This window comes from Phocoena phocoena, chromosome 5 (assembly GCF_963924675.1).
Source record: "Phocoena phocoena chromosome 5, mPhoPho1.1, whole genome shotgun sequence".
Classification (NCBI taxonomy): Eukaryota; Metazoa; Chordata; class Mammalia; order Artiodactyla; family Phocoenidae; genus Phocoena; species Phocoena phocoena.
This window is the reverse complement of record NC_089223.1, coordinates 72,106,673-72,250,851: the sequence shown is the minus strand read 5'-3', so window position 1 is coordinate 72,250,851 and position 144,179 is coordinate 72,106,673. Positions and strand designations below refer to the sequence as shown.

At 38.6% G+C, this 144,179-nt stretch overlaps 1 protein-coding gene across 1 annotated transcript; it reads left to right on the top strand.

Moving 5' to 3' along the window:
* The first annotated feature begins 25,142 nt into the window (after positions 1-25,142).
* On the top strand, positions 25,143-141,439 carry GRXCR1 (glutaredoxin and cysteine rich domain containing 1). The gene is made up of 4 exons (XM_065878261.1): positions 25,143-25,535; positions 81,457-81,699; positions 130,042-130,107; positions 141,260-141,439. Exons 1-4 carry the CDS (start codon positions 25,152-25,154, stop codon positions 141,437-141,439), a joined length of 873 nt encoding a protein of 290 aa, XP_065734333.1. The 5' UTR covers positions 25,143-25,151.
* The last annotated feature ends 2,740 nt before the right edge of the window (positions 141,440-144,179 follow it).

Genomic DNA, 144,179 nt, shown 5'->3' with positions numbered 1-144,179 from the left:
TCACGGGCCCAGCCGCTCCGCGGCATGCAGGATCCTCCCCGACCGGGGCACGAACCAGTGTCCCCTGCATCGGCAGGTGGACTCCCAACCACTGGGCCACCAGGGAAGCTCATAATTTACTTTTAAACGTGTTCTATGGTGGACATTGTTTTTTCAGATTTAAAATAATATTCTAATGTTATATTCAAAGGTAAGCCTTAATTATTGGACTGTCATCATTTGTTTAACTGATACCCTATTTTGTGATATTCATGAAAAATATGCTTCCAAGATAGGACATAAACAAGTCTACAGTTGAGGAAACATGATTATCAAGTTAATAAATTGAATCACTGATCTCTGGACATGGGTAGGGACCTACTTCTTATCAATCTTGGAGTGTTGCTAAATGTAACATTTTGTTTAGAGGAAACTAATGAAATTTCGAAGGTATTAAGAGAAGTAATTCAATAAGTAAAAGGATAAACTGAAAAGAGATGAAAACCTGACTTCCAGAGCAATACTATCCATCATACACTCTTGACAATCAGATTGCTGTGCATGTAGTTAGTTAATGGAAATTAAAAAACAACTGTGAGGTATACCATATCCCTTATGTAGAGGGATACCAAATCTAAGTGCCTAAACTCACTGGTGGGAATTACCTTAGGATAGAATGTAATTAAAAATAATAAAATTCCCCAGTTTTAACAATATACTGACTTTTCATATGCAAGTTTCCTTATGAAGTTGAGTAAAATTAAGCCAACATTTATGTTGCATTCTTCAGTGATGCAATATTTCGGGTGTTTGATGTACGTATTGATTATTCCTCCACCACCCCAACACCTACCATCTCTGATACAAATCTTCAAGTGTGTATTGAATGTTAGGATGATACTGTGACACTTTCAGATCATCAATGATTTGCCATAAACTGGTTCTGGAGAATTCAATATTGATATGTCAAGCAAGATATCTAAGAATAGAAGGGATTTATTTCAGCACACAAAAATTAAGTAGATCCACAGCCTTTGATTAAGAAGTGTTCTTTGAGGGCTTCCCTTGTGGCACAGTGGTTGAGAGTCCGCCTGCCGATCCAGGGGACACGGGTTCGTGCCCCAGTCCAGGAAGATCCCACATGCCGCGGAGCGGCTGGGCCTGTGAGCCAGGGCCGCTGAGCCTGCGCGTCCAGAGCCTGTGCTCTGCAACGGGAGAGGCCACAACAGTGAGAGGCCCACGTACTGCAAAAAAAAGAAAAAAAAAGAAGTCTTCTTTGAAAGAGAGTCATCAACCTTTTCGACCAAGGATTTTTAGGCATAGAGTGTACAACATGATATATGTAAAAGGAATTTCAGGATCCTTAGTGTAAGAAAAAGAAAGATGAGTGCTGATTGTAATTCTTTTCTAAAATGTAACATTCTGCATCTGTCTGACATTTAGTTAGACTTTTATGTAGGGGGTGAGGAAAACTGCTGAAAAAAATGAAATAACCTTGCATGAAAATGCCCTTTTTTGATGATAGGATGTTATTTACTATGCACTGTGCTTTATATCAGGACAGCATAATTTAAGTTACTTATTTATGAAGGGTAAATATATCCATACTAAGAGAGCTCAAAGCAGACTTTATACTAGGAAATTCCTCACTTTTTTTCTTGTTACTTACTTGGAGCAAAGAGAATTATTTTCTATGAAGAACACTATTTTTAGAATACTACCATTTTAAACACAAATAATTGCAGGTACCTTGGGAACTTTGGGAGGTTAAAATATTCATATTCACATTGCTCTGTGTTGGTATTTGAACTGGGTGACAACTTGAAGAGAAAGAAGTAAAGCAAGTCACTTTCTGTATGAATGAGGATTAGCCTTGTTCATATTTGCATGGGCAGGGCCAAAGCCAATGCTGGGTACATGAAACATACTAAAAAGTATTTGATGAATAAATTAATGAGTTGGGAAATAAAGCAATTGGATTTGTAAGGGAAAAAAGTGAAAATATAAAGATGGAGATTGACTTTCTGAAAGGTTACTGGCATTCAACTTCAATTCACATGTTTCATTTACACAGGACACACAACTGTGGGATAAACAATGAACTAGGAATAATTTCATCTTGTGCCTCACTTTCTTCAGTCTGGAAAGTGGATATATTAATATTTTCCTCCAATCTTTATTTTTCCTATGCTTCCCTTTTCGGAGTTATTTTAAATTTATTCTATGTTGCTATATTGTATGCATTTCTGGAGGCTTCTTTTAGTCTCTATAAGAATTGGGTAGACATAAGTTGAAGTGATGATAGGTCTTTTGTTTAAAATCAAGTTAGAGGCCCCCTAAGGAAGGATTCAAACTTTCTTCATAAACAAGCATTTGTAAACATATATGAAGGATCATTTTTAACACACACACTCTGCTTATCACTCTTCTAAGTAAAATATAAGATTATTTTCCCCCAATGTCAGTCACCGCTAATGGGCTGCTCTAGCTCCAGAATCTATTGGCCCATGTTAGAGTTAGTGCCTGACTTACTATTTAGTCCCATCCATAAAATGGATATTTCATAATCCCCTGTTCTCAGGAATGTTATGAGATTAAATAAGGTAACAGGCAGTGTTCTCTGTCTATTTAACCCAGTTCATTTCTCCCCATCCTCACCCTGCTGGCAGGAACTTCCCCACCAGCAATAACAAGTTACATTTATGCCATAAGATGCGATCAATATGGGCAAGAGAAATCTTGGTGGTTTCAGAGATGCTCTATTCTAAAATATCTTAAAGACCCGAGGCTGTCCCCTTAGAGGAGTAAGAGGGGCCAGAGTCAGTGGCTTTTTTTTTTTTTTTTTTTTTTTTTTTTTTGCGGTATGCGGGCCTCTCACTGTTGTGGCCTCTCCCATTGCGGAGCACAGACTCTGGATGCGCAGGCTCAGCGGCCATGGCTCACGGGCCCAGCCGCTCCGCAGCATGTGGGATCTTCCCGGACCAGGGCTCGAAGCTTCATCCCCTGCATCGGCAGGCGGATACTTAACCACTGCGCCACCAGGGAAGCCCGAGTCAGTGGCTTTGACCACATAGAGCAACAATCAAATGGAGGTGGGATCCTGGGAGGAGAGCAGAAAGGCGGAGGAGGAAGAGGGAAGGGAGGAGATGGGAATGGGGAGAAAGAAGTCTCAGATGCTTCTCTGAGGCTGACTTTATTGGTTAGAAAGGTGACCCTATGGAGATAGCAAATAAATTTATGGCCCATTTTCTGGATCCCAGTGTGTTCCTGACAGACCTCTAGTAAAAATACATATTTTCTGTTAATGAAGTTCTTTGTTGCCTGTTCCTCTGGATGTTAAATAAAAGTTATATGTATATGAATATTGTGGCACTTGCTCATATTTCATTGACTCTAAGATGATATCAGCTGGAAGATGCATCTTTATTTTTTGAGCCACTGGGAAAGGAAAAAAAAAGACCTGCTAATTTAACAACGGCACAATATTTTCTCACTTGAAATTTTTAGTTTAAACGTGGGAAAAGCTTTTTAAGATGTATTTACACATAGATTGCTCATATATATCACTCTTGAGTATACATATAAAGGCAAATAAATACAAAATAAATTGATTTGGGTGTTCCTAAATGCGTTCATACACAGAGTTTAATTCGCATGAATCACCTTTCCATTCAGAGCCGTTGATATGTGTGCTTTTTCACACAGGGCAGTTCGTCCTTCCTGGAGTCAAGAGCACCGATGATGCAGTGTTTTTTAAAAGTGTGCTTTGCTATTGTCTTGGATTTTCTTCCAAGCTGGTGACGCCAGTCAGCAAGTTTAATATGCAGGCAATGCCGGCTATGTCATGACTGTCAGGGAGTGATCCGATGGTCAGATGCCCAACAATTCCAGAGATGTTAACACATGTGAAAAGTGCATGTCTTAGAATGAATGAAATACTCTAATGTCCTAGGACCCTCAGATCCCTCTATAACTACCTGGAGGTTGAGCCTTTCACATTTAGTGCACTGGCGAACATGTGTTGCAGCTTCCACAGCCTGAGGGAACAAATGTTTCCTAAGTTACAGTGGCTCTAGGGTTCAACGGATGGATGGCTGGACGTTGAGGTCCCCAACTCCACAGCCCCCAGAATTATTTCAGAGAAGGGGGTTCAGTGAGTCTCACATGAAAAACTACACAACTGACTGTGAGCCCAGCCCTGTGTGGCATGTTTTCTCCCTTTGTCTCCTGCTGATCAATACCCACCACACGCGAAGCTGCCTACATATGCCTTACAGATGTCAGCTGCTGCCCTGCCCTTTGTGAAGCCACAATGTCTGTGCCCAAGGGTATTGTCTTCTAATGCTCCCAGTGATTTTTATCTCCAGGATGTCAAGAGATGTAGTTTTCATGCATAGTGGTCCTCGTCTCATTTTATCCCCTGGGTGCCAAAGGAGCAAGGCTTATCCCTAGAGTCCATTGAGTCTTCCAAGAGACTCCCAGCTTCTGGTTGTCATCCTTGCAATATTAGGGCTTCAAACCATTCCACGATTCCAAGAGGGAGACAGATGCCAAGATATCATTTCCATTATTCCCTCGTATCCCTCACCTATACTCTCTGTTGGCTTCCCTGCCAAGACAAAATACAGCACATAATTATCACCCACCCATACTTCTTTTAGCCACAAATCAGGAGTTATTTGCAATTGTGCATTGCACACTTGTGCAAAATGAAGAGACAGTGGAGGTATGATGATCCATATTCTATCACACTAGTTTTAGCCCAGGAGGAATGATGTTTTACTCTGTTTGCACACATATTCCCTTCTTTGTAATGAATTTAATTTTAATCATAGTTCGTTCCTCTCAAGAAGATGATAAACTCCTTGAGAGCAAGGATTATCTCAAATTTCCTTTGTGAATATCTTCTAGTGGTGGGCAGTAAATAGAAATGATTATTTTTTTTCTGTTTCTAATATGACATATATTCATACTGGAAAAAGATTCTATTTGCAAACCAAGCAGAACAAAGCCCAAGTTAGCTAGATTATCTTAGAGTTTCAAGTTTATATATGCAAAACTCAAAAGCTTTGGAAACTGCATTAACTCATTTTACAAAAGATGCTGCAAATATATGTCTGCAAATGCCGTCTCTTCAATGCGTAATTGGTACTTTGGGAGAGTTGACTGAACTCTGTGCTTTCTGGGGTGATGTGATTTTTCAACCACAGACCTCACAATCCATATCCCATCATGCCTTCTTTTCAGGGAAACTTTCTTGGTCTTTCCTGGGCACCACTGAGTGCTCTTAAAACCTTTCTATTGGTTTACTTTTGGACTCAAAATTACAGTCTCACCAGAAACACAGAAACATCTCTAGATCTCTATATGGACACAGATTTTTGTTCTGTCTTGCTGGCTCCTTGTTTTTCCTCTCCCTGTCAGTTTTAACCTTCATCTCAGACAGTAGAATCAACAGGCACCTGTTACCTTGGCAACGATGATAGGATAATAGAATTAGAATGTCCCAGTGCTTCATTCTAGCATCATGCTCTTGGAAGAAAAAGACAACACAATTATGAAATATAATTTGTGGTACTTCAAAGTGGCAGTGTCCATGCATTTTAAGTACATGCCATGTATTGATGAAAGATAATGTATGTTGAAATTTCAGTGATTTAAAAACAATTCAACCACAAGAATAAGACAGGCAGTCTGTCTCAGGATAAGGATATTTTTATATACTTTTTTCAGTCAGTCTTGCATGTTTCTTTTGGCGATTCTACTTTTTCATCAATTTAAAAATAATGACCAAGAAAAATTTATCAGCAGGGTAGACTTTGAGAGAGTTGCTATTTTATCTGAATAGACTTGAAAATTCTTTAGGCTCTTTATACTTCCTACAAGCACATTCTCACTATAGAAAAATAAATTGACACTCTGGGGATTTACACTACAAAGCTACCACATTCAGCACTGATATTCTGTTGAAATACGCTGCTGATTTGGAAAAGTAGCTTTTGCTGATGTTTCTAATACTGTGACTCTACTTCCCTGTTCTCCTGTTTCTATCCTGATTCTGGAAAATCTCAAGCATAAACGCTGGTCTTTATGATACCAAGAATACCTTGAGTATTTCTGGGTCTGATTCAGTATTTTTTTATACTGATATATAGTTGATTTACAATGTTGTGTTAGTTTCAGATGTAGAGCAGAGTGATTCAGAACAATACATTATATATATTATTTTTCAGATTCTTTTCCGTTAGAGGTTATTACACAATATTGAATATAGTTCCCTGTGCTATAGAGTAGGTTCTTGTTGTTAATCTATTTTATATGTAATAGCATGTATCTATTAATCCCAAACTTCTCAAAACTCCTAATTTATCCCTTCCTCCCCTCCTTTCCCCTTTGGTAGCCATAAGTTTGTTTTCTACATCTGTGAGTCTATTTCTGTTTTGTAAATAAGTTCATTTGTATTACTTTTGTAAGATTCTACGTATAAGTGATGTCATATATTTATCTTTCTCTGATTTACTTCACTTAGCATGATAATCTCTAGGTCCATCCATGTTGCTGCAAATAACATTATTTCATTCTTTTTTTTTATAGCTGAGTAATATTCCATTGTATGTATATACCAAAATTTCTCTACCCATTCATCTGTCCATGGGCATTTAGGTTGCTTCCATGTCTTGGTTATTGTAAACAATGCTGCTGTGAGCATTGGGGTGCATGTATCTTTTTGAATTAGAGTTTTCATCTTTTTCAGATATATGCCCAGGAGTGGGATTGCTGGATCATATGATAAATCTATTTTCAATTTTTTAAGGAACCTCCATACTGTTCTCCATTGTGGCTGCGCCAATTTACATTCCCACCAACGTGTAGGAGGGTTCCTTTTTCTCCACACCCTCTCTAACATTTATTATTTGCAGACTTTTTGATGATGACCATTCTGACTGGTGTGAGGTGGTACCTCATTGCGATTTTGATTTGCATTTCTCTAGTAATTAGTGATGTTGAGCTTTTCACGTGCCTGTTGGCCATCTGTATGTCCTCTTTGGAGAGATGTCTATTTATATCTTCTGCGCATTTTTTGTTTGGATTGTTTGCTTTTTTGATATTGAGCTGTGTGAGCTGTTTGTATATTTTGGAAATTAATCCCTTGTCAGTTGCATCATTTGCAAATACTTTCTCCCATTCTGTAGGTCATCTTTTCGTTTTGTTTATGGTTTCCTTTGCTGCACAAAAGTTTTTAAGTTTAATTAGGTCCCATTTGTTTATTTTTGCTTTTATTTTCATTACTCTAGGAGACAGAACCAGAAAAATATTGCTACGATTTAGGCCAAAGAGTGTTCTGCCTATGTTTTCCTCTAGGAATTTTAATAGTATCTGGTCTTACATTTAGGTCTTTAATCCATTTTGAGTTTATTTTTGTATATGGTGTTAGAGAAGGTTCTACTTTCATTCTTTTACAAGTGGCTGTCCAGTGTTCTCAGCACCACTTATGGAAGAGACTGTCTTTTCTCCGTTGTATATTCTTGCCTCCTTTGTCATAGATTAATTGACCATACGTATGTGGGTTTATTTCTGGGCTTTCTATCCTTTTCTTTTGATTTATATGTCTGTTTTTGTGCCACTACCATAATGTTTTGATGACTGGAGCTTTGTAGTATAGTCTGAAGTCAGGGGGCCTGATTCCTCCAGCTCTGTTCTTCTTTCTCAAGATTGTTTTGGCTATTTAGGGTCTTTTAAGTTTACATACAAATTTTTAAATTCTTTGTTCTAGTTCTGTGAAAAATGCCATTGGTAACTTAATAGGGATTGCATTGAATCTGCAGATTGCCTTGGGCAGTATGATCATTTTAACAATACTGAGTCTTCCAGTCCAAGAACACGATATATCTTTCCATTTGTTTGTGGCATCTTCAATTTCTTTCATCAGTGTCTTACAGTTTTCAGAGTGCAGGCCTTTTGCCTCCTTAGGTAGGTTTATTCCTAGGTATTTTATTCTTTTAGATGCAATGGTAAATGGGGTTGTTTTCTTAATTTCTCCTTCTGATATTTCATTGTTAGTGTATATAAATGCAACAGATTTCTGTATATTAATTTTGTATTCTGCAAATGTACAAAATTCATGGATGAGCTCTTTAATAGTTTTGTGGTAGCATCTTTAGAATTTTCTATGTATAGTATCATGTCATCTGCAAACAATGACGGTTTTGCTTCTTCCTTTCCAGTTTGGATTTCTTTTACTTGTCTGATAGCTGTGACTAGGACTTCCAAAACAATGTGGAATAAAAGTGGTGAGAGTAGGCAACCTTGTCTTGTTCCTGATCTTAGAGGAAATGCTTTCAGCTTTTCAGCATTGAATATGAAGTTAGCTGTAGGTTCGTTATATATGTTTATTATGTTGAGGTAAGTTCCCTCTATGCCAACTTTCTGGAGAGTGATTATCATAAATGGATGTTGATTTTATCAAAACCTTTTTCTGCATCCCATATGGTTTTTATTTTTCAATTTGTTAATGTGGTATATCACATTGATTGATTTGTGGACGTTGAAAAATCTTTGCATCCCTGGGATGAATCCCACTTGATTATGGTTATGATCCTTTGAATGTATTGTTAGTGTCAGTTTGCTAGTATTTTGTTGAGGATTTTTGCATCTATGTTCATCAGTGATATTAACCTGTAATTTTCTTTTTTTGTTGTATCTTTGTCTGCTTTTGGTATCAGGGTGATGGTGGCCTCACAGAATGAGTTTGGAAGTGTCCCTTCCTCTTCAATTTTTGGAATAGTTTCAGAAGGATAAATGTTAACTCTTCTCTAAAAGTTTGGTTGATTTCACCTATGAAGCCATCTGATCCTGGACTTTTGCTTGTTGGGAGTTTTTAAATTACTAATTCAATTTCAGTCCTGGTAATTGATCTGTTCATATTTTCTGTTTCTTCCTGGTTCAGTCTTGGGATTGTACCTTTCTAAGGATTTGTCCATTTCTTCTAGGTTGTCCATTTTATTGGCATATAGTTACTCATAGTAGGCTCTTATGATCCTTTGTATCTCTGTGGTGTCAATTGTAACTTCTTTTTCATTTCTGATTTTATCTGTGTCTGTTACTTTTTTTTTCTTGATGAGTCTGACTAAAGGTTTATCAATTTTGTTTACCTTTTCAAAGAACCAGCTTTCAGTGTCATTGATCTTTTTAATATTTTTTTTTGGTCTCTGTTTCATTTATTTCTGTTCTGATTTTTATTTCTTTCCTTCTACTAACTTTGGGTTTTGTTTGTTCTTCTTTCTCTAGTTCCTTTAGGTGTAAGCTTAAGTTGTTTATTTGAGATTTTTCTTGTTTCTTAAGGAAAGCTTGTATTGCTATAAACTTCCCTCTTAGAACTGGTTTTGCTGTGTCCCATAGGTTTTGGATTGTCATGTTTTCATTTTCGTTTGTCTCTATGTATTTTTTGATTCCTTCTTTGATTTCTTCAGTGATCCATTGGTTGTTTAGTAGCATATTGTTTAGCCTTCATGTGTTTGTGTTCTTTGAAGTTTTTTTCCTTAGTTGATTTCTAATCTCATAGCATTATGGTCAGAAAAGATGATCTATATGATTTCAGTTTTCTTAAATTTACTGAGGCTTAGTTTGTGACCTAGCCTGTGATCTATCCTGGAGAATGTCCCATGAGCAGTTGAAAAGGATATGTATTCTGCTGCCTTCAGATTGAATGCTCTATATATGTCAATTAAGTCCATTTGGTCCGATGTGTTACTGAAGGCCTGTGTTTCCTTACTGACTTTCTGTCTGGATGATCTGTCCATTGATATAAGTGGGGAGTTAAAGTTCCCTACTATTATTGTGTTACTGTTGATTTCTCCTTTTATGTCTGTTAATATTTGCCTTATATATTGAGGTGCTTCTATGTTGGGTGCATATATATTTTAAATTGTTATATTTTCTTCTTGGATTGATCCCTTGATCATTATGTAATGTCCTTCGTTGTCTCTTATAAGAGTCTTTATTTTAGAGTCTATTTTGTCTGATATGAATATTCCTACTTTAGCTTTCTTTAGATTTCCATTTGTATGAAATACCTTTTTCCATCACTTCACGTAAGTCTGAATGTGTCTCTAGATATGAAATGAATCTCTTGTAGGCAGCATATATACAGGTCCTTTTTTTGTATCCATTCAGCTACTCTATATCTTTTGCTTGGAGCATTTAATCCATTTACATTTAAGGTAATTATTGATATGTTTTTTCTCATTGCAATTTTGTTAAATATTTTGGATTTGTTTTTGTAGATCTTTTTCTTCTCTTTCTTCTTTTGTTCTCTTCTCTTGTGATTTGATGACTATCTTTAGTGTTATGTTTGGATTCCTTTTTCTCTCTTTTTCTTTTTTGCGGTACGTGGGCCTCTCACTGTTGTGGCCTCTCCCGTTGCAGAGTACAGGCTCTGTACGCGCCAGCTCACAGCCATGGCTCACAGGCCCAGCCACTCCATGGCATGTGGGATATTCCCGGACTGGGGCACGAACCCGCATTCCCTGCATCAGCAGGCAGACTCTCAACCACTGCGCCACCAGGGAAGCCCTCCTTTTTCTTTTTGTGTGCATATCTATTACAGATTTTTGGTTTGTGGTCACAGTGAGATTTTTGTATAGCAGTCTATATAAAATCATGATTGTTTTAAGTTGCTGGTCTCTTAAATTCAAATGCATTTTAAAAACCCCGCATTTGTACTCTCCTCCCCTCATGATTACTATTTTTGATATCATATTTTACATCTAATTGTATTCTGTATACCTTAACTCTATACAAATAATTTTACTACTTTTGTCTTTTAACCTCCCTATAGCTTTGTGTGAAAAATCAGTTGATAGTTTTTGTGGGAGTTCCTTTGTATGTTATTTGTTGCTTTTCCCTTGTTGCTTTTAATATTCTCTCTTTATCTTTAATTTTTGTCATTTTTATTACAATGTGTCTTGGTGTGTTCCTTTTTTGGGTTAATCCATATGGGATTCTCTGTGATTACTGGACTTGGGTGACTGTTTCTTTTCCAGATTAAGGAAGTTTTCAGCTATTATCTCTTCAAATATTTTCTGAGGCCCTTTTCCTCTCTCTTCTCCTTCTGGGATTCTGGGACCCCTATAATGCAAATATTTGTGCCCTTGATGTTGTCCCAGAGGTCTCTTAAGCTGTCCTCATTTCTTTTCTTTTTTCTGTTCAGTGGCAGTGATTTCCACTACTCTGTCTTCTAGCCCATTGATCCGTTCTTCTGTATCATGTAGTCTACTATTGATTACTTCTAGTGTATTTTTCATTTTAGTTATTGTATTCTTTATGTCTCTTTGGTTGTTCTTTATATTTTCTAACTCTCTGTTAAAATCTTCTAACTTCTCAATCTGTGCATCCATTCTCGCAAATTCTTTGATCATATTTATGATCATTACTCTGAACTCTTTAATTGGGTAGGTTGCCTATCTCCACTTCACTTAGTTCTTCTGGTGTTTTATCTTGTTCTTTCATCTGAAACATATTTCTCTGCTGCCTCGTTTTGTCTAAGCTGATATTTGTATTTTTATGTATGTGGTAGGTTAGTTATGTTTTTCGACCTTGGAGAAGTGGCCCTCTGTAACAGATGTCCTATGCATCCCAGCCGTGAACTCCCCTCTTGTCATCCAAACTATATGCTCTAGTGGTTCCCCCTAAATGGGTTTCTTGGGTCCCTGTGTTGTGGCAGGCTATCATATGGGCAGTCTGGTAGACTTGGTTGGTCCCTGGTCCGGTTGGCTCCCAGGCTCTGCCTTATGAGGATGTTGCCTGCTGCTATTTAGTGTGGCCTGATTATGAGGCAGCCGGTTGCAGAACCAGTGGGTCCCGGGGCCCTGGGTCTAGTGCTGGCTCACTGGTGCGTGGAGTCATGGTCCCAAATACTCTAGGGATGTTGCCCACCCACTGGCAGGTGAAGCCAGATCCTGGAGTTAGTGCCAGTTACTGTCAGGCAGAGCTGGTTCCTGGAGTCTGCCTGCAGGGCCCAGGGATCCCAGAGCTCATTTCAGATCATTAATGGAAGGGGGCAGTTCCTGACACAGTTGGTTATGGGGCCCAGTGTGTCCTGAAGGTTATTGTGGTCTGCTAGTGGGCAGCACTGAGGCCCACCTGGTCCCAGGGTAGGGTCTGGCTTGCTGTTGGTGGGCTTAGTCCACAGGCTGCAGGATCATAGTTTTCTTGCTTCTAGTGGCTGCCCCCTGGTGGGTGAAGCTGGTCTAGAGCCTAATGCAGGCTTCCTGTTGGGAAGAGCCAATGTCTTTCCAGTGGTGGGTACAGCTGGGTCTTGGCCTTCTGGTAGGTAGAGCCTTGTCTGGGGGCATGTCTAGAGGTGGCTGAGGGCTCAGGAAGTCTTTCAGCAGCCTGTCTGCTGTTGGGTGGGGCTGGGTCCCTGAACACTTAGTTTTTTGACCTGAGGCATTCCAGCACTGATGCCTATAGATTGTTGGGTGTTGGCGCTAATGAGCCAAGATGGCAGTTGCCAGCAGCAGCGTTCACGTGTTTGACTGGTCTACAGTATTTCTGCCACCAGTGTCTATGTCCCTAGGGTGAGCCTCAGCCTCCTCCCAACTCTCCATGAGACTCTCCAAGACCAGGAGGGAGGTCTGGCCCAGGATCATATCAAATTACTGGGTCCTGGTGCATGTGGAATTTTGTGTCTGCCCTTTAAGAGTGAAGTCTCTCTTCCCCCAAGTCCTGCAGGGCTCCTGCCATTAAGCTCAGCTGGCCTTTAAAGCCAAATGCTCTGGGGGCTCATCTTCCTGGTGCCAGACCCCTGGACTGAAGCCTGACGTGGGGCTTAGAACTCTCACTCCTGGGGGAGAACCTCGGCAATATAATTATTCCTCAGTTTATGGGTTGCGCACCCATGGGGTATGAGATTTGATTCTATTGTGAGTCTGCCCCTCCTACCCACCTTGTTGTGGTTCCTTCTTTATGTCTAGTTGTTGAAGAGCTTTTCTGATAGGTTCCAGTCTTTTTTGTTGATGGTTGTTCTGCAGGTCATTGTGATTTTGGTGTCCTCATGAGAGGAGATGAGCTCAGGGTCTTTCTACTCTGCCATCTTGGCCACTCTCCCCCAGTTCAGTATTTTTGATGCTTTATTCATTAATATTTATTCTTGAGTGCCATATTCATTCATCCTATCTGACCTTTTCTCCATTCTGGGGCAGTTGGATTTGTTTTTGTTATGGTTCCATGCAGAATTTTGAAAAGTATATGTCCCATGTGTAGGATAAATGTATGCTTAATTTTATTCATTCATTTTTCTCTTTATTGGTAATTAAGAGATGTCAGATCCATACACCAATATCCTGAAGTAATAATGAAGGTAGTTCAAAATCTTTGTATTGATACTATAAGACATATTTATAAATATTCTACATAGTGACAATCTGAATGAACAATGACATAAAAGTGAACTTTCTTCCTTCCAATTTGAAGAAACTTACTACAAAATACACAAGAAACTCCTTATTCAAGAGAAAATAGCAAAATCCTTGTTTCATGCTCGAGAATGAAGCTTGAGCTTATAGCTACTTGCTGCTAAGTGGACTGGACGTTTGAATCTCTTGGCTTTTATAAGTTGAAGACAGCCAAGTCAAGGTTTCAACACCTAAATAGGTAGACTTGATTCATTGCTCTTTGATTTCTTCTGGGACTTGGATTCTACAGGTAGAGTATACCATTTACTCTGTAGCATTCAACAATTTCTAATGTAGTGTAGATGTTGCCTTTAATGACACCAATAGCATTATATGACTTAGATTTTTGCCTGGAAAGTAAATAGACATTATATCCCACCTTGCATATAGACTGGAAGCAGGATAGAAAGACATGAAAGCAATCACGTTAGTTGTAATTTACCTGTCTCCTAAATGTGAGATCAGTTTGTTCTGACATTAAAATCTAATTTAGCTAATTTTAAATCAGCAAACATTTCTCTGGGTGCCATTTATATGCAAAACACTCTACAAAATACAGTAGTGAAATCAAAGATGAGAATTGAACTGTGAAAGTCTATTTTGGGAAGCTGCTCCTCTGGGACCTCTTTATTGGTCCTCCTTCATTGGTGGCTATGTTAATTTTATAGTTGAGGTAATTATGTAATGGAAATGCTGGGTGCATGTTGAGTCCACAGTTGAGCACCCCCGGGACTCTGAGACAACCATGCCCTCTCAGGTTCAAGGTGACAGGTATAAGCCAGCGCTGAAACCCCCTGCTCCCAGTACAGCACTTAGTATATAGTCAACAGTCCATAATGGTATAGAGCAGACAAGCTTGTACAAACTGGAGTCCTTCTCCTAGGATCTAAGTGATGACAGACTGATTCAGCCTCCAAGCCCTCGAATCAGACCACAAACAAATTGCCTTGATTCTCTGTCACTTATTTATGCTCACCTGGCTCCATTCTTCTCACTGTCCTCCAAACGGTACAGTCGGCACTCCATATCCATGAGGTTCCACATCCATGGTTTCAAACAACCATGGATGGAAATATTTGAAAAAATTCTGTAAAGTTCCAAAGAACAAAACTTAAATTTGGCACACACTGGCAACAATTTAATAGCATTTACATTGTGTTAGGTATTATAAGAATCTAGAGGTGATTTGAAGTATATGGGAGGATGTGTGTACCTTATATGCAAATACTATGACATTTTACTTTATTTCTTTCTTTAATCTTTATTGGAGTATAATTGCTTCACAATACTGTGTTAGTTTCTGTTGTACGACAAATTGAATCAGTCATATGCAAACATATATCCCCATATACTCTCCCTCTTGGGCCTCCCTCCCACCCTCCCTATCCCATGTCTCTAGGTCATTGCAAAGCACTGAGCTGATCTCCCTGTGCTATGCTGCTGCTTCCCACTAGCGAACTATTTTACATTCAGTAGTGTATATGTGTTGATGCTACTCTCACTTCGCCCCAGCTTCCCCTTCCCCCACTGTGTCCTCAGGTCCATTCTCTACGTCTACGTCTTTATTCCTGCCCTGCCGCTAGGTTCATCAGTACCTTTTTTTTTTTTTTTTTAGATTCCATATAAATGTGTTAGCATATAGTATTCGTTTTTCTCTTTCTGACTTAATTCACTCTGTATTAAGACTCTAGGTCCATCCACCTCACTGCAAATAACTCAATTTCGTTTCTTTTTATGGCTGAGTAATATTCCATTGTATATATGTGCCACATCTTTATCCATTCATCTGTCGATGGACACTTAGATTGCTTCCATGTCCTGGCTACTGTAAATAGAGCTGCAATGAACATTGTGGTACATGAATCTTTTTGAATTATGGTTTTCTCAGGGTATATGCCCAGTAGTGGGATTGCTGGGTCATATGGTAGTTCTAATTTTAGTTTTTTAAGGAACCTCCATACTGTTCTCCATAGTGGCTGTATCAATTTACATTCCCACCAACAGTGCAGGAAGGTTCCTTTTTCAGCACACCCTTTTCAGCATTTATTGTTTCTAGATTTTTTGATAATGGCCATTCTGACTGGGGTGAGACCATATCTCGTAGTTTTGATTTGCATTTCTCTAATAATTAGTGATGTTGAGCATCTTTTCATGTGCCTCTTGGCCATCTGTATGTCTTCTTTGGTGAAATGTCTATTTAGGTCTTCTACCCATTTTTTAATTGAATTGTTTGTTTTTTGATATTGAGCTCCATGAGCTGTTTGTATAGTTTGGAGATTAATCCTTTGTCCATTGTTTCATTTGCAAATATTTTCTCCCATTCTGAGGGTTATCTTCTCATCCTGTTTATGGTTTCCTTTGCTGTGCAAAAGCTTTGAAGTTTAATTAGGTCCTATTTGTTTATTTTTGTTTTTATTTCCATTACTCTTGGAGGTGGGTCAAAAAAGATCTTGCTGTGGTTTATGTCAGAGTGTTTTTCCTATGTTTTCCTCTAAGAGTTTTATAGTGTCTGGTCTTACATTTAGATCCTTAATCCATTTTGAGTTTATTTTTGTGTATGCTGTTAGGGAGTGTTCTAATTTCATTCTTTTACATGTAGCTGTCCAGTTTTCCCAGCACCACTTATTGAAGAGGCTGTCTTTTCTCCATTGTATGTTCTTGCCTCCTTTGTCGTAAATTAGGTGACCGTATGTGCGTGGGTTTATCTCTGGGCTTTCTATCCTGCACCATTGATCTATATTTCTGTTTTTGTGCCAGTACCATAGTATCTTGATTACTGTAGCTTTGTAGTATACTTTGAAGTCAGGGAGCCTGATTCCTCCAGCTCCGTTTTTCTTTCTCAAGATTGCTTTGGCTATTTGGGGTCTTCTGTGTTTCCATACGAATTGTAAAATTTTTGGTTCTAATTCTGTGAAGAATGCCATTGGTAGTTTGATAGAGATTACATTGAATCTGTAGATTGCTTTGGGTAGTATACTCATTTTCACAATGTTGATTCTTCCAATCCAAAAACATGGTATATTCCTCCATCTGTTTATGTCATCTTTGATATCTTTCATCAATGATTTATAGTTTTCTGAGTACAAGTCTTTCACCTCCTTAGGTAGGTTTATTCCTAGGTATTTTATTCTTTTTGCTGTGATGGTAAATGGGATTGTTTCCTTAATTTCTCTTTCTGATTTTTTGTTGTTAGTGTATAGGAATGCCAGAGATTTCTGTGCATTAATTTTGTATCCTGCAACCTTACCAAATTCATTGATTAGTTCTAGTAGTTTTCTGGTGGCATCTTTAGGATTTTCTATGTATAGTATCATCTCATCTGCAAACAGTGACAGTTTTACTTCTTATTTTCCAATTTGTATTCCTTTTATTTCTTTTCCTTCTCTGATTGCTGTGTCTAGGACTTCCAAAACTATGTTGAATAAGAGTAGCAAGAGTGGACATCCTTGTCTTGTTCCTGATCTTAGTGGAAATGCTTTCAGTATTTCACCATTGAGTATGATGTTTTCTGTGGGTTTTTCATATGTGGCCTTTATTCTGTTGAAATAGGTTCCCTCTATGCCCATTTTCTGGAGAGTTTTTATCATAAATCTGTGTTGAATTTTGTCAAAAGCTTTTTCTCCATCTATTGAGATGATCACATGGTTTTTATTCCTTAATTTGTTGATATGGTGTATACAATTGATTGATTTGCATAGAGTGGCATATATTGTAGAATCCTTGCATCCCTGGGATAAATCCCCCTTGATCAGGGTGTCTGATCCTTTTAATATGTTGTTGGATTCTGTTTCCTAGCATTTTGTTCAGGATTTTTGCATCTATATTCATCAGTGATATTGTTCTATAATTTTCTTTTCTTGTGATATCTTTTTCTGGTTTTGGTGTCAGGGTGATGGTGGCTTCGTAGAATGAAGTTGGAAGTGTTTCTCCCTCTGCAATTTTTTGGAAGAGTTGGAGAAGGATCTGTGTTAGCTATTCTTTAAATGTTTGATAGAATTCACCTGTGATGCTATCTGGTCTTGGACTTTTGTTTGTTGGAAGATTTTTAATTACAGTTTCAATTTCACTTGTGATAGGTCTGTTTATATTTTCTAATTCCTCCTGGTTCAGTCTTGGAAAAGATACCTTTCCAAGAATTTGTCCATTTCTTCGTGGTATCCATTTTATTGGCATATAGTTGTTTGTAGTAGTCTCTTATAATCCTTTGTATTTCTGCGGTGTCAGTTGTGATTTCTCCATTTTCATTTCTAATTTTATTCATCTGCATCCTCTCCCTTTTTTTCTTGATGAGTCTGGCTAAGGGTTTATCAATTTTGTTTATCTTCTCAAAGAACCAGGTTTTAGTTTTATTGATCTTTGCTAGTATTTTCTTCATTTCTATTTCATTTATTTCTGCTCTGATCTTTATGATTTCTTTCCTTCTACTGACTTCGGGTTTTCTTCTTCTTTCTCTAGTTGCTTCAGGTGTAGGGTTAGATTGTTTATTTGAGATTTTTCTTGTTTCTTGAGGTGAGATTGACTTGATATAAACTTCCCTCTTAGAACTGCTTTTGCTGTGTCGAATAGCTTTTGGGTCATTGTGTTTTCATTGTCATTTGTTTCTATGTATTTTTTATTTCTTCTTTGATTTCTTCAGTGATCTCATGGTTATTTAGTAGCACACTGTTTAGCCTCCATGTATTTATGGTTTTTACAGCTTTTTCCTGTAATTGATTTCCAATCTCATAGCGCTGTGGTCAGAAAAGGTCCTTGATACAATTTAAATTTTCTTAACTTTATTGAGGCTTGATTTGTGACCCAAGATGTGATCTATCCTGGAGAATGTTCCATGTGCACTTGAGAAGAAAGTGTATTCTGCCACTTTCGGGTGGAATATTCTATAAATATCAATTAAATCTATCTGGTCTGTTGTGTCATTTAAAGCTTGTGTTTCCTTATTTATTTTCTGTTTGGATGTTCTGTCCATTGGTGTAAGTGGGGTGGTAATGTCCTCTACTACTATTGTGTTACTGTAGATTTCCCCTTTCATGGTTGTTAGCATTTGCCTTATGTATTGAGGTACTCCTATGTTGGGTGCATAAACATTTATAATTGTTATATCTTCTTCTTGGATTGATCCCTTGATCATTATGTAGTGTCCTTTCTTATGTGTTATAACAGTCTTTATTTCAAAGTCTATTTTATCTGATATGAGTATTGCTATTCCAGCTTTCTTTTGATTTCCATTTGCATAGAATACCTTTTTCCATCCCTTCACTTTCAGTCTGTATGTGTCCCTGGGTCTGAAGTGGGTCTCTTGTAGACAGCATATATATGGGTCTTGTTTTTGTATCCATTCAGCCAGTCTGTGTCTTTTGGTTGGCGCATTTCATCCATTTACATTCAAGATAATTATCAATATGTATGTTCCTATTACCATTTTCTTAATTGTTTTGGGTTTGTTTTTGTGGGTCTTTTTCTTCTACTGTGTTTCCCGCCTAGAGAAGTTTCTTTAGCATTTGTTGTAAAGCTGGTTTGGTGCTGAATTGTCTTAGCTCTTGCTGGTCTTAAATGCTTTTGATTTCTCCATCATCTGAATGAGATCCTTGCCAGGTAGAGTAATCTTGGTTTACTTTCTTTACTTTATGTGTATTCTGACACTACCTTCTGGCCTGCAGAGTTTCTGCTGAAAAATCAGCTGATAACCTTATGGGGATTCCTTTGTATGTTATTTTTTGTTTTTCCCTTGCTGCTTTTAATATTTTTTCTTTGAATTTAATTTTTGTTAGTTAGATTAATATGTGTCTTGGTGTGTTTCTCCTAGAGTTTATCCTGTATGGGACTCTCTGCGCTTCCTGGATATGGGTGACTATTTCCTTTCCCATGTTAGGGAAGTTTTCCACTATAATCTCTTCAAATATTTTCTCAGACCCTTTCTTTTTCTCTTCTTCTTCTGGGACCCCTATAATTTGAATATTGGTGCATTTAGTGTTGTCCCAGAGGTCTCTGAGATTGTCTTCAATTCTTTTCATTCTTTTTTTCTTTATTCTGCTCCTTGGCAGATATTTCCACCATTTTGTCTTCCAGCTCACTTATTCATTCTTTTGCCTCAGTTATTCACTTATTGATTCCTTCTAGTGTAGTTTTCATTTCATTTATTGTGTTGTTCATCTCTGTTTGTTTGTTCTGTAGCTCTTGTAGTTCTTTTTTAAACATTTCTGGTATTTTCTCAATCTGTGCCTCCATTCTATTTCTGAGATTCTGGATCATCTTTACTATCATGACTCTGAACTCTTTTTCAGGTAGATTGCCTATTTCCTCTTCATTTATTTGCTCTTTTAGGTTTTTACCTTGCTCCTTCATCTGTGACATATTTTTTTGCCATCTCATTTTTTTTTTCTTTTTTTTTGAGTGGCATTGTGTTCCTGTCTTAGGTTGTTTGGCCTAAGGCTTCCAGCACTGCAGTTTGTAGGCTATTGGGTAGAGCTGGGTCTTGGTGCTGAAGTGAGGACCTCCAGGAGACCTCACTCTGATGAATATTCCCTGGGGTCTGAGGTTATCTGTTAGTCCAGTGGTTCGGACTTGGTGCTCCCACTGCAGGAGCTTTGGTCCTACTCCTGGCTTGTGAACCAAGATCCTGCAAAACACACGGGGCGGCAAAAAAAAAAAGGTGGATAAGGCCTTGGCAGTGGAGGGCATGGCCTATGCATGGGTGAGGTTTGGGTGGTGGGCAGGGCCTATGCTTAGTACTCACAGGGCTGGAAAAGGTGGGGGGTGGGGGGGTGGGGCTTAGGCTCAACAGAACCGAAGTGACCCATGCCCAGACCAGAAGTGGCCTCTGGCCTCAGAGGGTGGGCAACCCCACCTGGGAGCCCAGCAGGCTTTCTGGGCTCGAGTGGGTGGGGCAAACGCCCTCCACTCATCTCCTGCTCCTCCTGTCCTGGAGAGCCCCTCCTGCAAGCCTCCTGGCCTCCCTCCTATGTCCCCAGGACCCACTCAGCCTGTAGTGGGCTTCCGAGGGTGGGGATCTGCTTGGGAACTTAGCAGGCTCCCTGGGCCTTAGTGGGTGGGGCAAACGCCCTCCGCTCCTCTCCTGCTCCTTCTATACTGGAGTGTCCCACCTACCTGCCTCTCCTGATCTCCCTGGCCTCCCTCCTATGCCCCCAGGGCCCACGCAGCCTGGAGTGAGCTTTGGAGAGTGGGAGATCGACCTGGGAGCTTAGGACCCCAGTGGATGGAGCAAACGCCCTCCACTCTTCTCCCACTCCTCCGGTCCTGGAGGGCCCCTCCTGCCTGCCTCTGTTGTTCTCCTGGATTCCCTTCTATGCCCCCAGGACTAACCCAGCCCGGAGGGGACCTCTGAGGGCGTAGGACCCGGCCTGAGAGCTGGCCGACTTCCTCAGTGGATTGGGCAGGGGAAATGCTGGGCCTGCTCCCCCCTGATCCAAGCCCCTGAGGGTCCCCCCAGGTATGGGAACCCCTCCCCCACTCTCAGCCGCCCTTCAGGCATCGGTCCTGTCTAGCCTCCACTTCTCCTCCCCCCTCAGTCCCCCCACGCTCTACTGGTTCGCTTGGGAGTCCTTCCCGTCTCCTTGGGCATGGGGTCCCCCACCAGTGTCCAGTAGGAACCCTAGTTATGGGGAGATGAGAACTCTGCATCTTCCCACACCGCCATCTTGACTCCTCCCCCCATGCCTTTTTTTTTTTCTTTTTTTTTTTTGCGGTATGCGGGCCTCTCACTGTTGTGGCCTCTCCCGTTGCGGAGCACAGGCTCCGGACGCGCAGGCTCAGCGGCCCTGGCTCACAGGCCCAGCCGCTCCACAGCATGTGGGATCTTCCCGGACCGGGGCACGAACCCGTGTCCCCTGCATCGGCAGGCGGACTCTCAACCACTGCGCCACCAGGGAAGCCCCCCCGCCCCATGCCATTTAATAGGGGACTTGAGCATCCATGGATTTTAGTAACCCGGAACCGATCCCCCAGGATACCTAGGGATGACTATATGTATGTTTAGCTATTTTAAGTAACTTGGGACTTATAGCTACCTTCTGTTGATCAGCATTTGAAGCATTTCATATATATCATTCTAGTCAATCTTGCCAAACATTCTATGCAGTAAAAACTACTGTTTGACTGATGAGGAAACTGAGGCTCAAGGTCACTTAGGGGTGGCATATCCAAGGTTTAAACCCAGCATTGTGTACACCCACAGCCCCCATTCTTAACCACTAATCTATAAACTAAGAAATCATCCATCTTTCTCGTTATATAATAAAATAATAGTCCTGTTTTCAAAGAATATTTTCTTTAATGCACTGAGTTTCTTTTCTGATTAGAAGTTCTCTGCCCTTCAAATGAATAATTGAGCTGTGAATTTTGATTTGCAAATTCATGTGTGGTAAGAAAAGTTCAATATTCTATAAGCTGAAAAGTTTCAGGGGTAGCTTGTTTTTCCTATTTTACTGATGGTTAGTAAATCTTTTTTATCCCCTCTAATCACCAATGTAGTTAGAAAATAAAAATTGATTGGTTCTTTCCATCCAAACAGAAGTTCTGAGAACAGCACTTGGGGAGTGAGTCATGATTTATTGCTTCTCTAGGGACAAGTGTTGCTGGAGAAAAGACCATTACCTTGCCAACGACTGGCAATATTTCTGCAAGACCAAAAAATAAAGTAGTGAATATGATAGCTGTAAAGTAGCAGCAAATGGAGACATTTTGCACATATTTACTGTGATCCAAGGGATTAAAAACTTACGCTCCAAATGCTAGAAATATGGTTAAAATTACTTCTCACCATGCAGTGATAATCACACACAGAATAGTATGTGGGGCAATATTTGGAGACAAGATGAGTAAAAGAATAACTATATTTTTATGTCATACTTTCTCTGCAAATAAGGAAATAATTAGATATTCTGATTAAAAAACTAATGCCAACAAGAAATATCCAGGCCTAGGTATAGCTGCTAGGTTATTGTTTCTACTGGGAATTGAACAAGGAGTATTTTTTTCTTTGAATACATCATTAATGGTAATTTCCAAAGTAGTTCTAGTTTGGTTAATGAAACATTTGACGCTTTTTAGCTTCTGGAATTTTTAACTTTCTATTTTAAATAAATAGATGCCCATTGGTAACAAACTTGAAATATTTCTGTATTGGTAATATGGCTTGTCATGTTAATGGGGGTTTTGTTCATGTTTTGAGGGGTTGCATAAATCAAGGGTTAGGTTAGGAAGGAAAGGGCTCGCTAGTCTTGCCCTCTTTTGAGAAGAGCTTTGTAGAATGGGAGTTATACTTGTCTTTGGCCACTCTGTCTTTTTTTAGTTCTTTCAACGAACCTATTGTTTTCTGCCTCAGGGCCTTTTCACTTGCCACTGAAGTTTAGGAACTATCTCCAGCTACTCCTTCCCACCTCAATCAATCTCTTCTAATTTTGCTAGACCCTAGTTTAATGTCTTCTCTTCAGAGAGGCTTACTGTGACTTTTCTAAAGTAGACTCCCTTATATCATTTCTGATTATATCCACTTTTTTTCACTTGGTCATGCTTGTTACAGTTTTCATTATTATCTTTATTTGTTTATTGAATGTTATCTAACTCTCAAGGCAGGGATCATGCCTATTACATTCACCTGCATAGATCCAGCAACTTTTTGACATTTAGTAGGTGCCCAATAAATATTGTTAAATGAATAAATGATGGTAAGAATACCTCTGAAGAAAAAGAAGGAAATTCTTGCTCAAGGGGGCGATGCTAGACTGGCAAAGCAATTATAATGTAGGGAATAATAAACTGATACTGGGAAAAGGTGGCCAGTGGAGTAGTTAGAATGTGCTACACTCACATTGAGCAGCTGGGAACAAATTGTAAACAAAATGAGAGTGGAGAGTGTTGAGAATAGCGTTGGTAATGTTTTATTGGCGATGACTAGAAATTTTGTTATTTCAAGAAAGAGGGATTCTGTATGTGCTTAAAATACACTGTGTTGAACTGTAGCTATTTTGTCTAAGCATTATGTTACCAATGGAAGGTATGGGACATAATTTTATATATCTTTATATTTGCTATAGTCGCCAGCTATGTCTTACTCTTGGGTGGCACTCAATAGATGATTGTGGGATACACATTGCCTGAATGAAAAATGAATTACAAAGATTTATCCACTGAAAAGAGAAGCTTAATTTTTTATTTTAGCTTAAGACAGGTGTGTGAATTATAAATATCTAGGGTATATTATACATCAGGGCACATATCTTCTTACACTAGCATATACTTCCTTTTACTTGTAGCCCAATGCAGTGGTCGTGGCTGTGAGTTTCTCTGTGATTCTGACAGGCTCAGCATATGACAAGATTGCTGGCGCTGTCCAGGTAGCAGGTGGGAAGAGAAATAGCATGGACAGGACACTGTCTGTCAACTGCCTTGGCCCACAAATGACACGTCACTTTTGCTCACATCCCCTCGGCAAAAACTAAGCATTTGCTTCCTCTCCCTTAAATGCAAGAGGCTGAGCAATGTAGTTATCTCACCTTCATACACACTGGAAGACATTTCACAAAGTTACTAACATCTCTAGTGACGTTAGTTGTGACTTTTATTTTCAACTTTAAGCTGTTAAGTATGTTCTGAAGTAAGTATAAATTGAGTTTATAATCAGGTAAAGACTTATAAAGATAAAAAAAGCTTGAAACTCAGTATGAGAGCCAGCTGAGTATCCTCCCTCTGGAGTTTCAGACAGGTTGGGGCATTTACTATGGTATAAGTTCCAATATGTCCTTGTATCTTAGGAGCTTCTTCAGGTGCTTGCCAAAGTGACAGAAAATCCACTGAGCACAGCGTAAGGAGGACCCTTCTCTATGCATGGGTGATTTGGATATGATATTTATCAATGTGATCACCTGGATTACTTTGGCTGATCTGGCTGGCTTGGAGGATTTTCCATTCTTCCCTCGCTGTTCCATGTTTCCTTTCCAAAACCTTTCCCTTTGTCAAAGAGAGGAGTGTTTTCTACTAGCAAAAGTGGGAAAGCAACAAAAGAAAAGATATTCCTTGTTATAACCTGTTAAAAAGCTATTCTTCAGTAAAACTTCAGTAAAACTACTTGTGCATGAAGATGAAGGTGTAGATTGAAAATTCATCGTATACAATATGGATGAAGTCTAACTGATGATTTAATAAGAGCTAATATTGATAGCTCTATGCAGACATGTAATATGTTCACTGCCCTTTTTAAAGAGCATGAAAGACAGAAGGAATAAGCACTGTGAGAAGACTATGACACCTCCCATCCTACACATTTGATTCCATATTTTATCCCTGGTCTCCACTCTGAGCTGTTAGAGGTATTTCTGCTGCTAAGATCCTTTTCAACACTCACCACTGGCTTCAAAGTCCAAGTCTTTCATTTCCTTGCCCCATACTTATTTTCTGTTTCATTGCATGCTACTTTCTTGCACTTGTCTTGCTAAAGCCTCCACCATGGCTATTTAATATTTAAAGGCTGGGATCACTTTGCAGGTTTTAGTTTAAAGGTAACCATAGCACACACACACACATTCATTATTAATAGCAGAGATGTACTGTAAGTTCTTGGGAATCTTCTTTCGTTTTGATGTTAGTTTCATATGAGTGCTGCTGTCACTAGAATTAAGCTCTGGTATTGCTCTATGGAAAGTGGACTAATGCAGTAACCAGGGAACCAGAATTATGTGAACAGCTTGTTATGTGGATGGGACCATGCTAAAAAGGGAGATGAAGCCAGAAAATGACAGGTCACGGAAAGTCCGATTTCGGATCGCGTCATCTCATAGTGGGCGAGTTCTGAAGGAGGTATATGAAGATGGGCGACCGGCAGGCTCTCTGGATTCTGAATGTGCCAGTATCTGTGGCATAGATGGACTCAGTGAGTCTGATGGACAGCAGAATGGCCACATAGGATCGGAAGGGGACGAGCAGGAGAATGACCAGGATAACTTGCTGGTGTTAGCAAGGGCTGCCAGCGAGAAGGGGTTTGGTACAAGAAGAGTCAACATTTTAAGCAAAAATGGCACAGTCAGAGGTGTTAAATATAAAGTCAGTGCTGGACAAGCTCTATTTAACAATTTGACCAAAGTATTAGAGGTAAGTCACTGTACTTTGTCCTTCCTGATCTTTGTTTCTAATTCACCATCTCAACACCTCTCTGTTCTCCAGTTTAAAGCAAACCTCTCTTATTCATGATTCCTACGTACTTCATGAGTCACTTCTACATCTAGGATATTGTCTCAACAGCCATTGATTAAAAATAAGGTCATATGCTTAGCAAACTAGATTGACCTCTCAAAGCCAAATTCCTAACATTTAAGTAGTCGTCTTCTAGGGCGTAATGACTAAAACAATATATCTGTTTCTTAGCCAAGGAAGGGAAGAAGACAAACTGTAGTCTTCAAAGCATTTGAGCAAAGCTTAGGAGTTAATTTCTGGTTAATCATCCTTAAGATACCAATTTAGCATTTATCATCACTTGTATAGATATTTAAACCAGAAAAGGCTGAATACTGCATTCAGTGGAGTTGGATTCAGCTGGAATGTTATGTAACTATAAAGGCTTCCTCCCATTCCTGGGGAGGTTGCAGATTTCATTTGAGGTGCATTTCTCCATTAATTTGCTTAAGAACTCTAGAGCAGCACTTGAAAAAGTTATTCTATAAATGTACAGATTGAGATCCAGATTTTATAGTAAAAAATTAGCCCTTAAGATATGATAGATTCTGCGCAATAATGTAGGAATGTATTATTCAGGTCCTGGGCCTTTGACAGTGATCTTATGTTAAGTTTTTGAAATTGCCTGGAAGCATTGGTGAAATGATTTTCTGTTAAAAACAGGCATCATTATTTCAGGAATGGAATTCATAATCACTACCATTAAGATAGCAAGCCAGTATTTTTCATTGTAATACCATTTTATATTATTCTCAATATTTAAATAAAATGATCTCTTGTGATGAATTATTCAATGCCTTGACATTATATAACAACACAGGAGTAGTGGGGATTTTAACCAAAGACACTTATTTTTCATTTAAAGGAAGTATTTGGAAAAGTCACATCATGAGGATTTAGAAAAGAAATCAAAGGATAAAAACAGTTAAAAGCAAAGGTTTTTTTCATTTATAGGATTTACCCGTGAAGGATTTCACAGATTAGGGGAGAGGGTTGAGAACCAAAAATCAGAAACTGATGACTATGTTTTACTAGGTTGGAAGCAATCCTGTGTGGATTTCTAGTCATTAGGTTGAGTTCATCTTAGTGGCCTCTGTGTTTCACCCAATGCAGACATTGTTATTGCTAAAGTGTAGACCAAGACTCTGTAACAATTGTTTAAAAATGTTTGCATTCTTGTGATTAATTTAGCTTGTCATGATTTCAATTGCTGTATGATTTGGAGGATTATTTACAAAACTGCTGTACCAATTTTAGTACTTAGATTTGAACTTGTTGTTCAAATCTCTCAAGAAACCTATCATTTATGAGTAAAGATCTTAAATCTTAAATCTTCAAAACCTATGAGAGAAGAACTTTTCCTCCCTATGGCTTTATCCTGATACTGCTATAAATTCACAAGGAGGAAATAGAAGAACTTCCAAAGTCCAAATTTAGTACTAGATTAGGTTACAATATTTACTTATATTTTTATGCATAATTCCATCCCACCCTTTTTTGGAGAAAAAAATCTGTCATTTTCTAGTAATTTAACCTCATTCCATTTACCCCATGCTTTAAGAAAACAATAATGGTTCCTAGCAGAGGTCCCTCAAAGTCTGAGATTTAATCAGTTTCTTTTGGTCATTCTTTTTTTTAAATAATTATACAGTAATCAGCACATTGTAGGTGTTCACAGATTTGGGCCATCATCGTTAGTGTTCATCATCATTATCATTGCCATCATTGTCATGGGAATATTCTCCCATCTCTCCAGGATAAAATGTTAAAGGAGCTCCTACCTTGAATCAGGCTGCCAGCTACACTATTCTAAGGGGCTCCATTCACATCACTGTGTGAGCAGCACCGCTTGGAGTTGTGCAGTGCAATCTACACAGCGTTATGTTGAGAGCTGACTTGGATACTTGCTGCTTGCTAAGAGATGTGTATGTCATAACGGATGACAAATATCTTAGGCATATGTCTTAGGATGACTGAGTAGGTCACACCAACAGGCATCTCACAGTACAGTAGCAGAGAATCCCCAGGGGGGTAAAAGCAGAAGTTACCATTCAATTACTCCCCTAAGTGTGATATAGGGGCCAGATGTGACTCTTCCCTGGATCTCTGTATATTTTCCGAATTCCTTGGAAAGTAAGCAGCAAACTTAACTAGATGTAACTGTAATGTAGCAATTTCCCTCAGTGAGGAAAAGTGAGGAGTCAGGAGTCATTTCTTGGATATTTGATTAAGGTTCCAATGCACAGCCCATCTTATTGAAGAAGGGAACTGTGATTGAAGAAACAGTCAAGTTTTTCTTCCCTTTTTAGGTTATACAATCTTAAAGCACTCAATCTGAAACTTGAGAGGGAGCCCTAAATACAAATAATATCTTTCAAAGGCCCTGTAAATCACTTTGCTTCCTCTCTATTAGTTTTCCATTATGTTATTGCTGTCTCATAAAACATTGGCATGTGCTTTGCAAAAATTTCAACTGTGCAGAGAATAGTCATTGAAATTATTTGCTCCAAACGTTTACACTTCTTAGCAGCACTTATTTAGAAAGTTGTCTGTAAAAGGGACATTAGAACAAATTTTCATTTCGTTTGTCAATTAATTTACCCTATAGAATTCTGGGTAATTGAGAATGTATAGTATTAATCAAGGTTTTGAAGGGTACTGATGGGCCAGGAGAGAAAAGGTCACCTGGATGATCAGGTGGCCCTTATAGACTGTGGTTCATTGGTGAATCACTCAAGAGCGTGGAGCTGGTCTAAGTTATGGCTTTTCAGATGCCTGACTTTTTCATTTTTCTCAGAGATAACAAGAATGTAATGCTTAAGAGAGGCCAATCTGGAAATCTGAAAACCTAGACTCTAGTCATGGCCTGGAAATGGGCATGTATTAGAAACTGTTTAGGTTGTTCTTACATACAGTAAAGAGAATTATTGACCTAGATGTAAAAGGAAATTTTAATAAAAAATATTCCTTAGTGTTCAATGTTTAATGAGGAAAATGAAGAAGATATGTATTGATCTATGATTTTTTTTTTCTGATCAGGGTGGATCACCAGGAGGGTATTTCCTGAGCCAAAGATAAATACAGGTATACTGATAGGCATGTTTCCTATTGGTACCCTAATTTATCCATCACTAGTTTGTTTAGAAACAGGCCCAGAAATCTTACCATTATTCTCTGATATAGGTGTTCTTTTTTAGTTCTCTTTAAGAAATTGTGCTATAATGATGTTTCTATCTGATAATAATTTTACCCATTATTTGAAAATTTTAGAGATTTTTTTATTTTAAAAAATTATTCCTTTTTATCTCATGCAAGACAAGTTGCAAAACGACTGCATAGCTCATAGCTCTCCACCCCGTTCACATGATTGAATCTGAGATACACCTTGCTCTTAGCAGCAACATTATTTCCAAAGTCTCTTAGGGTGGGTCAATGATACAGACAATTAAGGTCATTAATTTTTTCTAATTTATTTTTACGAGATTACATTTCAGATGGTAATCTTTTCTTGACCTTATCCTCAAACTTTGTAAGCATACTCTGTTAGAATCACGTACTATAATTTCCATAATTTTAGTTTTCCCTCTCTTTCTACAAATTTAACATTACTGTATTAGAGAAAAATAGATGCAAAGAAGGAAGGTAATTACAGCACATACCATAATTTGCTGGCTCCTTTCTAAGAACTCGAATTAGACATTAACCTCCATCTGTGTATGTACATGCACACCTCTGGCCATGTGCTCATATTTATGAACATTCTAACATTTCAAGACAAATAAAATAAAAATAATAATGCACTTGCAGAACAATTTACATTATGCAAATGGTTTTACAGACATTATTTTACTTAATTGTACCCCAAATTTTGTGAGATAAACAGGATATTATTATGATGATGATGTCTGTTTTAAAATAACTGAATATCAGGGAAATTAATTGTTTGGCCCAAAGCTAGAATTCTGCCTTTTGCTGTTTTGGCTTTGTTCGTTTTTAAAAGTATAATGCTCTATGCTCTATAAAATTCCCAACTTTCCCTTTTGAAATGTTATAATAATAACAAACATGAAGATTTACAAGACTAAATATATCATGTTATGGTATTATCTGGTCTTTTGAAACTTCAACATTTGGTTAGCAGATTTCAAAATCTATCATTTATTGAATGTTCAGTCTTCACCTAGGGGAGGTTTTTCTGCAGTTAAATGGCTTCTATCCAGTTTTAAATTATACTTTTAAAATTTATCAAAACATCATTTCTATAACATCATTTGATTGAATTGTCATGAGATTGGAGGAGTTGAGACTGCAGGGGGATGGCTAGGTTCACTCAAGGAAGACAGCTGCTCAGCTTTGCTCACTGACCTTAGCATGCAGCCATTAATCTGTATTAACAGAAGTTTCAGGTCATACTTCTTATCCATCTCTGGTTCACTGAATCTAGCTTTGGTAATAAGATAATATTCCAGAAAAAAGGAAGCGATACTCTTGACTCTTTAGTCCCAGTGGTTTATGTGTACCACTCTGGAAAAACAACAGCAAGAATGATAGTAAACACTGCTTAAGTACTTCCTGAATGCCAGGCACTGTTCTCATTATTTATGTGCATTGACATTTATTCCTCATAGCAATTCTATAAGGTAGTATCATTATTAATCAATTAATTACAATTTGAGCTCTTTTCTATATATGAAACATTAAGTTGTAGGATTTAAAATCACATTTATCCAGGGAAATTCTTATGCAATAGTCTATCAAAGCAAGCATTTACTAATGGAATAGTGCCTTCTTAGCTTAGTAGGCAAGAAATTCTAGGATTTTTTGATACAATTTCAAACAATGCAGAAAGCTACATTAAGAAATTAGGTGACGTTATCCAAGAAGCAGAAAAAAGCACCAAAAAATAAGTTGGTACTACTGCTGTATTATTTGTGTACAATTAAAGAATTGTTGTAAACTACAGAGTTACTGTGACCACCTTCCACATACCATCACTTTGCTACTCTTTATCACAGCATTTGACATTGATACTAATTAGGACCTCAATAAATATTCTTACTTTGAGTTAATGAATTCAGTGACATTCTCTTAGTGGTTATTTCCTTCTTTTCCATCTCTTTATCTTTGGAGATTTCCTGTATTGAATAGGAATAGAGTTTGCATGGTGAAGTATTGGTAGCTTGTTCCAATCAATTATTTCTGATGTGAGTTATCTTTAATATTCATTCAATCATTTATTTAATAACCATTTACTGCATATCTATTATGGAGCAGGCACTATGCTAGATAAGGTGAGGAATAAAACCCAATTCCAGCCTTCATGGAATATTCAGTAGTGTATAATGAGTGGTTGTGTAAAGTGATTCCTGGAAGAATTCAGATACCACACTTGACTTTGTTTCCCATCTCTAGAGAATTCCCCTCCTCTGTTTTCTTGTTGGCCTATCATAGCCTCTGCCACCCATTTTTCGCTTCTCCAATGCTTATATTTTTCTCAGTTTTAGTCTTTCTCTTGTTAGACCATCATTATATTAGATTCCTTTCTTCAGCCTCTCTTGCTTTCTTTCTAATGTTGTTCTGATCTGGGCCCAAGAACTGAAAGGTAATCTGTTCCCAAGATTACCTACAAGTCCCCTAAAGTCAGGAATGGTGACTCTGACCATTAGCACTCACTTATCCAAGTCTTGTGAATCTTATTAAAATTTTCTCTCCTTAGTGCAAGAAATATCTAAATTGGAATATATCTCATTTTTGTCAACTTATCAGAATTCTTGTATCATCATGACATTTAAATTTGTGGAAGCTTTGTTTTAATTGCTTGAAGATAAATCCCATGAATCTATCTTAATTCTGACTTTAGAACAACATGCTGAGCAAACCCACAGATTCCACAAGATGACTTGAAACAACTTAATGAACTCTACCGGCAGACCATGATTACCACATAATTAGGGAATTAGCACCCAAAGTTTCCAAACTTCGTGAAAACAGTATAAGAGTAGGACCAGACAAATATCCTCTGGCTGGCCTATTCATGCTTGTAGATTTCTGATCATTCTCCTAAATCCAGTATTCTGAATATTGTATAAAGCAATATAAACATTTACTAGTCTATAAATTGACACACTATAAAAAATATACCAATCCCTCAATCATTATTGCCTGGAAGGAATTTTCAAAATGATACACAGAATAAAATACCATCCAAAAATTTTTGGTAAGGAAATTTTATTTATGTGTACAAATCTATTCAACTAAGAATTTGGATCTCTTTGCTTAATTTTATTTTTTTAATAATTCATTATCTCACCTAACTGCTGACAAATTTTTTTTTAACATCTTTATGGGAGTATAATTGCTTTAAAATGTTGTGTTAGTTGCTGCTGTATAACAAAGTGAATCAGGTATATGTATACATATATATCCCCATATCTCCTCCCTCTTGCGTCTCCCTCCCACCCTCTCTATCTCACCCCTCTACGTGGTCACAAAGCACAGAGCTGATCTCCCCGTGCTATGCAGTTGCTTCCCACTAGCTATCTGTTTTACATTTGGTAGTGTATATATGTCCATGCCACTCTCTCACTTCATCCCAGCTTACACTTCCCCCTCCCCATGTCCTCAAGTCCATTCTCTACGTCTGCATCATTATTCCTGTCCTGACCCTAGGTTCTTCAGAACCTTTTTTTTTTTAGATTCCACATCTATGGGTTAGTATATGGTCTTTGTTTTTCTCTTTCTGACTTACTTCACACTGTATGACAGTCTCTAGGTCCATCCACCTCATTACAAATAATTCAATTTCGCTTCTTTTTATGGCTGAGTAATATTCCATTGTATATATGTGCCACTTCTTCTTTATCCATTCATCTGTTGATGGACACTTAGGTTGCTTCCATGTCCTGACTATTATAAATAGTGTTTCAGCGAACATTGTGGTAGATGACTCTTTTTGAATTATGGTTTTCTCAGGGTATATGCCCAGTAGTGGGATTGCTGGGTCGTATGGTAGTTCTATTTTTAGTTTTTTAAGGAACCTTCATATTGTTCTTCTTAGTGGCTGTATCAATTTACATTCCCACCAACAGTGCAAGAGGGTTCCTTTCCTCCACACCCTCTCCAGCATTTATTGTTTGTAGACTTTTTGATGATGGCCATTCTGACCAGTGTGAGGTGGCACATCATTGTAGTTTTGATTTACATTTCTCTAATGATTAATGATGTTGAGCATCCTTTTGTGTGTTTGTTGGCAACCTGTATATTTTCTTTGGAGAAATGTCTATTTAGGTCTTCTGCCCATTTTTGGATTGGGTTGTTTGTTTTTTTGTTATTGAGCTGCATGAGCTGCTTGTATATTTTAGAGATTAATCCTTTATCAGTTGTTTCGTTTGCAAATATATTCTCCCATTCTGAGGCTTGTCTTTTCATCTTGTTTATGTTTTCCTTTGCTGTGCAAAAGCTTTTAAGTTTCATTGGGTCCCATTTGTTTATTTTTGTTTTTATTTCCATTTCTCTAGGAGGTGGGTCAAAAGGGATCTTGCTGTGATTTATGTCATAAAGTGTTCTGCCTGTTTTCCTCTAAGAGTTTTATAGTTTCTGGCCTTACATTTAGGTCTTTAATCCATTTTGAGTTTATTTTTGTGTGTGGTGTTAGAGAGTGTTCTAATTTCATTCTTTTCCATGTAGCTGTCCAGTTTTCCCAGCACCACTTACTGAAGATGCTATCTTTTCTCCGTTGTATACTTTTGCCTCCTTTATCAAAGATAAGGTGACCATATGTGTGTGGGTTTATCTCTGCACTTTCTATCCTGTTCCATTGGTCTGTATTTCTGTTTTTGTGCCAGTAACATACTGTCTTGATTACTGTAGCTTTGTAGTACAGTCTGAAGACTGGGAGCCTGATTCCTCCAGCTCCGTTTTTCTTTCTGAAGATTGCTTTGGCTATTCAGGGTCTTTTGTGTTTCCATACAAATTGTGAAATTTTTTGTTCTAGTTCTGTGAAAAATGCCATTGGTAGTTTGATAGAGATTGCATTGAATCTGTAGATTGCTTTGGGTAGTATAGTCATTTTCACAATATTGATTCTTCCAATCGAAGAACATGGTATATCTGTCCTGCTGTTTGTGTCATCTTTAATTTCTTTCAATAGTGTGTTATCGTATTCTGCATACAGGTCTTTTGTCTCCTTAGGTAGGTTTATTCCTAGGTATTTTATTCTTTTTCTTGCAGTAGTAAATGGGAGTGTTTCCTTAACTTCTCTATCAGATTTTACATCATTAGTGTATAGGAATGCAAGAGTTTTCTGTGCATTGATTTTGTATCCTGCTACTTTGCCAAATTCATTGATTAGCTCTAATAGTTTTCTGATAGTGTCTTTAGGATTCTCTATGTATAGTGTAATGTCATCTGCAAGCAACGACAGCTTTACTTCTTCTTTTCCAATTTGTATTCCTTTTATTTATTTTTCATCTCTGATTGCTGTGGCTAACACTTCCAAAACTATGATGAATAACAGTGGTGAGATTGGGCAACCTTGTCTTGTTCCTGATCTTAGTGGAAATGGTTTCAGTTTTTCACCATTGAGAATGATGTTGGCTGTGGGTTTGCCATATATGGCCTTTATTATGTTGAGGTAAGTTCCCTCTATGCCTACTTTCTGGAGGGCTTTTATCATAAATGGTGTTGAATTTTGTTGAAAGCTTTTTCTGCATCTATTTAGGTGATCATATAGTTTTTCTCCTTCAGTTTGTTAATATGGTGTATCACATTGATTGATTTGCATGTATTGAAGAATCCTTGCATTCCTGGGATAAACCCCACTTGATCATGGTGTATGATCCCGTTAATGTGCTGTTGGATTCTATTTGCTAGTATTTTGTTGAGGATTTTTGCATCTATGTTCATCAGTGATGTTGGGCTGTAGGGTTCTTTCTTTGTGACGTGTCTGGTTTTGGTATCAGGGTGATGGTGGCCTCGTAGGATGAGTTTGGGAGTGTTCCTCCCTCTGCTATATTTTGGAAGAGTTTGAGAAGGATAGGTGTTAACTCTTCTCTAAATGTTTGATAGAATTTGCCTGTGAAGCCATCTGGTCCTGGGCTTTTGTTTGTTGGAAGATTTTTAATCACAGTTTCAATTTCAGTGCTTGTGACTGGTCTGTTTATATTTTCTATTCCTTCGTGGTTCAGTCATGGAAGGATGTGCTTTTCTACGAATCTGTCCATTTCTTCCAGGTTGTCCGTTTTTTTGACATATAGTTGCTTGTAGTAATCTCTCATGATCCTTTGTAGTTCTGCAGTGTCAGTTGTTTCTTCTCCTTTTTCATTTCTAATTCTATTGATTTGAATCTTCTTACTTTTTTTCTTGATGAATGTGGCCAGTGGTTTATCAATTTTGTTTATCTTCTCAAAGAACCAGGTTTTAATTTTATTGATCTTTGCTATCGTTTCCTTCCTTTGTTTTTCATTTATTTCTGATCTGATCTTTATGATTTCTTTCCTTTTCCTAACTTTGAGGTTTTCTTATTCTTCTTTCTCTGATTGCTTTAAGTGTAAGGTTAGGTTGTTTATTTGAGATGTTTCTTGTTTCTTGAGGTAAGATTGTATTGCTATGAACTTACCTCTTAGAATTGCTTTTGCTGCATCCCATAGCTTTTGAGTCATTGTGTTTTCATTGCCATTTGTTTCTAGGTATTTTTTGATTTCCTCTTTGATTTCTTCAGTGATATCTTGGTTATTTAATAACACAATGTTTAGCTTCAATGTGTTTGTATTTTTTACAGATTTTTTTTCCTGTAATTGATATCTAGTCTCATAGCGTTGTGGCCAGAAAAGATACTTGATATGGTTTCAGTTTTCTTAAATTTACCAAGGCTTGATTTGTGACCCAAGATATGATCTATCCTGGAGAATGTTCCATGAGCACTTGAGAAGAATGCGCATTCTGTTGTTTTCGGGTGGAGTGTCCAATAATATCAATTAAGTCCATCTCGTTTAATGCATCATTTAAAGCTTGTGTTTCCTTATTTATTTTCATTTGGGATGTCTGTCCATTGGTGAGAGTGGGGTGTTAAAGTCCTCTACTATGATTGTGTTACTGTCAATTTCCTCTTTTATGGCTGTTAGCATTTGCCTGTGTATTGAGGTGCTCCTATGTTAGGTGCATAAATATTTACAATTGTTATATCTTCTTGTTGGATTAATCCCTTAATCATTATATACTGTCCTTCTTTGTCTCCTGTAATAGTCTTTATTTTAAAGTCTATTTTGTCTGATATGAGAATTGCTACTCCAGCTTTCTTTTGATTTCCATTTGCATGGAATATCTTTTTCCATCCCCTCACTTTCACTCTGTATGTGTCCCTAGGTCTGAATTGTGTCTCTTGTAGACAGCATATATACGGGTCTTGTTTTTGTGTCCATTCAGCCAGTCTGTCTTTTTTTTGGAGCATTTAATCCATTTACATTTAAGGTAGTTATCGATATGTATGTTCCTATTACCATTTTCTTTGTTGTTTTGGGTTTGTTATTGTAGGTCTTTTCCTTCTCTTGTGTTTCCTGCCTGGAGAAGTTCCTTAAGCATTTGTTGTAATGCTGGTTTGGTGGTGCTGGATTCTCTTAGGTGTTGCTTGTCTGTAAAAATTTTAATTTCTCTGTTGAATCTGAATGAGATTCTTGCTGGGTAGAGTAATCTTGGTTGTAGGTTTTTGCCTTTCATCATGTTAAATATGTCCTGCCACTCCCTTCTGGCTTGCTGCTGAAAGATCAGCTGTTAACCTTATGGGGATTCCCTTGTATGTTATTTGTTGCTTTTCCGTTGCTGCTTTTAATTTTTTTTCTTTGTATTTAATTTTTGATAGTTTGATTAATATGTGTTTTGGCGTGTTTCTCCTTGGATGGGACTCTCTGTGCTTCCTGTAGTTGACTATTTCCTTTCCCATATTAGGGAAGTTTTCAATTATAATCTCTTCAAATATTTTTTCAGTCCCTTTTTTTCTCTTCTTTTCTGAGACCCTTAGAACTCGAATGTTGGTGTGCTTAATGTGTCCCAGAGGTCTCTGAGACTGTCCTCAGTTCTTTTCATTTTTTTTTCTTTATTCTGCTCTGCAGTAGTTATTTCCACTATTTTATCTTCCAGGTCACTTATCCGTTCTTCTGCCTCAGTTATTCTGCTATTTATTCCTTCTAGAGAGTTTTAAATTTCATTTATTGTGTTGTTCATCATTGTTTGTTTGCTCTTTAGTTCCTCTAGGTCCTTGTTAAACGTTTCTTGTATTTTCTCCATTCTATTTCCAAGATTTTGGATCATGTTTACTAACAGTACTCTGAATTATTTTTCAGGTAGACTGCGTATTACCTCTTCATTTGTTTGGTCTAGTGGGTTTTTACCTTCTTCCTTCATCTACTGTGTATTTCTCTGTCTTCTCATTTTGCTTAACTTACTGTGTTGGGGGTCTCCTTTTCACAGGATGCAGGTTTGTAGTTCCCAGTGTTTTTGGTGTCTGTCCCCAGTGGCTAAGGTTGGTTCAGTGGGTTGTGTAGGCTTCCTGGTGCAGGGGACTGGTGCCTGTGTTCTGGTGGATGAGGCTGGATCTTGTCTTTCTGGTGAGCAGGACTATGTCCGGTGGTGTGTTTTGGGGTGTCTGTGAACTTATTATGATTTTAAACAGCCTCTCTGCTAATGGGTGGGGTTGTGTTCCTGTGTTGCTAGCTGTTTGGCATAGGGTGTCCTATGTAGCTTGCTGGTCATTGAGTGGAGCTGGGTCTTAGCATTGAGATGGAGATCTCTGGGAGACCATTTGCCATTTGATATTACATGGGGCTGGGAGGTCTCTGGCAGACCAATGTCCTGAACTCAGCTCTCCCACCTCAGAGACTCAGGCCTGACACCCAGCCAGAGCACCAAGACCCTGTCAGCCACATGGCTCAGAAGAAAAGGAAGAGAAAGAAAGAAAGAAAAAAGTACAATAAAGTTATTAAAATGAAAAAAAATTATTAAAAATAAAAAAGTAATAAGAAAAAGCACGAAGAGAGCAACCAAACCAAAAAACAAATCCACCAATGATTAAAAGCTATACAAAAAACCCAAGGAAAAACCCCCAAACAAACAAACAGAGAAAGAATGGACAGACAGAACCCTAGGACAAATGATAATGTCAAAGACAAAATCACATAAAGAAGCATACACATATACACTCACAAAAAGAGAAAATGGAAAGAAAATTATATATATATATATATATAATTTTAAAAGGAAGAGAGCAGACAGATCAATAAACACATCTACCAGTGATAATAAGCTCTAAATACTAAACTAAGCTAAACATAAAACCAGAAACAAATTAGATGCAGAAAGCAAACCCTAAATCTACAGTTGCTTCTGAAGTCCACACCTCAATTTTGGGATTTTTCGTTGTCTATTCAGGTATTCCAGAGATGCAGGGTACATTAAATTGATTGTGGAGATTTAATCTGCTGCTTCTGAGGCTGCTTGGAGAGATTTCCCTTTCTCTTCTCACAGCTCCTGGGGTTCAGCTTTGGATTTGGACTCGCCTCTGCATGTAGGTCGCCTGAGGGCATCTGTTCTCTCCTCAAACAGGATGGAGTTAAAGTGGCAGCTGATTAGGGGGCTCTGCCTCACTCATGCTGGGGAGAGGGACGCATATGGAATGCGAGGGCGAGCCTGCTGCGGCAGAGGCCGTCGTGACGTTGCTACAGCCTGAGATGCGCCATTTGTCCTCCCAGGAAGTTGGCCCTGGATCACAGGGCCCTGGCAGTGGCGGGCTGCACAGTCTCCCGGGAGGGGAGGTGTGGGTAGTGACCTGTGCTTGCACACAGGCTTCTGGTGGCTGCAGCAGCAACCTTAGCATCTCCTGCCTGTCTCTGGCGTCTGCTCTGATTGCCACAGCTCACGCGCATCTCGAACTCGGTTAGGCAGTGCTCTGAATCCCCTCTCCTTGCGTACCCCAAAACAATGGTCTCTTTCCTCTTAGGCAGGTCCAGAGTTGTTTCTGTACTCCCTCCCAGCTAGCTGTGGTGCACCAGCTTCCTTCAGGCTGTGTTCACGTAGCCAACCCCAGTCCTCTCCCTGGGATCCGATGGAAGCCCGAGCCTCAGCTACCAGCCCCCACCCGCCCCAGCGGGTGAGCAGACAAGTCTCTCGGGCTGGTGAGTGCTGGTCGGCACCGATCCTCTGTGCGGGAGTCTCTCTGCTTTGCCCTCTACACCCCTGTTGCTGCGCTCTCCTCCGTGGTTCCGAAGCTTCCCCCCTCTGCCACCTGCAGTCTCCGCCCGCGAAGGGGCTTCCTAGTGTGTGGAAACTTCTCCTCCTTCACAGCTCCCTCCCAGAGGTGCAGGTCCTGTCCCTATTCTTTTGTCTTTGTTTTTTCTTTTTTTGTGTGTGCCCTACCCAGGTACGTGGGGAGTTTCTTGCCTTTTGGGAGGTCTGAGGTCTTCTGCCAGCCTTTAGTAGGTGTTCTATAGGAGTTTTTCCACATGTAGATGTACTTTTGATGTATTTGTGGGGAGGAAGGTGATCTCCACGTCTTACTCCTCTGCCATCTTGAAGGTTCCCCCTGACAAATTATTTATGTCTTAGAACCTTTCATTAGGAGGGAAGAAGTAGATGTAATTTTTGTCCATGTAACTCTCCCCTATAGTTAATAGACCAAATTAGAGAAGTATTCCTTATTTTATTGATTCTTAAACAATAAAATTAGGCCACGAAAGAATTAAGTTGCTCCTTTATGTATCTTTTATGTAACTAATGATATGGAAATTAAATATCTTTATTATATGAAAACTCTGAAAGCTTGACTACTCCACAGGTGGATAGAGGAACGAAAGCCAAGGTATTGATTTGCAAGAGACAGTCTGTGTTAGAAGAGTAGGCGCTGGGGAATTATGCTCTAACAGGTCCGTGGAAACAGAATAGGGAGAAGTCACAGTCCCAAACCAGTGGAGACTAAATGAGGGTCATCTTAGGAAGGGGAGAAGAGGTGGATGGGCTATGACCTTAGAGGAAGTCAGTGGGTCTAGAGGTTGGGGGATGGGGCTTCATGGATTCGAACTGGGTCAGCATGGAGAAGCTGCAGGCAAGCCTGCTTATGGGGGGCCCTAGAAGCAGCCCATGCTGGCAGAGCAGCTCTCCTCACCTGCATGGTGCCTTTGGTGTAGAGCCAGGTTCACATGTCCCCTTATGGCTGTCTCCTGAGCACCTTCCTTTGACAGCTATCAGCACATTGCTTATGGAGCATTTGGCAAAAGTGATGTCCTCTCATGTCCCAAGATTCTGGGTGCAGTCTCCTGCACCAAATGGTCCCAAGTAAATACTCCCCTTTTCAATAATACAGGACTCATACTTTTCCTCTGAAATGAAAAGCAGGGCTTTTGGCATCCAGATTAGTCATGCTGGTTATGTGAAAAATAAAGCCTGCAGTATCGATATTTAGGAAGGACTGAACAATGATAATTACCTAGTGTATTAGTTTCCTGTTGCTGTTGAAACAAATTGCTACAAACTTAGTGGCTTAAAACAACACAAGTTTATTGCTTTGCAGTTCTAGAGGTCAGAAGTCTGAAATGAGTCTTAGGGAGCTAAAATCAAGGTTTCAGCTGGGCTATGTTCCTTCTGGAGGCTTTAGGGGAGAATCCATTCCTTACCTTTTCCAGCTTCTGGAGGCTCACATTCCTTGGCTCGTGTGATGTCTGCTTCCACTGTTACATCTCTTTTCTAGCTCTTCCACTTCCCTTTTTCTCTTATAAAGATATTTATGATTACATTGTGCTCTCCTGAGTAATCCAGGCTAATCTTTTTATCTTAAGATCCTTAACATAGTCACTCTGCAAAATCTCTTTTGCCATTTAAGGTAATGTATTCACAGATTGTGGGGATTAGGGCATGTCCATTTTGGGGTGGCTATTAGTCTGCCTAGCACCCTTCGTAAGTGTGGTAAGTTTATTTTGTCTATGAGAAAACTAGGGCTTTGATTAAATTAATCAAAGATTAAATTATTGGCTGTTTTTTCCCTTTCCCTGTAGTATACTGACACACTTCTGCCATGGCTACCTGAGAACAGGAGCGACTTTAGTCTGGCCACATGACTCCCATTGGACAATGGGATGGTAACAGATGTAGCACATGCAGAGGCTTGAAATATGTTTGCATTTTGGGGTTTGCCTCTTACATTGGTGATGGAAGCATCACCAAAAGAAGGACATGCTACAGAAGTCTGGCTGGTCCTAGAAGAGTGAGAGACACAAAGAGCAGACCTGGACCCAACAACAGCTTGAAGCCAAGCCCTGTAGAGCTTAGCCTAGATCCTAGATTGTTAGTCCCCACTCAGACTCATGAGCAAGCAATAAGTGCTTGTGGTTGTATTCCACTCAGTTTGGGGTGGTCTGTTAAGCTGCAGAAGCAAACTGGTCCAAGCTCACGGATATTGAGTACCTTCGTCAAAGTCACAGGATGGTAAGTGATATAACTACCAGAACGTTTGACTCCAGAGATTGAGCTCTTATCCACTGAGCAACTAGTGTCCAGCCTTTAATCAGATGCCTGAATTTTCTCTATAATATTTCTGCCAAGAAGACCTTATCTTTTTGACTCACTTAATCATCTCTTCTCAATGAAAAGATTCATGAAGTTTAAGCTTTCGGTCCCATAAAACATGTATTTTTCATTTAATGTGATACTGTTTTGTTAGTGTCCTTTCTGTATATAGGTACAAGACTCTACATTCAACAGAATATAATTTTATTGTGTTAGTCCAGGCTGTTGAAACCCTTTTGGACTCTGGTGTTATATCACCCCCCCATACTTCAGTACCTTGCTGAGTCAGCAGAACACAGTTTTGAGCATGGCACATTATCAGCATGGAGAAATATCAAGTGGGTGAAGAAATAAATTTAAAGAACATTAAGAATCCTTAATGAAGTGGCAAGTGTATTTTAGTAAGTATTAGGAACCAATAACATTAAACTAGTAGTCAATCTAATATGAAAAGAAGAGAGAGACAAATGATGTATAAGTGTTTGTGACATAGACGATGTCAGCCTTAGAGGACTCCATGGGCTTCCTCTTATTACGTTCTGTAAAAATGATCCTTGTACGTAACTCGTATAGTGCCAGAAACTTTTTATCAGTAGGGGAGTCGTGTGTCCTGAAGAGGTCCTGCATCCTAATTCCTACAATCTGAGGGCAGTAACTATGATCTCTGGGAAGGAGACAGCTTGTAGTCATGGCACAACCTTGCATGTTGAATCAATTGAATTAATACTCAGCAGTACTGGGCTTCTAGAGTCCTGAAGCTTCAAGCACAGTTCAGATGCAGCAGTAGGAGCCTGCAGGCTGGAGTTTGCCTCTCTGAGCGCCTGGTGCTTTTACCTGTAAAAAAGTATTAGGAAATCTGAGAGTTCCCTGGTGGTCCAGTGATTAAGACTGTGCCTTCTAATGCAGGGCGTGCGGGTTTGATCCCTCCATTAATGGGTAAGAGCACTATTCTCTGGAGGGAGATGGCCTGGTTCCTGATGCAAAGTCTGAATATCCTAGGTGGGTATTCTAGGGAAATTTACTTAACTTTTGTAAACCCTAGTTCCCTCATCAGTTAAGTGGGGGTAATGATAGTGACTAGTTCTTGTGAAATAAATGAACTATTGTGTATAAAGCATCTTATACAATGCCTGGCACATTGTAAGAGTTCAATAAAGCTGTTATTATTTTTATTATCCATCCAACAAACTGTGCGTCAATCGTTGTTAAGTACTCTGCTTGGCAATGAGGGCACAGATATGAATAAAGCATGATTTCTATCCTCAGAGGAACTAAATTCCTTCTCATGAGGAAGACAAACTCAGTTACTGTAAAATATGGTGAGTACTCAGGAGCTTACAAAGGGATAGAGGCAGGGCATCTGACCCAATTCTGTAAGTCTCATAGTGATCCTGTTCCCCTCACATAATATCTTTTAAAAGACGCATAGGACTTCCTGGGCCACTCCTGAAAAGACGTCGTGGTACTGCAGGCTTTATTGGCTGCACTCACTTCCCTTCAGAGAATCTCAACTGCTGCCTCTAAACTTGGCTTAGCCTCTGCTACATAAACCTGTTTTCCTGAGGCCAGTGCCTCTGTTGCAGCTCCTGTCCTGGCTCTGGCGCCTACCTGGGCCTTTTGTCTTTGACTCTCTAGTTTTAACCTCCCGTGGCTGCTAGGCCACATGGTTACCAGCCTGGCTGCATACCTGTGAGCTCAGCCAGCTGCCCACGTGCCTTGTGTCTGAGCATTCCTCTACAACACCTGTCATCCTGAAAGCTTGGCCTGCACCTTCCGGGTAGAGGTGGACTCCATCTCTTCCTTAGTAGTAGCCTGGATTGACTTGTCATGCCTTTCAACACTAATCCAGGGAATTATTTGTATTTTTATGGGATGCACTCAGCTATAAACCACAGAGTAGACTACTAGACATGGCTTAAAATACAGACGTTTATTATTATCAGTTCAGAAGAAGTTTAGAAAAGGCTGTTTGTTGCTGAGGTTGTTGGTTGGTTGGTAAGGTGATAAACAACCCAGTTCCTGTTCTGCTGCTCTATCATCCTTGGCTTATTTGTGAAGTTCCCTCATGGATCCAAGATGGCTGCCAGGCCAGAGCCAAAAAGGGAAAGGGAGGGGTGGCAAAAGAGAACGTCCTTTGTAGGTTTGCCTCTCCCATCAGAAAAGAAAAGAGAATTCCAGAAACTTCTCAGAAGCATTCTCTGACATTTAATGGCCAGAATAGGGTCTTATGGCCACTGTTTGCTTAATAGAAGGCTGGGAATGTGAGGTCATGGCATTGCCTCTGTGGCAGAAGAGAGCTTGGAGCCTGGGGTTGGAAACAGCTGCTGGGTAAGCAAGCCACTGTGCCTGCCACACCATCATCCAAGAGCTTTGATGTGACTTAATTTTTATTTTATGCAATTTGACTCACATTGAACCATACAAAAGCATTTCAATAGTGATGTTATAGTATAATCTGTGTACATTTTTGGCCTGTCTTGTTTTTTCCTGTCTTTCCAGGTTTACTTCTTTCTAATTTTTTTTTTTTTTCAGTATTCATTCCTTTGGATTTCTGGATGCCATCCTTGTTTTCTCAGGCCTAGAGCTTTTTACCGGATGGCTTTCATTATTCTAACACTAGAACTTCAGAAACCTCAAATGACATGAGGGATGGTAAACAATTTATTATTAACTAATAGCAGTAAACGTGTAATTATATTAGTTATCTATTATATCTAGAGTAGGGTCTAATTGTGTAATTTTAAAAAGGTGCGTGCCACACTTGACCTAGGCTGAGCCATCTAAAACAGAAAAGAACTTCCCCCAAACAGTGCATATTGCTTTATTTTTTTCCCTCCTGCTTGCCTACATTAAATCAAAAACAAAATAAAATACAAAACACAGTGACTACGGAGTCACAGGGCTCCTTCCCACAGCTTCTTCCTCCACACCTGCCTCGGAAGCTGTCCCCTCTGGGCTCCGCAGGTAGTGAGGTGGAACTCATTTTCCATTTGAGGAGAACGATGATAAAGCAGCTCTCTGCATGCAGAGCAGGGCAGAGCCTCTCTCAGCAAGCCTCTTAGCAATGCTCTTCCAGCTTTCCTGATTCTGCTAGTCATAAACAAGGTTTAAAAAATTATTTAAAGGAATAGTATTAGGAATAAGAGCAACGCTTTTTGAATGCCTACACTGACAGAAATTAACTTAGGTACCTTGCTTATAAATACTGTTTCTTCGATCCTCACAGCAAATTTGCAAGGCGGATATTAATTTATTTTATATGATATAAACTGACAACATCCCAGTTCGATGAAAGAACAATGAAAAAACATTTGTCCCCCAATATTTTGACCTTCATTTTGATCTGCCATCTGAAATTTTTTTCCATTATTTTTCTTTCTCCAGAGAGCTCCTTTGTCCTTTTTTTTTAAACATTCTGTCTTTCCATTTATTTAGATCTCTTAAAATTTCTCTCATCAGCAAACTGTAGTTTTCAAAATATAAGTCCTGTATATGTTTTGTTAGATTTATAAGTATTTCATGTCCTTTGGAGTCATTATAAGGGGTATTGTTTTTTTTTTATTGAAGTATAGTTAATTTACAATGTTGTGTTAATTTCTGCCATACAGTAAAGTGATTCAGTTATACATATGTATAGATTCTTGTTTTTCATATTCTTTTCCATTATGGTTTATCATAGGATACTGAGTGTAGTTCTCTGTGCTATACAGTAGGACCCTGTGGTTCATCCATTCTATATAGAATAGCTTACATCTGCTCACCCCAGGCTCCCACTTCATCCCTCCCACAACCCTCTCCCCCTTGGCAACCACAAGTCTGTTCTCTATGTCCATGAGTCTATTTCTGTTTCATAGATAGGTTCATCTGTGTCATATTTTAGATTCCACATAAAAGTGATATCATATGGTATTGATATTTGTCCTTCTCTTTCTGACTTACTTCATTTAATGTGATAATCTCTAGGTCTATCCATGTTGCTGCAAATGACATTATTTCATTCTTTTTTATGGTTGAGTAGTATTCCATTGTATATATGTACCACATTCTCTAACAGAGATACAGACGTAGAGAACAAACATATGGATACCAAGGGGGAAAGGGAGGGGTGGGATGAATTGGGAGATTGGGATTGATATGTATACACTATTGATACTGTGTATAAAATGGATAACTAATGAGAACCTACTGTATAGCACAGGGAACTCTACTCAGTGCTCTGTGGTGACCTAAATGGGAAGGAAATCCAAAAAAGAGGGGATATATGTGTACATATAGCTGATTCGTTTTGCTGTACAGCAGAAACTAACACAACATTGTAAAGCAACTATACTCCAATAAAATTTTTTTAAAAAAAGAAACATACACCCCTATGTTCATAGTACCACTATTCACATCAGCCAAGACGTGGAAACAAATGTCCATTAACAAATGAATGGATAAAGAGCTCTTTTGTCTTAAGTCAAGTTCCCTAGAAGGAGAACCTGAGATTGGATTCTTGTGACAAATGATTTATTGAGGGAGTACTCTCAGCAGAAAAGGGATGGAGGAAACATATTAGGATGGCAAGAAAGCTAAGCAAAGAAGTGACCTTGGCTAGAGACCAGCTTCAGCCTGGATACTCGGAGTACAAATTGTACCATGGATTTGTTCCCATCTTGCAGGAAGGGGCTGGCATTTGTCATGCCTGTGTTAGTCTGTCTTTGGCCATTGGCAGTCTATGTGTGTGTGTTTATGTCTGTGTGTAACAAGGTATCATCCATTCTGCTGAGACATTTATCCAGAGAAGGGGGAAGCTGTGAGTTTTTAGTAGCCAATATTCACAATGGCTGGGGAGTGGGTGAACCAACATTGTGGAGGGAGTGTGGAGCATACACAACAGTCTACCTCTTGCACTGTTCAGGTTTACTTGCTTCTCCCATAGAGTTTATTTCATCCAGGCACAGCCATGCCCCAGTTAGTGGGAGAGTTAGTGGGATAAATTATAGCCCGCACACTGCAGTTGGTCTCAAAGTGATTTTTGTTTTATCTGTCTCTTACTTTCCATTGTAGACCTCCTCCTCCTAGCTAACTCTTCTGCTTGTCGAGGTGTCTTGCATGGTTGGGTGACCCATATTCTCAGTCCCTGTGGATTCTGAGCCTCTGGTCACTATGCACTTATCAGGCAGTGATTGCTATACTTGCCCATTTACATTTAAAATCAAGTAAGTACCAAGAGCGGCCTCTTAATACCAGACATATTTTTATCTGCCCCTAATATATAGTGGAAGTTTACCTCCTTGAGACAATCCGTGTTAGTTACCCCTGCCAGTGTGGTAGCTCCTTTTTATGCTACTTGGATCACTGTCATGACGAACCCAAGGGGACCATATGTCAACTATAGCTTTAATTTTTAGTGGGCCTCTTCCTGTGTTGCTTAGTGGAAGTATTCCCTTCTGGGAACACAAGAATTAGATTAATGATGTCTCAAATTGCAGGAATGGAAAACCCAATCCCCCAGGTGGGTCACTGGGAGTGATGGTGAATGGGATCATTCTTGCATCTCCCCATTGGTTCCTGGACCCATGAATTCTAGATATTGGCAGTATAGCACCGTATGATGACTATTGGGTAAAGGTATAATTGGCATCCCGAAGAATGACACCCTTTCCCACAAGGTGCCGTCAGCAAACTGATTCATCATCTCTGCCTTCAAGCTGCTGCTCTACAGCTGTGTCAGGTGGCAGGTTCTGGACGGTGTGGGACATGGGAGGGCCAGTGCTCCTTCTTATTCAAGTAGCTTACTTGAGCCCTCTGAAGCCACGTGAGCCTGATCTTAGGTAAATCTCTTTCATTTTAAGATGAATTATTGCTAGATATACTTGACCTTATGACTTTGTGGATGTGACAGTATATATTTACAAACTATACATCCAGAATAGTTCTGATGGCCTGCAAGGGTGAATACTCAGTCTCTACCGGGGCTCTGGCCATGCCAGAAGCTGCTTTTCAAATATTGTAGTTTCTCCTGCATACAGCATGGTCTTGAGCCCGAACCCTAGGGGTTGCTGCTATGTCTTTCCTACTGAGGCTGGCCAGAGATTTGACATAGTGCGCTTCTCCACTACAGGTAACTCTAGTAACATGGGATCTGCTGGGTTGCATGAATCACACTTCAGGGCTGCTTGTACCTCGGCCTGCAGCTGTTGCAAAGCCCTTCTTTTTGTGAGCCCTACTCTAAGACTGGCAACCTTCTGTGCCAGTTGATACATGGATGTGTGTCCTCTAACACCTGAACGGGTCCATCCAGCACTGTGCTTTTTACTTAGAGATAGAAGGTGCAAAATAGAATAATTTGTCATTTCCCTTTGAGGGGAAGTTCCAGCATGCCCCAGACCACCAGACTCATAAATAATTCACCAGGAGTTGCAAATTCTTGGGTCTTTGTGGGGTTTTTCTCCCACACTCTGGAGCAGATATGTCTTACCTCCAGGCATTTAGTATTCCTTGCTCATCAGGTCTTACTAAGATGAGTTATTAATACTGGTGGACCACTATGTGGTTCTGGGTAATGTCCATAATTGCCCTTCCTCCCTCCAGTCTCCTGGATGAAGGGAGTAATTCACTTCTGGATGAAGTCTGGGTGAAGAGGCAGCTGAGAATGGTTAGCAGCCACCACCCATGACAACGGAGATAATGTACCAACCTGGTGAAGGGAAGGGAGGGGTGGGGACACACACCACAGCATCCACTACACCCTGGAAACATACAGTGATGTTATCTGGAGATAAGGGAGGAATGGTGCTGAGTGGGGAAGGGATCAAAATTCAGGATACTGGGATCTCTCACTAAAGCATTGCATTGAAAAGCAGTCCCGTTTTGATAGAAAGGAGATTTGTTGCGAGAGCTCTGAGTGGCCAGGGACCTTTTGCTGTGGGAAGTGGCAGTGGTGTGATGGGGAGAGGATTGTTAGTATTCATAAAATCTGCAAGTCAGTTGTCAAATCTTGGCAGTTCGAAATTGGCCATGGTGGGAGTGTTCCTAGCACGGAGATCCACAAATACTACACATTAGAGCTTTTTTCTCTCCCCTGAAAGTAGTTTACAAGCAGATCATGGCTACTGAAAAGTTTTTTGAAAAAAATAGCAAAACAGGAGAAGGTGAAGAGCATGAGAGCCCCGAAAATCAAACTCTAACTAATTAATATTTTTTCCTGGAGCCAGAGCTAGTCCGTGCACAGTTTCCTTTTCCTAAAATGCAGTCAGAAAGTGCCATCTAGTTAGCCATTTTTTTTTAAGGTCATTACTGTTATTTTCTCATTAAAAAACTCATTTGCTTCTGGGGATTGCTTAGTGAGCTTATGCTGCAGTAGACGTGAAGAAACTCTTCCTAGTTCGTTTTCCAGCCTCCAGGCTTGCCTTTGGCCGATCCTTTCCTCATACAGCTGAAAATCTTATCATGTTACTCCCCTGCTAAAAGCAAGCCGGTTGTTCTCTGTAACATATACATATAAAATCACTTCTTAGTCTGGTATATAAGCCTGAGTTTCTCTCAAAATCAGAGTGTAAAATAAGGAGCTGTGTGCAGGTAGTTTACTGGGGAGGTAACCTCAGGGCACGAGGAAAAGAGGGAGGAATGTGGAAGAGGGAAGGAGCAGTTCTCTTCTTGAAATGCTGCCACTTTTTTCTCTCAGTTAACTCAATCTTTTGCACTAATCTCAGATGTGACTCTTTCCTGGAAGCTTCCATGGTTCCCCCTAGTTAGTGTTAAATGCCCCTATAGCCCTTGAAGCATCCTTATTATAGCCCTTATTACAACATATACTAGTTCTAACACACAAATCTGTTTACTTCTAACACACAAATCCTCCACATAGGTTTATAAGGGGCTATATTTTAGATTTCTATATCCTGAGTACCTAGCATAGTACTTGGCTGTATAAAAATACGTTCTGTAAATACTTGGGGATGAAAAGAATGAGTGCATTTTGATTTTGCAATGGCTTGCTTTTACCAAAAAAGAAAATCTAATCTGAGCCCATTCCACAGAAATTGAAACATGAATATATTTTGAAAGAAGTGTGCTAGGTATCCAAATAGGTCTCTGATTATATATATATTTGTGTGTGTATATACATACACATATATATGTACATATTTAATCAACAAAGCAGTAACAATGAAATGTAAGGAAATCAAGCAATATATCAATAATAATGACCATGTGGCTCCTGCTCTCAAGAATTAGATAGGTAAGACATGAGCACATAATGAATAATAATAAACACATAATGAACGTAATAATAATAATAAAGGGGAAAACAACACACTGAGATATGAAATATTACAAGATTATGGGTGAATGGGGTAAATAACTAGTAGAAAATATATTGCTATGATATCAGAGGATTCTGACATCTTCTGGGGATAGAAAGACAAGGGGGTTTCTAGGCAGCAGATAAGATTTGACTTAGGCAGTATGTGTAGTGGTTTATAGCAGTGACTCTGGAAAAGAACTCCTAGGCTCAAACTCCTAAGTCACATATACCTATTCCTGTGTAACTGTGGGCAAATTTTGTTGGTTCATCTATAAATCAGTAATTAATGTGGTTATTGGTAGGATTAAAGAATACTTAATACACATATAGAGATTAGAACAGTGCTTGGCATATAACTCTTCTGTTCCATATGATATACTTCCCTTAAAAAAATGAGGAGGTTAGTTCTTAGCAGAAACATAAGATACATTTGGGAACCAGAGAAAGCACTAGTTTACTTGTAGCAGAGTATTTATGTGGGAAATGGTGGGAGATAAAACTGGAAAACTGTTTTGAATTCCTACTGAGGACCCAAAAAGTCAGCTATAGCCAGTAATGAGAACAAAGAAAGATAAGATGATTGTATGTTTTGGTTTCTCCTGGATAACTGTGGTTTAAGTATTGTCTTGAAATAATTATAAGATCACCTTTCACTCTCAAAAGTGTCTTGTTTGGATTAAAGATACCCCAAAATGATATTTCGACATCATGGGGATTTCTGGAGATTATCTGACATAAATGTGTAAAATGCACTGGAGAAAAGCAGTTTTATAGGTTGGTGGCCACCCATGGTGTGTTTATATAAAATCATATTAGTTTCCATAAATTATAAAACTCAGTACTGAAAGGGACCTGGAGATAATCTGGTAGACTTCATTCTTTAATTTTTATATTGGCACATTGCGATTAGCTTTCAGTGTATTTGGAAATGTTCAAAGAAGCATGTAAAACTGAAATCTTTTTAACAAAAACAAAAATAAACAAAATACAAAAAAAAATACGGAAAGTCAAAATTCATTGCCAATAAACTACATACATACATGTGTTTAGGGTGTCCTTTACTTCATTTTGAAATAACAGCCCTGAACTATTTTCAAATGCTAGATTTGGAGTTGCATACATTAGTCAATAGTTTAGTTTGAACAGCAATGACACCATTATACAGCAGTGTTCGTGCAGTGAGTCCTTCTGCATTTTGCCCTTGTTATCTAATAAATGTAACTGGGAAATTGGGAAACAAAAGTACTGATACTAGTGATAATGAAACATAGATCTCATCACTTTAATAAAGCAAAATTTGAAACCATTAATTGTGCTCATAAAAGCATCTCAATCTAGTGTTAAGTGGGCCTAAGTCCACTCCCTGGGCAGGGGTAAGAGGTGTGGGGAAGGCCTTTGGTGAACGCTGTTAGATTGCACCCTCTTGAAGCTGGTTAGAATTCATGCAAAGCTGGTATCCCAGCAGGGAATGGGGTATGAGAGATGTGAGGCCACTAGGATCTGAAGTGGTATGTGGGAGGTGTCTGAGGCAAAGTCTTTTTCAGATTGCATTATCAATTTCATTTCACCTGTACTATTCTTCTTAGAGTTAATTTTTTTCACACATTTGGAATTAGGGTATGCAGGATCATCTTGAATGGAAGCATATTTTTTTCTTTTATTTTCTCCTCTTCCCTGTTTAATAGTTTTTTGTGCTGTCACTCAGTCTAAAACCACCTCTTAAATGGTGTCTTACAACCTGTTCTCCGGTGATACTGAGTATATCTTAGATCCAGTTTCAAAGCCAAGGGGGTAGTTTGGCTCGGGTATTGTTTGCGAGGCTTGTTTGTTTCTTGCCATGTTTCCTATAAGCTGTATTTCCAGGCAAAGAGGTTATTATTATTATTTTCCATGTACGTGTCATAAGATGGGAGCCGTAGCCTAGCCTCATTTCAAGCAGTGAGTCTGGCTTCAGTCTATTGCTGTGGGAGGTCTATGACTTCATCCCTGCCTACTACTTTGTTTCTGTTCTATTTCTGTTCCTTGACATGAATATCTTGTTTCGATTTTTTTTTTTTAAATCTACTCTTTTTTGTTTTAATCCCCATACTCCTAGGAACATTGAGTTGGGGCACATCTAAACCTAAAGTTACAATGCCATCTTGACTGGACATCTCTTGGAAAAAAATGATTTTGAACACATAATTCTACTCCCAGCCAAATCAAGTGTAATTGTAGAACTAATCAAGTATAAGTGTAGAACAAAAATGTTTCCTTATGTGTAAAGTTTCAAGAGAGTTTACCTTGCTCGCATCATTTCAGAAGAATAAAATTGCTTAAGCATGTACTTTTGTAAAAAAGAAAGGTACAAACCAAGAGATTTGGAATTTAGGAAACACTGGATCCAACTTAAGAGAGCAGTAAAGGAAGATTCCAGGATAAAAGTCTTTTTAGCAGACCTGGAAAGCGATTGGTCCAGATTGGATTAACAGAGTAAATGATAGTAAGAGGAAAGTCCTCCTGCTTAAAGAGGGCTACCTGAGATACACAGGTATATTAATCCAGAGAAAAGAAAGTAAACTGTGAACACCAGGGAAAACCACAGAAGCTGAAAAATAGTCGTGATACAAATATGTAGCAAAAAATGTGTCATTTTTGATATGATAGTTCCTCCAGCCTTTTTTGGTCTTTCGTGCCACTGACATTTTGAAAAATATTGGCCAGTTACTTAATAGAATACCCCTTAATCTGGGTTTCTTTGATGTTTCCTCAGGATTAGAACCAAGTTATGCATCTTTGGCTGTGATAATGTATCATTCTGGGGGTATCATAGCTGAAGGTACTTGGTATTCATTTGTTCCCTATTAGTGATATTAATTTTGATCACTTTATTATGGTGTTTTCTAATTTCTCCACTATTTAGTCATTTTCCCCACTTTAATTAATAAATAATTTGTTGGGAGATACTTGAGGCTGTGATTATCGTGTTCCTCATCAAACTTCCACACCCAAGATTAAGCACCCATTGATGACTTTTGCCTGCATTAGTTTTTAGAATTATGTTTGCAAAATGATCATTTATTCCCTATAGTAATTAGTCAACATTTTCCTGTAAGGAAGATTCTTTGTTTCTCTTTTGTTTATGAATTTATTTATCCATCTATTTATATCAGTATGTAGACTCATGGATTCTTATCACTGAGTTATAATCCATCACTGTTTTTATTTATTTTAAAATTTTAAATATTCCATTCTGGGCCAGTGGGAGCCCCTTACAGCTGGTGCTGGTGTCTTTTGACATATCTCCATCAATTTTCTGAGCATTTCCTTACTTTGTGGCATAAGATGTTCCAGGATCATCATACAGTTTTCCTGCACATCCCAGGAATCAACCATTTCTCCAAAGAGCTTTGGTACCTTTTGGCGCAGAATGGTACTAGGAAACCAAAATCTGGGTGGCGGGTTTGCTCACCGCTGCTGGCATGTTGGTCCTTTCAGTGGACAAAGCTGATGATAGTGGTAGAGGGAGGGAGAAATGTTGTAATTTGCATTTATTTTAAGCTCACGCTATTCTCTCCCTCCTAGTAATGCTCAAGACATGGGACATGTGTGGTTTTATTTTTGCTTTTTGTTGATCTTATTTTGGTGGGGAGGATGTGTAGAGTGATTTGGATTCAGGAAACCACCATTATCTGAGCACTGACAAGAACCTTTGAGATCCAAGATCTTCTGGTGTTTCGCATATCCAGGGCACTCTCAGTCTCCATGGTAATTAAAATTAAAGTAAAGATTTTCAATGAACTGATGTATGTGCTGATGAAAACTGGGAGAATAGAAATTTCTGCTCTATCTCCCTACGATCTTTCACTTTAATAGTGTGTGGTTGCTTTAGGGTCAAAGAAGCCAGCTTGAGAGGAAACCAAGCCAAGAATACTCCCTTAAAATGAACACTGATAGGAGGATGGCTTTTGTAATTTGCTTTTATGCCTTGCCTTCAGAAGCTGTTGATACATTTGCCAATTTTTCTTACATATTATATATATCACATATAATATATATAGCCATGTTATATATATCATAGATACATATATGTATAGCCAAAAGTGTAACCCTTGGCATTTATAAAAGTCTAATCTGATTTTATTGCTGAAAGCAGAAATATATGGAGAAGAAAAAAAGTATCCTATTTCCTTCAGTATTGATAGCACAAATGAGAGCTTAGTGTTTCATTCCAATGAGCTTGTGGCTTTCATTAATCTCATGCTCACAGCTGATGAATGAAAATTGTTTTGTCGTCCTAGGCAGACTGCTCCTGCAGAGTAATTAATCCCAGATGAAGGGTTGGAACAACTTGCCAATGAAAATGCTGTGTGTCTGCAGCTCAGCTGGGACTCACCAGCGAGGACTTCACTGGCAGAGACTCATGACTTTCTGATTCCTCTCACTTACATAGGGAGTGACAAATGGAGCCACTGACATTTGCTTTAATTGAACAGTCTCTGAGACAGGTGGCCAGTCAGGATGAAGGAGGTACAGAGGGCTTCTTAGATAAGAGCTTCTTAGGGTGAATGAATCTTACAGTGAAAGAAGCTGTTCTGAGCAGAAAAGCTACCTTAGTATTTCTGGGTAGAACAGGATCAGCTGGGATTATGAAGCATAAACCATAGTCCTCTAATAGGGAAACAAAATGAGAATTAGACATAATGATAGGAAGAAAGGAAACCCATGAAATATTCACCTTAATCTTTAGTTGGTCAATATTCTGAGATCTAATATGGAACCTAACAGGTGAATAGGCATTTTAACACTCCAGCACAGCCAGCACTTACTTATATCTGAGTGTGCAGTGGTTTGAAATCAGTTTTCTATGCATAAAATATTTCTCAAAACTCCTCTGGTGGGTGTCTCCCTTGCCACACCAGCCTCACTTTCATGAAGGGGTGAACCTAGAATCACAATCATGTATTTCTTGAGCAGCTCTATTTCTAACAAAGTTTTCTTTTTTTCCCCTGGGGCACTAAAATTCCCAGAAAGAGTCAGAATCCTCCTTGCTTCTCAACATGCCATCTAAGAAACAGCAGCATCAGCATCACCTGGAAGTTTGTTAGAAACAGAGGATTTGGGGCCCAACCCAGACCTACTGAATCGGAATTGCATCTGAACAAGATGCCCAGGTGATTCCTTTGCAAATTACAGTTTGAGAAGCCATGCCGGTGAGGACTAGACCTCGCCATTGACCTTATGGTGTCCCTCCATTCTCCTCTATATTCCAGCTCCATTTTCTGCCTCCCACTGTCGTTGAGGCTCCTGAACACCCCCTGCCTCTGCCCCTGCAGGTGCCCATGGGGTCTGTGCTGATGTGCTCTGTGCTTTGAGGGAGTGGGTGACAACCCAAAGGATGCTCGCTTGTTCCCATCTCTGCGGCCTCGCATTGATTTTGTAACAAGTTCTTGTGCTTTGACCATCCCTCTTCTGATACATGAGTTCTTTTCCAATAGGTGCCCCAGTTTACTCACGTGAATAAAGTGCTAGAGGACTCTCCCCTTTGGTCTACATACTAAATCCTAGGGTGACTCCATCTTAGGTTCAAGCTGGGAGCTCCACCGGTCATTATTTTAATAATAGCTAGCGGGCTTCCCTGGTGGCGCAGTGGTTGAGAGTCCGCTTGCCGATGCAAGGGACACGGGTTCGTGCCCTGGTCTGGGAAGATCCCACATGCCGCGGAGCGGCTGCGCCCGTGAGCCATGGCCGCTGAGCCTGCGCGTCTGGAGCCTGTGCTCCGCAACGGGAGAGGCCACAGCAGTGAGCGGCCCGCGTACTGCAAAAAAAATAATAATAATAAAAATAGCTAGCATAAGGATTTAATAATACTCTGGGTTAAAGAGAGCCTATATTAGCTTCTAATATTTTAAAATCAGGAGATTTTGCATAAATCTGTATCAGGGGCATCTCTTGACAAACCTGAGTCTACATTTCCTCTTGTGATATCAGCTAGAGCTGTGTAGTAGCTGGACTGTCAGACAGGGTTACATCTTCCAATATGCCGCTGTCTTTAATCCTTTTTATTATCTCCCTAACTCCAAGTCCAGGGGTCCTTGGTATTTATCCTCTTATCTACTCTGTTGTTTTCTCATGCCTGGCCCAAGTCCCTCATGTTTACGTTACCTGCTTATCTCCTGTGGGCATTTGGATTTGGGACCATGAGCCAGTTTCTTAGTCTGCTTTCTTAAACATGGTATTTTTAAAGTGTGCCATTTCCTTTTGTTTTCCATTTTATAAAGGTGCACTGTAAAATTTTCATACCTTTTCAGGGTAAATCTGGATTCCAAACATAGAAAGATTTGGACCTCTCAGATCAGTGCCTTCGGAATTGAGAGCTCAGCAGAAATGTGAAAAGAGTATATTTGGATGATAAAGAAACTCAGCCATGTTTTCTGGTTGTTTTCACCGGACCCTTTAGAATACACTGCAGCAGTGGGCATAAGGCCATTTCCAAGAACATGTCACATACTGGGTAAAAAAAAAAAAAAAAATTTCCAGAACTCATTCCTTGTTTTCTATCTGGAGTTAAAATTTTAATTTCTGCCGACGTAAAGTTCTATCAGAGTTCCTCTCCATTTATGTTATTGATCTGGAAATCTATCAGCTGACTTCCATATCTGTCAAGGAGTCTGGTGCATCCTACTATGTGGTTTGTTGTAAAAGATACGGGAATGTGTAGAATTATGTATATCTCCAGCCTGCCTGCGGAGGGCCTGCTCTGTGCAAGGCACGGTGGTCTTTGTGGCACAAGGGGATGTGCCAGACCTGGCAGTCTGTGTCTGTGGCACAGACCTCAGAGAGGTAAGTAACAAGTCTGGCCCGTGTCTGAGGCGCAGGCGGGGAGTTTGCATTGCTGACCATCCAGTAGCAGAGCTTTTCCACGGTGTGCTCCTTCTGCATCACTGGCAGAGAGAGTTTATCGTAGGACAATGGACACGCTGGCAAACTACTTCTAGAACTAGCTGCCTTTTGTGGAGTCAGCAATATTGGAACTGTGAAGGGGGAGGATGGGGCAAAAGCACTGAACATCTCAACTAAAGAGAACTCTTTAACATGTCTAATCATATACTTGCGCATTCGGCCAAGAAGGCTTTTACTTCGTAGCTTATGACGAATTAGTTTCTGAACTAATTTGCTACCCCATCTGCAATTAATGCACACATCAAGAACGATGGCTTTCAAAGCCAATTATGAAATATATGTTGGGACAGGGCGTCATGTAGAAATAGCAAATAGCAGTGTGATGTGTGGGAAGCACACTGAGAGGAGCTGGAAACCTAGATCATGTGTCAACGTGGTATGTGCAGAGCACCCATTAATAGGGCACAGAGGTTCTGCTTCAGATCCCAGCTCTGTGCAGTGTGTGGGAGGGCGTTCCCCTCTGTCAAACTGGATAAATCCTGCAGGGTTTAAGACTCCCTTTCTTCCCCCTTCCCTCCTTCCTTCTCTCCCTTCCTCCTTTTTTTTTAATTTTTTTTATTTCTTAAAAAATATCTTTAAAACATTTTCAGAAAAATCAAACACTTTTCACTCTTCTCTCATTTCCCACACTGAGCTGTTACACTGATCCTGATGAAATGCTTATTTTGGTGCCCTTAATAGTTTTTCTCTCTGGTTTTTCTCCTTGAGTCTTCCTTAGTAAGCAGAGGCCAATATATTATTCCTATTTCACTTCACTATGGGGTTGTAATAATTTCCTTTTAAATCTCTATCCCAGAAAATGAATGCTTTCAACACAAAGCTCATTTGTATACACATCCCTACTTTTATCCATTTCTAGATTTTTTTCTAAAGATGTTTTTAATTTGGAAATTCAGAACTGCATCATGCTTATGGTTACTGAAGATCCACACAGGAAACACTGTGATGGAGGGTAGTGGGTAAATTTCTTCTGAGCATTTGGGGCAGGGTGTGTGGTGCCCAGAGAATCCTGTAGCTGTACGCACATATACACACTCAGTCATCTCCAAACAGTCCATTGAATAGTCTGAATTTGATGAGATTCAAACAATAAATTGTTCTGCTTTTTTCAAATCACTGTCTTAAACATGTTTCATCCAATCTCGTTTTTATTTCATCAACATGTCAGACAAATCCCATAATGATTCCAGGTTTTTCTATTCTTAAAGCATTCTTTCTCTTACTCCATTCTAGGATTTTCTTTCCCCCATTGCTGTTGTGACTTAGGGCTGGAAAGACTTGGAGAGATGAGAGGTATGGTCTGCTTGTAAAACATACCACCTGCCTTCCTTTCCTTTGCCCCACTTCCTTTCCTAGGTCCTCATGCCTGTTTTGCAGGAAGGAGAAAAGTGATTGAAGGTGACAAGTGTTTCTCATTTATCTCGTGGTTGACACTGGTTGGCTGCCTCAAGTAGTGCTCTGTTGCCAGGTACCCCTAATATTTTTGGGGCCTGGGGCATGAGTATGGATGGAAGCCCAGACATCCTATGTCTAAATATTAAGAAGTTATATATCAAGCTAACAGAGTATTGAATAAATATACTACTCCATGCTTACCTTGATAGATATATTTCATAATGACCTTCAAGGCCAGGTTGGAATTTAGAGTCCTTGAACTCCTTGTAATTTTGTATGTTAACATGGTGGTGTGGGATCAACCGTCCTTGCCCTCCTCCCCACCCATGGCCCAAGGCATACTCTCCTTATCTTTCCTGGATCTCACACTGATAGTGGCCTTGTACACCTGTGTGTAGTCACTGCAGTCAACAAATTCAAGCTCTGTTTTACCTCCTGTCACCTGCTGCAAACAGCCACCCCATGGCTACTTCTTGGGCATAGGGGTTTTGTTCCTCAGGAGAATGGGCCCAGGAAAGAAGTCTCTGTAAGATCTGTAAACAGGCTTAGGACCGTTTGGAGAAAGAATTCTAGATTACTCGGAGCATGATCTAGAAGAGGGTTCAGGCTTCAGACAGGCAGGTCCCTTTGCACCTCACCTTGCAGAGATGGGCATGGCTGTAGGAGGGCGAGCATGGGGTCCTCTAGATAGCAGGCTAACAGCTACCTCCTCCAACAATTCTCTGCTCCCTTTTATCTTCTGCTGATATAAGGTAGGGGGGTGAAAGTGGGGTGTGGAGGTAGTTGGAGGATAGCAGAGTTTATTTGTTTCTTAATAAGCCCACGAAGAACTTTTGATCCCCCAGTATTAGGTAATTTATGCTCTATGTTCTCAGCTTACAATCTGAGTAGCCCGTTCCAGAGGCAATAAGAATTGGCTCAATCCTCTCAATATCCTAATATACATGCAAACAAAATATCTCTCCTATTAGAGTAGGTAACTTTGTCAATTAAAAAGAAAGAGGACTATTTAGCCAAATATTTACCTTGATCTTCGCTTTTTGTGTATAGAAATTTTCTTTTACTCGCAGCTATACAAATAGCATACTTGTGATTTGGCTTAAAAATGTGTTTGGGCAACATGCAAATTACCAATTTAATACCTCCTCTTTCTAGCTTCTCCCCACGCTTCTACGCCTCCACCTGTCACGAGGCTAGGCAATGCACATACACAGTATTCCCACAAATACCAATTCCATCAAAATCTCCAAAGGTGCTCCAACATTTTTTTTTTTCTTCTGAGACATAAATAATAGATATTGCTCACTTACCAAGCGTTGTTCCATGTACAACAGGGAAGGTGATGTACAGCCTCTGATATGGTACCTTTATTCACTCACACATCCTCTCTCACTAAGGAGAACATTTCAGAATGCTAGTATGTGAGCATGAAGTTATTATGAGATAACCTTGAACTCACTCTATTCTATATTAAAAGGTAAATCACTTATAAATAACATAGCTATTATCAGTAATAAATTACCTGCCACAAATTGCACAACTGACTGTGATACTAAAGTTGACAAGCAATTCCCTAGATGATCGAAAATACAAAAAGCAATAGAGAGCAGGATGTTATAATAAAGAGAGAGGATCTGATTCCTGAGAGGGACCCTAATTTATGGAAGGCCTTAGATACACGGACCAGGTCCTATAACTCACTTTCAGATTCATCAAGCACTCATTAGATACTGACGTGCTTCTACATAGTTGCCATGCTTTTAGAAATATTTATGTGAAGGTAAGAGTTGTATATTAAACATGTGTGCATGTATGTGTGTGTGTGTGCAGACACACATGTAATGAACCAGGAATAATAATTGATGGATTGATGATCTTACCTATATTATCACATTTAATCCTTAAAACAATTCTGTGGGAGAGGTAAAGTCAATTCCATTTTATATATAAGGAAACAGATGCTCAGAGAACTTACATAATCTGCCCAAGTTCATACATGTAAGAATCAATGAACTGGTACAGGCACCATGGAGAACAGAATATTTTCCCCAAGAATTTAAAAATAGAACTACCGTATGATACAGCAATTCCACTTCTGAGAACATATCCAAAGGAAACAAAATCAGTATCTCAAAGACATATCTGTACTCCCATGTTCAATGCAGCATTATTCTCAATAGCCATGGTATAGAAACAATCTAAGTGTCCATCCATGGATGAACGGATGCATAAACTTAAATGTTCTCACTAAAAAAAAGGTAAATATGTGAGGTGATGGAATATGTTAATTAACTCAATGAGGGACATTCTTTCACAGTGTATACACAGATCAAATCATCATGTTGTACACCTTAGATATCTTACAGTTTTGTTTTTCGTCAATTATACCTTAATAAAGCTGGAATAAAAAGACAAGCAATACAACAAAAACAGCAACAAAAGAAGCAATGAAGCTGTGTTGCAATTCAGGACCTTCTGACTCCAAGACCAATGTTCCTAACCACTATTTCCTTCCATCCTTTTGATTTTTACTTCTTTCTTTTACTTAACAGAAATAAATGGAGCACCTGATATGTGCCGGGTATGTTTCTAGGAGCTGGGTATACAGCAGGGACAATACAAATTCCTGCCTTCCTGGAACTTAAAATCTACTTGGAAAGGCAGGTTATAATCAAGCAAATAAATAACTATATAAATACACAATGCACCTTCAGGTAGTGACAAATGCTATAAAAAGAAATCTCCAGAAGGTGACAAGATGGGGTAACAGGTGGGAGCAGGGCAGGGTGCTTTTTCAGGTATGGAGGTCAGGAAAGTCTAACAATTGACATGCTTCACAAGATACTGCCTGTTTTATTGAAGGATCTAAGTTCCACTGTGGCCCTGTAAAAAATATGCATTTGTTAGCAGAAACCCTTTGGTGCTTTCTACAATTTGTTTGTAGTTTATGGTTTCTTATGTAGTATTGGATGCATTTGCTCTGAATATCCCCAGTGAAAGAGAAAACTTTGTGAGCTCTTTCTAAAAGCAAGTTAAGATGTCTGAGTATATTTACAAACACTAAGTTTTTATATGGCAAGCAGATAGAGATCCTGTATTTAGGTTGGATGCCCCTTTAACTAGGACCAATATTACATGTTTTGGAAGGAGGAAGAAAATTAGACGAATATGAAAGGGTGAGTGAGGAATTTGGGAGGGCGTTAGTAAGGGCAAATTGCTAATGGAAGCAGAATGTGAAAACTATAGATCCATAAATGAAGCCTCACTTTTGTTTTACTCAAAGAATGGAAAAACCTTGGAATAATTCAATCCTAGAAGCAAATAAAAAGTCATTTTACAAAGTTTATCAGCACCCTAATTAGAGGTTCATTTTAAGGATAAATGTCCAGACACTATAAAACTCTTAGAGGAAAACATAGGCAGAACACTCTATGACATAAATCACAGCAAGATCCTTTTTGACCCACCTCCTAAAGAAATGGAAATAAAAACAAAAATAAACAAATGGGACCTAATGAAACTTCAACGCTTTTGCACAGCAAAGGAAACCATAAACAAGATGAAAAAACAACCCTCAGAAGGGGAGAAAATATTTGCAAATGAAGCAACCGACAAAGGATTAATTTTCAAAATTTACAAGCAGCTCATGCAGCTCAATATGAAAAAAACAACCCAATCCAAAAATGGGCAAAGGACCTAAATAGACATTTCTCCAAAGAAGATATACAGATTGCCAACAAACACATTAAAGGATGCTCAACATCACTAACCATTAGAGAAATGCAGATCAGAACTACAATGAGGTATCACCTCACACCAATCAGAATGGCCATCATCAAAAAATCTACAAACAATAAATGCTGGAGAGGGTGAGGAGAAAAGGGAACCCTCTTGCATTGTTGGTGGGAATGTAAATTGATAGCAACCACTATGGAGAACAATATGGAGGTTCCTTAAAAAACTAAAAATAGAATTACCATATGACCCAGCAATCCCACTACTGGGCATATACCCTGAGAAAACCATAATTTAAAAAGAGTCATGTACCACAATGTTCATTGCAGCTCTATTTACAATAGCCAGGACATGGAAACAACCTAAGTGTCCAATGACAGATGAATGGATAAGAAATATGTGGCACATATATACAATGGAATATTACTCAGCCATAAAAAGAAACGAAATTGAGTTATTTGTAGTGAGGTGGATGGACCTAGAGTCTGTCATACAGAGTAAGATGAGTCAGAAAGAGAAAAACAGATACCGTATGCTAACACATATATATGGAATCTAAAAAAAAAAAAAAAGTGGTTCTGAAGAACGTAGGGGCAGAACCAGAGTAGAGATGCAGACGTAGAGAATGGACTTGAGGACATGGGGAGGGGGAAAGGTAAGCTGGGACAAAGTGAGAGAGTGGCATGGACATATATACACTACCAAGTGTAAAGTCGATAGCTAGTGGGAAGCAGCTACACAGGGAGATCAGCATGGAGAGATCAGCTCAGTGCTTTGTGACCACCTGGAAGGGTGGGATGGGGAGGGTGGGAGGGAGATGCAAGAGGGAGGAGATATGGGGATATATGAATATGTATGGCTGATTCACTTTGTTATAAAGCAGAAACTAACACACCCTTGTAAAGCAATTATACTCCAATAAAGATGTTAAAAAAAAAGAATCTCAGCAGACCAATTAACCAAATTTTGCCAGTTTCAATCCCCTATTATTTTTTTCCAGCAATTTGCTTATTGTTGTAATTTATTTCAGCAATTTCCATAATAACATTCTCAGGATGGCACTCTCAGATATAACTGTCTGCAAGAAAATATGCTGAATCCATTCACGTAAAAAATTTACAGTCAATTTCCTTCTTCACAGTTATAAATGAAATGGAATCATCTGGACTTGTGCCCTTCCACCATCTTTGAAGGGGGTTTAATGAGGTGGAGAAGAAGGGCAAGATGGAGAGAAGAGAAAGCACTTGCTTTGATAGAGGCAAAAAGTGAAGGAGGAAGGGTTGTACTAAGAGACAGCTGATTCCTTTGATCCCCTCATTTTCATCACCTCCAAAGATCAGACGCTGAAGCTGAGTTACACGCTTCTGAAAGTAGACAAGCAAGAACTTCTATATAGAATACCTCTGGGTGGGAGTTCAGCTCACTCTGACTCATTAATTTCTTCATTCAATACTGCCACAGGATAAACTGCTTTCATCTAACATTTCAACTCCTCTTGAGAGAAAAGATTTCTTTTAAATGGGTTCCAACTTTCTCTCTTTCCACCTGAAGATACGCTTTTTTAACATTTAATTTATTTATTTTATTGAAGTATAGTTGATTTACAATGTTGTGTTAATTTCTGCTGTACAGCAAAGTGATTCAGTTATACATATATATATGTATATATGTAATTTTTCATATTCTTTTCTGTTACGGTTTATCACAGGGTATTGAATGTAGTTCCCTGTGCTATACAATAGGACCTTGTTGTTTATCCATTCTCCATATAATAGTTTGCATCTGCTAATCCCAAACTCCCACTCCATCCCTCCCCCCCAACTCCCTCCCCCTTGGCAACCACAAGTCTGTTCTCTATGTCTGTGAGTCTGTTTCTGCTTCCTAGATAGGTTCATTTGTGTCATATTTTAGATTCCACATATAAGTAGTATCATGTGGAATTTGTCTTTCTCTTTCTGACTTACTTCACTTAGTATGATAATCTCCAGTTGCATCCATGTTGCTGCAAATGGCATTATTTCCTTCCTTTTTATGGCTGAGTAGTATTCCATTGTATATATGTACCACATCTTCTTGAAGATACATTCTTGATATTTTTTAGTTCTTCTAGCTGCTGTACTGCTGCTCTTGAGGAAAGAGCAATTCAGCATGGCAGCACTCTATTCTAGGTTTTCATAAGTTCAAAAAAAGTGCAATTAGTTCTAGTAGGGAGTTAAACTTATTTTGATGTTCCCCTCATTCTGAGTTTTTTTGAGCCCAACTTTGGGTAATTATGGGTTAAAATGCTCAAAGTGTCCACTAGAATGTTTTCTCCCTGGGGACAGAAATTATTTTTTGGTCTGTTTTATTCACCACTGCATCACCAGTTCCCAGAACAGTGCTTGGTATATAGCAGATGCACTTTAAATACTTTTAAATAAATGGACAATTGAGCTGGTATCACCCAATTTATGGTTTTGAAAGTCACCATTCCCAGATTTTGTGATTCTGCTTTGTTTTTGTTTTTGTTTAACTTTTGGGGAACAGTCGCTTGACTAAGAGATAATATAAATTTTTCTGTTACATCCTAATGCTTCAGTGTATTGTGCTGGGCAATTTTAGTATTCAAAATCAATGTTAGACATAGTTCATTTGTATTGTTTTGTAAAATTGCATATTATTTCTGATGCTCTGTTAGTTGAAGATCACTTTTGGCGCTGAAACTTCTAGCCAATTGTTCTTTAATTGGGGTTATAGCTAAAATTGTGGTTAAAGATTTTTTTCCAGCTTTACTGAACTATAATTAAGAAATGAAGTTGTATGTATTTGAAGTGTAAAATGTGACGATTTGATATTTGTATACATTGTGAAATCATTACCACAATCAAGTTAATTAGCACATCCGTCACCTCACATAGTTACTTTGTTGTTGTTAAGAATGCTTAAGACCCACTCTCTTAGCAAATTTCAAGCATACAATGCAATATTATTAACTATAGCCACCAAGCTGTGCATTAGAGCCTCAGAACTTATTCATCTTATAAATGAAAGTTTGTACCTTTTGATAAATATCTCCCCATTTTCTCCACCCCCCAAGCCCCTGTCAACCACCATGTGATTTTCTGTTTCTATGAGTTTGATATTTTTTTTAGATTCCACGTGTAAGTGATACCATACAGTATTTGTCTTTCTCTGTCTGACTTTCACTTAGCATAATACCCTTCATTTTCATCCATATTGTCACAATTGGCATAGTTTCCTTCTTTTTCACTGGGTGAATTATATATATATATCATATATATATATAATCACATTATCTTTATCCATCTGTTTGTCAATGACACTTGATGGTTTCCATAACTTAGCTATTTTGAATAATGCTGCAGTGAACATGGAACTGCATATATCTCTTTGAGATAGTGACTTCACTTCTTTTGGATTTATAGCCAGAATTGGGATTGCTGGATCATACGGTAGTATTATATTTTGTTTTTTGGAGGAACCTCCATACTGTTTTCCATAGTGGCTGTACCAATTACATTCCCACCAACAGTGTGCAAGGTTGTACAAGGGTTCCTGTTTCTCTACATGCATGCCAATACTTGTTATCCCTTATCTCTTTGGTCATTGATATCCTAACAGATGTGAGGTGATACCTTATTGTGGTTTTGATTTGTATTTCTTGATGATTAGTGACGTTGAGCATCTTTTCATATACTTGTTGGCTAATGTTAGGAAAAATATCTATTCAGGTTCTCTGCCCATTTTAAAGTTGGATTATTTGTTTTTTGTTATTGAGTTATAAGATTTCCTTAAGTATTTTGGATATTAACCCTTTATTGGACATATGGTTTGCAAATATTTTCCCCCATTCTATAGGTTGCCTTTTGATTTGTTGACTGTTTCCTTTGCTCTGCAGTTCTTTTTGGTTTGATGTAGTCCTACTTATCTATTTTTGCTTTTGTTGCTTGTACTTTTGGTGTCAGATCCAAAAAATGACTTCCAAGACCAATGTTAAGGAACTTTTCCCTTATGGTTTCTTCTAGAAGTTTTATGATTTCCAGTCTTCCAATTTAATATTTAATCAATTTTGAGTTGATTTTTGTGCATTGTGTAAGATAAGGGTAGTATGGATATTTTAACAATATTAATTCTTCCAATCCATGAACATGGGATATCTTTCCATTTATTTGTGTCTTTTAAAATTTCTTTCATCTATGTTTTATAATTTTTAGTGTACAGATCGTTCTCCTCCTTGGTTAAAGTTATTTATTTTATTCCTTTTGATGCTATTATAAATGGGTTTTTTTTCTTAATTTCTTTTGTGGATAGTTGTTAGTGTATAGAAACACAGCGGATTTTTGTATGTTTATTTTGTATCCTGCAGCTTTACTGAATTTATTTATCAGTTCTAACAATTCTGATGGAGTCTTTGGGCTTTCTATATGTAAGATCATGTCATCTGCAAACAGAGACAATTTTGCTATTTCCTTTTGGATTCAAATGCCTTGATATTTTTTGGGGGGTGGGGGGAGGGGAGGCCAAATTGCTCTGGCTAGGACTTCCAGTACTATCTTGAATAGAAGTTGTGAGACTGGGCATCCTTGTCTTTTTCCTGATGTAAGCTGAAAGCTTTTCATCATTGAGTGTGGTGTTAGCTGTGGATTTGTCATATGTGATCTTCATTATTTTGAGGTCTATTTTAAATTTTCCATCAGAAAAACCAATCTCCAAATAACATATTTGTTTTCAATGATTTTCTTCTCTCCATTTCTCCTGGAGTTATTCTCCATTCATTAATTAATTCAACTCATGCTTATTGAGCATCCACTATGTTTTGCAGTACAGCTCTCATTTCTGCATGCAAAACTGATCCCTATATATATAGGCATTTGGGGGAAAACAGAAGATGTTTAATATTCAATTCCTTCCCTCAGATTCTTTACCTGTTACTTGGGAGTGACAGATAAATATAGGTGAAATAATAGTAATAGCAAAAGACGGTTTAAATGCCTGGATTCAGGGTAGAAGAAAGGGCTGCAAGTAAACAGAAAAAGAACGATTTTACTAAGACCTTTGGAAAGCTTGGAGACCTAAGATAACATTGCTTTGAAATCTAGGAGATGAAAATAGAATAAAAATGCGTTTGGGGAGAGGGGAATTTTCCCATCAAGGATAAGTATTTGTTTTAGATTGGGTTCCCCAGGCAAGGATTTGAATGTATGTAATGTATTTGGGAAATGATCTCAGGAAGCCCCAGTAGGAGAGGCAGAGATGGCAGGAAGAAAATACAGGGTGATATTGAGGAGTTACTGCTATAGACAACTAGAGCTCAATCCTACAATACTGAACACACTTCAGAGGGGCAGGGAATCTGGGATATTCATCCTCCAACTCCCATTAATCACTGGCTGAGAGCTGCACCCAGGTGATGGTAAATGCCTTAGAACTTCCAGCCAAAAGAAAACTAGCAGTTAGAGAGTCACAGGTGTGTGTTGTAGGGTCTGTGGACCCGAACACTGTGGGGATATAGGCGGGTCTCCTATTCTTGGAGCTTGTAAACAAAAATAGTCCTGAAGAGGCTTGCAGGCTGGGCATTAAAAGCATTCTGATACTTCAGTCTATCAGAAGTTGAATTTGCTGCAGTAAATGGAAAAGGTACACACTTGGTAAATGGCCCAACAGAAACTGGTTTATGTTTGGATCTGATCAATAGAAAGGAAGGATGGAGACTTCAGGACCCATTAGAAGATGGACAGACAAAAGCCAGAGAGGGAAGATCAGAGAGAGCATGGATTTGGGGAAAAGTCAGATTTTAGACTTGCTGAGCTTAAGGTTATGTCAGGATTTAAAAAAAGGAAATATTCATTAGTCTACCTCAGGTGAGTAGAAAGGAAAAAAAGTATTGACTTGGGAGCCAGGAGCAGGAAGGTGGTAGTGAAGGCAGTCAAATAGGTTAGTCCTTCAAGGGAAGGAGTTTGTAGAAAAGATATCAAAGGTTCAAGACTTAGCCTTGGGAAATACCAGTAATTAAGAGCAGTTACTTATGTATAGTTGTAAAAAGTATAGTAATGCTGTGCATTTTTTTTTGATCCTCACACGAGCTGGGTGACGTAGATGCAGGAGGGTTTTACCTGTTTTACAGATGTGGGACTCAATCTGTTATAGGTCATTTTACTACAGACTAGCACAGATGGGAGTCACAACTTAGGTGTTGTATCTCCAAATTCGGAATTCTTGAAACCATGAAGTCAAGAGGAAGGAGATCGGCCAAGCATTCCTGAGGTCTTCAGTCCCTCATTCTGTTCAAGCCTAGGTGATATGAGTGTAGAAATGGGCTATGTCCCATGCATGTGGAAACTGATAAAAAGGCTGATTTTCTGTACAAAAGATTGTTTCTGGAAAGGCTTTTATTTCTGGAGAGCAAGAATGTAATCACTAAAGTTTATGGAATCTGCTGAAATCTGGGGTGCTACAACAGTATCTTTGATCACAGCAGAAACATGATCAACTCAAAGAAAAAACTCAGAAAGAGGAATTTATTTGTTGACTCATGTAATAAACCATAGCCATTTCAGGAACAGAAATGGAAAGAAAAGTGGAAATACTGTCAAGAATCTTTCTTTAATCTCTGCTTCTTTCTTCCTTTCTTCTCCACGTTTGGGGGCAATGGGAACCATGTTTGTCACCTTCTACACTTAGATTCTTAGAGCTTGGGAACCAGAGAGAAAGATGCTTTCTCTCTCCCAGGGCTGGCTGAGGATGTGACAGTGGAATGCAGGTTGGGGATTGTAAATTGGTCTCTTCAAAGGGTGGTTGTTTCTTAGATTACCATTTCAGTAAGTGCTACCAGGTAGACGTGGATGTTGATGAAAGACCAACAGGCTAGGCTTTCCTCAGGCACGGCTAACATCTGCACAGGCGTTTAACCACATCTTACTGGAGAAAAATGATGCTCTCTATTTTATTTTAAAGATAGTTATCGGTTTTTATCCTACCTCTTGCTTCACAAATATATATTTTGGAGTACCACTTCACAGAATCATCATTAACTTGAATAAAACTACATTACTTCATTTTAATTGTAAGTGCTAGTCTTTTTCTCTTCCATATGTCGTTAAAAACATAAAATGAGAACAAGTGAAAGAGGCCTTTGGTGATTTCTCTGAATGCATCCTGTTGGCTGCTGTGCAACTCTCAGCTTGCAGCTCTTGGCCTGGCAACGTAGTTTCAATTTAATCAGAGACAACCATTATTAAATCATTCTAGCCAGACTTATCTACACCTACTGAATGGCCAAGCAACAGCAACAACCTGCATTTTCGCTTTGGGCATTTTGCTAAGAACAAATTAGTCATTATTACGTCAAAAATTTGTTAATGAGATAGAAAAAATATACACTGTAAGTGTTCCCCTAAGTTGCCATCAGTTTGATGATATTCTAGTGAGGTTTTATTGATTTGCCTATTTTAGATGAAAAGCATCCGACGGCCTTAAGTTCAAATTTTGGTTTGTTCTTCATTCAACAAACATGTGCTTAGTGCCTCTTAATAGACACTCTATTAAGTTTAAAGGATGTAAAATAACACAAACACTGATCCCAGCAAGTTCATAGTCTCGTGGTAAAGGAGGAAGGGGTGGTGCAGAGTGCATGATGGGATGCAGAAGTTGGGCAGCAACCAGCCCGTTGGAGGGAGGAGTGGGAGAGGCTCCCTAGAGAGATGCGGCTTGACCTGACTTGTGTTGGTTGAGAAGGAAGGGGAAACAATGGAGGAAAGTGTTCCAGGCACGAGGACTACATAAGAGAACGAACGTCAGGGGTACTAAAGAACATGGCGTGTTTTGGTGTGTTGGAGAATTTGGCACATAGTTGAAACTTATAAATATTAGTCAGATAATCAGTACAGGGCAAGGTGTGCCGTGGGAAAGAATGCTAGGGGGAAGATAAGAGCCACATCACAGAGGGCTTTATAGGTGAGTATTTTGACCTTATCCTGAAAGCTATGGGAAGCAGTCGTTTATTATTATTTTATGTCAAGAAATGACATGATCAGATTCTTCTATGCATTCTGGAGCATGGATAGAAAGGGCCTACTTTAGAGGCATGGAGACAAGTTAAGAGGCTGTTGTAATCCAGACGAGAATAGTGGGGTCCTGAGTTAAAACTGGAGGAGTGGGGACAGAGGGAAGGAGACAGGCTTGAAACATAAAAAGAAAGAATTGATACTTGATTTATAGAACACGGAGGGTGGTGAGGGAAAGCGCTGGAGAAATCAGGACCTCCCCAGATTTTCAGCAGCTGGTTGAATAGGTTTAGTGGCAATGATGAAGCTAGCTTCAGGCATCCTCAATGCAAGGTAGAGAGGGTGTGTTTCTCCGGGTGGAGATGTTACATTGATAACTGGACCTTCAATCTGGAATGCTGGAGTGCAATCTGAGCTGAGGATATACCCTTGGGAGTTCACAGCCTTCAGTTAACTATTGAAATTTTGGATGAGTTCATCCAGAGAGAAGGAGGTAGACCAAGCTTAGAGCCCATGAGAACCAGAATTCTTAGGAAAAGAGAGACCCTAGCTGAACATGGAGAAGGAATAACCAGACATCTAAGAGGAAGTCTAGGAGAGAAGGATGTTATATGTGTCAGTGGGAAAAGATTTTTGTGATTTTGAGCTTTGAACAAGTTTGCAATCTCCCTGTGACTCATTTACTTTGTCAGTGAAAATGGAATAATAATATCTATTGCATTGCACATTGTGAGAATTATAGTGATAATAAATGCATTCATCTGCTATAAAGCCTGTAGCATGGAAATCATCAATGAATATTTTTTCTGCTTCCAGTGTTGATTGAATTATGAATAAAATTGTTGATAATAAAATCTTCCACCTAATGAGACTTATTATTTCCTTCAGTAATTTAAGCAGATCTCTTTCCTAATGACTGAATCTCCAAAATCTAGTAATCGGCTCCAGTAAAGAGTTCTGGTGTCAAAGTGTCGGGTGAAGAACATTTCCAGAAATATTTTTGTTTTCTTCCTTCTGATAATACTGTGATCAATCTTGTTTAAAAACACCTGCGTTGGGCTTCCCTGGTGGCGCAGTGGTTGAGAGTCCGCCTGCCGATGCAGGGGACACGGGTTCGTGCCCCGGTCCGGGAAGATCCCACATGCTGCCGAGCGGCTGGGCCCGTGAGCCATGGCCGCTGAGCCTGCGCGTCCGGAGCCTGTGCTCCGCAACGGGAGAGGCCACAACAGTGAGAGGCCCGCGTACCGCAAAACAAAACAAAACACCTGCATTTATTTCGTATTTGAATATGCAATCAATATGAAGTGTTAAACTTCCTTTACAAATTTACATTGATCATCCCAAAGAGTACAGTATGTACTTGAAAAAATACGTTTTTTAAGGTTTTGAGTATTATTCTTCACATCTGCTTCTGTAGGTTTCATGTGCCTCACAATTTAGTTCCTTTTATTAAAGCAACCTAATCTGGGGAAATCTGAGGAGAGATGGGAAGGCAGCGTTTTCTTGCTTTTGAAATCTTACCGGTATTCATTTGTGCGCTTTGAAGTGGAACTGAAAGACTTAGCTAGATTCCTTTGTGGAGCACACAGACAAATTCAACCTCTGGCTTTATGCAGAAATTTCAAGATTTTCATTTCTGTTTTCCTTTTCATGTAACACAAAGTACCTCCCTCATTTGATCATGCTTCGTGTCTGGTTTTCAGAGCAATTTCTTAGGCTTGTTTGACATTTGGAGGCAAGGCATATTGCAAGGTAAGTGGTAGGAAGGAGTAGAAAAGAGAGATGAGACACACTAGACACACTTTTTATACTCTTTCCATTTCTTCAGCAGCAACTTGGAGAAGAGCGCTGCTCACAAGTGACTGTATCGAGGTCTTGAAAGAACAATGTGTTTCATGCCTGCCTTACCCTCATTGTGTGTTTATAGGAAGTCAATAAGCGCAGTAGTCCAATTACCAGAGGTTTGAGTGTACTCTTGACACTGTCATACATTTGTTCAAGTTGGGCTAGATGATCTCCAAGTTTCTTGTCTGTTTTAAGATTGTGTAACCTGAAGTCCTTTAGCTCCTAAACCTGTGATCCATGACGTTAAAATTAATCTATCTCTATTTGTCTGTCTATCTATCTATGTATCTCTCTGTCTCTCTATAGGCTTGTCACCTACTTCTCTGTTTCCTCATCTGAAGAGCTAAGATAATGATAGTACCTATTTCCTTCAGAATTAAAGGACTTGATGCTCATAAAATACATGTATCAGCTTCATGTGCCAACTTCCAAGCTACCCACCAGTGCTGTCCAGCAGTTTCTTCCCCTAAATACAGTGTTTAGAATCTGGAGTGGAGCATATTTAGCGGAGGTTGAGACTGACATTCAGAAGAGTCAGAGGGACATCAAGGCTTAAACCTGGAAACCTGAGGAGGAGGCAGGAATGAGGGATTTGCCTGAGGCTGGGTCCACTTTTCTCAACCTCTGAGTGTCCTCTGCCTTTGAAATAGACTCTCAGTCTACTCTGGGAGTTCCACAGAGACTGAGATCACTTCTCTTCGTAACACCGGAATTTGTGAAAGCATCAAGCTGAGACGAGATGCAGGTATTTCAAAATCCAAAGTAGACTCTTATCACTTCCTAACCCACTAAAAGGGATTGACTACATTTAGCCAATTATTCAGGCATTTTCTTTGATGTAGAAAATCCGGAAAGATTTTAATCTTTTATTGTTTGATTTTTATTCATCATATGTATATATTTGGGAGAGTGGAAGATAAAGGGCACCTTTCCCTTTAAGAAAGCACAAGGGTTTGTATAAAGTAAAAAGATGAAAGGTGTTATGAAAATGATCAAGGCAGAACTAAGCGCTTATTATTCTGATGCTGTTGTTCAACATTTTAGTCCAGTTTCTTCTGGTTTTGCAACTTGAACCTTTCATAGGATGAGAGGGAAAATATGTTTTTTCAGTGCCTCCATTTGTAGGACGTTTCTGATTCATTTGCTGCCTGGTTTTTCGCTGCGGCAAGCACATCACTTTGGGATTGGATGGTCCTGAAATGATGATTTTGTTGTTCACCTCAATATTAGTGTTATCTGCAGAGATGAGTAGAATTGCTTCGTGCTTTACAATAAATCGTGTTTGTGACAATTTCTATAGAAACCAAATTATTCATATTGGAAGAGAGATGCTTTTGTTTGGGAGGAAGGTGGTTTCCATGAGATCCTAGTTCCTCTTCTCCCAGCTGTGTGACTTTGGGGGATAATGATGGCTGGTGTGTTTGTAAAGTTTTATAATTTACAATGTCTTCAGGTGCATTTTACCTGTGATCCTACAACTCCCTTATGGGCTAGATTATAGCTACACTCATAAGAGAGAGAGAAAAAGTAGTCCCAGAAAAGTAAACTGATTTTTCCAAATTTATGCAACTCCTAAGTGCCAAAGTCATGGCTCCAGATGGATCTTCTTTCCACTGCAACATGTTGCTTCCTAAAAAAGTTTGATTCAAATACTGAAACTGTGAGTCTCAATTTCTTCCCATATAAAGTGTGCGTATGGACTAGATATGACATCACTAACTCAGATCTAAAGGGGCAATGCAGACAATGTTAATGAGAGATGTTTTCTAGATATAAAGGAATGATATTAAATGTGGCAACAGGAGACATGTGTCATCTAAAGGGAGTTGTTGCTGTCAAGCTCCCGGTATTACTTTTGCAGAGGAATGCAATAAAGCTAGTGTTGTCAAGTTTTCTGCTTTTTAAAGAGAAGACAAAAATTTCGATGTTCAAGTGAAACCTCCCTGTGCTTGAATAATGCAGAATTGAGAGAACTGCGACCCCTTTCTAAGGTCTTCATGAGGTGGGGAACACCTTCGTTTCCAATTAAGTCTGATGTGCTGTAAAGTCAGTATTGTTTCAGTTTAACTTTCTGGAAAAATGTATTTCTTTGGTCTAGAGGATTCATTAGGTTCATTGACTTTTCAATTAATGTCTAGGCCAACTCAGTAATTGATTTGGACAAATAGATAATTTCTGAAGCATGAAAGGAAATGAAATATAATGAATGATATAAAATGAAATCCATAATCTTGGAGCATTATGAAAACAGAATACTCTCTACAGAAATCTTTGCATGCAGAGATTGTTACTCACGTGTTTCTTTCATGCCACCCAGAGGGCAGCTGAACTTAGACAAAGAGGGATTTTTATTACATCTTATATGCACGGTCTCCTCTATTGTTTTCACTCTCAGAATTGATGGCACATCCAAACAAATGTAAGTGGTAAGCTAAGTCATTAAAGAGATTTATTTTTTCATCATCGTGTAATTCTGAAGTTAAACTTTGCCACATTCAGACTTCTGAGGTGTGAATTTGGACTTGTTGGTTATAATCATAGTGGTGATAGTGCTGCTGGTGTGTGTCCAAAACATTTTGTACTAATGATATTAATAATAAAGAAATGGCATTTGTTGAGTGTTTATTATGCATCAGGCTTCATGTTAAGGGTTTTTCTATTCATTAAATTATTTAATCTTCACAAATTCCCATGAAATAGGCATTGATGTCTATTTTACAAATTAGAAAATTGCAACTTAAAGAGGTTAAGTAACTGGTCCAAGATTACTCTGTTACTAAGAGGCAGATTCAAACCAAGTTTTAATTAAATGTATGGAGAAGAGGTCAGGAGGTATTTCCTGAGCATCTACTATGTATCAGGTAATATTCTAGGTTCTTGTGTACAAAACGACTTCCTGCTTTATTTAGGTTATATTTTATTTTTGGAGATAGTAAACCAATCAACATACACAATAATGTCCAGCAGTACTAGGTATCCTAAAGAAAAGAACTGGGTTGGAGGATAGAGGGTCTGTTTTACATGGGGTGATGAGGGAAGGTCTGTCTGAGGGGTGACGTGTAACCAGAGATATTAGAATAAAGTGGAAGGATGAGCAATGGGAATTTCTAGGACAGTCCTTTTGACAGTCCCTCTGTGGTATACAATTCACTACTCAGGTCTGGAATGGTATATGACCCATCGGTTTGTTGTATTTAAGAGGGTTATGTAGTATCTTCCTAAGGCACGAGCAAGGACATAGGAGGCAGACCCAGGTTAAAATTCTGGTCCTGCTCCTTTTTCCTCTGAGGTATTTAGACACCTTAAGTTTATCTTCAAGCTTTAGTTTCCTCATCTATAAAACTTGGATAATAATCCTTATCTCTTATGATAAGTGAACATTGCACACATAAAGTTCCCCTTTGCAGCCCCGGAACTACGTATGTATAGGCAGGAGTCATGCAACAAATAGTAGTTATTGTAATTCTTTTTATAACCTGTGTCTTACAGCGGGACATGGAGAAGTTCCCCATGGTGTTTTGTGGTCAATGTGTGGGAGGGAATACGGCATAGAACAGGGGTCCCCAACCTCCGGACCACCGACCGGTACCGGTCCGTGGCCTGTTAGGAACCAGGCCGCACAGCCGGAGGTGAGCGGCAGCCCAGCGAGCGAAGCTGCATCCGCCGCTCCCCATCGCTCGCATCACCGCCTGAACCATCATGCCCCCGCCCCCCGTCCGTGGAAAAATTGTCTTGCGCGAAACCGGTCCTTGGTGCCAAAAAGCTTGGGGACCGCTGGCCTAGAAAATCACCATGTACCCTCAGAACTGAATAGGGAGTGTGGTCAGAATGGAATTAGATCCAGGAAATAAGCTAAGAGAGGAGCCTGGTGTGGATAAAGTGGGTTTTCACATCACAGTAGTTAAGCGCAAGAATGAGAATTCAAAAGGCGATTTGAAAGCAAGGGTGGGCGGGGGGTTATTTATTTATTTAAATTTAATATTAAGAAGCATCCCAGAATATGCATACGGCTACAGAAGTTTACAGAGTAGCATGGAGAGGGAGAGAGAGAGAAAAAATTCCGGTCCTTTACAAAGCCCCACGGCGCTGCTTCCAAAGGCATGTGTCTTCTATTTAAAATGGTGGTCCCTGGAGCCAATGGGTTGGCCCAATGCCTGATAATCAAGAAATAGGTCTAGTCCCGGTTTGCCTTCTGATATGCTGCATGGCTCTGAGCTAATCCCTTCACCTCTTTGCCTTCAGACAGCAGAGAAGAGCTCTCTATACTTCGTCCATTTCAAAGGTATCCTTTTAGACAGAAAAACATTTACAGTGTCCCTCCTGTGATGTTACTTACTGTTAAATGTGGGCGCATAATTTAGTAAAGAGGCAAACCTCTTTAAATCGCCAGTATTATCTCATGGGCACTGAATTAGGTCTACGTCAGTCTGTTTTGGCAACAACCTGATCCTGGGGCAGCGGTAGCAAAACAACAGTGTGGTTCAAGGGTTCTGCTTGACTCAGTAGAAACCCACAGACTTTGAAGGGTGTGTATCTGGGCTCCAATTTTCTAACTTTGCTGTAACTTTAACTCTGTCACCTTGTCTAGGACACTTATCCCGTCTGAGCCTAGGTTTCTAGATCTATAAATAAAGACCGTTACAGCATGTAAGTTATTGGGAGGATTAAGTGAATGTAAAGTTATCAGCATTATGTCTGCCATCGCCATTTTAAAATGTCACTTTTTATTATATTTTTAAGTTTTGTTTAAGACCTGAGTTCCTGGAATTGCCTGGAGGCCCAGATTTCAGGAGGCCTTGTCAAACCGGCACCAGGCTGTACAGTCAAAGGGGTCAAGTGGAAATAGCCCACTGGATCTGGATCTGCTCCAGCCCGGGGAGCTGGGTCTGCGCAGAGCTGATCCTCTGTCGGGGAGCCGTAGGGACTAATCCTTGGCCTGAATCAGTGACAGTTCCAGTGGATGTGAGGCCACCAGAAGTGTCCCTGGATGCCTAGGTGACTACAGAACTTACTGTTTGACAGTGGCTATTGCCGGACCAGGTGCAAGCTGAGGACATACGTTGGCTACAAAGTAACCCCTTAGTCTTTTTTTTTTTTAACATCTTTATTGGAGTATAATTGCTTTACAATGGTGTGTTAGTTTCTGCTTTACAACAAAGTGAATCAGCTATACATATCCATATATCCCCATATCTCCTCCCTCCTTAGTCTTGTTCACAGCAATTTCCGTCCCTTACCAACACATCTACGTTTGCTGCAGGTGTTGTGAGGCTTCGGGGCACCCCAAAGAATCATCTTTTTTAATCAATGGACAGGAAGAAACAGCTTGCCTTTGTCAACATCTAGGTCGGCTTTCTCAGAACAAGCGGGCTGCAAATCCCAGTGGCTTCTTAGCGCTGTCTCGGATGCCTCCATCCTTCATTACGCTATTCCCATGGTAACTCTCAGGAAGGGAGAAGAGGGACAGCTAACCACTAAGGGGATATTTTTAGATTTCTAGCCAAATGCTCTGACAAATCTGTTGAGGGAAAGAAAATGAGGCAAGTGTAGAAGAGGATTTCTTTATCCAAAGACAATATCATTTAAAATTGATATTATGAAACTGGAAACAACCTTGAGGAATCATTTAACCCACTTCTACCTCTAGAAAGATCCACTTTCAAATCATATCAAAAAATTGTTCAGTAAGATTATTTTTAGAAAATTTTACTTAATAGCCTATTCTACTAGATAAACTATATTTCCTACCTTGAATTTACCCTGGATTCAATCTCAGTTTTCAGACCAAGGGAGTTGGGAATGAGACTGAGTACGATTGCTCAAGTTGTGGAATCACACAACCCTGGGGGCATCCTTCCTTTATTCTTTGCTAATAATGACAGTCTCTAGGTTTGTGCAGTGCACATCCTGTGCAACTATCTGCGCTGGCCCTGCTTCACTTATTTTTATTTACTTATTCTTTTTGCGGTATGCGGGCTTCTCACTGTTGTGGCCTCTCCCGTTGCGGAGCACAGGCTCCGGACGCGCAGGCTCAGCGGCCATGGCTCACAGGCCCAGCCGCTCCACGGCATGTGGGATCTTCCCGGACCGGGGCACGAACCCGCGTCCCCTGCATCAGCAGGCGGACTCTCAACCACTGCGCCACCAGGGAAGCCCTGCTTCAGTTATTTTTAAAATATGTAAACCCCTCCCATCCTTCTTAAAAGCCTTCAGGAATTTCTCATTGCTCTTAGGTTAAAGGCCATAGAGTGGCTATAAAATACAACATGATACTGATCCTGCATGTGTGTCCAGAATCATTCAGTATTATTATAATTCTCCTTTGTGTTTCAGCAAATACCTTCTTTCAGAGTCTCAAACATGCCATCTTCCTCCATCTCAACATCTTTGCACTTATCTGTGACTTTTTCCCCATGCGCTCTGCCTAGTTAATGCCTGTAACTCTTTCTTATCCTTTAAATCAGAGCTCAAATATCAGAAAACGCTTTTTCGACCTCTAAAACAGAAAAGGCCTTTCTGCCATAGCCTCTTCTAACAACTGGTGCATTTCCTTTGCATCACTGAACAATTTGTAATTCTATATTGATTTATGTAACATTTTAGTTTTTTTATTACTTTAAACTCCAAGTAATGAGCTCCAAGTCGTTAGGAATTATAATTTTTGCTCCCCATTATATATATAGTGGCTAGCATATGTTTGGCAAATTATTCTAATGACTGTATAAATGACTAGCAGTTATTTTAAAGGGACATAAACCCAGTTTCTCTGACAAGTCAAGCTGCCTATATGTGACTTCACCGGGGCTCCTCAAAAATGTAATGTGCACCCAGGTTTCCCAGAGAACTTGTTGAAGTGCAGATTCGGATTCAGTAGATCTGGGGTGAGGCTCATGATTTTGCATTTCCAACTGGTATCCAACTAGCTCTGGAACTTGGTTGCACACTGGGATTGCCAGAGGAGATTTCAAAAAAAATCACTCTGGTGATTCTGATATAACTGGTATGTGCTTGGCCTGGGCTTTGGGGATTTTTAAAGCTCCCTAGTTTATTCTCATATCCAATACGCTTGGAGAATCACTGATTCCAGGCAAAGCTCATCCTCAACAGTAGGCAAAGGGATATTTTTTGTTACCCTTTGCACTGAACAGCATCTAACATGGCCACTTGATAAGGGTTCATGTTATTACTATTTTTTAAATGTCTATCGCTTAGAGATACACAGAAAAGTGGTACCAAGCATATGTTGTACGAGCAGAGAGAATCCTGTGTGAGAAAAGAATGGTCCAATCTTAAATTTTCCCACTTCTTCACATGGGGAAATGTATTTCTTATAAAATATTTCAAAAGTAAGTGTACTATTGAAAAAAGTGGAACATTTTCGTAGAAACAAATGCAGTTATAGCAGTCTTTGCAGCCAGAGGAACAATGCATAATTACTCAGATATCAGGAAAAAGAGAAGTTTGGTGCTCTTCCAAAAGCTGCAGCATTTACAGTGAGTTCCTTGATTCCCAGCTTGTTCATAATTGTGAATATGAAGAGGAACCAGAGGCTCTTGGGCATTTGGTTACTCTTTTTGAAGATCAATGCTTCTTAATCTAAAGCCTAGTAATAATCCTCTTTTCTTGTCATTAATTACATTGATGTTTTCCATTGATTTATTTTTGCCTGTGGTTTTAATCTTAAAAATTCCACAGTGTGGAATTTGCAGTGTATAACTCAGCACACAGTACCATGTTTTAAGCCCTACACTAGTTGTTTTCTTAATCTTCTCAGCAATCCTATTAGGTAGCTACCACCACTATTATCACATTTTACAGACAAGAAAACTGAGGCTAAACAGCTCATTAGCTTCCCAAAGACAGAGATGGCCAGAGACAGAGTCCAGGTATATCTGATATACCTCCCTGGGGCTCTCTCCTTTCCAATGTTATAAATTAGCAGTATATAGGCCAAATTCAGCCTTCAGATATTTTGTCCAGGGGTCTCAATACATTTTTTAATGGGGTGCCACTATTTAGAATGCAGAAAATTTCCTATAAAAATCCAGATTTCAAGTTTATATTTACAATAATCGTATCTGACAACACTGAGTGACATTCCTGAAACTTGCCTGAAGCTGAGTTATGTTTTTCCCTTTCAACTGACACTCTCCCTGCTTCTCACTAATATCTCATTTACTCCTGGTCTGCTCCAGCATTTATGACACCTGCTTGGCCCCTCCAGGCCTCTGGTTTTCAACTTAGCTTCTAAACTCTATTGAGGAAAGGAAAGATTCTTACGTCTTTAATACATTTTACCATTAGGAAAAAAAAAAAAATGTCCGGTCTCTCGGTGAAGTGGAGACCACTGCATAGCCATTTCCATCACTTCATGTCTTTCTAGAACTATCTGTGTTTCCATCTGGCGGAGTGGTCTGATTTCTTTGAGTACAAAGTGGTGAAGCTTAGTATCTTACCTTCTGGTTCTAGTATTTAGCCATCTTGAGTGGTTTCAAATCAAAGTTTTGATTTCACAGGAGTTTATAAGTTGTGTGGTTGTCTTTCAACAACTGTAGCACTGTGGAGACTCACGTATCCCTTGATCTCATGGTATATAGTTGGGTTCTGTTCAGTCTCCTTCAAATAAGGCTATAATAAAGAGGAAGAGGGTGATGTCACCCTGGTGATGTCAGGACCTAGCTGATAAGGCCCTCGCAGTGCTGGCAGGGTTTGAATGCAGTCACTGATTCTGATGCAGCAGGAAACATAGACAAAAAGAGATTCTCTCTTTAGGAGTCTTCACCTTGGTTTTGAGAGTTGCTTGCCTCCATTTTGAGAGTGTAAGCCTCCGATTCTTTACACTCCATTGCAGTGTACTGTTTCCTTGTTTCCTTTTTATGCCTGGCTTTGACCTGCTGCCCACCTGATACTGGTTTCTATGCACTTTCTCTGAGCCACTATATCTTCTGTTCCTCACGGCAGAACCTTCTCACCGCACACGGGAGCCTGTCATTCAACAGAGCTCATGCACACATTTCATGCCTCTTAAATCTCAGAACCATCCTATGATATAGATCTTGTTATTCCCAGTAAATTTTGGCTCAGAAAAGCTTTAAAATTTGGTAAGTTGATGAGTAGAAGAATTTTCAAATGGTTAAATGCTAACCTTGTCTATTCTGTTCCATGTTTTGCTTTGGGTATAAGAGGCAGCTATTGTAGTTGAATGATGTCTACAAAACATGAGGAAAATAATTCAACCATTCCTTATTTCACCACACGGCATGCCATGTGAGGCATCATCAATTTTAAGATATGCCAATTACAATGGAATATTACTCAGCCATAAAAAGAAATGAAATTGAGTTATTTGTAGTGAGGTGGATGGACCTAGAGTCTGTCATACAGAGTGAAGTAAGTCAGAAAGAGAAAAACAAATACCATATGCTAACACGTATATATGGACTCTAAAAAAAGAAAATGGTTCTGAAGAACCTAGGGGCAGGACAGGAATAAAGATGCAGACGTAGAGAACGGACTTGAGGACGCAGGGAGGGAGAAGGGTAAGCTGGGACAAAGTGAGAGTGGCATGGACACATATACACTACCAAATGTAAAATAGCTAGTGGGAAGCAGCTGCATAGCACAGGGAGATCAGTTCGGTGCTTTGTGACCACCTAGAGGGGTGGGATAAGGAGGGTGGGAGGGAGACACAAGACAGAGGGGTTATGGGGATATATGTATATGTATAGCTGATTCACTTTGTTACACAGCAGCAACTAACACAACAATGTAAAGCAGTTATACCCCAATAAAGATGTTAAAAAAAAAAAAGATATGCCATTATCTGATATGCCATTGGGAACAGAAAAAATACTGTCAATTAAATTATGTCATTTAAATTATGTTGATTGTCATCCTTATTGCAATTACAGATGTTCTAAAGTATAAAGACATGTCTTAGAATTGACAAATATGGTGCTTATTCAACTTTCATTGCAGGCCTTTAATGTGTAAGACGCTGGCTGAAATGCTAATTGTCTTAAAATAAAGAGATGTAAGAAAGCAAATGCCAAAATATTTACACTATAATATTTCCCTACAGCAACCATCAACTGACCTAGAATTTGACCGCGTAGTGATTTATACGACTTGCCTTCGTGTGGTACGGACAACCTTTGAAAGGTGTGAACTGGTAAGAAAGATCTTCCAAAACCATCGGGTAAAATTTGAAGAGAAAAACATAGCTCTGAATGGTGACTATGGAAAAGAATTAGATGAACGATGCCGACGGGTTTCTGAAGCTCCTTCGCTTCCTGTCGTGTTCATCGATGGCCATTACCTTGGGGTGAGTATCTGCTAAGGAAAATCTTCTTTTTTATTGAACCCAACCAGTGTTGATAGAAAGCTATAAGGCTATGACAAGGCAACTTGCAACATAGCTACCAGCATACTAGCTATTTTTTTAAAGTTCAATCCAAAGGGTTTGAAGCACTTATTTCTATCCTAAATGATGTGTTGCTACAGTGTTCACCCCTGCAGGGTCATGGTGAGATGCAATCAGCATGAAATTGCCTTTTTGAATAGAAATACAGTTTTTAAATGTTTAGTTGACTTGAGTTTTGCGTTGTGAAGCTTGACATGTGGGATAAAAACTTTTTTTTTAGTGCAGGCAAGAAAAATGGGATATATGAGATATCCATTTGTGAATTCTCCTATACCCCATTATCAAACACGCAGTTTCCTACTTAATGAAACTAAGATGACAGTCGTGAAATGAAATCAATAAGAAATGGGGCCCGGAGCCAGAATTTTAATCTGTTTAAAATGATTCTTGATTTTGGTAATGCGAGAACGTGAGACACAAATGCAGGCTTACGGGCGAGCAGAGAACTCCCAGAGCAGCAACAAAACATGACTGCTTCCTTGCTCTTTGAATAGCACTGTTAGCATCTTGAACCCCCACTGATCTATGAACAAGCTTCATCAGTACGAAGCCCAAGAAAGGGGGCTTTGGAGAGTGCAGTTTGGAAAGAGAGAGAGCAAAGGGACACCAGCAGTTGAGGGGGTTGGGACTGACTGCAAGGTCACTGATCAGAGAACAGAAAGCGGCTGTCAACCAGAGATGGACCCTTGCATCTTGGTTTCATTTCAAATCTGGCCTTAACCTTCAGCCTCCAGGGAAGGTTAGAAAAAGCCAGAGCAGGAAATGCTCCTGTTTGTTACAGGGAGCTTGTGTCCTGATATCCTGTCTAGAGCCATGGCTGTTAGAGGCTGCCTGTCATCTTACGGAAAGATTAATGCAGAGAAGCCATGATTCAGTAGCTGTGATGTTATGCAATCTTACTTTTAGCCAGAGCTGGACACGGATAGATTCTGAACTAGAAGTATTTTGATTCAAGTATTGAGCCTCTTATCTTACACTTCAACATATACCCTGAGGTCCCAGAAACCCATAACAATGGCAGCGATAATAATGACAGAATGAATGAACAGATAAATAAATAAATAAAATTTTAAAAGTACTATACTATACTCTCAGCTTATATGTGTCATCTCGTCTAGTCCTCAGGCCCTAGAAATCAACTCTGTGGCGCACTGGTTAAGAGGCAAGACAGCTTTGAAGTCGGGGCAGCATTGTTTCAAATTCCTGCTCTGCTACTTCTGATTCTGGGAAATTTGTAAATCACTCTGCCTGATTTCCTCATTTGTAAAATGAAAATGATAATAGAACTTTTCTTAGGCTAATTTTGAGGATTTTACTGATATATACACTGTATATAGTGTGTGTGTATATATATATGTATGTGTGTACATATATATATATATATATATATATATATATATATATATATATATACACACACACATAGCTGGGTAATTGGCAGGACCAGGACTCAAAGTTAGGTCTGTCCGATTCCCCAGACCCTTGCACTCTGACACATCACCTCAAGGAAAGTGATCTTTGCTAGTTTGTTTCCTGGTGGGTTCTTAGCACCTAGAACAGGGTTTGGCATAAAGTGCTCAAAAACGTATCCTGAATGGATGTAGGAATGATGCTATATTGTCTCCTCCTCTCCTGAGACATTCTTCCACAAGGAAAGAAAATCTCATAAACTCATCCACACTGTGGAGAAAATCACTGATAAGGGTTGTGGGTATTTGCGTTGTAACCTGAGGGAAATTCTCCTGACAATGTAAGATACTTTTCATTGTGGAATTTTAAGTTCTGTGAAGCTACACAATTAATCTTAGTGGGCGACTGCTTACTTACACAGGTACAAGGTGGGCCCCACCTGCTACTCGGCTCTTGACCAGGCTCATCTTCTTCCTGCTTTTCAGTGTAACAGGCAAAATGCCTCTCTTGCTATTTGTCTTTCGGTTTCAGGGATAGAGGGAGAGTGCAACAGAGGAGGTAGGGTGCAGAGTTCTTTCTCGATTGCTTTATCTCTGTGATCACTTTATTTACACACATGCCTAGAGGCAGAGGGATCACAGAGGTGCTACCTGCTGCTTCTGAAATTTGAAGCTAATTCCCCAAATCTGGAGAGAGGCCAGAGACGAGATCTTTTTCCTTTTTTTTTTTTTTCTTATGAAAGGGGAATTACTTCTAAATTGATAATTCAAAATGGAGATAAACACTCCAGGACAACTTATGTAACAAATTTCCCTACTACTACAGTAACCCTTTATTTAGATTCCAGTGCACAGTTGCAAATGGAGTACATTGCCAGAATTGTAGAGCCTTTTCCCCGCAGTGTTTGCACATCTGAAATGGAAGGATGCCCTCTGCTGGGTTTTGGCATGTGGTGAAGCATAATTTTGGGGGAGGAAAAGGAACTGCTGTTCCTTAACATCTGTGATGTTTTAAACAGTTACATGAAAACATTTGATTTAGTTTAAATTTAAATAAATGAGAAAAATCAAGATGTGTGAATCATCTGCACAAATACAACTGTCTTTAAGGATGGAGAGAAAGAAATAGACAAACAGAGCCAGAGAACGAAATAGACAGAGACACAAACAGAGGCATATGGAGGCAGAGTGCGGGAGACAGTGAGATGGGATGGAGAGAGGATGAGGACATTTCACAGCTCCCTAATTTTACTGCCATCACTGCCATCAGACCCAGGGTGGGTGGTGCCAAGGGAATTCAGTTATTTTCACTGAACGGAAGCTAATAGGACTCCTTCTATGGGCAAGAATGGAAGAATTGAGAAGGATGCTCTTTTTGCCTGATGACTGTCTTCCCCAGCCAAACTAAAAACTCAAGATGGAAGCAATGGAATAGTCAAGGGAAAGAAATTACTTTAGAAAACAAATCTACACTGCCCTGGGATGCTCAGTGGTGGGGGGAGAGAGATGGGGGGAGGAGCAAGTTCAGCTTGGAACTTACTTGGGGCAAGTGCCCTATTGTTTTGGCATCAGAAGAGCTTTACACAAAAAGATTGCGTTCCAACAGTTTGGACATAAATAATCTTAGAAATACCTGTAGGAAATGAATTAGAAATAGTATCTTGATTATGGACCAACCATAAAACTCTACAGTAAGAGTTCACAAAATCCACGTTGGAACTGAGCTATGAAACGTGTAGAATGAATCCAAGTGTGGACTTCAGTAACAGAGAGAGGAATGGAAAGGCTGGTGATCTAGAGGGGTCTCTTAAATTAGCTGATATTGAGTTGTGACTGCTTGGTAATTCTATATCTATTTAAAGTACTGTTTTATTCAATTTAAGAATGAAGGAATTATTATTGAGCATAGATAGTAGACACACTAGAAATACAGACTCTAGGCATGTTTCTAGGGACTACTTCCGAAATTTCTCCAATTTTCCAATTACTTCCAATTTTCCCAGAAATGGGCCACCAAGGAAGCCTCTGCCACAATCTGGAGGTGGTCAGCTCCAGTAACTTGCTGTCTTTGCCATGGTCCACACCAGCAAAATGGATGACTTGTTCTCTAACCTTCTTTCTACAAAATTTTCTTCCTAATAAAGTTTTGAGTGAGTATATCTGTTTGTGGTTACTAAATAAGTCACATATGAAAGCAGTGAGGGAAAATGGGAAATATGCTTTTTAGGTTTCTAGCCTCTATACACTGCTATACACTCTATAGCACAGGAAGACATTCTAGAAAGAGTCTGGATAGGTTACTGAGTGAGACAAACCACAGTGTCTGCCAGATATGCTGTTTTCATTTATTTTGTTTTGTTTTAACCAGCTGTATTGGGGTATAATTTACATATAATAAACTACACGTTTAAATTATACAATTTGATGAGTTTTGACAGATGTGTACACCCATGAATCTACCAATACACAAAATATAGAGCATTTCCATAAGCCCCCAAATATTCCTCATGTCATTTAGCAGTTAATCCCTTCCTCCAACCCCAGTCCCCTGGCAAACATTGATCTTTCTGTCAATATAGTTTTCTGTTCTTCTAATGTCTTTGTCTGGTTTTGGTATTAGGGTAGTGATGACCTCATCAAGTGAGTTTGGAAGTACTCTACCCTCTGCAGTTTTAAGGTCTGGTTCTGTTTAATCCTTGGTGTAGAGCATCATATCCATTTGACCTCAGTTTTCTTTTATGTAAAGGACTTCTTACATACTACTATTGTAGTGTGAGTCTGCTGTGGATGAATTCTTTCACGTCTGAAAAGTTTTTCTTTCATTTTTATTTTTAAAAGATATTTTTGCTGGGTATAGAATTCTAGGTTGAAAGTTTTTTTTTCTTTCAGTACTTTAGAGATGTTGCTCCTCTATCTTCTCATTCACATTACTTCTGATAAAAAATATGACCCCTCCCTTATCTTTGTTTCTCTGTTTGTGACATGTCTTCTCTGCCACCCCCAACCCCACTACTTTTAAGATTTTCTCTTTAGCACCAGATTTGAGAACTTCAATTATGATATGCCTTGGCATACTTTTCTTCATGTTTCTTTTGCTAAGGGTTCATTGAGATTCTTGGTTCAGTAGGTATATAGCTTTTTATCAAATTCAAAAAACTTTCAGCCTTTACTTTTAAAATATTATTTATATCTTCCTTTCTTTCTCTTCTTTTCAGAGGCTTTAATTACCTGCATATCAGGCTGTTTGAAATAATTCCATAGCTCACTTTTATTTCATTTGGGATAGTTTCTATTGCTGTGTCTCCCGGACCCCTAATCTTTTCTTATATAATATCTAATCTTCTGTTAATCCCATCTCTGTATTTTTTATCTCAGATATTGTAATTTTTATCTTTAGACATTTGATTTCTTTAAAAAATGTATTTTCCATGTCTCACTTAATATGTTCAATATTTCTTCTAGCTTTTTGATCATATAATAACTTTTAATCTCCTTGCGTGACACTTTCATTATCTGTGTCAGTTCTGGGTTGGCTTCAATTAATTGAAATTCTGAGTACTATTTTCCACTTCTTTGCCTTCCTGGTAATTTTGATTGAATTCCACATATCTGGTTGGATAAAAGTATTTTTTATTGGGATATTTTTATATTCATATAAATATTCTTGGGCTTTTTGCTGAGATGCAGTCAAGTTACTTGGAAATCATTTGCTATTTTGGGTTTTTTATTAAGATTTTCTAGGCAGGGCCAGAATAGTGTTTAGTCCAAAGCTAAATATTCCTCAGAATGGGGACATGATCTTTTGATAACTTTACTCAATGCCCCATGAATTTTAAGGTTTTCCAGTCTGGCTGATGGGAACAAGCAGTATTCCCAACAGTGCCCCAGACACTGTCCCTTTTCATCCTTTCAGGTGGTTCTTTTGCTGGCCTTGAGTAGTTTCCTCACATGCATGTAATGATCATTACTCTGTTGAACACAAGCTGGGCCCTCTGTCTATCTCCAGAATTCTCTGTAAAGCTGTTTACTTTCTGTCCTGTGAACTCTAGCTATCTTAGTTTCCTAGGCTCTCAGGTCTATTTCCTTAACTCAGGGAATCTACCAGGTTCTGCTTTAAATTCCCCTTTCCTGTATATAGCTTGGAAAAGCTATCATGATAGTAAGCCTGGGAAACTGTAGAACTCACCTCATTTGCTTCCTTCCTCTCAGAGGTCACAGTTCTTTGTTGTCTAATGTTCACTATCATGTAGACTATCCATTAAAAATCATTACTGTTTATCAAAGTGAATCATCAAGTGGTCCACTTTTAGGCAGTATAACGAAGTAAAGTGAAATTTTTCAGGCTGGGTGTGTACAGTATTTGTGAATTACATTTTTTTCTGAACAACAATGATTTATTTCTAAAAAAAAAAAAAATCCCTAAACAAACCACAACAAACCTTGAAGCCTTAAAAATTAAGGGTTTTATCTTTTCTCACATAAAAAATGTACAGGAAGTTGCTCCTGGGAGGGTATAAAGTTCCATGATGTCACCTAGGATCACTTTCTATTTTATAGTACTTAGCACATGTCTTCTACCTCGAAGGTCTCCTGGTGGACCTTATGGTCCTAATAGTTGCTGAAAGTATTGACATCATGCCTGCATTCTAGGCAGGATGGGAATGAGAAAGAAAAGAAAAAAGAGAAGGGCATCCTAGCTAAAGGAGTGCCCTTGTAAAGAGTTCTTCCAGAAATCTTACCCAACTTTGCATTTTATTGTTCACATTTTGTTGCAAAATAGACTGGGAATTGTGCTCTTCCAGAGAGACACAATGATATATTGAAAAAAACCCAGGTTTTTCTTAGAATAAAAGAGGGATCATGGATATTGGGTAGGAAGTTAGTGTCTGCCATGCTGAACAAAACTCTTTTTGAGTAGTTGACTAGAATAAGCTCCTTCATGCTGTGTGTTTTACACTAATTGTTTCCTTGCACCAGACAACTCCGTAGTATTCACTCTGTTAATGAGGGCTGCAGAGATGGTGGGAGGACTAGTGGGAGGGAATCTTTGGTAAATTTGGTGTTTCTTTATGGGAATGTGTTATATGAAATTATAACTATTGTCATAAACCATCAACATAAAGTTAAGTGTTTTGTTAAGTCTTGAAAGTATTCTGTCTTAAACCTCTTGAAAATATTTACCATATACTTGTGAGAAGTGGTTTTTAAGTGTTGGAGTCATATGCTTTGAAAATCTGTTGAAAGTTATAGAACTTCTCAGTGTGCGTAGACACAATCTTCTTTAAATATCAGGGCATTCTGAGAATGTATCCCTAGATAATTAACTTTTCATTAAAAGGAGTACTTTGGAGATGGTGCCTACTGAAGTGTACCCACTTCCTGGTTGCCTTTGAGTATTTTGTCTAGTAAGTGACCCACTTCACTACAAGTAATTACCATCATATCTAATTTTGATTTAGATAACTAAATGCTCTCATAAGCATTTAGCATTTGATTTAGATAACTAAATGCTCTCATAAGCATTTAGTTGTGGAATAGGTGAATTTTAGATCTTTATCTTCTCTTCCTTGTTCTTTGCAAGTCATATTTTTGGTCATTTCCTTGATCATTAACAATTTCAACAGAGATCTGGATGAGAGAAGAATCCCCTGAGCTTTCAAATTTACCCCTTTTTCTTGGATCTTATTTGGTAATAGACACAGCACATATTCAATCTTCAAGCCTCCTTATTCAGGGTCATGAAATATTTGTTTCTGGCCTGTTCACTCTACTTCAGAAAGTATGGGATGGGGAAGTTTGGAATCTAAGCTTTAAGTCAGGTTCTTGGAATTTAAATGAAGCAGTACTACTCTGTCATGGGATTGCTTTCTTGTCCTTTTTTCCTGAATATCTGAGGATAGTTTTTAATAGCAACAACAATGACAATGATAGTAAAAGCTAACTTGAATGATACACTCTGCTAAGCTTTCTAAATGTATTATTTCTTTGAATAATATATTAAAATAAAAATGTCAATAACACCCCTCTCATCTCTCTCACCCCAAATTTTGTTAGAGAAATTAAGAAACTTAGAGAGGTTAAGAAAATCTTTAAATACCTTCAGATCATAGGGCAGGATTCAAATTTAGGAGTGTCCAACTCTAGAGCTCAAACTCTTTAAATATGAGTCATAAAGTTCCTTAACCCTTATCTCCAATAGCTTTCAACTCCATTCTTTAGCAGCATATTTACATCCTGAATTACTTCATCACTTAAAAACACTCCACATTCAAGATCTTGAACTTAGAAATGTCTTGCTCTGACCATAATTTTCTGTCCTTCAATCTCTCCCCTTTGTCTCTATTGAACTTGCTCCGTCATCATTGGTATTGTTTTTACTTTCTCCCTTTCCATTTCTCTGAGCTTATAAGCACACTTTTGGTTTCACTTGTTTCCCTACCATTCTGTATTCAGGAATATAATAATATCCAGTCTGTTAAGACTTGGCGGACCAGCTCTCTTAACTTTCCACATTTGTCAGTTCCTAGTCCTATGCAGCTCCCTCTGTTTTTCTTCTCTCATTCCAGCACGTCAAGGGCATTATTGGAGAAAATCTCAAAATTATAGTGAAGAAGTCTACAACCAAGTTGTGTCATCAGCATTATCTAGGCCCATTATCTAATACGTCTGGTAATATCTTGTTGGCTTTCTGTTGTGGTCCACATAACCAACTGCTTTAAATGTTTTCTAATTTCCCCCAAACAGAAGTCTCACTGCCATCTCCTGTTCCCTCTTTTTCACATCCGTTATTATCTTTCACTTTTTCCAGGCTTCAAGTCTATTTATAGCTACAATCTTATAGGATATGTTTTTTTTTAAACAGATATTTTACTTCAACATTAAAAAAAACACAGAAAACTTCTTCAGTATTAATTTCTTATTCCAATTCTCTGGTTTTGATAAATGACCCCACAATTCTCCCAGTCACTCAGACTCCACATCTCAGTTTTCTTTGACTCCACATCTCTCTCCTTCACTTGCCAAGATTTACATTGTATCCTATGGGATCTCAATTTTCACATTTTGGGAGCTTCTCCTAGAAAGTAGTGACAAAGCAAAGTAGAAGCAGACATCTGGATATAAGAGTAAGCTCTTTGTCTTACTGGTATGGATGTTAGTCAAGTTGTTTAATCTCTCTAAGATGAAAATAATAAAATACTGATGACTGGGTATTTTGAGAATTAAATGAGATGAAGCATAAAAACAGTGCCTGGAACATGGCACACATGGCAAGAGCTTTAAAGAAAGCTTACATTTAAGGTCTAGAGGTGGAAAGAGATGGAGAGAATAAAGAGAATTAAGATAGGATTGGATCAATAAGTCATGAAAGGAGAAAAGGTACAGAGTCTTATTGAGTCCACCCTCACATTTTAATTGTCCAAGTAGTCTGATTTGTGGTGGCAGGATGCCGCACAGCATTTGAACTTCTGGATAGTGGTAATGTTTTTAATATGAAACAAACATCAAGGTCATGTTTCAGATACTAGTTTCATGTGAGCTGTTACGTAGGCTATTAGAGATATTCCATCACCATTCACGATACTTTTCTATGAATATTAAACATAATTGTTGAAATAGTGTTATATTTTTCAGTTTTAATACCAGGTAATTAACAATGCTATTTAAAATATATTAATAATAGTTTATAACATATGAAATTTAAAAACTATTAACATACTTATTTCCTCTTAAAATGAAACAGAAGACTTACATATAAGACACTATACCGTCATCGTAAGACACTATACTGTCATCAGTTTTTCCTTACAATATGAAACTTTGATTCTTCCCCCCTCTCTTTTTAATAGTAAATCTAATTTTACCTTTATTCAACTCACAGTGAATTTCATTATATTAAAACATGAATAGGTGACATCTGATTTACTCTTTATCTAGAACAAAACTAATCAATTTAGCATGTGTGCCCAACTAAGAAGTAGAGGGGGTAAAAGAGTTAATGCTTTACATTCTTCTGTTAGCACCTCCCCTCTCATATTCTCTCAGATTAAGACCAAGTTGGGAAACTGGTGGGACAACTATTAAGATGAAGTTGCAGAAGATCTACTTAATTATTAGGCTTTGTAAAGACAAATGTGGTAGATAGATGCACACAGAAGTTTCATACAGAAGCATAGAATCTTGGATTTGGAAGGAACCTTAAATGTCATCTTGTGTAATATTCCTCCTCTCAGTGTAAAATTCTTTCTACCATATCCCTGGGCAAAGATGAACAGTCTTTGAACACACCCAGAGACAACAACCTCATGAGAGTTCAAGCCAACCTATCATGTTGTAGTACTCCTGTAAATATTAGAAAATTCTTTCTCATGTTGAGAACAAACCTGCATCTAACTTCCTTCACCCATTAGTCTTAGTTCTTCTACCTAGAGTAATTCGAATGGACACTATTCCCTCATCCTCTTAACTAAAACTTCAGGTGCAAAAATGTTGGCAAGTTTTCTCCATGGGTTCTTTAAGACTTACTCTTGTCACGTGATTATCTGAGCTTCGACATCATTATTCTCCTTAAGACATATTCTAGTCTTCAAGTGCGGCACCCAAAACTAGAAGCAATCTTCTAGATGATTATCTCCCCAAATAGGATCTCTATCCCTCTATTAATGGAGCCTAGATTTACTTTAAGCATCTATATCATACAATTAATTATACTGAGTCTGAGGCCAGTTAAAAGATTCGTGTAACTTTCATGTGAACTATTTCTCAAGTAAACTCCTAATACCCTTGGTGTTTGGTTGCATTTTACTAGGTCCCAAGACCTCTTTTCCATGGATGTGTGATTACTAGACAATAATTAATATCACAAGAAATAACATTTTTTTCACAGCCTATGATTATTTTATTTTATTTTTTATACAGCAGTTTCCTATTAGTTATCTATTTTATACATATTAGTATATATATATCAATCCCACTCTCCCAATCCATCCCACCACCACCACCGCCCCCTCCGTCTGCTTTCTTCCCTTGGTGTCCATACATTTATCCTCTACATCTGTGTCTCTATTTCTGCCTTGAAAACTGAATCATCTGTACCATTTTTCTAGATTCCACATATATGCGTTAATATACGATATTTGTTTTTCTCTTTCTGACTTAATTCACTCTGTATGACAGTCTCTAGGTCCACCCACGTCTCTACAAATGACCCAATTTCATTCCTTTTTATGGCTGAGTAATATTCCATTGTATATATGTGCCACATCTACTTTATCCATTCATCTGTCAATGGACACTTAGGTTGCTTCCATGTCCTGGCTATTGTAAATAGAGCTGCAATGAACATTGTGGTACATGACTCCTTTTGAATTATGGTTTTCTAAGGGTATATGCCCAGTAGTGGGATTGTATGGTAGTTCTATTTTTAGTTTTTTAAGGAATAGCATATGGTTTTTAATGACTGTCACTCTCTTTCTGTAAGCAATTCATTCTGGTGCTAGTACCATTCCTTAGATCAGGAAGCAATGAAGTTACCAGATATCTCAAACTTCCATCTCCAGAGAAACATGGTCATGGGACTGGAACAAACCACAGCCAAAGTTTGGGCACTATGATGGAAGTAATTGTATCAGTTAGCTTTTGCTATGTGAGGAACCACCCCAAAACTTAGTGGCTTTAAAGAACTGTTTTGTAGACTGCAGTGTTGGCTGGGCTTGGCTGTCTTTTGTGGTCTTCTGGTGGCTTGGCTAGAACTGGGTGATCTAGGATGACTTCTGTTACATATCTGGCTTCTCAGATTTCCTCTTTTCTAGAAGACTAGCTGGGGAATGTTAAATGGTGGCAGTTGGGTTTCTAGCAATGAAAGAAGGCAAGCCCTAATGCTCAAGCACATTTCAAGCCTTGGCTTGAATCATGTTTGCTTTTGTCCTGTTGACTAGAGCAGGTGACATGGTCAGGTTCATATTTAATACTGTGAGAACAGACTCCACCTATTGATGGGAGGACCACCCACATCACATTGTAAAGGGTATGCATAGAATGAGGCATGAACAAACTGGTGGCAGTTACCTCAGCAATCTACCAAAGTGCAGAACTTCAACATCATTTAACCCTGGCTTTTTGCCTAAGTCATGTGTGCTCACTGATATTTTCATGTTGGAGTATTGCATACTTTTGATATCCTAAAGCTAGTTAATTATGCTTTAGCACTCCATGTGCCCACAAAATATTTGTAGAGCAGTTTGGCATTCACTCACAGCTGTGTGGGACTAAATCAACATACCAAATCCCCTTCAAATTTCTAGAGTCACACACCATCATCTTGTTCCTTTAATAATCCCGTAGCCTCACCAGTAACATCTTATGATATCCTTGGTCCATTGACCAAATCTTTGCCTTTCGCCTCACTGATTTGTCTGTCACTTATTCTCACAGAAGAAATGCAGAAGTGCTATGATTATAATTTCTTCATCTCATATTTTAGTGCTGAAATTAATTCAATGACATGAAAAGTCATATAGTAGTAAGTACTTTGAAATATGTTTATGTACAATTCAACTTTCACTGCAACACTTAGAATCAATTAAAGAGAGGGAAGTTTTGAGGCATACTGGCACTAAGTATTCCTAAATTATAGGCCCAACAGCTTCATCCATACAGTCTTTTCTAAATATGTATCCTGGCTTTGATACTCAACCAAACTTGGGTCCACTCATCTGTGTTCAGTAAAGTCAATCTATTGACACTGTTGTGGTGAAGGAAAGTGCAGCATTTATTGCAAGGCCAAGCAAGGAGTATGGGCAGCTAATTCTCAGAAGACCTTGCCTCCCTGATGGCTCTCAGGGAAACGTTTTTAAAGACAAAGTGAGGGAGAAGGTCATAGGATGCCTGATCAGCTTGTGGACATCCTTCTTTTGGTTGGTGGTGAGGTAACCAGGTGGTATTTCAAGAGTCAACATCACCAATCTTCTGGTTACAGCCGACCTACATGCTTGTGGCCAACAGGCAGTTAACTTCTTCCTGCCTGGTGCAGGTTTCAGTATCTGCAAAACAACTCAAAGATATGGCTCAGAATATAAATCTATAGTCCTGGAGGAGGAACTAAAGATCCTTGACTTTGTATTATGGCTAAACAACTATTATTTGTCTTGCTTGACTGTTTGCCTTTGTTTCTTCATTTTCATACTTCTCTGATTAAATTTGCCCTTTGGAACTCAGGGAAGGCCTAACTGAGAAAGTTTTTCTACAAATGAGAGGCAGGCAGAGGACATGGTAGGGTCTGTCCCGTGAAAGCTCCATAGCATCCTGCTCAGTTACAGCTTTATCATTTTACAAATTTAAATCCATTGTCACATTTGTCTAAGACTTTGCCACTTCTAGTTTTTCCTGCTGTAATTCTCTGTGTGGCAGGATACTTATAAAGTGTCTGGTAGGTTCATCATTTAATTATTTGCATATGTCAGATGCTGAGTCTTAAATTTGGTCCTTCGGACCGTGGCAGTATAAAAGTACAAAATAGTTGTGTCTATTTTCAACTTGGCCACAAGTTAAAAGAGGGCACAGAACATGCCATGAAAGGGCTCCAGGAGTCAATTTACCTACATCTCAATTTAGATATAAATTGCTAACTATTCTCAATCTGATTGAAAAGAAAATGTATTTGTGCATAATCAGTGTTTTCTTATTTGGATTTAAAGATATAAACATTGAAGATTTTTTTTTTAATTCTAGAAAATGCATAAAAATAAGTTAATGTACCATTCTATGAGTAGCTGAAAGTTAATAGAAACTGTAATAAGTAACCATTTCTAAGAGAACTTGAAATCAGTATCTCAGTAAGGAAGACTTCAGTTGATAATGAACTCTATTTCTACTCTTATGCACTTAGAGACTTAGTATCTTCTCAACCACCAGAGGGCTCTCACGATATAAGAAGATATATTAAATATATAAGAAAATAAATGAAAATAGAAGTCATTTTTGATATACCTTTTTTTTTTTTTTAGTGTTCAGTTAAAGTTAAATATCGTAAATATATGGATTAGGTACAATATTTCTAATCCAGATTTCCTGTCAGGAAAAGAACAAAATTAGGAGGAACAGTTTAAACTTGACAATTCAAAAACTTAAAACAAACATAATAACTATTTTACTATTTGGGGGCCTAAATCCTGAAGACGTTTATACCATTCATTTATGTTTTCACTGGAAAAAAAGGAAAGTGCATATATTTTCTCTGAGAGTTTCTGGCCTTTAGGGCCTATTTTTCTGTAAACATCTAGTTTGTGACCTTGATATCATATATGATTACAGCTGAGCAAACATCTCACAAGGGATTCGACAAGGAAAATAGCTCCTGTGCCAAGTGGCAGGCTTCCTTAGGCTCAGGTAGGATTATGATACACTGTGTTGTGGTTTTATTTTGTTTTTCATCACTCCTTGGAGTCCCAGTTTGGTCGAGCTCAGCCCAAGATGCCTCTATCTCCCAAAACAAAAAATAAGCTAAAGATCTGACCATATGTTTGGTTCTGATGGTGTTTATTCTCTGGATTAGATTCAAAGAATGAATAGAGTGAATCAAGTGAAGCAAACCACTTGTCCAGCGATGAGCCCTGAAATACTGAAGCCAGGGGCTCATCACAGGCTTCCTCTCTGGATTGTAATCAAGGTCAGCCTTGCAGGAAACCAGCAAGGTTCAGTGGCCCCAGGGGCCGGTGCTCATCCATTTGTTGTGAATTTTTGCACCTCTCTTAGACTCATGTGGCCTGTCTGAGGGGCTGAGGAAACTGAACCAGAATTAGTGGTTATCAGATTGGTCTCTGTGGTTCCCCAGAGGTTCCTTTGACCTTTTCTTAGGGGACACCTGATGGGTGGTGTGAGTGGGAGGGATTTCAAGCTCTCTTCCAAACGCTAAACTAAACCCTCAGATGCACACATGTTACTGTATTCCACTTACGGTTTCCCTTGAAAGATTTCAATAAGCAAAAAGTTTAGCTGAAGGACTTGGGAAAACAAAGAAACGAATGTCTCAAGTTTTTTTCAGTAGTTTTATAATATTTCAATTTCTCTGGAACTTGGGGCCATATTGCTAAAATACAGGGTGGAAGTGGTGATCTACAATCAGGTGGGGCAGGTTTGGATATGTCTCTTTACCCAGCCTCCAGTCTATAGTGAAAGTCATCACCCTGAAAAGCCTGGAAGGAACAAGGGGAACAGTCATGAAGCAAACATTGAGCACCCTCTGGGTTCAAAGCATGGTGTAATATTTAGGATTCAGAGATTTTACATACACAGCCTCTGCCTTCTAGGCTCAAAATTTAAGGGGCATGTGTTGGGGGGAGGGGGAGTATGGACACATATCACTCTAAGCTAGTTGTGCTAAGTGCTAAGTTAATGGTAAAACAATATTTATTTAGACGGAGGAGAAGAGAGACACATTTCCATCAGGGCAATAAGGGAAGGTTCTAAGAAGGAGGCAGCATTTGTGCTGTGCTTTGCAAAGTGAGTAGGATTTCAATAAGAAGTGGCGACAATGTGCTCCTAATTCAATGCCACATGTGTGCCTAGCATAAGAGATTTCTAGAGAGAAATCTAGTGCTATGCCTAACTTGTGAACATCTTTGATTCCTTCTAATAAGTTGTGATTCAACTGAGTTCTGGGAAAGATGTAGGTGATGAAATGCAGGGCAAAAGAATTCTAGGGACTCACTGAGGTTTCCTTGAAGAAATAACAGATCAACTTAGGTCTCTGTAAAATGTTAGTACCTGAGGAAAAAGTTATGAGCCTTCTCTGACATATAGCTTAGCTCCATACTGATTGCATCCAGTTTCCTTGTGATCTGTCTTTCTTTGAGGTTGCCAGATAGAAAACCCCAAAGGCAATGGAGTCCACCAAGGGCAGGAGAGTTCTTCCTTCTTCTTATTGGGGGCCTCAGATGTCACACATTTTTCGGAGTGTGCTGTGCTCTGGAGCTTGAAAGACCTTCGTCTGAGCTGACTGAAGTCTTTTAGTTTTCCCTTGAGTCAGTCAAGAGTTTAAACATGTAGCCAAGGGTGTGGGAAGGTGGTTTGAAGGACCTGGGTGTAGGAGAATGCCTTCTCTGTAATGGGGATGTTTGCTGAGAATCCTGGCTCCACTCAAATTCTTTGTAACAAGTCATTTGTGTTTTGTCCCTGGGGTAAAAAAATCCTGGCTCCACTCAAATTCTTTGTAACAAGTCATTTGTGTTTTGTCCCTGGGGTAAAAAGGTTAAGAACTACATTCTCAGATTTTTTACAAGTAAAAAGGAGAAATAAATCGATTCCACTCTGTCATTGACTGAGAGCACTGATGCAGAATGACACCAAATCGTAGTCCTTCCTTAGACAAATGATACAATAAAAATAACAGTATGTTTTTTTCTTGAAGACTGTTAATCCAGTCTACTCTTTCACTTTGGGTAGTGCAGAACTCAGGTTATTCACAATAAATATTCTTTTAACGTCACTTTTTTCCTAGGTTCAAAAATATATATTTAAAATGCATTACAATTCATAGTATAATAAATTATTATAATATTAGGATTGAAAATATAAGTGAATGTTCAGTTATATTTTTATTTTGTAGAAAAAGACTTGATACATTTTCCTGAATTTCCCATCATTGACTAGTTGAATACATTTGAAGTGACCAATTTATAAATGAGTGAAAACCTGTTATGTTCTGTGCTGGACCTTTTGGGGGATTTAGTAGCAATGTAAGCTGTAATGTTTGCAAACCAGAAACTTGTAGTAAGACTATGAAGACAAGAGTATTTATAGATAGCGAGAGAGAGCGTATACATATTTTTTTTTCTTTCAGATTATAAATCCTGTAGGACATCAGAGGAGGAAAAGGTTAATGAAAGGTGGAGTTATCTGGAAAGACTTTTTGTGCTCATAGAATTCCATTCTTTCATAGATCCACCTTTCTATAGATCTAACTCAGCTTTCTGATAGAGTGACCTTGAGCCTATTGATTTAGCACTCTTTCCAGGGGAACAATTGTATCTTCTTCACAGGATTGTTTTTTAGGTATTCTTTTAAACAATGGAAATATAAAAATAATACCATCACAGTTTCTGCCCACAAGGAACCCAGAGTTAGTGTGAAGGTAGACACGGAAATGAATATGTGTCTCACAGGATGAAAGCACAGTAAAGAAGTATGTACTAAGTCAGTACATTATGATATAAGAGGACCTCAAGAGTGACTGTGCCTGAGATACTCAGGGTAGGTTTCACAGAAGAGGAAATGCTTAGGTTTCACAGAAGGGGAAATGAGATACTCAGGGTAGGTTGTACAGAAGAGGAAATCTTGCTTGATTAGAAGTTTATAAAGTGGGCAGAGGCAGTAGCAAGGACAAAAAGTAGAATGTGCAAACTTGCAGGGATAGCCATCTCTGAGTAGCTTAGAGTAACTAGGGTATCAACCGTGCTTTAGTTATCAAATTCTTTGTAACAAGTCATCCCAATATTTAGTGATTTAAAACAATAAGTTATTATTTCTCACAATCTCCTTTCATCATCTAATACTTATGGTGAACTATTATATTTTAGTTTTTATTAATTTGGATTCATATATTTAAATATACAGAGATATATTCATAACTTTTCTAATAATCATCTTTGACAAATTAATGCTTTTTGGCTTGAATTCTTCTTTGTTTTATTTTACTATTTATACAACCCACTCCATATCTCCCATGTTTCATTTATGTATTTTCTTTTAGTTTGCCTATATTTCTTTGCTTGTAATTTTGCTTTAGGTATCTCTTTTGTAAACAAAAACATAATGGGATTTATTTGACATAATCTGTGAATCCTTATGTTTCAGTAAGAGAATTTAACCTACTTAAATTTATTGTGCTTACTAGATTTGTTTTTCCTTAGTGTTATCATTTTATGTTTTGTGTATTTTGGTTTTGTTTTTTTAAAACACCTCCATCTTTTAAAAATGTACTGTGCTTTCTTTTCAGTCTAAGGAAAACAAAGAGGGAGATTGCATGTGAGCTATTTGCAGCAATACATTGCCTCTTTAATGAGGCAGCTACTAGACTTAATTGTGAGGCAGCTCACACTTATAGCTTGTGAGCCAAGTGTGCATGCCACCATCCCTGCTCAGTGTTCGTGTCAGAAGCCCTTCGCTGTGTAGCTGATACTATACAACAGTGTTTCTCAGTCTTTTAATTTTTCGTCATTAACCCCTATCTGCTTGAGTACTATATGTACATCTGTGATTTATATACAAAAAGAGTAAGTTTTTGTTACTCTTTCTCACCCTTAAGAATCAATTTTCACCCACTTGGAGACAATACTGTGCTTACTGAGAATACATGTGGTACAGGGAGTTCCCCTGTCTGCCACTCACCTGTGAATGGGCAAGTGTTGGTCATTTGTTTGAAGTTATTTCCCACTTTCCCCCCAGGTAGATGATTCCTCTTTATGGCAGAGTCCGTGGAACATTCAGTCCTGTCTGCCCTCCCTTTTGCAGCATTTTCTTTAAGCACCTGACACGTGGATATTACCTTGTTCTAGTTTTTAAGCACCAAACAAAATGCCTCCCCCACCCCAGCTCTTATATTCCTTTTTCTTTTCAGGGGGAATTTGGTAGTGGAGGATAGAGGAGTTAGACTCATGGGCTTATGTCACCAGTTTACCCAGAAATCCATTTCGCTGTTTCCTAACAAAATTCTGGAATACAACCATAAGCTTGGTATTAAAATGAAACTGAACAAATGTCCTTCAGAGAGCTAAATAATTTATTATGATTGATAATTAATAGTCAGGAGAAAGGGGAGTGCTATAAGTCAAGGCTGGGATAATCATTTTATTGGAATGTCAATTTCTCTGCACATCACAAGTCACTCTTCAAATTGATTACAACACAGATGACTAACAAGGTGATTTTGTGCTTCACATGTTATAATGTAAGCTGTATTATGCTGAATGCCATTTTTTCTACCTTGAAATTTGTCAACACTTTATTATCTAGATTCATAATTTTCATTTTTTTTCTCTTGTCACCATTTCCCTGCTTAGATTCCACTATTAGTGTGGAAAAGAGTTGAAAATCAGATTTGTTTACATTATTTTCAGTCCATTCGTAGTGGATCGTGCTATTGCTTCAGTAACCTCAAAGCCCTCGTTTTTGTTTTTCTGTTGGGATTCAGAAGCTCATAATGTTTGGTAGCTTGATTCAGGCAAATAACGTGCTGAGAAAATGACTTTGCATCATTTATAGCTGTCAGTACAATCAGGATATTGAAGTGAGGTGATTGTGGGTGGGGGTAAAATTCACATGTTTTAGTATAAGTACTTAAATTAAATTAATGAAATATAATTAAAATGGGTTTCTTAAAAAGATTTTAAAACATTTTTATCAAGATGTTAAGATTTTTGCCATTCTTTTTATCTGTTTAAAAAATGTCTTACATTTCTTCATTATACTCCCAATTTGGAGAGAAAAATAAGAAAAATGTATTTGCTCTTAAAATTTGTTTTGTTTCAATCCTTTCCTTTCTGAGCAAACATTACACATACTACACTTTATTTCAGCTTTAAAAATGGCAAATGCTGCTTTAATCAATGGTGGGATTACCCCTCCCTTCCTCCCTCCCTTCCTTCCTCCCTCCCTTCCTTCCTTCCTTCCTTCGAACTAAAGAGTGATTTTCCTTTCACAGGCAAAACATACATGAAATTCAAGGAACAGCTGAAAATGTGCTCCTGGCCAGATAGGAGCAATTCACTTCCATAACATCTCAGAAACACTCCCTTTGTCTTCTTCTGTCTCCTTCTTGCTTTTTCTGGACTCTGGGTTATTAATTCCTTGATGCATCTCTGCTTGAGCTGAAAAAGTGGGAAAATATATGAGGGTGTAGACTTTACCTTAGCCTATGGCGTCAGCTTCTGAACCATAAGTTCTAGTTTTCAGTGACTTATTTTCAACTGAGAAACATTATTAAGATCCAAGTAAGTATCAGTGATTGTGATGAATGCTGTGTATATTCTGAAGAGTAGAACAGGCATGTTGTCTCTTGTTTATCTCTTTCATAAAGAAGCAAGTGCAGGAGGAAATCAACCAGAGCTCTGTGAGCATAAGTCTTTATTTGGTAATGCTGACCACGAGAAGGCTTGGAAGGAGTCCTCCTACTTGGGAAAGGAGGACAAAATGTTTTACAGGGCTGTAGCAAGAGTAGGTCAGTAGAAGTTCACCAAGTCCAAGGAATAACTGGCCAAGGATTGTTCTTTAAAGAGGAGCATTGTTCTTTTAGATTAGCAACAAGTGTTGGTCAATTTGGATTGTATCAAGAAGGATGGAGAGAACTAGTTAGGGGCTGGAGTCCTGTGCAAGAGAGTATGGGCAGAATCAGCTGCAGGAGACAAGGACAAAGGAGGCCCAAGGGCAAAATCCTCATTCCTTCAATGTCTCTTATTCATGATAATCTGAGGGGTTGATAAACAAGAGGAAATGAAAAGACAGAGATTCCTATGAACCACAGAGTACTAGGTAATTCTAAGATCATCAAAATTCTTATGTGTATTGGTGAAAATTGCCAAAATGAATGAAGGACCACAGCTACACCTTGCTGTGGTCCAGCTCCTACTGCAGTGGGAACAGGAAGTTGTGCAAGTTAAATATCTTGTTGAGTATGTGCTGCTATTCAATATGTTCCATAAATTTTCTTGTGTGCGTCCTATATATACAGTCTTTCTCTCATAATCTAGTGGAAGACACAAACTAGCCATCACCCTAATGAGTGTATAATCACAGAGTGAGAGCTTTGTTCTGAGGAAAAGGAATAGGGTCTTTGAGAACACCTAATGAGATACCTTTACCCAATCTAGGGGCTTAGGGAGGAGGAGATGAGTAGAAGTTGGAAAGACCTGGTTAGATGTGAGTTTTGAAAAGTACATTATAGCTCATCCTTACATGTTACTCTGAAATAAATTTGCAATATAGACATTATCTTTAACATTTTTTATTGGGAAGATGAATGATTTTTAAACATTAAAATACCTAATAACAGTGAAGATTTTTAGGGACAATACTCTGTATGATACTATGATAGATACATATCATTATACATTTATCTAAACTCATAGAATATACAACACCAAAAGTAAACCCTCATGTGAACTATGGACTTTGGGTGATAATGATGCACCAGTGTAAGTTCATCAGTTGTAACAAATGTACCACTCTGGTGGAGGATGTTGATAACAGGGTAGGCTATGCATGTAAAGGTGTAGGGAATATATGGGAAATCTCTGTACTTTCAATTTTGTTGTGAAACTAAAACTGCTCTAGAAAACTTGCCTTTAATAAAAGAAACATATAAAATTACTGCCTTAATACAATCATGTTCATTTTTTTATATTGCCTTCCAGTTTGTATATACATGCATATATGTACTTCTATGGTGGCATTCACAATAAATGGACTGTTTTTACAGTATTTGTTAAGCATAATATTTTATCAAGAACATTTTTCATTTTTTCCCCTAGTACTTATAATTAAACTTGAGAATGATTTTATTATAAGTCATAGTGGTGACATATTTGAATTTGTTAAAACATTTATCTCTTGTTGGAAATTAAGGTTTCCAGTTTGGGGGTTTGTTTTATAGATTATGTTGGATATAGACCTTTGTTCCTGTTGAAATATATTTTTAAGACAAAATTCCAGAGATGGGAGTATTGAGTTATTGTTACAGTTTAGCAATATCCATCAATAAATTTTAGTTTTCCTTCTTTGCATACTTTGCCATGTGCTTTTTATTATAAGGAATTTTAAAAATGTTTATTTATAAATGTATTTTGTTAGCATGTGCAGAAATGATCCACTTAAAAATATTTCTGATGGCAATAATCTTTTTATTTTAGAAGAGAAAGATTTTTGATTTTTTCCATTCTTTTTGACTTTGCTGGAAATACATATTTGCACAGTTATGTACCACCACTAGGAGTCACTAGTTTACCACATCCTCATTGTAAAGAGTATACATACAATCCTAGGTACACAACTGAATTGAGTGGCATTGAGGAAAGCCACGTATGGTGCTAATCTTACTAAAATGCCAGCACATTTACTGCCTTAAAAAGAACATGAAGGAGCTTCCCTGGTGGCGCAATGGTTGAGAATCTGCCTGCTAATGCCGGGGACATGGGTTCGAGCCCTGGTCTGGGAGGATCCCACATGCCACGGAGCAACTAGGCCCGTGAGCCACAACTACTGAGCCTGCGCGTCTGGAGCCTGTGCTCCGCAACAAGAGAGGCCACGATAGTGAGAGGCCCGCGCACCGCGATGAAGAGTGGCCCCCGCTTGCCACAACTAGAGAAAGCCCTCGCACAGAAACGAAGACCCAACGCAGCGAAAATAAATAAATAAAATTAATAAAAGGCAGAATAGGTGATAGTGTGCCCTGAGCACACTATAAAGAAGAAGAAAAAAAAAGAACATGAAGTATATGCATGCCACACTTTAGATCAATAAAATGAATTGGTAAATTAGGGAATGCTATTTTAAATTTTTAGTGGCTCTCTTCTAAGGTTATGTGCCGAGTAAACAGTTTTGTCTTTGAAAAATTGGAGGGTCCACTCAGCTCAGGATAAGGTCTTCTTTAGTCTGAGAGCTTAGAAGTTGTTTAAAGCAAAACTATGATATACTTGCTCAGGACAGATGTCAGACAGTACCAGGCTTTACCTGCCACTGTTTAATCGTACCAGAGAACTCCTCAGATATAAACATCCTGAAGCTTTCAGATTTCTTCACCATTCTGCTTTATCATAGGCAGCATTTAATCAATAAAGAGTGTATGTTATTTTTTTAGACTATTGATATTACTTTAGAAACCTGCAGAAAAATGTATGTATTTTTTAAATGTTCTTAAATTTGAAATTTAGGGTCAAAATAATTTCATTAGAAGCAAAATTATTATGGAAGTGAAGTCGAAATTTAATTTGATTTATAAGTCCTGCTTTATATGCAATGTCACAGGACTCTATCTCTAACATAAATAAGAGTTATAGTCATCTGTCCTTGTGACTTGTGGTTTGCTCTGCTGTGGCTAATACTGTCTGATTAAAAATACGCATTATGGCAGAGTAGAAATAGCTTTGGTTACAAAATGACAGGGAACAAAGCAAAGACATAAATTTACTACATCCTGTGCTATTTTATAACCCTAATAAGTCATCTTTAACTTTGACGTAAAGTTACTTGGAGAATAAATCGTCTTAGTTTTTCCAACTTGTACTTTTTGATATGTGGGCCCTTTGGTTTGCACAATGAAGAAATCTTGACTAATAATCTATGTATTTAGAAAATGTATTTTTATAACCTTAGTAAAATAACAGATTTGCCTGTGACCAAGCTTTTTTTCTTTAAAAATTGTCAAGTATTCTCTTTGTTGTGAATTTAGACAGCAAAACCATAAATCCTACACACTTAGATTTACTGTGGAGAGCTGTCGTCTTTAATTATTAGTGTTTTGACGATGACTCTGTAGTGTACCCTCAAAATTGAAATTATAGAAGATGGTAAAATAACATACTGACTGTATAAACAATAAACTCCAATAAATATTATAAATTAATATTTTATATTAATAAAACAGACATATTAATAAAATATAAATATCTTGCAATATGCATGTATATTCCCCTCTTTATCTCTTTCCTCGCAATGGGATGGTCACCCCTGGTTACAGTCTCTTGGCCACCAAGTAGTCTTGGTTCTTCTTCCTGAATATTATTTACTTCTGTTTCTTTTGCTTAATTCCCACTACGTTAGTTCAGTCTCTTATCATGCTTAGTCTGTAGCCACTTTGACAATTTGTTGAGCAAATGAATGACATACAAACTTCTCTGTATGTCTCTGGATATTTTAATTGATATATGTAGACATATTCTATATTAGTAGGAGATTATTACCCATAGGTATGATACCTCAGATATTTGGTGGTTATTTATTTATTTATATTTTTAAAACATCTTTATTGGAGTATAATTGCTTTACAATGTTGTGTTAGTTTCTGCTGTATAACAAGATGAATCAACTATATGGGTTATTTATTTTTTAATTAAAAAAATTGAAATATATTTGATGTATAACATTGTGTAAATTTAAGAGGTACAGCATACTGTCTTGATAATTTTATGATAATGGTTATTATTGATCACAGAGTAGATCTGGAAATTGCCATTTTAATGAGCAGAAACATTGTGTGTCTGTTTACACAGGCCATAACCTGTCAAATGTTCAAACTCCTACTAAAATTTGTGGCAGAAGAGAATCATAAACGTGTGTAGCTGACACTGGAGGGAGTGCGTGACTGGAGGGAGTGTGGTGCGTGGCTTCTCTTGTTGCGGAACACAGGCTCTTCCCAGGGATAACTAATTCCTAGAGATGGCAAACACTTTGCCCTGGAGTGATTCTTTGATATGCAAACCAACCGATCCAGAGCCACGCCCTCATCTATCTTCTCTATCACACTCAGGACCACTATCCCTCTTTCCTAGTCATCCTAGAGCTGGGTACCCAGCCACTAGAGACAGTCCCTTTACCCCAAAGCCCCCTAAAATTATTCAAATTAGCCAGTTCTAAACTTGCTCATCCTGCCTTCCATTTCCTGTGGAAACCACAAGACAGTCTCTTGCCCACATTCTTTGGCCAAAGCCTGTGTTCCCTGTTTGGCTCATGCATGGTGTGGTGTGCCCCTTCTTTGTGGGAACTGTGAGTGTTAACAGCTATTAACAGCTATTTTTCAAGGGCAGTCATCTCCTGATCGGTTAGTCTCACCATATATGAATATAAAACATATTTTAAAATAGGAAAGAGTTTAATACTTAAAAAAAATCTTTTATTGAGTCCTTTGTGACAGGCAAAGTGGTAAATGCTTTACATGCAGGATCTCACTACATCCTGCAAGCTTTATGAGGTAGATGCTATTATTACCCTCCTTTTAAAAATAAAAGGACTGAGGTTGTGAGAGATTAAGAAACCTACCCAAAGTTCCACATGGAAGTGGTAGCACGTAGTCTAGAGCAGGGCTGTCTGAGTACAGGATCTGTATTCTCAGCCACCAACCTCGGATTATGCTTCCTTTCACTTGACTGTACTTTGTCTAAAAAATTACCAAATTCCTCCCCTCCCTTTCTATTGATACTTTTATTGATTCATGGATTCCTTTATTTTCTTTTCCTTTTTTAAAAAAATTATTGATTGATTGATTTTTGGCTGCGTTGGGTCTTCGTTGCTGCACGTGGGCTTTCTCTAGTTGTGGCGAGCGGGGGCTACTCTTCGTTGTGGTGCGTGGGCTTCTCATTGTGGTGGCTTCTCTTGTTGCGGAACACAGGCTCTAGGCATGTGGGCTTCAGTAGTTATGGTGCATGGGCTTAGTGGCTCCGCGGCATGTGGGATCCTCCCGGACTAGGGCTCGGACCTGTGTCCCCTGCACTGGCAGGCAGATTCTTAACCACTGTGCCACCAGGGAAGCCCCCTTTCTTTTCTTAACATAGAAATAAACTTGAAAGGAATATATACTGAAACTTCAACCTCATCAACAGAGAACTCCGTACTTTTATTTACATAATCAGTGTGCTCCACGTACATGTGACTGAGTAAAGCACAAAGACTATTTCAACATATCTCAAAAAATGGAAAATACGAAAATCACAATTTCTGAAGACAATATTACAGAACTACAAGTTAATGATAAATTGTAAAAATATAAATGACTGAATAAAAAGTCATCAGAGTAGCCAGGTTTTATAAGGACAAGAAGAATCTGTCCATGCTCTTAAAAAGAAGCAAATACAACAGGTTCTGCATTAGAGCAGGCAACCCTTACTCCCACATTCATGGCATTTCCCCACAGGAAATCATTTGTTCTAAACATTACGTATTTCTTCTTTGTGTAGGTTCTTTCCTGCACCAGAGTCAGCCTTGATGTGAAATTCAGGCCTTTTCTGGTTTCTCTGTACATGATACGTACAGAGCACGTGGGAGCAGAATTTACTGGAGACTCAGAGGAGTGCTGAGCAGTGAGGAGGAACTTGCTTTGCACTGAACAAACTTGTTTTGACAAAGCAGCTTCCGATTAAGCAGGAACTTCTTCACAGTCCTTTTGGCTGCACGACCCCTTCAGGTTTCTTCACCACAGGGCCTTAGATCACCCCAACTTATCACTGCACACCCTCCCCTCCTTGCCCTCTCTTCTGCCCTCTCCCCTTTCTTTGAAAGCAAAGAGATTCTGTGTTTCCTGCAGAGCACTGAGGCCATTCTCCTTTGCTCTTTCTGAGCTGCTATCCCTGTCCCACCCTTAGGCCCACTTTTTCCCTCAAGGTACCTGCAAATCAGGACTTGTCCCCAAAACAGCTTTAACCCTTAAAAGGTATCTTGCTTGGAGCAACCCTTAGAAATTTTTAAAAACGTGTATAAAACTCATCATACACAGAATCAAGAAAACAGCTTTAATTCACTAACTCCTAAGAAGTAGACAAGCTCTTAAACTCATCCAAAGTATATGGTTGGCTCCTTAGTTTGTAGGCATCGGTTAGCAAACAATAAGCCCACTAAATTCCTAAGATGGTTTGATATCAGATGGTTGCTGGAGATTAACTTCTACTTAATGAACATTTTGTTACCTGTTGTGATATGTCAGCCTATGCTGATTGTGTTATTACCAAAACATATCAGGGGAAGTGGACTATAAACCAATTCATATTTTTTTCAGCCATATACTAGGGACAATGTGTACAGCGGTAGGCATTTTTTTCCTCCTTCAATTCAACTCTTACACCTTTCTCAGAGATTATCAGATGCCTTTGCACTAACATCAAATTTTCCTTCGTTGGTCATCAATCAACTGTGTTTGCAGTGAGCCTCTACTTTGTTTCTTTTGTTTTCCCCAAATACAATTGTCTCATTTATTTATTTAGTTTTTGAATTCACCTTGAGCAAGGGCCCAGGCCCATCATGACTTAGTGGATGATAGTCTGGCATGGGGCTTGATGCTAGACGTTGTGAAGGGTCCAGCTTATTCTCTTAATTGAGTTTTTGACTCTTGGAAGGTATCCAATTTAAAACACTGAAGTCAGGAATCAGTGACAGTTACTTATTCTGCACTGTAAGGAAAGGTATCTGGATTTATGTGGAGTTTTTCTGGAGGAGAAATCTATTTATTTGTACTCTTCAAAATGTAGGTTCTCAGCAGTATATGCACCTCACTGAAAGCTTCTGAATGGTTTGCTGGTAATTGTTTGGGCTTGTGTTGGACATCCTCCTTATATTTTAGCTGATTTCGTCCCTAAACGCAGGGCTACAGGAACCAACGCTGTGCCTTTTCCCTGCTTCCTGTCCTCTTTTATCCTGCTTGCAAATACTGGGAGGCACTTGCTTTGCACTGAACAAACTTGTTTATTTTGTTGAGATGATAGTTTATTTTGGTCTCACAGGAAAAGGAGGTACTGATACTTATGGTCTGATAAAGACGAGACCTGTATTGAGTGAGAGTTTAGTTTCTGAGGTTTTTTTCTTTAATTCACTTAAATTTTAAAATTTAATCTTAATTTAGTTAAAATCTTTCATTTAAAAATATACCTGTGTGTTACAGCAGCCTTTGAGAGGCTGATTGGGTACATTTTATTATTTGTAGCACATTCTTTAGCTTTAATTCTATGCTCCCTTTTATTTTGTGGACCGATGTGTATTTATTATGTTGAACCATAATAAGTTCACATAATAATTGCACTGATGGCAATGCCATGCTGTTCAACGTTATGTTGTTCAAGAACAAAGAGCCACTGCAGGAAGGGAGACTGTGATCCGATTGCAAATTATAGGCATCAAGGAGCCAGGCTGCAGCATCTCCTCTTTCTGTACTGAGTTATCCTAACACTAATATCTGCGGGAGGCAGTACATATGGAGCGTGAGATGCCGGACATGGGCAAAGGGCATGGAGACCAGTCATTCAGCTTTCTGTTCCTTGGTTCTGATCTGGAGGATTTTTATCTATTAGGGAGGCCAAAGCTTTGAAAAAGAAGCCCACAGCATGGTCTTTCATTCAGCAAATATTTGTGAGACACTGATGAGTCTGGCTCCAGGCTAGGTGCCGGTTATATACAGCGTTGAATTAAATAGCTGTTGTCTCTGCTCTCATGGAGCTTACATTCTATTGGAGGAGAGGAACAGGTAAATAAATGGGTACTAAATTACAGACTGAAGATTGCTGTGAAGTTAACAGGATCTGAGATCTAGAGTAATTAGGAAAAGAGGTTAATTAATATGGGTGATCAGAGAAGGTCTGTTTTAGGATCTGAGACTCGAAGCTAAGACCTGGGACATTACAATGAGGCCACCATAAAGGGACCCTGGGAGCTGTGGATTCTGACTGTAGAGCTTCTGTACATTCAAGCAGGTGCTGATGCTCTAAGGCAGGAAAGAGCTGGCATATTCTAGGAGCTGTAAGAAAATGGAAAGAAAGCCCAATGGGAAGATCATGAGCTTGAGACAGAGGTGAGGCTGTGAAGTAGGTTAGAGAGTTAGACGGGGCCGTGCTGCATAGGATCCTATAGATCATGGAAAGAGGTCTGGCTTCTGGTATAAATGGAAGGCAAAGGTGTTCAACGTTTTTAACGAGGGGAATGGCAGACGAGGTGACCATTTTGACTTTGTAAAAGATTATTGTGATCTCTGCATGGAGTAGAGATTGGCAGTGAGTAGGACTAAAGCCAGGGAAATAATCTATCCAAATAACTGGCCTTGTAAGCCTGGAGAGTTTCTATATGAGGGTTTACACTTTAGGTCTTAGAGGCAGCCACATTTATGCATTCTAGTAAAATTCCTTGGCTTTTATTTTCACACTTTATAATGCCTTAACTGGACAATTTTATATTTTCAAATCGTTTTTGTTTTATTTCTAGAATGTTCCTGGGCTCTCTTTATCTTAATTTTCTTAACCTGCTGTGACTTTGGTTATAATATTTTATTGCACTAGTATTTTTTCCCTAGTCTTTATTTGCTAAGTTTTATCTAGCTTTCATTGATTATATTAAACTTATTCTTGGAATCTACTTTTATATTTTACCTTTTACTGCTTTAGGTATGCTTTCATTTCTTAGTTTTTAAAATCTTTTTAGTATTTAGTATATTACCTTTTATCTGTGACTGTACTTTACCTTATTAAGTGGATCGAAGATAAATGGTCATTTCATTGATTAGCCCACCCTTTAAACAAGAGACTATATATTTATTCTCTGGAGTCCCTGAAACAGACCTGCCTATGTCCTTTAACAAACGACCTCTATTTCCATCTATTTGCTTTTGTTCTGCACAGGAAGGAAAATAGAGATACACAAGTCAGAACTTTACAGCATAAGTTTGCCTACCCTGAGGGCATAAATGAAATGCCGAAACACTCTGTGAGGCATAAGAAATGACAAGGTCTAAAATCTATGTTCTTTATTATCTACCATCACTTAACATTAGACAAAATGTATATTACTATCATAGTGTTTTAGTATAATAATAGTAACGGTAAGTATATCATTAATATTAACTGATACTATTATTATGCACTTTCTATGTTTTATATATAACAGTGACTTAACGTGTGTTAATATTATGCTATATTCTCATAGTGGCCCTTAAAGTAGATATTACTTTAAAAACATATATATATTTATAAGTGACAAAAAGTGAAGTTCGGTGAAGAAAAGCATAGACTTTAGAGCCAGGTAGACTTAGATTGCAATCTTGACCTTGCCAGCTGTTAGCTGTGGGGTGATCTTGAACAAGTACTCTTAAAATACTTTTACAATTTCTTTGAGTCTTAGTTTCCCTATTTTTAAAACTAAGGATTTTACAAGACAACTTGCAGGGAAGCAGTGAAGAGTAAAAGAGTGATGCTTGGGCTTCCCTGGTGGCGCAGTGGTTGAGAATCTGCCTGCCAATGCAGGGGACATGGGTTCAAGCCCTGGTCTGGGAAGATCCCACATGCTGGGGAGCAACTGGGCCCGTGAGCCACAACTACTGAGCCTGCGCGTCTGGAGCCTGTGCTCTGCAACAAGAGAGGCCGCGAGAGTGAGAGGCCTGCGCACCGCAATGAAGAGTGGCACCCTCTCGCCGCAACTGGAGAAAGCCCTTGCACAGAAATGAAGACCCAACAACACAGCCAAAAATAAATATAAATAAATTAAAAAAGAAAAACAGTGCTGCTTGCAGAGCACGTGGTCAATGGTAGGTGCTCATTAAGCTTCTCCATAGAGAAGAGGCTGCTCCTAGGGTCTACTACTGTGTCACTGCTCTCACTCCTTCCTCCACAACCCTTAAGAACTGTCCTCCTGGTATTGTCCTACCCACTGAAACAGACAAGAGAGGAATCACAGAAGCCTTGTACTCTGAGAAAATGCCAAGCTTGCTTTCTTTGGAGGCCACAGATGCCAGGACAAAAGGAGATGGTAAAGGAGTACCAAGCTTTATTTTCAATCCGGATTTAGAGACCTGAGTTTATTCATCCTTCTTGAACCTGCCTACAAAATTAGTGCCTTGATTTACTTTTCTGGAACAGGAGATAGTTCTGTCAAGGACAGTCCCTGGAGAAATGGAGGAAAGAGTCCAAAAATAGCTAAAGGAAATCTCTCTGGACCAGGTTATTATTGTCACTCTGTTTTACTTTGTTCCTAAATCTTGAAGCTAAAAAAAAATCTTAAATTTTGGGCAGTACCCAAGAGTTTGGGTTGGCCTCCAACTCACTCTCTCTGATGTCATCCTCATCCTGTCTCTTCATCTCTACCTCTGTCTCATCTCCACATAAATCTCTCTCTCTCTCTCTCTCTCTCTCTCTATATATATATATATATGTATAGGTATATATATGTATATATGTATATCTATGCACATATATACCTATACATATATATATTTATACATACATACCTATACATCTGTATAAGTCTGTTTATCTATTTTTCTATCCTCTATGTGAATCATGCATAGGTTATTGGCTTAAACAAGGTAGATATTTATTTGTCTCTCAAAGAAGTCTGAGTTGGAGGTGGTGCAGGGGTACAGATTGTCTCTTCTCCAAGAGTGATTCTTCTAACTTATTGCACCTCCCTTCAGGGCGAGTCCTCACTTCATGGTTCAGAAAAGCTCAATTCCATCACATTTTTTTCCAGTTTATTAAAAGATAAAAAATGCAAGTATAGGATGATCTACCTGCTTTTAGGAGTATGGCTTGGAAGCTGAATGCATTACTTCTGCTCACATCTCACTGGCAAGGACTCAGTCATTTGTCTGCACCTAACCACACAGAGGCTGAGAAAAATAGGATTTCACTATATGCTCTGCCCAAAGAATTCTCAGGGGATTTTCTAACTAAAAAGGAGAATGGAGCATGGATGGTGATAGTGGAGCAGAGGTAATTAGTATTCTATCTATACTATTAATATAGAAGAAGGATAGTCCCCCTATGAGAAGGTCACTGCAGTTCTTTTCAAAAAAGAAAGCAATTGACAATGAGTCTTTCCAAACACATCTTTGGAATTAAACTAAATGGAAAATACATTTCTTCTACTAGTGTGCTGAAAACAAGAAGAAGAAGAAACAAATATTCTCATTTCCAAGGCCTGGCACAATGCTAAGCACGTAACAGGCATTATCTCATTTATTTCTTACAACCTACATGATAGAGATATTTTTCTCTTCATTGTATAGCTGAGAAAGCTGAGGTTTGGAGGGGTCAACTGCCCAAACTCACACACCAAATAAGTAGCACAGACAGATTTTAATCAGTGGCTGAGCCCACTGTTTTTTTTTTTTTTTTTTTTTTTTTGCTATATGTGGGCCTCTCACTGTCGTGGCCTCTCCCATTGCGGAGCACGGGCTCCGGACGCGCAGGCTCAGCGGCCCTGGCTCACGGGCCCAGCCGCTCCGCGGCATGTGGGATCTTCCCGGACTGGGGCACAAACCCCGGACTCTCAACCACTGTGCCACCAGGGAAGCCCGAGCCCACTATTTTAACCCCAAAGCTACAGCCTTCCCAACATATTCTGTTACCCATATGATTTCCTTCCCCTTAGAATTAAAGGAAGATGATCATCATCCTTATTCTCTTGTTCTGAAGACACATAATAAATGGACTCTAGTAGGGATCAACCCCAGTAGAATGAAAGGAATCACCTGATTCATTGCTGGATGGGTTCATTACTTTCGGTTTTCTTTTCCAGATTCATTCTCTCCCCTTCTCTAGCCTGCTCTGGGAAAACGTTACAGACTGCACCACTCAAATGCCTTTGTCCTCTGACATCAGTCAGAGGGAGGCTAGAGCAGGATATCTGAGTGAGGCAGGATACAGAGGTATTTATTTTCTTTGGTCCCTTCATTCTGAGGTGAAGTTTGAGCAGACCCTGAGTTCCTCTTGGCTTCTTTCCCACGGCTACATCTTTTGTTGGGTTCTGTAATAACAACACCTTCCTCATGAACATTAGACTCCGGTGTAGTAACAGCTTCCTGTTTTTGCCAGCACCTGGGTGCTTCATCAAACCTGTTGGTTTACTTAATGCTGTCCATGCTTCTGTAGTTGAGCCCTTCATTAAATGCCCTTCAGTTAAACTCTTTGGACACCCCAGTTTCCTTCTGGGATCCTGAACGATGCATTGGGTTATTCTTATCAATTAAACAAACAAAATTATTAGACAACCCCATGACTCTTTTGCATTGTAGAACTTTATAAAAATGGAATATCTACTTTACTTCATGAATATGAACTTCACTACAGAGAAGTCTTTATAGGTAGCAACTAGGTAGGGGTGGTGCCTCAATCTTTTGATAATTTTACTGAGATAGTAATATTTAAAATAAAGTAATTTGTATTGAATGTATAAGCTTCAGTGATGAGTCTTTAGTAACCTATCTGTGTCTAAACATCCTTGGATCCCATCTGGGATTAAGTCCCATTCAAGTAGGAGCTCCCTCCTATTTATGAAATTTTAATTGACATTTTGATCAACTAATTATGTTTCTCAATAACTCTCACCATATGAATCTTCCTCAAACATTTTTCCTGCTGAGTGATTAAATATCCATGTTGGCCCAGGAGAATAATCAACTCAGTTTTCTTTGGCAGTGTTTTTCACTAACTCTCCTTCCTTTTTTGACTCTTTAGAGTCCTAGTCAAAAGTTAGTTAAATCCCCCATAATAAAGAATACTTTAGCCATTCTACAACTTAACTGAGAACTTCTGTGGTCTGGAAAGTCCTCAAATGTTGTATCACCTTTTCTTTTTAGTAAGTTACACAATTCAGTCTTTCATCCCAATGTTTTACACGAGCCCCCCCTTTTATTACATTCTCTTTCACTTTATGGTGACATTACCCCAAAACAATGTAAGACTCTTGTTGATTTGCATTTACCTTTTATTATTTATCAACTCTAGATGGAAAATGTTTGTGAACCAAATTTTGAGAGCTTGAAGTTGATTCTAAGTTATAAATGTTCTCAGGGAGTTGAATAATAATAATAATAAATAAGTAAACAACTACTATTTATTGAACTCCTATCATGTATCATACAATGTTCTAGACTCATATCATCTCGTGTCATCTTTCTAACAGTGCTGTACACATTTTTATACCCAGTTTACCCAGTTTACAAATAAGGAAACTGAGTCTTAAAGAGTTTTTGTCCAAGTTAAATTAATTTGTAAGGGAGGCACTAGGATTTAATCTGGAGTCTTATTCAAAAAACCTTTGGTTGCAAAAATAGGCAAGTGGGACTACATCAGACTAAAAAGCTTCTGCACAGCAAAGGAAACCATCAACAAAATGAAAAGTCAACCTACAGAATGGGAGGAAATATTTGCAAATCATACATCTAATAAGGGGTTAATATCCAAAATATAAAGGACTTACAGATTCAATAGTGAAAAGACAAATAGTCCAATTAAAAATGGGCAGAGGATCTGAATGGACATTTTTCCAAAGAAGACTTAGAAATGGCCAATAGGTACATGAAAAGGTACTCAACATTAGTAATCATCAGGGAAATGCAAATCAAAATCATGAGATATCACCTCACACCTGTTAGAATGGCTGTCATCAAAAAGACAAGAAATAACAAGTGTTGGCAAGGATGTGAAGATAAGGGAACCCTTGTGCACTGTTGGTGGGAATGTAAATTGGTGCAGCCACTATGGAAAATAGTATGGAGGTTCCTCAAAACTGAAAAATAGAACTACCATATGATCCAGCAGTTCCACTCCTGGGTGTTTATCTGAAGAAAACAAAAAACACTAATCCAAAAAGATATATGCACCCCCAATGTTCATTTCAGCAATATTTACAATAGCCAAGATATAGAACAACCTAAGTGTCCATCAGTGGATGAATGGTTAAAGAAAATGTGATATATTTATACCTATATGTGTATATATATATATTTTCAGCAATAGAAAAGAAAAAAAGGACCATGGATGGTCCTTTATGGCATTATGTTAAGTGAAATAAGTCAGACAGAGAAAGACAAATACAATATGATCTCACTTATATGTACAATCTAAAAAAAAAAAACCCATGAAACAAAACCAAAAAAAAATCCCCCAAACTCATAGATACAGAGAATATCAATGATTGCCAAAGGTGCAGGGGCGGTGCAGGGGGGAGTAAAATGGGTGAAGGGGGTCAAAAGGTACAAATTTCCAGTTATAAATAAGTCACAGGATATAATGTATGGCATGGTAACTGTCGTTAGTAGTACTGTATTGCATATTTGAAAGTTGCTGAGAGAGTAGATCTTAAAAGTCCTCATCACAAGAAAAAAAGTGTAACTATGTATGGTGATGGATGTTAACTAGACTTCTTGTGGTGATCATTTCACAATATATACAAATATCAAATCATAATGCTGTACACTTGAAACTAGTAAAATGTTATATGTCAATTATATCTCAGTTAAAAAAAAACCTTGGTGAGCTTAATCACTGCATTCTAAAAATCAATTTATGCAGAGAACATTTTGTGACACAGTAGACAACAATCTTAAATCTATTAAATAACATAGTCTTCTGGCTTATTCTGCTCTACCCTCAATACTATCTTTTTTTTTTAGCCTGGTGACTTGATATCATTTTTATATGATATGATATTAATTTTAAAGGAAAAGGAGAGATGGCCTTCTGTCACAGGAAAGAAAATAATACATACTGTCGTGATCATCTATTTTGATGATATGGCTTTATTATTAAAATAAAATCAAGATTAGCCTCCATGGGAAGTTGTTCTTTATAACTACACTGAAAAATTTAAATACATAAAACTAAAATCACTGTCTTTACCAGGCATTTTCTAACACCAAATGTCTGTATTATATAATTGCACAAAACACGTCAGCTAGTTTAGTTAATTTTACACTTAATTCTTCCTGCCAGGGACAGAGGAAAACTGTGCTTTTTAGAATAAGATTATCCACGGGAGCCTTTATTGTGTTTTTTAAGACACTGGTGGGATATTGCTACAGTTCCTTTGAACAGTTTCCAGGCCTAAGGGTTTGGTGTAGAATTCCAGGGTCTCAATGGAGTTTGTTCATGTGCTGGAGAAGATCCAGAGCTAATTCCTGAAGTCAATCCTGCCTTTGTCAGCCGGGCTCAGGTGACCCATCTCCAGGGTTGATGTAACCTTCCATTCTGGGGTGCATGGCACCCACAGCAATACATGTTTATTGAACATATCCTTTGGCAGGCATCCTGCTTCGTAATGGTTGGGCTCCTTAAACACCAGCTCTGCCATCTGCTGTCCTGATTACATAGCAGAAGGATCCTTTAGAAGCCAGTACTAGACAGTCATAGCCTCCTGGTCTTCATCAGAGTTCAACCTCCAGTGGTTTGTTCTTTACTTTCCATCAGCTGAGAGAATTGATGATTAGGGGAAATCATTCACACTGTCTTCATCGCTCTCACTCCTCCAGGTATCTGGCATTCTATCTCGGTCCCTTGCATGATTACCTCCACCAAGGTGCATTTTGATTGATGACCTTGCTTATTTTCCTTTTTAAATGGCAATTATAAGAAACGGCCATTTTGGAATTTAATACTGCATTTACTACAAAAAGGTGGAAGACATAAATACAGCAAATATTTATTGAGTGTGTATAGTGCACCCCACAAAGTGCTGGTCCTTGAAGAAGTTGTACCTGTAATCACCACTGAGCTCGCTGTGCAGTGGGGCAAAGTGTGGTCTAAGAGCACAGAGGAGGGAAGGACTGATTTTTGTCTTAGAAAATCAAAGAAATTTCATTGAGAAGGTAACATTTCAGTTCAGTTCAGTTTGGAAGGATGTACAGTTTTCCAAGAGAGGGTGGGAGGATAGAAGCTTTGGGCAAAAGGATGGAGCATGTGCAAAGGCATATTGTCTCATACAAGGACCTGCTGTGTCCAGGAGAAAGGGAGAAATTCAGAGTACCAGCATATGGTATTGCAGGACAGGGCTGGAAAGGTTGGTCCAAAAAGATAGGGAAGGTGCTAAGGAGTTTAGGTTTCATCCCAGTCACTCAAAGATATAATAAAATATAGAGAGATAAATAAATGCAGGGAGGCATTTAAGTGAGAGGAAAAAGGAGGCTGGTTTAAGCCAGCAGGAGAGATGAAAACCTGTACTGTTTGGTTCAAGAGCCATTTCTGTGATGGCATTTACTTGAAGACAATATATATATATAAAAAAAATTTTTTTAACATCTTTATTGGAATATAATTGCTTTACAATGGTATGTTAGTTTCTGCTTTATAACAAAGTGAATCAGCTATACATATGCATAATCCCCATATTTTTATAGTTAATAAAAAGGCAAGGATTATATCAGCCAATTCATCTAAAATCTTATGTAAGGCATTGCATTATTTAGACTACTGTGCTAAGAAAGACTGTTTTAGTGGAGGAGCTGGCTAAGAATCAAACCTAAGTCTCAATCATAGCTATCATTTTGAGATTTACATAGGACATTTCCTATGTTGTGAATTCCTATTCAGTACTTATTATATTGTAGATTGGATCTTTTATTGCAAACTGATTTTTCAGTATGGTGAAGTGGTATATGATTAAATGTAAATAAAAATAAAAGATAAAAATATAGATACTATATATGTACACACACACACACACACACACACACCATATATATAATGTATATACACATCTGTGCTTGGTTTTGGTTAATGAGAACATTTTTGTTGTTCTTCTTCCAGGCCCCTCAGAAATAAGGCCCTGATTTCAAATGCTGGTTTCCATGTAAAATTCTAAAGCCTGGATATCAGCATGGAGATAGCTAATACCTGTATGTGCAATTTTACATAATTTTGTATTTGAGAGAAAAATACTTAGATGTTTGTATTTGTTTATTTTGGTTTTTTGATAATGGTGTTTGGAAACTCTTGACCTAGCAATTCTTTCCAGAGATCTAGAAGAGTGTGCTAAATCCAAGCTGGTTTATGCCAATCTGTTGTTTTCTTCAGCTTATAAAATATATTGCTTATGCTGTGGCCTGGTATCTTACCTATGTTTCCTCCAGGGCACCAAATCAAAATACAGTACAGAGTCTCATAGAAAGTTTCATTGAATATAGCTTTTCTTATCTTGAACTGGGGAAAATGGTGACCCCAAAGGGACATGTATGTATAATGTTTGGTAACCTTATTGTCCTGGAAATTAATATCCTTCCTCCTTTCTATCTCTGTGCTCAGTTAAGTACCATTAAAGACAACAACTTAATCATTACTTTATGGAGAGAACTTTCCCTAACCTTCTTGAGTAGGTTAAAATCACCTTATTATATGCTTTCACAGCATCTTGTGTCAATGTCTCTTTTGTAGTATTTATGACAGATAAAGTTACATTTATTTGTGTGATCTTTTGTGTAATACCATCTCCTCCAAAGCTGTGAGTCTCTTCTTTGGTAATACATATATGAGGAAAGGTTATATAAACAGTCTTATCTTCGAGAAGCTTGTCACACGTAAAATAAAGTGGCTTGTTCACGTGTCATAGCTCACTGCTCAGAATTTTAAGGTGGGAAGTGGTGACTGAGAATAGAGCTAATTTCATGTATTGAAAGTTAATGAAATAGGTCCTTTCTCGGCATATTGAAATAACTGAATAATGCGTGGTGCTGAGATAAAAAAAAAAAATTGGGATGTGCTGTAGCTTCTCTTTCTGTTTGGAGTCATTGCTGTGAAATCTCTCATTCGCTTGACCTTCTTGGGCACTTAGTCAGCAGAGAGGTGTACCCACAAATTGTCATGTTCCCTAGACGAGAAGTTATCATTTTCCCACTAATACAATTATGTTGTACCAGTGAGCAGGCAGTATGCTGGCACAATGGAAAGAGTGTGGGTTTTGGAGTCAGTGTGACCTGAATTCAAGATCTGTCCAGGCCTTGTATTGATTAACTGAAAGACCTGGGTTACCTTCCTAGGTCTCTTCAAATTTTAGTTTTTTCTTCTTTTTTTTTTAAATTTTTATTGGATATAGTTGCTTTACAATATTGTGTTAGTTTATACTGACAGCAAAGGGAATCAGCTATACATATACATATATCCCCTCTTTTTTGGATTTCCTTCTCATTTAGGTCACCACAGAGCACTGAGTAGAGTTCCCTGTGCTATACAGTAGGTTCTCATTAGTGATCTATTTTATACATAGTATCAATAGTATATATGTCAATCCCAATCTCCCAATTCATCCCACCCCCCCCACCTTCCCCCTTGGTATCCATATGTTTATTTTCTACATCGGTGTCTCTATTTCTGCTTTGTAAACAAGATCCTCTGTACCAATTTTTTTCAGATTCCACATATATGCGTTAATATGTGATATTTGTTTTTCTCTTTCTGATTTACTTCACTCTGTTTGACAGTCTCTAGGTCCATCCACGTCTCTACAAGTGACCCAGTTTCGTTCCTTTTTATGTCCAAGTAATATTCCATTGTATATATAGAATATATATATTCCACATCATATATATATATATATATATATATATATATATATATATATACCATATCTTCTTTATCCATTCCCCTCTTGATGGACATTTAGGGTTGCTTCCATGGCCTGGCTATTGTAAATAGTGCTGCAATGAACACTGGAGTGCATGTGTCTTTTTGATTTATGGTTTTCTCTGGGTATATGCCCAGTAGTGGGATTTCTGGGTCATATGGCAGTTTTATTTTTAGCTTTTTTTTTTTTGCGCTACGCAAGCCTCTCACTGTTGTGGCCTCTCCTGTTGCGGAGCACAGGCTCCGGACGCGCAGGCTCAGCAGCCATGGCTCACGGGCCCAGCCACTCCACAGCATGTGGGATCTTCCCGGACCAGGGCACGAACCCGTGTCCCCTGCATCGGCAGGCAGACTCTCAACCACTGCGCCACCAGGGAAGCCCTATTTTTAGTTTTTTAAGGAATCTCCATACAGTTCTCCATAGTGGCTGTATCAATTTACATTCCCACCAGCAGTGCATGGGGGTTCCCTTTTCTCCACACCCTCTTCAGCATTTATTGTTTGTAGATTTTTTGATATTGGCCATTCTGACCGGTTTGAGGTGATACCTCGTTGTAGTTTTGATTTGCATTTCTTTAATAATTAGTGATGTTCAGCATCTTTTCATGTGTTTGTTGGCCATCTGTATGTCTTCTTTGGAGAAATGTATTTTTTTATTTCAAAAATTGTAATTATAATACTTAATTCTCACTGATGATTAAAAGAGCCAATGTCTGTAAACCACTTAACACATCACTATTATTATTTTCAGGAAGATATTAATTTTCAGAAAAAATGATTCTAAATTAATTGAAAAATATACTAGAAATATTTCCATAGATATCTTGTCAGTCTTGGTAAACTGTGCCAAGTAATAGAATGATTAATTAATTTCCACTTGCATGGAATTGGATGTGGAGTTATATTTTAAAAGTAACAAACTCATATGTGACATTCTTAGCCAAATACCAGCCAGGAAAATACTATTTCTTAAGAATGTTGATACTTAAGGAAATATACTCCCTTTTGTGGACACAAGAGTTTCATTGTAGGCCAAGTAATAATTGGAAAGCTTTTGATAGAAAACTGCAGGGAATAAGATCTTTGGAATATGTAAATGCAGTGCAGACAGGTCAGGTTGGGAGTTACCCTGGTAAACGTCTCAAGTCTCAGGATGGGAGGAATCTAAGTTTTCCCTAAAACTTGCTGACTAGGCTGAGATCCCCATCCTGCTGCTGCTCCCCAAGAGCAGAGAGGACACCATCTGATTTCCTTGTCCTCCCTGTAGGATCTCACACTTAGGTTCAGCAAGGACAAGATCAGGTGGAGGGTGGGGATATGGAACCCCATGGAGAAGCAAGGGATTTTGGCTATTGTATCTGCTCAGTCCATAGCACAGGAACCAGAGGTCTCCTCCCCAGGAAACCAGCTGAGGGCTGGCCACGTGGACCTGTGGGTGGAAGCCACATTGAGTAGCCACAGTGAGAGGGATGGAGATACTCAGCTCCCAGTTCTTTGTTAGAGAGCAGAGTTTTTTCCCATCTTAAGCACTTGGTCTACCACCTGTGCACTCGGCACCCAGGTGTCTCCAAGAGCATCGACTCTCAGGCCTTTAGTTACATTGCTTGATGTGAGCAGAGCCTGAGTTTCTCCTGAAACATGGAATCTGCTCCCAATGTACTGATGGTGCTGGAATGATTTGGCTGAGGAGAGCAAATTTCATATATCTAGGGGTAGTGTGATAGTCCTTTCCTGGTCTGTGCATGGTATTCTAAACAGTGAACTAAGGCACCCTGCTAAGGTAAGAAAAGATCTGGGAAGCAGATGTATGATAGCTGCGCTGCTACATTCATATTCTTTGGAGTCACTGGGGTACATTTTCTTTGAAGAAAAATGAGCCACATATTCTCCTTACTGCTTAGTTCACGTACCAAATTCCCTGAGGCTTCTCCCATTTTAGCTTAGCTAACTCATAAAAGAAATAGAATGTAGCAAAAGTAAAATATTACCAGTTATTGCACTTTAGGCTTTAATGTTTTGTTTTGGTGCTCTCCTTATGTTGTTCTCATGTCTGTATTCCTGGCAAAACCACCGACAAATGAAAGAATATAACTTGCCTCATAGGGCTACATGTGTTCTCTGTAACCCTGTGTATTCATTCATTGTACTTTGTTAATTTATCAAGTTGACATTCCCGATGGTGATTAACATGATCTGAGTTATGTAAAATAAACTGAAGTAAATGAAACCCAGAACTAAAGGCTCCTGTACATCTCTGCCTGACTTGCCTACCCTTAGAAACCTCACTTAATCTTCAAGGTCCAGATCAAATGCTACCAACATCAGAAAGTCTTTTCCATAAGCAGATCTTTTTTCCTCCCTGCTGTGATCTCCTGGCTCATCTTTTCTGCATCATTAACATTTGGCAGTTATTTCCCATTCTACATTGTGGGTTACTTGGTTGTGTGTTTACATAAAAAAATTGTAATCTCCTAACACTAGGGCCTTTTTATTTTTTAAACTAGTCTTTGTGTTTTCCACCCTACCCAGCACAAAGAGAAATCCAAGAAGTATTTTTTATGTGATGGTATTTCTATTTGTCTTATTGATTGATCAAAAATGGATTCCACGCCTATTTGCCAGGGATATGATGTGAAAAAGGCAGATGTGGTCTCTGCCTTTGATTAGAAATAATAACTTTGGGGAAATGAGCTGCTGACTGGAGTGGTGAGCAGCCTTGCTGAGCGTCAGAAGAGTGACCTAATACAGCTAATCTGCAAGGACTGGAAAGTGAATTACAACAGGAGAAAATCAGACTTCTATGCAGTGGATGCTTGATGCATTTTTATAAGCCTAAGCCGTGTGGCTGACAGGGTCTTGGTGCTTCGGCCAGATGTCAGGCCTGAGTCTCTGAGGTGGGAGAGCCGGGTTTAGGACATTGGCCCACCAGAGACCTCCCAGCCCCATGCAATATCAAATGGCAAAAGCTCACCCAGAGATCTCCATCTCAATGCTAAGACCCAGCTCCACTCAACGACCAGCAAGCTACAGTGCTGGACACCCTATGCCAAAGAACTAGCAAGACAGGAACACAACCCCATCCATTAGCAGAGAGGCTGCCTAAAATCATATTAAGTTCACAGACACCCCAAAACACATCGCCAGACGCAGTCCTGCCCACCAGAAAGACAAGATCCAGCCTCATCCACCAGAAGACAGGCACTCGTCCTCTCACCAGGAAGCCTACAAAACCCACTGAATCAACCTACCCACTGGGGGCAGACACCAAACCTGCAGCCTGTGAAAAGGAGACCCCAAACACAGTAGGCAAGCAAAATGAGAAAACAGAGAAATATACAGCAGATGAAGCAGCAAGGTAAAAATGCACCAGACCAAACAAATGAAGTGAAAATAGGCAGTCTGCCTGAAAAAGAATTCAGAGTAACAATAGTAAAGAGGATCCAAAATCTTGGAAATAGAATGGAGAAAATACAAGAAACGTTAAACAAGGACCTAGAAGAACTAAAGAGCAAACAAACAATGGTGACAAATACAATAAATGAAATTTAAAATTCTCTAGAAGGAGTCAATAGCAGAATAACTGAGGCAGAAGAAACGAAAGGATAAGTGACCTGGAAGATAAAAGAGTGGAAATAACTACCACAGAGCAGAATAAAAACAAAAAATGAAAAGAATTGAGGACAGTCTCAGAGACCTTTGGGACAACATTAAACGCACCAACATTCAAATTATAGGGGTCCCAGAAGAAAAATAGAAAAACAAAGGGACTGAGAAAATATTTGAAGAGATTATAGTTGAAAACTTCCCTAACATGGGAAAGGAAATAGTCAATCAAATCCAGGAAGTGCAGAGAGTCCCATACAGGATAAATCCAGGGAGAAACATGCCAAGACACGTATTAATCAAACTGTCAAAAATTAAATACAAAGAAAAAATATTAAAAGCAGCAAAGGAAAAGCAGCAAATAACATACAAGGGAACCCCCATAAGGTTAACAGCTGATCTTTCAGCAGAAACTTTGCAAGCCTAAAGGGAGTGGCAGGACATATTTAAAGTGATGAAAGGCAAAAACCTACAACCAAGATTACCCAGCACGGACCTCATTCAGATTCAACGGAGAAATGAAAACCTTTACAGACAAGCAAAAGCTAAGAGAATTCAGCATCACCAAACCAGCTTTATAACAAATGCAAAAGGAACTTCTCTAAGCAGGAAACACAAGAGAAAGAAAAGACGTACAATAACAAACCCAAAACAATTAAGAAAATGGTAATAGGAACATACATATCTATAACTACCTTAAATGTAAATGGATTAAATGCTCCAACCAAAAGACATAGACTGGCTGAATGGATACAAAAACAAGACCCATATATATGCTGTCTACAAGAGATCCACTTCAGACCTAGGGACACATACAGACTGAAAGTGAAGGGATGGAAAAAGATATTGCATGCAAATGGAAATCAAAAGAGAGCTGGAGTAGCAGTTCTCATATCAGACAAAATAGACTTTAAAATAAAGACTATTAGAAGAGACAAAGAAGGACACTACATAATGATCAAGGGATCAATCCAAGAAGAAGATATAACAATTGTAAATATTTATGCACCCAACATAGGAGCACCTCAATACATAAGGCAAATGCTAACAGCCATGAAAAGGGAAATTGACAGTAACTCAGTAATAGTAGGGGACTTTAACATCCCACTTTCACCACTGGACAGGTCATCCAAAATGAAAATAAATAAGGAAACACAAGGTTTAAATGACACATTAAACAAGATGAACTTAATTGATATCTATAGGACATTCCATCCAAAAACAACAGAATACACTTTCTTCTCAAGTGCTCATGGAACATTCTCCAGGATAGATCATATCTGGGGCACAAATCAAGACTTAGTATATTTAAGAAAATTGAAATCGTATCCAGTATCTTTTCTGTCCACAATACTATAAGACTAGATATCAATTACAGGGAAAAAATCTGTAAAGAATAGAAACACATGGAGGCTAAACAATACACTACTAAAGAACAAAGAGGTCACTGAAGAAATCAAAGGGGAAATGAACAAATACCTGGAAACAAATGACAATGAAAACACAATGACCCAAAACCTATGGGATGCAGCAAAAACAGTTCTAAGAGGGAAGTTCATAGCAATACAATCCTACATCAAGAAACAAGAAAAATCTCAAATAAGTCACCTAACCTTAAACCTAAAGCAATTAGAGAAAGAAGAATAAAAAACCCTAAGTTAGCAGAAAGAAAGAAATCATAAATATCAGATCAGAAATAAATGAAAAAGAAATGAAGGAAACGATAGCAAAGATCAATAAAACTAAAAGCTGGTTCTTTGAGAAGATAAACAAAATTGATAAACCATTAGCCAGACTCATCAAGAAAATAAACGAGAAGACTCAAATCAATAGAATTAGGAATGGAAAAGAAAAAGTACCAAGTGACACTGCAGAAATACAAAGGATCATGAGAGATTACTACAAGCAACTATATGCTGATAAAAGGGACAATCTGGAAGAAATGGACAAATTCTTAGACAAGCACAACCTTCCGAGGCTGAACCAGGAAGAAATAGAAAATATAAACAGACCAATCACAGGCACTAAAATTGAAACTGTGATTTAAAATCTTCCAACAAACAAAAGCCCTGGACCAGATGGCCTCACAGGAAAATTCTATCAAACATTTAGAGAAGATCTAACACCTATCCTTCTCAAACTCTTTCAAAATATAGTAGAGGGAGGAACACTCCCAAGTTCATTCTACGTGGCCACCATCACCCTGATACCAAAACCAAACAAAGATGTCAGAAAGAAAGTATACTAGAGCCCAGTGTCACTGATGAACATAGATGCAAAACTCCTCAACAGAATACTAGGAAACAGATTCCCACAGCACATTAAAAGCACATACACCATGATTAAGTGAGGTTTATCCCAGGAATGCAAGGATTCTTCAATATACGCAAATCAATCAATGTGATAAACCATATTAACAAATTGAAGGAGAAAAACCACATGATCATCTCAATAGATATAGAAAAAGCTTTCAACAAAATTCAACACCCATTTATAATAAAAACCCTCCAGAAAGTAGGCATAGAGGGAACTTACCTCAATGTAATAAAGGCCATATATGACAAACCCACAGCCAACATCGTTCTCAATGGTGAAAAACTGAAACCATTTCCACTAAGATCAGGAAAAAGGCAAGGTTGTCCACTTTCACCACTTTATTCAACATAGTTTTGGAAGTTTTAGCCACAGCAATCAGAGAAGTAAAAGAAATAGAAGGAATCCATATCAGAAAAGAAGAAGTAAAACTGTCAGTTTGCAGATGACATGATACTATACATAGAGAATCCTAAAGATGCTACCAGAAAACTACTAGAGCTAATCAATGAATTTAGTAAAGTAACAGGATACATAATTAATGCAGAGAAATCTCTTGCATTCCTATACACTAATGATGAAAAATATGAAAGAGAAATTGAGGAAACACTCCCATTTACAATTGCAACAAAAAGAATAAAATACCTAGGAATAAACCTACCTAAGGAGACAAAAATCCTGTATGCAGAAAATTATGAGACACTGATGAAAGAAATTAAAGATGATACAACAGATGGAGAGATGTGCCATGTTCTGGGATTGGAAGAAGCAACATTGTGAAAATGACTCTACTACCCAAAGCAATCTACAGATTCAATGCAATCTCTATCAGACTACCAGTGGCATTTTTCACAGAACGAGAACAAAAAATTTCACAATTTATATGGAAACATAAAAGACCCTGAATAGCCAAAGCAATTACTGAGAAAGAAAAACAGAGCTGGAGTAATCAGGCTCCCAGACTTCAGACTATACTACCAAGCTACAGTAATCAAGACAGTATGATACTGGCACAGAAACAGAAATATAGATCAATGGAACAGGATAGAAAGCCCAGAGATAAACCCATGCACCTATAGTCCACCTAATTTACAAGAAAGGAGGCAAGAACGTACAATGGAGAAACGACACCCTCTTCAATAAGTGGTGCTGGGAAAACTGGACAGCTACATGTAAAAGAATGAAATTAGAACACTCCCTAACACCATACACAAAAATAAACTCAAAATGGATTAAAGACCTAAATGTAAGGCCAGACACTATAAAACTCTTAGAGGAAAACTTAGGAAGAACACTCTATGACATAAATCACAGCAAGATCCTTTTTGACCCACCTCCTAGAGTGATGCAAATACAAACAAAAATAAACAAATGGGACCTAATGAAACTTAAAAGTTTGCACAGCAAAGGAAAGCACAAACAAGACGAAAAGACAACCCTCAGAATGGGAGAAAATATTTGCAAACAGAGCAACTGACAAAGGATTAATCTCCAAAATATACAAGCAGCTTATGCCGCTCAATATCAGAAAAACAAACAATCCAATCCAAAAATGGGCAGAAGGCCTAAATAGACATTTCTCCAAAGAAGGTATACAGATTGCTAACAATCACATGAAAGGATGCTCAACATCACTAATCATTAGAGAAATGCAAATCAAAACTACAATGAGGTATCACCTCACACCAGTCAGAATGGCCATCATCAAAAAATCTACAAACAATAAATGCTGGAGAGGGTGTGGAGAAAAGGGAACCCTCCTGCACTGTTGGTTGGAATGTAAATTGATACAGCCACTATGGAGAACAGTATGGAGGTTCCTTAAAAAACTGAAAATAGAACTACCGTACGACCCAGCATTCCCACTGGTGGGCATATACCCCGAGAAAACCAAAATTCAAAAAGAGTCATGTACCACAATGTTCATTGCAGCTCTATTTACAATAGCCAGCACATGGAAGCAACCTAAGTGTCCATCGACAGATGAATGGATAAAGAAGATGTGGCACATATATACAATGGAATATTACTCAGCCATAAAAAGAAACAGAATTGATTTATTTGTAGTGAGGTGGTTGGACCTAGAGTCTGTCATACAGAGTGAATTAAGTCAGAAAGAGGAAAACAAATACTGCCACACATATATATGGCATCTAAAAAAAAAAAGTTTCTGAAGAACCTAGGGGCAGGACAGGAGTAAAGGCGCAGACGTAGAGAATGGACTTGAGCACTCGGGGAGGGGGAAGGGTAAGCTGGGACGAAGTGAGAGAGTGGCACGGACATATATACACTACCAAATGTAAAATAGATAGCTAGTAGGAAGCAGCTGCATAACACAGAGAGATTAGCTCGGTGCTTTGTGACCACCTAGAGGGGTGAGATAGAGAGGGTGGGAGGGAGACGCAAGAGGGAGGAGATATGGGGATATATGTATATGTATAGCTGATTCACTTTGTTATACAGTAGAAACCTACATACCACTGTAAAGCAATTATACCTCAATAAAGATGTTATAGAAAAAAAAAAAAGAACCAGACCATGCTGGCACCCTAATCTTGGCCTTCCCGCCTCTAGAACTATGAAAGTGTTTCTGTTTTCTTTTAAAATAATTTAAAAAAGGGAAGAATAACTTCTTCCTTCTATGGCCTCTATGGCTGCATGTTGAGAAGTAGAGTGGGAGATGGTTAAGAAGAGGCTGGAAAGGAAAGGAAAATGGGGTAGTTCAAAGAAACATGATTAGTTTGTTGGAAAGTGCATATATCATCCCAGTTCTCATTTTCACAGTAAAGTTTTTTTTTAAACATCTTTATTGAAGTATAATTGCATTAGAATGGTGTGTTAGTTTCTGCTTTATAACAAAGTGAATCAGCTATGCATATACATATATCCCCATATCTCCTCCCTCTTGCGTTTTTAGGTAAAGTTATCTTTTTTTTTTTTTTTTCGGTACGCGGCCCTCTCACTGCTGTGGCCTCTCCCGTTGAGGAGCACAGGCTCCGGACGCGCAGGCTCAGCAGCCATGTCTCACGGGCCCAGCCGCTCCGCAGCATGTGGGATCTTCCCAGACCGGGGCATGAACCCGCGTTCCCTGCATTGGCAGGCGGACTCTCAACCACTGCGCCACCAGGGAAGCCCAGGTTCTCATTTTTAAGTAGAGTTTTACTCCATTGACTCGAGTAGTTCCCCTGTCTGTGTTCAAATTCCCACTCTGCTTTCTCTCTGGGTGACCTTGCAGTTGTTATTTAATCTCACAGAGGCTCAATTTCTACCATTAAGTGAGCCTAGCACATCAGATTAGATGATGTTGGATGCCTGGCTCCTAATATGTGCTTAATTACTGTGGGTAGTTATTAATTTTATTATTATTATCATTATTATTAGCTGCTGTTATCTTAATAGCATTAAGGAGGGCATGTCCTTATGGACATTGTTTCTAAGGATTCTGAGTGGGGCATGTCCAGGACTGCCTGGAATAGGGCAGAGGCAGCCCAGGCTGGGGATTTGCTCAGAGGCTTCCTTTCCCAGGTGGCTGGCTTAGGCTCCCTGAACAGCTCTGAAAGGTGTGCTGGAACCTTCCATCTCTGGACTTCGTCTGACAGGCATGGATGGACTTCCCAGTACTCACCTTCTGCTGGCAGTCCTCCTTTTGCCCACAATTAGCCTTACTAGATGGGAGAGGACGTAAAGGAGAGAGAAATTTCCTCTCCTCTTTGGCCTCCTGGTTCTGAGTTTACTTAGATCTGAAGGGAAAAATCCTGTTCAGTATTTTGTGAGTTAAACTTTCCTGGCTAGAACTTTGTTTTCTCAAATACTAACAAAATGGATTTTCTTTCTCCCCTACCCTCTCTTGTTAATAGGGTGCTGAGAAAATTTTGTCAATGAATGAATCAGGAGAACTGCAAGACCTCTTAACCAAAATTGAGGTAATTGTACTTTTAGCAACTTATTTTTAGTAATCCAAACATTCAACACACTCTGATTGTAATTGACTTTTCCTAATTGAATTTTTCTCTGTGTTCTTACAAATATGTAACAGGATACATGTGGCGGTTTTAATTTACTACCACCTACAGTGAGGTTTCCTCCAGCTAGAGTGACTTTAGTGTTAGTGTCTAACAACCTCGTAGTATTAGGTGAAAATTCCAGTCGGCTTTATTAGAGCCTAATTCTCTGTTATAGAGATGTTGATGAGGTGTTTCATGTCAGGCCATTATCTTGAAGCACATATAAAATTTTTTATTTAAATTATTTTATTTTTCCTACAGACCAGCTCATCATTTCTAAAGATTAGAGAAAAAATTATTTCTCCAAAAGTGCACCTTTTAATTTTGTTCCTATATTTATAATGACAACATCTGAGAAATACTTATTCAAATATATGATGTATCAAATGAATATGCAACCAGGAAGCCCTTAATACCTCTCTGCTCCAGTATTTTATCAGCCTACTTCTCTCTGTATGTAGGATAAATTATATATATATATTATAGTCTAAACTGGGACACCTTGAGAGTGAAAAGGGTGCATTAATAATTATTCTGCGGCAGTGAACCTGAACCCAGACTTTCCCAGGGGAACTATGCAATATGGTTACACGGTATCTATTGTGCCACGCCAGCTCTTTTTGGTCCAGTCTCCTTTGCTGACCTCGTTTCTGATTCTCTACCATTCCTTCCACTTCATGTTTTTTTACCACCATTCTTTTGTGCAAGCCTGCTATTGTTCCATTTCCTCATTCCCTTTCACCATCTTCAAGGCCCATCTGCAGTATCACCTCTTCCCCACATCATTCCTGATCTCTTACACCTTTGCATTCCTGTATCCCTCTTTTTCTTAGGTGCTTATCAAAGTCTTTTAATTTTTGTATTACTTGTCTTTGGGCATTTAATTCATGTCCCAAATGAACTATATACTAATTGGTGTTAGGAATCATGTTTTATTCATATAGTAATTTTACCGAGAAAGACAAACACAATGAGGGTGTGTACTTGATATTCTAAAATTCCTCTCAGCTCTAAAATCTGTATGGGTGGGTTCATTTCTTTCCTTTTGTCCCTGTACTCTACTCCAACTCCATGAAACCATCAATTTGGGTTTATATGTATGTTTTATTTAAGTGATTTAACTTGGTTAATATGTATTATTATTTTCTCTGCACATTTTTACTCTTACAAATGATGTCATGTAATGTACCTAATTGTGTTTCAAATTATTTTCTTAGGCACTATGCTTTTAAGAACCATCTGTATTGCTATGCGAACATTTAATCCATTTCTTCTAACTGCTGTGTACTTTCCCACAACAGCACTGTTGAATAGAACTTCCTTTGGAAGTTTTATATCTGGAACTGTTTTATATCTGTACTATCCAAAACAGTAGTCACTGGCTGCATGTGGCTATTGAGCGCTTAGAAGGTAGTTAGTGTGACTGAAGAACCGAATTTTTAATTTTATTTAACTTTACTTGATTTAAGTTTAAATTCAAGTCAAGTAAAATTAAATACAAATTTTAAAATAAATAAAATAATTAACCATATCTGACTGATGGCTCCTATTTTGGACAATGCAGCTGCATGGAGCCCACCCAGTATTTTTTATCTACTCATTTTATCCACTGATGTCCTCTAACTTCTCCCTCAAACAAACAGTGCTGCAAGGAGCAACCTTGACCATGTTTGCTTGTGGATTTCTCTGAGAGTAGGAATCGCTGGGTAATAGCTTATGCATATCCCCAGTTTTTCAGGTAGTGCCAGATGGCTCTCCATGATGCTTGCAGCATCCAACACTCCCTCCTGTGGAGAAAGAGGTTTCGTATGTTCCCACATTCCTGGCAATGTTTTACATTGTTCTCCAATTTTCTGTTCTCTAATTTTTGCCAGGGTCGTAGGTATAGAGAGATATTGCCTTATTTTAATTAATGTTTTTCTGATAACCATTGAGTTTGGGCATTTCCTTGTATGCTTGTTAAATTTTTAAGTTTCTTCTTCTGTAAGTTGTGTATTCTTATCCTTGCCCATGAAAAGTGTTGGAATTGTCTTTTTTGTTGTTGTTGATTCTCAGAAGATCCTTCTATATTCTAGATATTAGCTTTTTTTTTTTTTTTTTTTTTTTGCGGTACGTGGGCCTCTCACTGTTGTGGCCTCTCCCGTTGCAGAGCACAGGCTCCAGACACGCAGGCTCAGCGGCCATGGCCACGGGCCTAGCCACTCCGTGGCATGTGGGATCCTCCCGGACCGGGGCACGAACCCGTGTCCCCTGCGTTGGCAGGCAGACTCTCAACCGCTGCGCCACCAGGGAAGCCCCCGTGCCAATTTTTTATTACAGTAAATCCCCATATGTACCTGGGTCTTTGTCTGAGCTTTCTAATCCATTCCATTGCTCTATTTGTTCCTATTGTATCAATATCCTACTGTTGTTATTTCTGTGATTTAAAAGCATCTTTTAGAGTCTTATAAAGTGAATGTCCCTCATTACTCTTCTTTTTAAAGGTTGACGATTGACTTAGCTATTCATGGACTTTATTCTTTTGAGTCTATAATTTCTTAATCCTGCAACTTGACTAACACCACCATGCTATATATTAACATAACCTCTCTCTTTCTCTCAGTTCAAAGAATTTTGAAAGAGGATTTTATGCTCTTCATTAAGTCTGTCTCAATTCTACAGATGACATAAATAAGCCAGAAACATTTAAAACTATTCTTAATGTTGAAATATGTACAATAGTACGGTACTGGCTTCTACCGTTCATAGGATTTATAAGGTGTTATATAACTCTGTTGGGCTGCTTTGTCCATATAACAAAACTGGCAGAGAATTTGCAGCCATCCAGAAAGTCCTGAACTCTGCCTGTGAGGGGCCTGGGGTTTAAGGCAAACTCACCCAGGCAAAGAGACTGGCCTTGGAGAAGCAGTTGGAAGAACCAGAAAAAGTGGATAAAGGACAAGATTCAGATCCAAACCCATTCCATTCTTCTGGTTGGCTTTTGGCAATGAAACAGGAGTTTAATATTCCTGAGGTAGGAAACATTGGAGTCCTTACTAAGTAGCAATATTCTTGGTATTATACGTACTAAATTATTGAAACCTTACAATAACTCTGCAAGGTGGGTTCTATTATTATCCTTGTTTTACAGACAAGAGAATGGAGGCACAGAGGATTAAATCACTTGCTCCAGACCTTACAAATAGTGTTTGATTCATGATTTTAATGAGCCTGACTCCATAATCTTAACCATGAATCTATGCGGCCATCACTCTCAAATTAAGTGTCATATAGGTATCTGGGAAATCTGATCAAATGTGGCAGGACCCAAGGCCCAGATGAGAAGTTGACTGGGAGGTAGGCAGAGTACTAGGTCCAGGAAACAGACTGAATTTTAACACTTGGATCTTATGCTAGTGTGGCATTGTGGAAGAGGGGGAAATTGGCAATAACTTCGGAGAGAAACCAGACAGCTCCTACTAAGTTCTAACTTGCTGTTACTTGGGTGCTGCATAATTCATCACCCTGGTCTTTGTAATTCAGGCCCCAGTTTTCAGCAGTTACCCCAGCAATGAAGAGGAAAGAGGCTTAGCATCTGCAGCTGGGTCATCAGAAACGGTGTCAGCAAATCAAATTTCAAGTTTTCTGGCCCAAGAATTCTAGCATACTTCCCATCTAAGTGAAAATTGCTCGGGGAACCTGAGGAGGCCTGATTCGCTGATGAAGACTTGTCAGTGGCCTCAAACATGAGGAGCTGGCTAAAGACAGCAGAAGCAAGTGAAATATGTCAATAGCTGGTATGAGACTTGGATTTAATAAGGCTACCTGTACCAGTGCATGTTCTGCTCCTTGGACAGTTTGCGGGGGATCTTCCCAGTAACATATGAGCTCCACGTGGACACAGATTCTTGTCTATTTTGTTCTGTTCTTTACCTCTAGCACCTAGAACAGGAATTGGAAAATAATGGGCACCCAATAATTATTTGTTGAGTGAATAGATGAATGAATCCTCTTTCATCCAAGGTTTTTTTTTTTTTCTGTTTTGTTTTTTTGTTTGTTTTTGAGAAGGCAAAGCAGTTAATCAATGAAAAAGAAGAGAAAAAGAATTATTTTATGTAAGAGAACGCTTGGGTGAAAAAGATGAATAAAAACACCATTTGGGGGGTAAAATTTATTTATATATTTATGTATTTACTCATATTAATAAACAGGCTAAAGATCAAAAGCAAAGAGATGTCTAAGGATTTCCCCCAAACAATAACCGAGATGGATAGCTGGTCCTGATGTTGTCAGGGCATCCCTGAGATGATTAGCAATCACCTTGTTATGGCAGGTACTGGATTAAATATCTCAGATGGTAGAGAAGCTCTAAGTAAGCTGCTGCCTTGCTGTTTTTTTAAAAGATATAAGCAAACCTTTTGTTGTCATTGCTGGTGAGATTGCCAACATAGTGTCCACTTTTGTACATTTTTCCTTGTAAAGCCTGATTTGTTATTTATGAAGAACAGAGGTAAGATTCCCAGCTATACACTGAGGATGCTGGAAATGGCACAGGCTGTCTGTACAAGGCATTCGAGCTATCAAAGACTGGCCTGACCCTCCCTGGAGAAGCCATTCTGGGTGATGTTGCTTCTCCGTGGGGTGGGTGGCCGCAGCATGTTCAGAGACTACAGCAGCAGAGTACCACCTACTCACCTGGGAAATCAGGCCAAGTGCTCTGGCTGCCTCTCTCTGGAATTGGAACATCTTTTTAAGTAGGGTTGTGGCAGTACATCCCATTGGGTCAAGAATCAGACTCATACATCTGGCTTATGCATTCGGGAATATAAGCAACAAATTTCCTCCGTGTCAGCATTTTGTTCAGGGGCTTCTTTCCCAGCTCTGCAAATTGAGAATGCTAGGAACTCTAATTATCAGGAACGATTCTGTTTATTAAGAGCTAGGTCAGACAGAGAGTCGTTTATTAGGCACTTAACAAGAATTTGCTGAATTAAATTATTGAATATAGTTTAAAACAAAATACATAGAAAAAGGTGAGTCATCCAGAGATGATTATATGCCAAGTGTTCATTCTTTGATAATCTGTTACATGGAGTGAGTCTGCTTCATAGACAAGCTGGATGATGGGGTTTATGGTCATGGAGACTCAGATAAATTGCTTCCTCTTTGGTAAAATACTTAAGAGATTTTCTAGCTCTCCTAAAATAAGGTTAGATGATCTGAGTTCAGAAATAAGAAGTGCATTCATTTCTTGATCTTGAAGAAAACACTGAAGACCCTTGATCTTAGCATCCTGTTCCTATGTTATATAACAGCAAAAACTCTTTATATTTATGAAATTTGAGTTTGTGCTACAAAGGAAACCCATTTGACAGTCATTCATGAACTCCCCCCTTGTCCCCTTGGTCCTTTGTTAGAGACTAGGGAATGCTTGGGGGCTTCAGTTCAGATGACTGCAGTATGGAGTGGACGTATTCGAAAACCACAAATAAATTTCCTAAAATAAAATTAATATATGAATACAAAAAGCTACATCATCATTTTTAAATGGAATCACAAATAGACCAAGGCCATCCTCAAATAATGTCATCAGAATCTCTGCAACACTATGATGAGATCTGCCTTTTACTCAAAGGGTTGTTGAGAAGATTTAATGAGTGAATCATGTAAAGTGAATAGAACATTGCCTGGTACGTAGTAACCACTCAATAAGATTAGTCATTATTAATCATTATTTCACTAATAAATCCTTATTTGTAGCTGAGAGCTACTACTAAGAGAACAGGGAGGTCTCTGGTTCACTGCTATATCCCCTACACCTTGCACAGTTCCTGGCAATGTGGACTAATTTGTGGAATGAGACCACTGAGTTTTATTTTTTTTAATTCCCTTGCCAAGAATATATGAACAGAAAGAGGTAAAAGGGAGGATGATTTTGCACTCCTTTTTTCTTGAATTCCATCCCCAAGGGACATGACTCTACCCAAACCACTATTCAGAAAAGGGGCACTCTGTAGATTTAGTTCTCTTACTGGGTGCTATTCTCAGCCAAGTCTGCCTGGTTTCAAGCTTTGCTGGGCTCCAGGACACTGAAGAGCTACCCTAGACTTCTTAATTGCTTGAAGGTCAGAGTGTCTCTTGTTAACCTCTTCATTGAAAGTGGAAGTCTGTTTTGTTACTACCAATAATGACTATTGTTAACTTCAGTTATTCCTGCTTCCTCCAACCTGGAACACTGTTCAAATTTGGGGAATTTTTTAGCTCTTTTTCCATCTTGCACTGAGGGCAAAGCTGTCTACTGAGGTATTGGACTTAGGACACAGGAACATGTAGTAGAAGCCAGCTCTTTCTCATTGTTGGAACTCTTTTAAGTTGGAACCAGAGTTCCAATATAACAAAAGTGCTCTTTGAAGGAGATGGCTAGGAATGACTGAATTATTTACTATTATTAGAAGAACAAGTGGAATAGCTTATACTGGATGATGTAACAGGAATAAGATTTCTGGAGGCTAGTGGAACACCGGGGGAGCCTTAGTGGGTCCCCTCAAGACCCACTCCCACCCCCACCCCACTTCTGCTTCATTTGCAGCATTTATCCTTTTAACTGTTTTATGTTTTGGGAATCCCATGTACTATATTATTTGGGAAAAAATGGATGTAAGTAAAGGTTGAAAACTACTCTTAAAGAGGAAAGGGCATGCATATAGTTCTTGAAGAGAGTTCTCTAATTTCTAATTTTCAAATTCCACTGTGAGCTGAACATTTTTTTTAACTCATTAAGAGACTTTGTTTCATCATTTGTGAAATGAGATAGTCTCTATTACGTCAGGTTCGTGTGAGAATTGGGTATAGACACTACATCCTATGTAAGCTATCCCTTTTCTCTCCCAAGTTTATGGCTGAAACAGCTAATTTTTCCTGAGTGGAAGTGGCCTCAGAATCTTTCCAATACTGTGCTCCAAGACATCAGAATTTTCACGTGAACTGAAACACATTTACTCTCCCTTTCTTACAGTGGTAACACTTTAGACCAGAAGACTAAGTATAGAAGTGTTTAAATAAAATGACTCTATGAATGGTAGAAAATGGTTGTGTCATGTGACCACAAGCAATTTAACTTGAGGCAGCAGCTAATAAAAATCTCTTCAAATAAGGATTTATTAGTGAAATAATAACTAATCATGTCTTGTTAAGTAGCTACAATGTGCCAGGCAATATTCTATTCACTTTACATGAATTAACTCATTAAATTGTTGAGACAATTTAATGAGTGAATTAAAGTAAAAGACATATCTTTAAAGTAAAAGACATATTTTTAAAATAAAAGACATACTTCATCATGGCATTGCACAGATTCTGATATTGTTTTATTTTATTTATTTATTTATTTATTCTTATTATTCTATTACTTCCTGTTCTTGATCAGTTGAATCAACTGATTTTACCATCTTACAAATATAAAATTAACAGATGTTCTAGAATACAAAGAAATAACCATTGTAACTGAAGTGACCATCTGTAATGGTTAATGACTCTTCCATGGACTTTTCCCATTTGGAAAGCTTGAAGGCAAAGAAAGATATACTAGATCCAGTTTGTTTAAAGTATGGACTACAGCACTGAGTAATCTAATGAAAAGTTCTGTCTCTAAATTTCAAATTGACAGCCAAATTTAAACTGAGTTTGAGACAACAGAGCTTGACAGTTTCTGGTATGTTCACTGTGCTGGTAAACACATGGCTGGAGATTCCTGGCGAGAAACTCTGTGACCACCAGTTTGCAAGTGATGATGTTATTTTAGAATGACCTTGGTCTATTTGTGATTCTCTCTAAAAAGAACAATACGGCTTTTAGTATTTATATATTAACTTCATTTTAGAAAATTTATTTTTTCTGAATTGTGGAGAAACTTTAAGAAAGAGCAGACTCATTATATATTTAACATTTGATATTTTGACCCTTTGAAAGTAATTTTTGTAAATCATGTTCCAGGCCCATGATATAAGATAATGTTACCAAACCAAACTTGGGTCCACTCACCCATGCAGTAAAGCCAATCTACTGATACTGGGGTGTGGTAAAGGAAAGTACAACGTTTATCGTAAGGTGCCCAACATGGGGCCAAGCAAGGAGTATGGGCAGCTCATGCTCAAAAGATCCAAACTCCCCAGTGGCCTTCAGGGAAGGGTTTTGAAAGACAAAGTGAGGGAGAGGGTCACAGAGTGCCTCATCAGCTCGTGAACATCCTCCTGATTGGTTGGTGGTGAGGTAACAGGGTGCTATTTTGGGAGTTAACATCATCAACCTTCTGGTTCCAACCTGTCTGGAGTCTACATACTGGAGGTCAGCATGCAGTTAACTTCTTCCACCTCGTTGGCAGTGGGGGGGTCTTAGTATCTGCAAAACAACTCCAGGATATGGCTCAGGATATTATCTTTAGCCCTTGAGGAGGAACTAAAGGTCCTTGACTTTGTTTTATGGCTAGACTATTATTATTTTGTCTTGCCTAACTGTTTTCATTTGTTTCCACATTTTCTCACTTCTCTGATTAAATTTGCTCTTTGGAACTCAGGGAAGGCCTAGGAGGCTAAAGCTTTTCTATAAACAAGAGCCAGGGGATGGGGTGGGGAGGTGTCTGTCCCCAGGATGGTTCTGCAGGGTCCTGCTCAGTTTCAGTAATTTTTAATTGTGTTGCATTGCGTTATCATTTTGGGTTCTCTGTGTTTAGAGCCTGGTGTTTGGAGTGAGTGACATAGCTGGTGAATGAACCTAGGAAGCTTCCTAGTGCTCACATGTATTCTAGCTTTGTTGTTCTTTGCTTGCCATTGCAAATATATTTTATGGGAAAACCATAGGCTATTCAAGAATTTGAAAATATTGAAACATGTTTATACTGGTTGTTAAGATATTAAAATAATTTATACTGGTTGGTAAATAGCTGCTACCCCAAGACTCCCAAGCAGCTCTCCTCTTCCCTGTCAGCAACTCCCCTGTGAGGATTGCCAGGTACAATATAGGATGTCCACTTACATTTAAACCTGTAGTAAATTATGAATACTTTTTTTAGTTTAAGCATGTCCCATAAAATATTTGGCACATACTTATATAAAAATTTATCTGTGATCTGTCAGAAATTCAAATTAACTGGGCATCCCAATTTTTTAAATTGCAAAATCTGATGATCCCACTCTACTTGGAATCCAGTTCTATTTACAATCCAGCACTAATGGGTGAAGTCCTGGATTCAGGGCCCTATTAGTCCTTTCTGACCAGTTGGTGTTCTTTCGTACAAGTCATTAAATATTTTTAACATAATCTCTGGCATGGCTTTAATGCATGTCAATGGCCTATCTACTGTATCATATTCTTTCTAAAATTTGATAAGAATAGCATTACTTACTAATTCTCTATGTTTTGCTTTTAGACTACACTCTTTCTTCACTATTTTTGTTTTTACTGAAAGTTTTTTTTCTAAAGACATTTTTATATCATGCAAAATTGTAAGTCTGGTACACCATTTTTTGGTCAACCTTGCACAAAGAAATGACAAAAACCCAGTTACAAAGAAGCTAAGTTACTACATACAATCTAACTTTTTAGAAGAGCTTTGGGTATCTACAAACTTGACAACATTCCTTGTTTGTGTCATTCAGACTGGCAATCACTACTTTCCATCAAAGTAATTCTGTGTTACTAAAAATAAGATATTCCATGGATTTTGCCATCTTGATATAATAGCAAAGTCAAATGGTAACTGTAAACAAATCTTACTATATACAGAATATGCATCTCTGAAGAGTGGTCTGGGAATATATAAATTTTAAAGCAATCATATCCTTAATGTTTGTTTCCCAAAGTACATTCCACAGGGTACTGATTATGAGAAAATTATAGTTGTTTTCTGGGAAAAGGTTTCTTGCCAGGGACATGGTAGATTAAACCTAGTTAATCGGTTACCTTTTCAGTTGGATTTTTTGGAGACTTTCTTAAGTACAGGTGTGAACTTCCAGGGAAAATCTGTATGTATGTCTAAGTATGTAAGGTATGTTTGAGTGTGCTTGTGTGTGTGCGTGTGTGTGTCTGTGTCTACATTTCCCAAGCTTACTTTAGCAATTACTCTTGTCACAAAGGTGGGCTTTCAAACATTGCTGCAAATTCCTATTTTGCAAGTCAGAAGCTTGGTATTAACTCACGTTCTCTTTGTATTCATTTCGTAATCGATCCTAATCTCCCCCCAGCAAATGGATGCTGCTAGTAGACTCCAGTAAAGGTCACATGCTCAAAAAAGCAAATAGAAATACGTATGGATAATTTTCAAAATATCTTTAACATCCTTGCTAGTTAATTTCATTATACTTTCATGGGTACTTTATTTTTACTTGAGGTAGAAAGGCTGATAGCTACTGTGGGTAATTTTACAGACTTGGATAAATGTGTTAAGATTTCTATGCCTGTTTCTTTAAATATAAAATGAGGGTAATGTTGCTTGAATTAGCTGCTTTACAGAAGAAGGTGTCAGTGTGTGTGAAGGGTGGGATGAGGGAAGATTCTATATAGTAATGCATTTGAAAGTGCTTTTAAAAATACAAAGCATTATTCACATGTGCAGTATGATGACGGATCTTCAGTTGACAGTGGCTCATCCACTCCAGCTTTTAGTTTTCTGATTTTCCATACTCACTGTTAGTCCTACCACTCTATAAACAAAGATATAAAACTGTGATGTGATACTAAAGGGAAAGTTACAGTATTTTCCTTTAATGCAAATGACCATTTCCTGAACTGTTTGATTTGTAAATATGTGTTTTCATATGATGGATTTCTGGAAGTGTGTGCCCTTCTGCCTAAAAGGTACCAGCCCTTACACACCAAGGTTATGCTATTGATGGCCATCAATGAGATAATGAAGGAAACTTCAGTTAGTGTATCCCCTGCGTCTATTGTATATTAATGGTAGGTGATTTCAGGTCCCCAGCCATATTATGCCGATCTTGTTTTATGACCGTCCACAGTACAGAAATACAGGAGGGCTGATGGAGTTGTCATGCTAACACATGTTCTGTCCTCTCTTGTCCCCCTGCCATCTATCCAGAGAGTGCAGCATCCACACGAGTGTCCCTCCTGTGGAGGCTTTGGCTTTCTTCCGTGCTCCATCTGCCACGGGAGCAAAATGTCAGTGTTTCGAAACTGCTTTACGGACTCTTTCAAGGCCCTGAAGTGCACGGCTTGCAACGAGAATGGCCTTCAGCGCTGTAAGAGCTGTGTTGGTTAAACAGAGCTCCCACCCATGGGGCGCCTGGTTTCATTGACTGAAAGCAATAATTTGGTTTATACTTTTTTTTAAAAAATGGCTATGTTTCTGGATTAATCAATAAACTTTGTTTATTAGAATTTCCTTTGTTTGGAGCTTTTGCTGTGACCACTTTCATTGATGTTTTAAATAAATGTTTATTCAACCGCTACTATGTGCCAAGCCCTGTGCTAGACCCTGGTTTCTAATTGGAATTAATGGAGGGCCTGATAAAATTCCAAGATATCCAAAGTCTGGTTCCTTATATGTGTTTGATTTTCTAAAGAAGATAAAAAATGTATCCAATGGTGTCTATTGCAATGCCACCCTATTGTTTAGGATGAGTCAATTCAGCTCTCCAGATGCATACATTTTATGTGAGCCTCAGCTGTAGGGAAGAAGAGAGCTCTGGGTAGTGGGAAAGAATATGATCTTACTTATACTTAAGGAGTAAATTATTTTTAAAGCTGTAAAGTAGTCTTGGAGCTGATGATATTAATGATAAATTATTAATGTTATCCGATGAATTTCTTAGTGATGATACAAAAGCTGCCAGAAGACTTATCTGGATTTATTGTTTTAAACATCTGCTTTGTGCTATTGTCCCTGAAAACCCTCCAGAAAGATGCTGTTATGGTTTTCTTGAGCTGGACACAAAATATTACATAGTTTGAAAACATAGTAGACGATATCAGCGAAGTGGACAAAAGGAATTTCTGCTATAATTATTAGCTGATGCCTACCTGTACATGTGTCTGTACTCTGATGGATTCCCTTATGAATGGTTTTAACAAATCACCTTCACTATATCTGTGATAAGGTAATTAAAACATTTTACATCTTGGTTTTGCAAAAAGCTATAAATATTTACCGAGTACTTTCTAATCATCCAGGCATAGTGGAAGGCATGGTTTCTGCTTTCATGGAGCTCACACTCTAAGAAAGAAGGAAGTATTAAACAAATAATCATAAGCAAGGTGAGTCTTATAAATACTACACAAATGGTACAGTGTGCTCTGGGAATGTGTAGCAGGAGGGCCAACCTAGATGAGTTAGAAAATGATAAGAATAGACTTTGTTGAGCAACTGATATTTAAACAGAGACATCATGGGTAAGTGGTCAACTAATTAGTCACAGAACAAGGGGGATAATACTTCAGGTAGAGGAATAGCATATTTGGGGACTCTAAGGTCAGATAAAAGTTGTTTGTTTGAGTGTTGGTGTGGATATGGCATAACTTAAACTCATACATTGCTAATGAGAATATTAAATGGTACAACCACTTAGGAAAGCCATTTGATTGTTTCTAATAAAGGTAAACATACGCTAATTGTATGCTCAGCAATTTTACTGCTACTTATTTATTCAAGAGAAATAAAAACATATGTCCATACTTTATAAGAGTTTCATGGAAGCTCTATTCATGATAGCCAAAACACAGAAAGATTTCAGATACCAAGGACAGGAGAAATGATAAGCAAACTGTAGTATATTAATACAGGTACACACTTCCTAGGAGTAAAAAGGAACAAGCTATTGATTCTAGCAATAATATGGATGAATCTCAAAAACATTTTATGAATAAACTTAGCCAGATACAAAGGGTATGTACTATGTGATTCCATTTATATGAAGCTAAAGAATAGGCAAAATTAATCTATAGAATGGCTGCCTCACAGTGGGGAGGGGACAGGAGGAGGAAATTAAATATGAACAGAACTAAGACAGTGGTAGAGTTATGTCTAGTTGAGAGTAGATTTCCCCTCTGTCAGGAAAAATGAGTTTCTTGCATCAATGAACAGTTTCTCATCACAATTCCAATACGGTCCTGAGATTCTAGAATTAAGTAGTAAGGCCTATCCAAAAGTTCCTTCCTGACTACTCAGGCCTTGGCTATGTTTCTGCAAATCCAACCATAGTCCCAGTGTCCTCTTGTCTGGGGGTACATTCAGGATGGAGAAATACAACAGTACAAGAAGTTCTAATTTTCAGGCCCCATCTTGGACTATGGGTTCAGAGGACAAAACTCGCTGACTTTCAATTGTGTTCATGAGGAATTTGTTTTGCTTTCTATCTTTATTCTGTTTTTCATGTACTGGCATGGAATTAAAGTGTTATGTTCTCTGCTAGTTATTGGTGAGCCTCTAAAGAAGAGCATTATGAAAGAGTAATGAAATTTAAAAGAAAATCTTAGACATCTTGTAGAATTGCAGAAGTTAATGAGAGAAAGGCTCAGAAAATAAACTCGTAATAGGCTTATTTAAACATAAATTTGCGTTACCTTTCAGAGAGAACTTGGTTTAGATGCTTCACATCTATCTGCCTCCGTCTTACAAAATGTAAACGCGAAGTAATTAAACCTGATATATTTATTCGGCACCGTTGTTGTGTGGGATTAATTAGAATATATAGGAAAGTACTTTAAAAACACAAAGCATTATACAGAGGCATAGAATAATTTCCTAATCACCATGAAAATTATGCATCTTCAATATATCCTTTTACTGACCAGAGAAGGAAATGAACTCACATTCATTGGACACTTCTGTATGCTTGGCTTTTTAGAAGAATTCTCACTTATTCTTCACAGCACTGTGAAGAAAGTGAGATTCGGAATGTTAATTCACTTTTCTAAAGTCTTGAAATTTATCCTAATTTGTTGTATCTTAAGTGTCCATGTGAGCTGCCTTTATCTCTGGTATAAAATGGGAAATCAGTCGA

Excerpts from the sequence above, each read along its gene's own strand:
- GRXCR1 (XM_065878261.1), top strand. The coding sequence starts at position 25,152 with ATGCTAAAAAGGGAGATGAAGCCAGAAAATGACAGGTCACGGAAAGTC. Across the intron at positions 25,536-81,456 it reads ATTTGACCAAAGTATTAGAG|CAACCATCAACTGACCTAGA; the intron begins GTAAGTCACTGT and ends ATTTCCCTACAG. Across the intron at positions 81,700-130,041 it reads TCGATGGCCATTACCTTGGG|GGTGCTGAGAAAATTTTGTC; the intron begins GTGAGTATCTGC and ends TCTTGTTAATAG.